General features: G+C 29.7%; 8 protein-coding genes, 1 long non-coding RNA gene and 1 pseudogene across 21 annotated transcripts; 3 read left to right on the top strand and 7 right to left on the bottom strand.

The window, feature by feature from the left end:
- Positions 1-3,404: 3,404 nt before the first annotated feature.
- LOC137829510 (DNAse I-like superfamily protein) lies at positions 3,405-9,371 on the bottom strand. Of its 7 annotated transcripts, none has more exons than XR_011084025.2 (11): positions 9,057-9,368; positions 8,108-8,153; positions 7,880-7,964; positions 7,362-7,455; positions 7,102-7,206; positions 6,004-6,319; positions 5,600-5,796; positions 5,405-5,513; positions 5,130-5,278; positions 3,878-4,308; positions 3,405-3,719 (listed from the first exon to the last, which is right to left on the bottom strand). XR_011084025.2 is itself a non-coding variant. In XM_090305130.1 (11 exons), the coding sequence occupies exons 3-11, from the start codon at positions 8,138-8,140 to the stop codon at positions 3,999-4,001; spliced, it is 1,398 nt and encodes a 465-aa protein (XP_090161256.1). In that variant the 5' UTR covers positions 8,141-8,153; positions 8,520-8,758; positions 9,057-9,266; the 3' UTR covers positions 3,405-3,998. The 7 variants fall into 7 exon arrangements, 5 of the variants coding, with proteins under 5 accessions (XP_090161256.1, XP_068492419.1, XP_068492422.1 ...); XR_016523345.1 differs by lacking the exon at positions 9,057-9,368 and adding an exon at positions 8,520-8,758; XM_090305130.1 differs by adding an exon at positions 8,520-8,758 and having other exon boundaries at positions 3,405-4,308; positions 9,057-9,266.
- Positions 9,372-28,852: 19,481 nt separating this feature from the next.
- Positions 28,853-29,567, bottom strand: ZAT11 (C2H2 and C2HC zinc fingers superfamily protein). The gene has a single exon (XM_068634580.2). It carries the CDS (start codon positions 29,491-29,493, stop codon positions 29,011-29,013), a length of 483 nt encoding a protein of 160 aa, XP_068490681.1. The 5' UTR covers positions 29,494-29,567; the 3' UTR covers positions 28,853-29,010.
- Positions 29,568-38,984: 9,417 nt separating this feature from the next.
- On the bottom strand, positions 38,985-40,391 carry LOC137828286 (uncharacterized). The gene is made up of 3 exons (XR_011083849.2): positions 40,243-40,391; positions 40,017-40,091; positions 38,985-39,238 (listed from the first exon to the last, which is right to left on the bottom strand). It is a non-coding gene; the product is annotated as an uncharacterized LOC137828286 (long non-coding RNA).
- Positions 40,392-42,651: 2,260 nt separating this feature from the next.
- Positions 42,652-43,457, bottom strand: LOC137829514 (zinc finger protein ZAT18). The gene has a single exon (XM_068636325.2). The coding sequence runs from the start codon at positions 43,307-43,309 to the stop codon at positions 42,848-42,850; it is 462 nt and encodes a 153-aa protein (XP_068492426.2). The 5' UTR covers positions 43,310-43,457; the 3' UTR covers positions 42,652-42,847.
- A 1,207-nt stretch (positions 43,458-44,664) lies between these two features.
- Positions 44,665-51,108, bottom strand: LOC137829515 (ATP binding microtubule motor family protein). Its single transcript, XM_068636326.2, has 24 exons — positions 50,857-51,108; positions 50,532-50,737; positions 50,308-50,437; positions 50,048-50,203; positions 49,616-49,953; positions 49,396-49,534; positions 48,931-49,028; positions 48,687-48,843; positions 48,537-48,606; positions 48,377-48,453; positions 48,080-48,133; positions 47,909-47,989; positions 47,718-47,829; positions 47,546-47,632; positions 47,117-47,292; positions 46,871-47,032; positions 46,644-46,751; positions 46,380-46,538; positions 46,214-46,297; positions 45,914-46,119; positions 45,666-45,767; positions 45,465-45,574; positions 45,223-45,374; positions 44,665-45,102 (listed from the first exon to the last, which is right to left on the bottom strand). The coding sequence occupies exons 2-24, from the start codon at positions 50,711-50,713 to the stop codon at positions 44,902-44,904; spliced, it is 3,141 nt and encodes a 1,046-aa protein (XP_068492427.1). The 5' UTR covers positions 50,714-50,737; positions 50,857-51,108; the 3' UTR covers positions 44,665-44,901.
- Positions 51,109-58,654: 7,546 nt separating this feature from the next.
- Positions 58,655-59,913, top strand: LOC137828521 (uncharacterized). The gene is made up of 4 exons (XM_068635130.2): positions 58,655-58,740; positions 58,829-58,904; positions 59,202-59,307; positions 59,611-59,913. Exons 1-4 carry the CDS (start codon positions 58,688-58,690, stop codon positions 59,754-59,756), a joined length of 381 nt encoding a protein of 126 aa, XP_068491231.1. The 5' UTR covers positions 58,655-58,687; the 3' UTR covers positions 59,757-59,913.
- Positions 59,914-64,857: 4,944 nt separating this feature from the next.
- On the bottom strand, positions 64,858-65,928 carry LOC150025952 (inositol-tetrakisphosphate 1-kinase 1 pseudogene; annotated as a pseudogene).
- A 15,399-nt stretch (positions 65,929-81,327) lies between these two features.
- LOC137829516 (uncharacterized) lies at positions 81,328-84,016 on the top strand. Of its 3 annotated transcripts, none has more exons than XM_068636328.2 (2): positions 81,328-82,582; positions 83,598-84,016. In XM_068636328.2, the coding sequence occupies exon 1, from the start codon at positions 81,471-81,473 to the stop codon at positions 82,578-82,580; it is 1,110 nt and encodes a 369-aa protein (XP_068492429.2). In that variant the 5' UTR covers positions 81,328-81,470; the 3' UTR covers positions 82,581-82,582; positions 83,598-84,016. The 3 variants fall into 3 exon arrangements, with proteins under 3 accessions (XP_068492429.2, XP_068492428.2, XP_090161439.1); XM_068636327.2 differs by having other exon boundaries at positions 83,660-84,016; XM_090305313.1 differs by lacking the exon at positions 83,598-84,016 and adding an exon at positions 83,211-83,239.
- Positions 84,017-107,056: 23,040 nt separating this feature from the next.
- On the top strand, positions 107,057-112,225 carry LOC137829519 (uncharacterized). Of its 4 annotated transcripts, none has more exons than XM_068636330.2 (5): positions 107,057-107,402; positions 108,257-108,351; positions 108,527-110,440; positions 110,843-111,023; positions 111,495-112,225. In XM_068636330.2, the coding sequence occupies exons 1-5, from the start codon at positions 107,357-107,359 to the stop codon at positions 112,100-112,102; spliced, it is 2,844 nt and encodes a 947-aa protein (XP_068492431.2). In that variant the 5' UTR covers positions 107,057-107,356; the 3' UTR covers positions 112,103-112,225. The 4 variants fall into 4 exon arrangements, with proteins under 4 accessions (XP_068492431.2, XP_068492436.2, XP_068492433.2 ...); XM_068636335.2 differs by having other exon boundaries at positions 107,064-107,430; XM_068636332.2 differs by lacking the exon at positions 107,057-107,402 and adding an exon at positions 107,726-107,804.
- Positions 112,226-133,165: 20,940 nt separating this feature from the next.
- Positions 133,166-134,939, bottom strand: LOC137817566 (protein SODIUM POTASSIUM ROOT DEFECTIVE 2). Of its 2 annotated transcripts, none has more exons than XM_068620849.2 (3): positions 134,035-134,939; positions 133,635-133,710; positions 133,166-133,531 (listed from the first exon to the last, which is right to left on the bottom strand). In XM_068620849.2, exons 1-3 carry the CDS (start codon positions 134,584-134,586, stop codon positions 133,365-133,367), a joined length of 795 nt encoding a protein of 264 aa, XP_068476950.1. In that variant the 5' UTR covers positions 134,587-134,939; the 3' UTR covers positions 133,166-133,364. The 2 variants fall into 2 exon arrangements, with proteins under 2 accessions (XP_068476950.1, XP_090160373.1); XM_090304247.1 differs by having other exon boundaries at positions 133,635-133,713; positions 134,035-134,723.
- Positions 134,940-138,284: the final 3,345 nt, after the last annotated feature.

Consider the following 138,284-nt stretch of genomic DNA (forward strand, 5'->3'; position numbering starts at 1 on the left):
AACTGATATTATAATTTATTGTATTCTGACATTTGTTTTTATTGTTTCTTAAACTATGTGCAAGTTAAAAGATTCTAAAACATCATCTATGTTGGTAGCTTTTATAAATAATGTAAATTTGAATTTTAGTTTTAAAGGACTTATAAACAATTTTCATTATGATTATTTGAAATAGAATTTCATGTATAAATTTGTTTCTATGATAAAATAAAGCATTTATGCAACAATGTTAAATTTTCACAAATGATTTTTTTTAATTGATTATGAACACAGTCTTATATATTTATATAAAAAAATTATATAATAAAACTTATCAACGGATAATTTTAGGAAAAAAAAACTTTTCCACCAACAATAACTTTAGATAAAATATTTAAAGAAATAGAATTTTAATTGAACTAAAAAAGAAATAGTTTTAAATCTATTTATAAACTTTTTAGAAAACTTTTTCATTAGTCATTTACTTTAAAATTATATCACTATTAATCATAAAATAAACATTTAAGTCTATTTAAAAAAATTAAAATAGTTTTTAAAAGTTACTCCCATAGTCCCACTAAAATTAAAATTTAAAATTATTTTAATAACTGCAATCAATATCTTATTCTTTAAATTGATTTTACTAAAACAATCTTATCTCTCAATAATTTGATTATTTGAACTTAAACAAAGAAAATAACTAACTGTATTGTTCGATCGTAAGAAGATGTCAATCGTTTAGCGATGGTTCTAATAACAAATATTAACATCTAAAAATTTACTTAAAATCTATATGTTGGCTCGAAAACCTATTTTAACATCGGTCTAGTGTAAAATATTCAACTGTATTAAACTGTATTTACATTTAAATATGTCAAATCGAATAATAACTTAAACATCGAATTACCTTATACTAAAAAAACACATATTCATGTCGGAACTCAACGGTGATTCAAAGAGATTAAGAACCTTTTCAACTATTTTGTAAGCAGATAAACTAATTTAATTTTTTTTAACCACGTACATATTATTCATTGGCAAGGAAAATAATTAATACGGGAACTTTAAGCTTAAATTTTGACTTTTTATAAACAATGTATTAGTACATACTATTCCATTCCTCGAAATAATAACTAACACCATCTAAGACTTTTAAGCACAGTTTTGGACTTTTTTGAATTAAAAAAAAAACTAATTTAAGCTATTTTTATTTACAAATCTTCTTTTCAAACTTCTTACTTCTATTTTTTATTAGTTTCTTTACAAAAGTTTTAGAATACAGTATTTAAAATTTTAAATTAAGAAAAAATTAAAAATCTAAATTAATATTTTTCGTGTTTTAGTTTAATTTATAATAGATGGTAAACTCTAAGATAATTAAACCAAACATTGAAGTTTATTTTGGTAGAAACCAATACATTAAGCTATTACAAAGTGGGATCTCCAACATAAGCCAATACTTCTCATTCAAACAAAACAAAAAAATAAATTAACACCTTACTTAATAATTTGTACTATAGAAATACTATTTGTAAAATAGTATTTTTTTTTAATTGTTCTCGTAAAAAAGGACTGAGAAAAATTCTACCTATTGAACTCTCTCACTCAGTTAGTACGTGGTCTCTTTCACATGGTCTCTTTCACAGCTCATGCTCATTTACTCTAGTCAATTTCTTCTTTTTTCCGTAGGTTCTCGATTGGGAAGATGTCTGCAAAAGATGTTGCGACAGTCAAGTAAGTATTTAGTTTTTTGTGTTCGGTGTAATTAATGCACAATAATAACATACTTTTTTCTTAAAAATTATAATGATTTATATGTTTATTATGGACCCGTTGTTATTGGTAGAGTAACATATTACCTAATGTTTTCATACGATTTAAGAATGTTAATCTCTTTCTGATTTTAATATATTTTGAACATGTCGACAATACTGAATATCGAAACTTATAGATCCGTCAAATTCTAACCAGAAACAATATCTCTACTTTGATGTAAAACTTTTTAGAGGTTCTAAAATATAACTTCTCTAAACAATGATCAAAAAAAATATCAGAGTTATTATTTATTTTGAAATTGAATTACTTTGTCTTTTGTCTTTTTGTTGTGTTAAAAAATATCTTAATTAGTTAAGAAATAAAGACGTATATAATTGTAAAGTGGACCAAAGTCTACCTGCTACCAGAGTTTTCAACCAAACTATTCACTTTTTTTAATTAAAAATAAAAATAAAAAATAATTTAAAAATATTAATTTTTGTATGATATTTAAATATACAAATATGCAATAATAATATTGTAACTTAAATTATTAACATTTATAAATTAAATTATTAGTTATAATAAAATAATTTAATAGGTAAAGATAATAAAATTTATATAATTAAAAACATTAATTAATTGATTAAATTCATAAAATATTTATATGATTAAATATGTTTTATTTTAAATTAATAAAAAATAAACTTTTTGATTTACTTGTCAATAAATTTTGAGTTCACTTAATCACGATGGGTGAATCGTTTTATCTCGTTTATGACGGATAAAAAAATTGAAATAACACAAAATAAGTTAACATGTGTAAAAATAAAAATGTGTTTTCATTCTCCTATATGGAAATCTGATTTTGTTTCAACACGTGAAAGTAGAATAGAAATGAAAAAAAAAAAACCTTAAATATATTTTTAATCTTTATAAATCAACGCATTTTAATTTTAAAATAATATTTTTCGTTCTTATAAAATGATAGCTTTTGGGTTTCTTACAAGATGCAGGTGGAGTTAGGGAAATAGAGGGTACCAAATAGCACTTCCCCAAGGTTAAGTAGGGCCAGACCTGTATGCTCATTCGATTGGACCTTGCGTGCCCAAACAATTGCTTCCTACACCATATCATTCCACCCAAATCCACCAAATCCAGTGGAAAAGACGAAAATATCCTTAATTATTATTTTTTGTATTGCGGATTTTTTTTATCTAGAATGGCCTTTTAATTTTTGTTTCGGGATTTTTATGTTCGGAACACAGAAAACCCGATAGAATATATTATTTTTAATTCTGGATTTTCATATCTAGAATAAAGGATATTTTTGGAATTTTTAAAATATGTTGGGTGCAGGTTCAAAAATATTGGGTGTAAGAAGAATTTGCCAATATGTTTACCCAAAAATGCGTTCAAATATTTAGGTAGCAAAAGCAATTTATAATTAATAATCAGTAATTATTAATAAAGCCAATTAATGTTGACATTAGAACAGGGCGGGATAAGTTCTGAGTGGAGGCCTATGCAAGAGAAAATATTGCGAAGAATTAACATTCTAATTTAGATTAAAAATTATTTAAGGTAAAAATACTGCAAATAGGATAAAATTCTGATTTATATGATTTAATCTCTTAAATATTAAAATATATTGAATACACAAAACAAAATTGTTACGAAAGCTAAAACTTATTTAAGCATTTATTATTTTATTAGGAAGATTCCGAATGACAAGTATCATACTACGCTGCTATAGATTTTTTACACAACAAAATTCGATACACTGTATTGAACAACGACAGCAAAAGTAATAAACAAAATGATTTACAATTTTCTTCAAATGGCGCTCAAACTAGAAATCATCCTTTGTGAACCAAAACATTTGGAAGATAGTAGTAACCTTGTAGTTCACGAAAAGCTCAGCAAAAAGAAGCTTGTTACTCTCTTTCTTCACTCCAATGCTCTCCCTCTAATCATTGCTAGCTCTACACAAAGATGTCACATATTTTTAGCTTGGGTAGCCAGAAGGGTGCATGCATGCCAAAGTGGCAATTGCAAAGGCACGCATGTGAACTTTTTACAGCATAAATTGAATCCTCTGTTCCAACAACTACAAAAAAAGTGAGGAACACAGAACCCGAACCTTGTCAGGGCACACCGCGAGCTGCGGCAACTCGATGCTCGTGTCACATTCTTACTTTACTTTCTCGAAAAGTGGTCACTGCTCACCACTTAGTGTATATATAGTATCCTATTCCTGTGTACTAACTCAGAACCCTGCAAGTGCGGTGTTTATGTTCCCTCGTTAGTAACAATAGTTGTTCTTCTGCCTGAACTTTAGCAAAGCAAGACGAGGACAAGCCAGCGTTTGTCAAGGTTCTGGAGGAGCATGACCTTGACATTGAGATTGAGCTACTCTCTGATGGAGCAATGCAGGAACTTAGCTTCGTACATCTCTTGTCCACATGAACCGAGAATAGTGAATACACTGGTCTGTGGTCTGAGAATTTGGACTCTCCTCTCACGTACCATAACTGCTCCACTCCTTCTCCTTTCCACAGAATTCGATCGCACCTTTTGTTTTGTCCCACATAAACAACTTCACTTCAGTTCTCATCATTCATCAATGAAACATAACTAGAACAACAATGTGTACGATGATGTTGTTCCACCACATGTCATCATTTGTTACATCAATGCTTAAAATGTTTTATAAATAATGATTCTGATTCGTTAACTATGTAAAAAAAATATCATTACTGAGAAGCAATTTGCCTGGCTGGCTCTGTGCATGATAATAAAAAAAATGAAGGTCGGTTATTGCAAACCTGACCTCATTTAACTTAGTTAATTCAAAAGAGAAGTGTTTGATTAAGACGGGGTTTTGTTATGGTGAGATTTTTAGATTGGTGGATGATAATTGGTGGAGGTTTCATGTGGTTTATATAAAACTATATTGAAAAGGATGATGATATAGAATATACAGTGTTTCCCCGCGACCCATCATTCACTCACCATTTTGGATTATGTCATAAAACGTAGCCAATGATTTTACTTTATTATTGCTTAAATCACTTGCTTATATGGTTGACTAATTCAGAGCATTAAACAATGCACAGTTGCGAATATATTATACAGCACAGGGAAATCCTTTTCAGAGGCTGGTTCATAAAGAATTGCAAATGGTATTACATTACGTACCAACCAAGTGAAGTTGCTTAATTATGCGTAGCATGGTTGAAAATTATGTTCAACTAGAGATATCTTAATCGCAAAAGGTCATCACTGAACGTCACAGCATATGCAAAACAGACGGCAATAATGCACATGATCTAATGACATTCCCATTGTGGATAAGAAGAGTTTTGGCTTCAACAAAAAGGTTTAAAGCTTACCAAGCCGGTGTTCGTCGTTTTTCCTTGGACTTGTTGGTTTGAGCAACATACTGGTCAGAATCAAATAAGTATTTGTAAGTTGGTGCAAAGTATATCTTCCCTTCCTTCCACTCTTTGAACACTCTACCAGCTCTTTGCTCTATCCTTAGCTGTCACAAGAGAATGAATAGAACAAAATGGTAAGACATAGACAAAAATATTATTATACCTCACGCATTTAAGAACATGTCAAGTAAGAACACATAAACAAAATAAATGGTAATATATATAATTACCTGATCCTTCTCTAACAGAGCCTGCCAATCATTCTTTTTCAGTAGTTCAAGTGTATCATCATAACCAGCAGCAAGGCGATAATTCAAATCCCCAAGCCAAATAATCTTACTGCAGATACCAAAAAATTTAAAGGGTCATTTAGTAACTAAAGGTAATTGATAGATTATTTCTCAAATTGGAAAGAAAGAACATACTCATGCTCTAATATGGTTTCAGGAGGGAGTGGTTGACCAGGAGCTTTGAATGAGTGAGAAAATTTAGTTTTCTTTAGGATCTCTGATACGTCCAAATTTCTTCGTATCTCGTCACCCTCCTTCTCTCCAGAGGCCAAGTGGGTATTAACCAAGCAAAACGTCGTGTGGTACAATGTCATGCTGATTGATACTGAACCCTGTTGAATTAACCAACAAAAACAAAAGTGATAAGCAACCACATACATCATCATTCTAGCTAGCTAGTAGAAACTCTAATGCAAAATGGTCCCATTGCAAAATCTAATGCAAAATTTAATTTTTAAAAAAATGTTCACCCCTAACATGACATGGGAAATTAACAAGACTGAATAATATATGAAAGGAAATTAGAGGAATGAACCAACCTTATTTCCTAGATAGCCCATGATGCCTCTACCAACGGAAGACACTTTTAAATTGGTGACATGCTTGTAAAGATCCTCACGTACCCACACGCACAAGAAGATACCCACCATTTGTTTACTTGCTGCAAGGCAATAATAATGCTCTTGTTCTTGTTCATGTTCACTTGAGCTACATAATAATGTAGGAGAACTTTCTTCACTCGAGCTTGTGTTAGAGTTCAAGGCTTCACGAATCAGAGTGAGCCACTTTGTTGCTGGGCCACTGTCCTCTGGCCCAAGCACGTTCCCTGGGTTTAGAGGTATAATTTCTTGGAACCTAAGGTGCAATGTAGTGAAAACAAAATTTAGTATTTTAGATTATTCTACAATCAACACAAAGACATCAATTTGTAGGAAGTGATGGAGCAAAATGATTTTCACATGGACATTATTTCAAGTCCCTAGAATTATCAGGGGCAAAACAGTCAGCTGAGAATGGCCAAAAGCTAAAACGCATATGCACGTTATTATGAGCTGTGAGCATGTTTGGTTTGCGTGGATGGCGTGGTTCATCCAGCGAAGCTCATCAATTTAACAAAGGTTTCACTAGTATGGTTCAAGGTTTCTCGCATCACTCCAAAACTTGCTACATGCAAAGTGCTGGTAGTTATTTACATGAAGGGAGTTATTTAAAAAGTAAGATTAGAACCTGTAACAATTGATTAAAAAATTGCCATGCAGTCTAATACAAAATACATATTTCAATTCAATTTGAAGAAAGTAATATTTATGTGCCTAAGGTTAATTTTGAATATAAAGCTTCTGTTTTATATACACGAGCTAATTATATGAGAAGAAGGGTAAAATTTGTCAGTTACATTTTTGGCCATAATTTACTCTTCTGAGATAAAGCCTCTGAGGTGTTGAGACTTTGGAGTCACCACCATAACCAATAATAAAAGAATTAGAGTTGTGAAAACTGACAGCGTAATTATGAGTACAGACTCTGCACTCCTTGAAGTGAGTAAACAAGGAAGTTTTCACAAGAGGAGTTGTATAAATTGGAAACTGGTATTGGTAGTATCAACAAAGAAGGAAGAATAGAATAAAATAATATACCCAATGACATAGATATCAGCTGGTGAAGGCAACATCAACCAATCCCTCAAGTTCAATCCTTCGTTGGGTGACTTCCCTCCCACATTCCACGTCCCCACGAACATCCTACAAACCCATTCACAGACCAACACCCTCGGTCATCTTTTCCAACTCAACAAAATTCTATAACCAAAATTTCACTAAAAACTAGCACTAATTTTAGTTCCTAACACATAACATATCACAGTTATATTTCAAACAAGCATGATGGATATGTTTACCTAAGGTTGAGCGTGTCGATGTCACTGACCACTGGAGTCTCCTTCACTGATGCGGAATGTTTCAATTCGATTGTGGAATCCATCTGCCACCCCTCTTTGAAAAAATCCAAATAACCATAATCAGTACTAAAATAAACAAAAAAAAACACTAATTTATGTTGTTTTTTTCAAAACAAGAGACCCTACAAGAAACCTAAAACCGTGTGGCTTTGCAGTTGCAGGTACAGTGATCATAGGCCAAATTGAATTCCAGAGAATTAGCCACCCACGTGGCAGATTCAATGGAAAACATCCCTGATGGGACCCAGGGCCCCGGTAACAAATTTCGGGCACCCTTATCAATGTCACTTCCTTTTGTTCCATCACCATGTCTAATCACACTACACTAACCCATCTACCACCAATCTGTCCCTCGAATTGCTGAGAAATCCACGTTTTCACCCCCAAAAAAATCAAATCAGAAGTTCAAAACTGTAGGGGGAAAATTAATAGAAGGAAAAACCCGAACCGGATTTTACCTGGTAAAGAGTAATCTGAGGGAAAGCTATCACCGTTGCTCCTTTTATTGAGCCACTTTCTCACATTAAAATTTGGCCATGAAGACTGTAACCCGAAAATGAGAAAAAAAAGGGGGGGGGGGGGGGGGGGGGGGGGGGGGTGAGAGTGAGAGAGATCATAAAGAACATGTATGACCAAAAGAAGAAGATAGCAAGGACATTTAGGTTGGTTGTATAGTGCAGACATACCTTGGATATCTTCTTCTTCAAATTCGTTGTCATTGTTTTTCTCCAACTGAACCAAATAAGACAACAGCAAATGATCAGGAACGATAAAATGGCATGAGCACGCAGGTGCCGGAGGTTAAAAAGCAACAACAGCGATTATCTAAATCCATGTGGGGATTTTATACAATTAAAGTTGGAAATTTTGGTAAGTCATCAAGGGAGAAAAAACAACAAAATGGGTCTGCACATGAGAATTTTGTTTTTCTTTATTGTACGAGAAAACTAAGTTTATTGTTTGAAATGCTATTAAAGTAGTTTTGAATAGTTTTCAACGGCAATATTTAAGACCCAGTTGCAGGGGAAACGGAGACAGCTTCTGAGTAATAAAAACATTAAAAAAGAAAACGAAATTGGGTTGTGTTATAGAATATACCAAAAAAGAGAGAAAGAAAGAGCTTAGAAAAAAGGCTAGGTGCATCTTTCTCTTCTGTTCTAAGGAATAATAATATCTCTTTATTAGAAGCTCCAGTTTTGCGCTTTACAGGTAAGAAAAACAGTGCGTGGATGAACCGAGCATCTGTGATCACATTCAACGTTCGTTCAAAAAGCGAAAGTTTGCGACTTTTTTCAAGGCAAAACCTGCACACTAACTGGGGTTGTCTGCATCCAAAACTAGAAGAGCGAAAAAGAAGCGGCGTGTGAGAATGGATGGAAACACATCAATCAAACTGGACCCGGAATAGGGGTGGTGAAAACGAAACGAGGGACACCAAATCCGAAGGCTTTTCGAGAACGCGGAAAGAACAAAAAACAAAAGAGAAAAAAAGCATGGCAGTGATAGAAGCAAGACAAGAGCATATAACAAAAGAGAAAGTGGAATATTATAGAGAAGTGAAGTGGGTCAACGGCATTGGTTATTGTAGTATAGTGTGTGAACAAATGAAAGACTAAAACGATGAAAAGCACTTACAAGAATTGAGAAGAATGGTGGTTTTTGGTGTGGGGTTTCAGTGAAAATGATTCAGAGGAGAGTGTGGATATGAAAGAGACTGGTTATAGTCCCTTCCCGGTTTTGATGCTTCCTTGATCCTTCCCCTTTGATAATGATGGTGAAGGGTGAAGATTGAAGAGTGAAGAGAGGTAACACATAAAGGTTTTTTGTGATATATAACACTGTTCTGTAGCTTCTATTCTAGTTTCTTTGCCTTTATTGGTTTGTAGGGAAGGAAAGGTGGAACTCAGAAAGAGATACAGAGGATGTTTTCTTTTGGGGGCCTTTCTTGGAAAAGCCTTCCTTCCATAAACAACATAAATTAATATCTTTCCCACTCCAAATTACTGGATAAATATTTACTTATGTAATTAAAATAAATAAATATTTTTTTTTAAAAAAAACTTCATTATCTTTTCAATCTTGTTACTCATTTTATTTAAGCTGGTCCCAGTTAATAAAAAGTTTAATTAAATATAACAATTTTTTATCTAATTAACATTAACAAATAAATGTTGATAATTTTAATTTAAGCATGATGCAATTTATGGTCAAGACCTTGTGGAAATTTATAAAATTAACATGTTAATTTTACAGAAAAATTGGTTATAGTGGTACATTTTAAGATTGAGAGACTTAGTATTAAACAAATTATATTATTACATAAATTAACATTTTATTAATAAAGGAATAAATAAGATTAAAAGATAATTATGTCTTTTTAAATATATAATGTATATTATAATTCAGATTTTAATAAATAAATAAATAAATCATTTCGAATGTATGAATTATATTTTGAATGTACAATGACTAATGGTTTTATTCAAGGTTGTTTTTAAGAGTTTAAATTTAAGGTTCATTACAAGGGATCAAGGTGCAAGAGGAATTAAGTTTCCCCGTATGTTAGAACTACTCTTTTAAAGTTTAATGTTTTATTTTTCTCCTGCATTTTTTTTTCAATTTAATATTATTATTATTATTAAAGTTTTCAATTTGGTTTAATTTTTAAAATTACTCTATATATTCCATTCTTTAAATATTGAAAATAATGGATGAAAGCAACATCCTTTTGATAAGGCTAGTAATGCCCCCAAAATAGCATATATATATATATATATATATATATATATATTTATATGCATACATCAAAACTAATAAAATATATACTTTATACATTACTTAAAAATACATATATTAAACAAAACAACTAATGATAATATTTCCAATTCTAATTATCCATGATTTATTTATATATCATTAGTCACTTTAAAATATAATAAAGTAAAACTGAATTGACTTTTTTAAAACTATAAATATTAAATTATCATCACATATTCTAATATCATATAACAAAAAAATCACATGCATACTAATTTAGATAACATAATCATCAATTGTTTCAATAAAATTAAGGTAATTTTTTCATATTTTTGCGTAATTTTTTTTATATATTTACGTCTTTTGTCAAAATATTTCTATTGTCAAATTATTCATATTAAATAAATATTAAATATATGTTTCACTATAGACTATCATCATCACAAGTAATTATCATATAAATAATTGTATATGCAATTATCATCACATACTATATTATAGTATTAGAAACAATTCAAAAAATACATACATACTTAGTTTAGATAATTACAATAAGTATCAATGGTATATCCAATTATATCACATTTTGATGTTTTTTTAAAAAAAATTATTAAATATGTTTCACCAAAAACTAACACCTAATTCATCAGAAGCATTATAGGAATAATCTACCTATATTTATTTATGTTAAGGTGGTTCATTATAGATACTTTATAAAACTAGATGTATGAACCTTCTTCACTTTTTCACCACCTCCTAAAATCTTAATTTATGGTGATTTAGATTATTATTGGAATAAAAAATATTTATTTTCCTTAATAAATTTATCTACTTAATATTTCAACCACAATAAATCACGATATTGTCTTTGGTACCTACACACAATCATAATAGATCACAATAATATTCCAAGCATTCACATAAATACACCAACATGTATATTCACACACACACTTACACTAATGCATACATATAACACATACATTATTAACATTTTATGCCAAAACCATATATGCATGTCACTATAGCAAAAATTATATTGCTTAAGTTACTTCATGTCACTTTTTGATACCTTCTATAAAGGAGAGATAATTTATTTAGCCTCTCTCTTCCTCAAAAGTTTTTTTTTGCCTAAGGAACCAATTTTAGAGGAGAGAAAACTAACATTTCCTCTCTCTTAATCAAACACGTCACTTAATCACTTGAAGGACATGTCTAGTTGCACAAGTCATCAAATTTTAGAATACTACCAAAAAAATCAAATTCTTCATCATGAGTGGTTAAAATTTCGGAGAAGAAAAAAATGTTTTAACTTCTCTCTCTTTCAAGTTATTAGTTCGATAACTAGCATATGTCATTTGAGTGACGATGAAGTCACTTAATAAATAATTATTAAATGCTTTGAGTTATCACGACGTCACTTAATAAATAACAATAAATGCAATCAATGATTTTGAATATCACTCACTCGAGTTGTGACTCGATGCTCAAATGAGATATATAGAAAAACATTATATCAAGACATATTCATAAAAAAAAATACTCATCATTGTTTTTTTATGCATGTTAACATATGTAAAAGAACCAAATATAGATGTTAAACACCTAATAATACAATACAAGAAAATTATTAAATATAAATTCATTTTAGAGACCAAAATAATTAGTTACTATTTGACTAAATTAAAGACTATTCTATAAACTAACGAAATTATTGGTATCTAAAATAGTTTATATTATTAATAAAAAAATTATAAAATAGTTAATTTAGAATATAAATTACTCCCAATTTAAAAACTATTTTATAAATTTTTATTAATAATAGTTTCTAAATTAATATCGAAATTAGCTATCAAGTTTCAACTACTAATATTTTATATTCTTGATGAGTCTCTAAAAGATTAAGAGAGACAAATTTAAAATGTAAAATGTGTAGTAACTAAAACATTTGTAGCTAATGGTTAGATACCAATATAGAAACTATTTTATAAATTTGTATTATTAATAAAAATTGTTTTATATGACACAATATTTTTTTAATTTATAAAATGCTCTCTTATTTAAATATAGAAATTATTTTATAAATTTTTATTATTAATAAAAATTATTTTATATATTGTAATTTTTTTAATTTAAGAAATGCTCTTTAATTTATTTAATATAATAACTAATTATTTTAATTTTTAAAATTAATTTTTATTTAATGATTTAAAATTTAAAGGCTAATTAGGTTGATAGAAAAAAAATATTTGATTCATTCTAGTTTAAAATATTTATTTATTACAAATTTTAGGGATATAAAATAAACATTTATACTTTTATATTTTTACAGCATTGTATATATACTATTAATTAAATATTATACAATATTAAAATTATAATATTAATTAATCATGGTTAAGCCAATAAACCACGAACCAGTATTTTTGTTCGTTTCCAATGGCCTAATTTTTTTTTTTATAAAGTTTTTGTGTTAAGCATCACTATGCAACTTGACATCTCAGCTAAGCTGACACCTCAAATAACAACAATCATCTGCCATCACATGAAAAAAAAAATTATTAAAAAAAGAAAAAAGAAAGAAAATACAAAAATATGGGGGGACTAGACCAAAACCCATATGTTAACACAAACGATACATATGTATATTATACCTATTCATAAAGAATTCTAAGAACAGACTAGCTGAGAGTCTATTATACCAATGAAAAGATTCTCTATGAATAAATCCTAAATTAGCCAACTTATCAGCACACACATTCCCTTCACGAAAAATATGAGTTACCCTAAACCTGATTGTCCCACAAAAATTAAGACAAGTATTCCATCGATTCTGAAGCATCCACGGAACATTAGTCCTAGCAGTAAACGCAGCACAAACCAAGGCAGAATCACATTCAAGCCAGACATTAGTAAGTCCCATTTTTTGAGCTTCCTCCATAGCATGTATAACTCCATAAAACTCAGCAACCAAAGCAGTTTGAACTTCAAGAAACGCTGAGAAAGCACCAATAAATTCTCCCATACTCCCACGAAAAATACCTCCACAAGTAGCAAGACCAGGATACCCCCTAGCAGCCCCATCAGTATTAATTTTTACCCAGCCTGGTGAAGGAAATTCCCATCTAATAGGAAGAGGACGAAGAACTTTACCACTACGAGTCTTAATACTGAAAAACTTAATCACGTTGAAGTCCAACATATCATTCTTCATTGAAGCTTTAGACGAATTTCCCACTAGACAAGTTAAATCTTTAATTATCGAAATAGCCTTAGAAACCCCAATCTTATCCTGAACATGGTGAATTTTTTTATCCATCTGTCTCTTTTAATTTGTATACTTTGTCTATTTATTTTATAATTTTTCTTAAACTACCCTTAGTTGAAAATTGTATAATAATAAAAATATTATTTTAAATTCAAATAAATTTATATTTTCAAACAAATTTATTTTTTCATTATTTTAATTATAATGTAATTTACATATGATAATTATTTTTTAATTATAAATTTTAAAGATAACCTAATTATATCTTCTATAGACTAAACTATATCGTCTATATTAAGATGCTCTAATTGAACTTTAAATTTTAGGTTTGTAGTTATATTAAATACTCATATAAAGAGTTTTACTCTTTTTTTTTGTCTTATCTTACTTGAATAAAGTTATTTCTCGTAAAAGATATATAACTTCAAACATAAAAATTTATGCATAAATTAAAAAAAAATAAAAATTTAACACCAAACCATTTTTACAAAATGCGTAAACAGATTTTATCTTTTTAAGAAATTATTTCATTTTATATTTCATATTTATTTATAATTTTTTGTGAAAAAAATGTTTAAACATAACAATAATAGAGTATTTTTCAACAAAGAAAACCTCTCAACTTCTTCTATCTTTGTATCTAAATAACGGTAGAAGATGGAATATTCAAGCTTGTTAAACTTGAGTTTGAACCTTATTAGATGTGGGAGGAAATGTTTGATCAACGATTCAACCAAAAAAAATGGTTAGACCTATTATTCTCTTTAATTTTGCAATAGTCTGACAATTTTATTTTAATTATTACTGCAAATTAATTTTCTGATAGGAATTTCAGAATCGTAAATTACGTTGCTTAAAATTTAATTTTAATCAGAATGAATTTTAGATGTAAAAATAATTTTTAAAATAATAAATGAGTAAAAAACATAAACGAGAAGGAGATAATTGGTTTAAAAAATAATCTCTAGGAATTTTAAAAATATCTTCTTAAAACTATTGTTGAAGAGGGTAGCAAAAATAACCTCTAGCAAATTTTATATCTACGATAACCTACCAACAAGAATACACCAGATAGTAAAAAAAATAATTTCTGAAATTATACCTTAACGTATGTTAGTCCTGAAACAAATAACTTTTTTTTATATTTTTAATTTTATTTTATTTCAATCTCTAAGATTAAATATATATATATATATATATATATATAAATAAAATAAAAATTAATTTTAAAGAATCGAATAAAGTCATAAAATATTTCATGAACTTATTTTAATTATTTTAATTTCATAAGCTAATATTACAACGGGATAAAATTTCAGTGACTAATCATTTACTGTAAAAGAAATTATGCATTGTGTAAATTAGGTTGACTAGAATTTATCTAAATATCAAAAAAATATATGTTTACTTTTCAGCTATGTAACATAGATACAGAGGACACTGACACGACACGGATACGGACACGAAGATACGTATAATCTTTAAAATGTAGACACAAGGATACGGATCTATATATTATATAGTTTTGAGTTATATAAATTGAAAATAAATATTTATATGCAAAAGTATGTTTAAGATTCTTTTGGGAGTAGGAAGATATTTTTCATGACTGGTTCAAAAGAACTTGTTCCTTATTTTCATAATTATAATACAAATTTATACAATAAATTTGAGTTTTTAAAAAATTATTATATTTATACCTTTTAAAATTGTGTTAGAACCGTATTAAAATTTTAAAAAATCCAACAAATATTTTTTGAATTGAACATTTCACCTCCTACGAGAGTGTTGTACGAGTGTAGACACCGATACATGTGTCCGACACGGATACGCCCATTTAAGAAAAGTTTCAGCGCATTTCATTATTCATGATATCAAGTCATGTATAAATTTAAACTAGTTTTCTTATAATGTTAGGTGATTAATGTCTTGTTTTCAACATTATTTTCAATTTAAACAATGCAAGTATTGTTAAAAATTATTTTACTTTCTTATACTTATGTAAAATGTCATTAATTGCTCTTTAAAGGAATTATTAGTCGCTTTTAAACATTAAAGGCTAAGTAAATGTTAAATTTTTATATGAATGATAGTTAACTTTTTTATGTTAAAGTTTCGATAAATACATTAAAAGAATTAGGCATGAGTGAGGAGATAATGTAAAAAGAGTAATTTTTTAATAAAATGAATAAAATATTAGTTAAAACGCCCCCACTAAATTTAAATATACTGGTTGATATTTATAAATATAATTATTATCTCTCTCTATATATATTATTACTATCAAAATATTTTTATATATATTACATATCATCACAAGATTAAATCAATGCACTTTTTAACCTCTTCCCTACGTCCATTTACAATATTAATGTTTCCATAAGTCAGATAATAAGTTGAAACAAAAATATAATATTAACAAAACTATTTCATAATCATTCACGATCATATACGTATAAAACTACATATATACATATAAAAAAATAAAAAATAAAAAATAATATATATATATATATATATATATATATATATATATATATATATATATAACATTACATTCTCACTAAAAGATAAACAGGATAAATTATAATTCAGTCACTCTTTATCTAAAATTTAAAATTGTTGTAATCCTTAATTACATTTCAATGAAATGGTATAATTTGTCATACTCAATCTATTTTACAATACTTAATCAAGTCTCAATAGAAAATTATATCTAATTCATGGAAAATACCATTAATAAAAAATAAGTTCAATTTTTTATGTCAAAGTGGTTACTTAAATTTACATGCAAATATCTGATTTAGCTTTACCACAAACCCATCAAGGGTAACAATTCCACAAAGGGCATCACACTTATAAATGACAACATATCATCTAGATATTACACATAATACCAATGAATAGATCTCATTATCACCATGAATAAATATCATAGACATGCATTCAACATATTAATCTTTACTATATAACATTAAATGTTCATTAGATATCATTTGAGCACATTTATCTCGCTTAAGCGACCTTACTTCTTGAAACTAAGGAATATTCCGTCGCTCAAATGACATTGCTTCCTAAAACTGAAGAAGACTTCCTCACTTGAATGGTCTCATATTACTTGAACAACCTCATATTGCTTAAGCAGTATAACTCAAGCTAAAATAATTAATTATGTCTCTCCTCCACTCAAACGCTTGAATGACTATTGTTTGAGCCTCATTCCAACATTTGGACAATACTATTTTTTTGTATCATCCAACAAGTTCTAGAATCACTAATCTCACTAATTTATTAATGTTTGAGAGATCATTGTTGCTTGAGTGTTGACAAATAATTGTATGGCCTGACACATTCCATAATTCTATCCACTGTTTCCACTTTATCGCTTGAGTGACCTTTATACCACTTGTTCAATATTAACTACAAAGAAAAAGAAGAAGAAAGAATTGTCTTGGTTTCTCTTCTTCAAACTTCAAGTTATAATACACTCTTTTGTTGAATTATATACTTTATACTTAAGTACATAATGACAATTAAGTGACAATGGACAATGCATTAATTACGATTAGTGATTCATCACTTAAACAATTTCAAAATAAAAAACAAATTCACAAGCAAATATAAATCATATCACTTCTTATACATCTACAACATTTTAAAATTACTTTTAAAAATATATACAAAGTTAAATTTTTAATATGACTATATTACCTTCTTTTATTATGATTCTTTCACAATTACACATATGTATAATCATAGCCATTTGACATTTTGTTTACATACACATACGATTTGTATTAATTTAAAAGTATTCAATATTTTGTTTATATAAACATACCCATTTGATATTTTGTTTACATAAGCATACACAATTTGTATTAATTTAAAATTATTTAGTGTTTTATTTATATAAAATGATGTAATCTATATTTTATAAAATATGAATAATTAAATCATATTGTTATTGCCATTGAATTTTAACAAAATTTGATATAAATGGTCGTAATATTTATAACTCAACAAAAATATTTTTTAACATAATAAATAAGTTCTTTTTAAGCACACTCCTTAAATAAGAATGAGCAACTTGTCCTCTATTAAAATATGCTCTTCCATATTTCTTTGTTTTTTTCAACTTCGGTTGTGCCCCACAAATCGTACCAAAATTTATCCCTCTCCCACAAAAGAGATGAAGCACCACTGATGAGTCCAATGAGTCACCAATAACTAATAAAAAGATAATATTAATTTATTAAATGTCGAAAATGATGCAGGGGAAGGACAAGTGTATTCAAACATTTTCAAATAATAAATATTTAAAAGCAAATTTAGATTTGCCAGTATTTGATATCACCATGCACTTACTTTGGATATTCTAGAATGATGATAGGCTTCAATTCAGGGAAGTTGCAGCATCCTCATCCAAGTTCTTCAGTTAAAGATTTTCATTGAAGATTAATTAATGTGTTTTTAAAATAACACTAACCACTGATTTAAACATTGGTGTCTTCTGACTCAGGGAACAACAAGAAATATGGTGCTATCATGGCAAAGTCTTCCTTCATATCTACCTATAATTTTCAGGAACCAGTAAACTTACCAATCCCAATAGATTTACAGGGAACATTTTTAACAGACGCATCAAGAATTTAACTTTTTGACTAAAACATGGAAAGAAAAAAAAATAAAAAAAATCGCAATCTTGGTCGGTTCATAATGTTGATAAGATCGGTTCATAAGGTAGATAAGATTTGGCAAATTTCATGTTAGTGTTCATGTTATTATAGAACAAGTATTGAGATTTGATGTTAACCTCTATAAATAATAACCTGCATAAGAATGTCGTGAATTGTCTCTCATGCTTATCATTCTTGATTTATTTGATTTTTTAATATACTATTATCATTCCATAATTAATTGCATTCAATTTTTAAAATTATATTTTTTAAAAGAGTTCGAGAAGGGTTAATATTTTTAAGAAAGTTTTCAAAACCAATTTATCCCTTTTGATTTAACTTAACCTCAAATTCTTTTACAATACATACAAGTAAGAAACACGAGGATAAGAAAAAAAAAACTATTGTAATAATTTATCTAAATAAGAAAAAATTTATAATTCAATTCAATGATCATCATATCCATAACTACATACATATATGGGTCTATATATCAATGATATTCATCAAGAAATACCTATCAATACATTCTAGAAGACATATATTAAGGAAGTTTTATAAGAGATTAACACCTTGACGACTTAAGCATACCTAAGCTTCATGGGTTCAGGATAAGTTTAAGGCATCTAAAATCTGGAACTCATCATGTGTCAAATGTGCAATAAACTCTCTTTGAATTTCTCACCACATGATGTCTTAGTTTATATGACTTAAATCATTAGTAAAGTTAAAGATCCTTTTCATAAGTTCCAACACTTATACATAAATTCAAACACTTGTTCACATCTCACCCCAAATTCGTGACCACAATTCATACAATACACATGTCATTGACGCTCACATTACATATATGAAACACAATTCACTTTAAATAAAATAATAAATCATTTAAGCATACAATTCAATATTTTATACATACACACACAAACACACACACACACACACACACTTATACGTAACATCCATACTCAGAAAACCTAGGAAATTAACTTGTGTAAGGATATCAAACGATATATTGGTTGAGAGAGGACATCATACAATACTCATTTAAGTGACTTAGATGATACCTTCGTTTAAGCACCTCTAAATTCGTTGAACAAGGGAATCAAATAAGACAATCACTAGATTCACTCAGACGATACCTTTGATTTCTTCAAGTGAGGGTATTAGATAATACACTCACTTAAGTGCTTTTGATTTCCCTGGGTAAGGGTATCATATCACACACTCACTGAAGTGACTCAAATTGTACCTCCGTTTAAACATTTTTTTTATTTCTTTGAGCAAGGGTATAAAATGATACACTCATTAGAGTGACTCAAATAATACATTCACTTAAGCACTTCTGATTTCGCTGAACGAGAGTATCCAATGATACACTCATCGAAGTCCCTCAGATGATATCTCCTACATAAGAACCAAAACAACTTTAAAAATGAAACCACTTCACTTTAACTCTATACAACATTCTTACGCCCATCATATAAAATTATTCCTTACAAAATATAGCTAAATAGAATTTACTTTACTTTTTAAGATGAACTTAAAATTCTATATGTAGCTGAAGAATGTCAAACTCACATGTAATAATAAAAATTAGATTCTTGGAACTGAAGAGTGGTAAAATCATTTTACAAATGAGACTCTATATGTAACTGAAGAACGTCAGACTCACATGTAACAAATGAGCTTCAAACTTTACATGCAGTTGAAGAATGTTAGACTCACATGTAATAGATGAACTTCAGGGATCTACTTGCAGCTGGAGAACGTCAGACTCACATGCAACAGAAGATCATCAGACTCTACATATAGCCGAAGAATGTCAGACTTACATATAACTAAAGATTTACAAACTTAGCTAAAGAGCTTGAGACTTACATGCAACCTAACCTAAGATTTTGTACTCTATTTTGGATTCAATAACCAAGAGTGTCTAATATATTATCTAAAACTTTTCATTCTCAATAAGCTTCGAGCTCAAAAAAAGAATTCAATTAACTCTTAAAAGTTTTGATTCAAATATTATTCAACTCAAAACAATCATTGTTTCTCACTGATGAGGTGAGATTTGATTTTGTGAGATTTGAAAAAAATGAGGTTCAAATTAATAAATTTAGAGAAAAATACAAAACAAAATCTTAAAGAGAGAAAATAAAGAGAAAAACATACATGCAAGTGAAAAAAAAAAATGGAAATGATATCTTATAAATTATCTTAAAAAAATCAATACAAAAACTAACACTTCTTCTGTATATAACAATTTCTGATTGAATAATTGTATAAAAACTTTCATACTATCGGTATATTCTAATTAAATTCGTGTTTCATGAATTGGGAATGCCTCCTATTGTACTAAATGAAGATGTCGACTTTGGAGCTTCCATACATATATATATATATATATATATATATATATATATATATATATATATATATATATAAAGAGGGCTGGTACATAGGACAAGAAAGATAATATATATTATCACAATAATTTTCACTTGCTCGTTGTAATTATCTTAACTAACTATAGTTTAAACAGAGTGAGGTTAGAAAGCACAAATTTAATATAATTGATATATAATATAATTAAGTAGACCTTGTGGTCCACGATGATTGCTCCCAAGCACTTCCCAATTTGATTCATTACGTGAAGACATTGCCTTTTTTTTTTTTTTTATGTAAAAGGAAGGGTAGATGAAAATTTTTGTTGTTTAAGCTTTCTTGACAATATATATAATTATAGGAGTTTTTAACCTTTCAAAATTATTGTAACATAGTAATATAATGATGAACTTTAAAGTTAACTTAACCTGATAAAACTGGTTCATGGAGTAAAGTCTGCACCCACTTATATATCATAAAATATTTTCATCTATAATCGACGTGAGATCTCTAACAAATAATATTAAAAAAGACTTAACGTTAACCGACTTTAAATTTACAAAAATTTAAAATATAATACATCAAAATATAAAAGACAGTTTTTCAAAATATTTATTACATATTGCTATTATTATTATTATTAATAACAATAATGACAGTATCAATAAAAATAAAACTAATAACATTATTGTAAGAATCATAAGATAATGAAAATGTTTCTTTGTTGTACCAATTATGTGTAGTATAATTACTTTTTAGACTCGTATTCTATTTCCTATTTTCCTGTTGCAACAAAATGTTAATAACAATAACAAAAATATTAATGATATCATTGGTAATATTGTATTTTCTTATAGCAATCATATATATAATTGGATTTTTAACTTGATTATCAGCGGGTTTAAACAAGTTTTAAGTTCAATCAGCAATGACATATATCTTTTTCTTTACACAATCACAATCATTTATATTTGTTAACACTTATCAACTAATTAAATCTCAACTATAACATTGCGTCAACTCATTAAATTTCAACTAAAATGATAAACCCCCGATTTTCAATAGTTCGGCTTCATCCCTACTTTTTGGTGGCTTGTAATGGATAGTTAATAATCGATCTAGTTAAATATACAAAATCCCTAATAATATGCAATTTGAAGTGAAAGACCAATTAAATAAATAAAAATATCAACATATTTTTTGTATGATGATACAATTTTTTTTAGTATAAACTACAAAAAATTACTATTGAGATACTGGTTATCACTGGTATCCTTTTTTTTTCAGTAGATAGTTAAGTTTATTTTCAAATCCTATATAAATGGGTTTTCATTAAAATATAAAAAAATAGAATCATATAGTTATTTTTGAGAAGAAAAGTCCTTTATATAGGATATGAAATATTTTATTTTTATATATTGTAAGTTAATTTACAACAACTTCCAATCAATATTTCTATTATATGTAATTAAATATTACTAATTAGTTTATTTTAAAAAAGAAAATCTAAATACGTGTAATTATTGAGCTAAATAAGTATTTTATTTACAAAATAGATGGTAATTCTAGACCACTAATAAGTTTTTTCTTTAAGGGTATATATGATTTTAAATCACAGAAATTATATCTTTAATATGTTATAAGAATAAATGTGCCCACTGACCCCACTCGAGATAAATTCAAGATCAAATTTAATTGGGTCAAAAAATGTGTGAGGGGTAGGGAAAAGGACTAATGGCTTAATTGTTGTTGTTGTTCTTTTTTTGAAACAAGTGTTTGACATCTTTTGAAGTATATATTCTCTTTGGGTGGAAAATTAGAATAATGTGATAAAAAGAGAAAAAAGAAAAAAGAAATATATTGGATGATGCAACAAAACAAAAAGAAATATGTAAAAGTGAAAAAAAATCCAATTTATTATCTAAGTGACCCTATACAATTAAGCAACAGATAATGTATACCACATAAATAATTATGCATCTTGAATAAAGAATATACCTAAACCATTATTAATTAATGAATAAAGTAAGTAACTGTTGCACTTAATATCTATAATTTCTAAATGATGTAACATATCTACGTCTAAACCAATGAAATGATCTCTTTGTATGTGGCCACCAGAAAGCAAGTGGAGATTGAAGAACAATTCCTATCAATGATTCTTTGGATTATTATCTCAATCACAGAAAATTTTATTAACTTAATTATTTCGCTTAAGCACTACTAACCACTACAAACTACAAATTTATACAACTTTCTCTAAGCATAAATCGCCAGCTATGACGTCAAAGATTGTTGTTTCGTCTTTTCACTGGAATTAAAGTTTCCAAAATGGACAATAACAACGTGATTCACGTCGTTTTACTTCCTCATACTGATAAGGAATTATTAAATAATTAAATTGCTATCGAATATTGCTCCCTGTAGCTGTTTTATGTTGCTCTGTTATCTCATATTCTCATGCAGTGTAGTTCATCATTCTCACACCACACATAACAGTTCGTTGCCTACCTTAAGACAGTGATTCAAGTAATTAATTAGAACCATTCAGGAAAAGAAATATATGTCTCTCTCTCTATGTTGATGCAGTTATAGTGCTTTGAGCATCATTGATTATACTCTTATCTTTTGGTATGTTTTTTTTATCTAAACCTACAACATAGAAACAATAAAATTAAAGGATCATTTCAGGGATGGTCCAACCTTTATACAAAAAAGAAAAGGTTTAAAACATACATTTTCCAATTACACCACCCTATCACTACAAATAGAAAAATCAAGGATCATCCCTTAGAAACTTTAGATCAAATTCATACATATCAAGGCTCTAGACACCAATCAAAGAACGAGAAGCTCGCTGACCGTATCTTTGATGAGATCCAAGACCTGATCTTAACCTGTGCCAGTGAAAAAACCTCTATGTGATCAACCACTCTACCTTTAAATAAACAGTTATTCCTGTGTCTCAAATTCTCGCTAACCAATGCTATCCAGATATTACCCACAATAAAATTGACTGAGCAAAACGCATCCAAAATTTTAAACTGTTCGTAGTGTTGTCCCAGTTCATAAGGTTGACTGAGTTCACTTCTAACCAGTCATAGCAAAGATTCCTAAACCCTAAACCTACAACATATATCTTATTTATTTTATTTATAATAATAAATACAGTTAAGATAAATATAGAAAAACATTACACATATCTAATACATTAATTACATTGTATATAATATAGATATTAACCAAACCTTTAAATATTGTATTGGGTCGAATAAGAGAATTTAATGCCACTGCTTTGCTTTGACAAGATATACAGTATGATACTATTAGCTGACATGATATTGAAATTATTAGTGATTTGATATATGAGATTAAAACAAGTTGAGCTAAAGATTATAATATACAGCTAGGTAGGAGTTGTAAAGGTTGACTATGAGAATTTTGACTCTGGGAATTATCACGTGCTTCTCATGGTACGTGCCCATGAGTCAGAATCTACTTATTCAACATAATGAACAAGTTGAAGATTTTCTATCTTTGGTTTACTATTTAGCCATAGCTTGACCTAATTATTTAGGAAAATGGCGATGGCATATAATTAAGGTCAACCATAAGAAGACGTGCTTTTCTTTGTTTCATGCAAGCGGTGTTACTGATTAAATAGTCTCTGATAGTATCTAAAGAGCTCTAAGCCACTTCATAAACACAAGTAGTTTATGATTTTCAACACCTTGCATTGCATAGCTTAGCATGTGCTTGCAGAATGTCACACACCAATAATGTAAAAGACTATTTCATTTTGTAAGTGATACGTGTGTTGGTGGTGAAGCCTGCATGATGAATTTAATGATGGTGTAATTAATTAAGAGAGAAAAAAGATGGTTGGAGTGAGTGAGTTGATTAAAAAGCAGAGTGTTGTTTTTTAAAACTGAGGAAGGATCTTGTTCATGATGGGAAAAATCATGTAAGGCGTTTTGACATGACTAGTTGATTATATATAATGGAAGATGCTTAACAAATCAAAACCCTGGGTATCATCATTATCAGTCATATTCGTTCAAAGTTTTAAATGTGTACCCCAATCATAAACCACGCACGAAGGATTTAAAGCATCGTAAGTGAACTTTTTTATGAATTTGGAGTTGTATTGTAATGAATGAGGTTCTCGGTTATAATCATAAGGCAACCAATTATTTCCACTATAGGAATCACCATCGATGCCATGAAACAGTAACCTGCTTTATGTATGCTTTCGTACAAAAGTTGGGTGATACCAATCCTTTTCGTTACTTCAAAAAAATCTCAATGTGCATGCTTACTTAAGAATCATCAACTTCACCAAGGACCAATTTCATGTCATAGATTTTGTTTGAAGAAGCAGTAGATCATTTCTGCAAGTGCAACTATTGGTCAAAAAAGTATAAAACAAGCATATATTGTTAATAACTAAGCATTTCCATGATGAATTTGGTTGTTTATTTTATTTCCATGCATACATATTGGAACAGTGACATATGGCATAGTAATGAGTTCATAATTCAGTTATTTGGAGGTCATATTCATGGGAATAAATATGAACAGCATAACCTCTTTTTTTTAGTATCAACACTCTTAAAAAACATATATAATCACTTCACACTCAACAAGTCTCCATTGGTATAACTTCTGGAGTTAATTAAATTGTTAGGGAAAGCAATGCATACTATAATAACACACTAGAATTTGGAATAAATGTAAATTTCCCTGTATTTAGGGTGATATTGGGTTTTTTTTCAAAATTTAATTTAGATAAAATTCATAAAATAGATAAGATATAAAATTCAATTTAAATTAGAATATGATTGCTGATTTTTTTTCATATTCACAAAACATTAAAAAGTTTGTGTTAATTAAATGAATTATGTTTGTAGAATAACATTAATATACATAATGATGGGAGAAATTATTAAGACACGGTTATTTATTATAATTCAAAATAAATAATTTTGTTTGTACTTGAAATTAATAAATAAATAAATAAAATTATCAATTATATTTTGAATTAGGAAAGACCATTACTTAAAATATATTATGAGAATTCTAACACTAAGTATACTTTTTAATTAATTTAATCCTCTTTTAATTATGCTTACGGAGAAGTGGACAGCGAAGGGTGTTAAAAACACAAAAATTGAATAAATTTAATTATAAAAATATAAAACATTTATTTTTTGAATAATATTTTTTCACAAAATACGAATAAAGTCATCACACATTAAAAGTACTATTTAATTATTATAATTTCTAATAATTTTTACTTTTCTTTTTACTGTAATAATAATAATATTTTGAAAATAATATTAAAAAATGATTAAAAATAATATTAAAGTATTAAATAAAAATGATTAATAATGATAAAAAAAATATATCTTATTTTGTATTCATTTTCACCCTCTTTTAATTTAAATAAATTCCTTGTTTTCATTCCCTCAAGTGGTATATAAGTTTATTAGGAGTTTGGGCTGTGCAGCAACCATTCAACATCCTATTATCTAAGCCAGTATCTTATTTTCACAAATTCTACTAATTTCTCCAAGATGCATTCTATCTCCCTATTATTTTGTCCCTGTTAACTTTATAATATTAATGTCTCCCTTTTAATTCTACTTTGAATATTAGAATATCATTAAAAGTTTGCATATCTCTGAGCCTACATATAATTAACTTCAGCAAATTATGCTTGACTTAAAACCTTTCTCTTACTCTCATTCTTAATTATTTTCTCTATAAGAAAATCAATAAATAAAAATTATTTTTTTTTAAAAAATTAATTATTACAGTGACTAAATTATAGACCATTTTAAAAACTAAATAAATTTTTGATTTTTAAATTAGTTTCTATTATTGTTAAATGATTTCTAAATTTGTATCTAATTAGTAATCACAGCTTTTGTTATCAAATTTAGAATCTAAATAATTGGTAGTTAAAATCTTGAATGTTAATTAGATACTAATTTAGAAACTATTTAACAATAATAAAAACTAATTTAAAAACTATATTTTTAGTTTCTAAAATGTCTTTAGTTACTATTACAATTATTATTTATTTTTTATAAAAAATTAATTTTTATTTGATGATTTTTTTTTATTGTTTTTTCTCACATTTGATATTTGATGTTATGCAATATTCCATGCATCTTTATATTTGAAGAATGAAGAAGGTGTGAAATGGTGTCAGATGGACAAGAATAACAAAACCATAATTTTATCTTACTTTTAGTTGGAATGAATTCAAAAGAAAGCATCAATACTCGTTTTGTAGTTTCTACAAATCATAGAAAGGATGGTTATATGTTAACACCATAAACAATAAAAAAAATAATTCACAAATCAATAAAATAATATTTTAATTATATTTAATTTATTTTTTAATTTAAAATATTATTATATTTTTATAATACGTTCTCAAGTATATCTTTTCACTGTGTGGTGTAAAAAAATCTTCTCCATCATAGAACTGTCACTTCTATTTGTAAACAATGTCATCTATGTTGGGCTTAAAGTTAGATTTTAACTTTCTATTATGTTTCCTAATATAAAATATGATTATTTAATCCATTTTTTAATATAACATAATGTTGAATGTGAAAAACAACCTGTGCACTACATATTCTAAGTATTCTCTAACCGCAAATTGCATAAGAATAAAGCAAATAAAAATTAAATAAATTTACAATTAACCCAAGTTGATAATGCTCATGGAAGGGTAATTGGTGAAAAACATCGAGAAAAAAGAAGATTAATTTCTAATATACACATCTTTTGGTTTAATCATAATGAATCAGTGTTATCTTTTCGGAGCTACTTAAACAAAAAGATTAATTTCCTAAATTATACTAAAGTTTAAAGAGAAATAGGTGAAGTGTACAAAAGTTGAAGTATGAGTGACCTTTCTTCTATTTTAATAGAGGCTGTTTCTTCCTACACCTCCACAGTTTCTCCTAGCACCCATAGGTTTACACGAAAACACTATTTTGTTTTCTAAAATATATATTCTGAATTCTATAATTTAAAAATATTTATTTTTCTATTTACACATCTTAAATTATAGAATTTGAAAGGCCAAAAATACTTTATAGATTTATAATATGAAAATACCTTCTGATTCTATAATCAGAATATATCTTTTTAAGAAACGGATTATGGAATCTAAAATGTATTCTCAATTCAAAAATAATTTCTAGATTCTATAATCTAGAACTTTTATGGATCATTCATTTTAAAATAAAAACATCAATAAAATAAAATACTTTTGATATTTTAAGACGTATAGGTGCAATAAAAAAAACTATGGAGGTGCAAAAAGAAACAACCTTTACCACATGATGAATCTAATGCATCGGTTTTTCTTTTACTCAATAGGAGGCTAGCCCAATTTAGATGTTCCTCTTTATTTGTGAGCTTTTTCTTCAACCACTGTGATAAAATTATTGGATACCTAAATTTTATTATGGAATAAAATTTACATTAGTTACTCAAATCGGCGCAATCTTTTTGCATTAGTTACACACACAGTACAATTGTTTCTAAACTAAAACTCAGTCAAATAATCTAACTTATTACATTGTTCTTATTCTTTTATATGAATCCTTATATTATGAACTTAAATCTTTATTTTTTTAGGGCAAATATATGTTTTTATTATTTTAAAAATATCATATATTTTTTTTATTCTATATTAATTATGTTAATGTTTACAAATTTTACTTATATATTTAGCATTTCTTTACAAATTTTCTTTCAGGTTCACTTTTCATCTTTAATTGAAGTTAGTTTTATTTTTCTATTTATCAGTTGACTTAAACATGTATATTTATCTTTGGTTTCTTCTTCTTTAACATAAATAAAAATAGTACCCTTATGAAGAAAAATGCAACGATAGCGAACATTTTTATATTGCGTGTGTTTAATTGATTTCATTTAAAATTGTGCTATACACCCAATTTTATAAAAACAAAGTATATATAAAATTGAAGTATTTCTGTCATTTGAGGTACAGAAGTAGTTAAGAATTACACGATGAAATAATTTCCGTTTTGAAAGTTTCAACAATAATAGCATACAAAAGAAAGTGCCTAAAATATGTGATAATTAATAATGAAAATGTCTTTAGGATATGGATTTGAATATCTTTGTATTCCATGTAACATACATATAAAGAAAACAAAGGAAACCTTCTCATTCATTTGCTGATATTTTGTAATCAAAGCGTTTTTATTCTTCCTGCTACTAATTCTATGCATTGCATCATTAACAATTCTTCTTCACACTGTGATTATTTTTTCGACATATATCTAAAGCATATATAAAACCATATCAGTGTACGTATATAAAGAAATGAACATGTACATATGAAAGAATCGAAAGAATACATGGGTTAGAAAAACAAGAAAGATCACAACTAATCAAGTTCTTGAAACAAAGAGTAGTTATAATCATCATCATCATCATGATGTGAAAAGGATCAGACGAAGGAATCAACTTTGGGTGCTTTGTCGCCAAACAATAACTTCAAGTCATTCTGCAGAGGGGTCAAGTTCAAATCCAAGCAAATAACCTTCCTACTATTCGACCTTTTCAGAATCGGGACTTTTACCACAACCTGGTTTATTGAAGAAAACCCTTCGTTTAGGGAAATTCTGTGCCTTTTCATATGCCCTCCCAGTGCCTGACCCAGAGAGAATTCTTCACCACAAATGGAGCACTCGTGCCTTTTGGGCTTATTTTCCAATCTCACAATTTTGTCCTCTTCTTTTAGGTCTTGTTTTGGAGTTTTGTGGCTGGCCCTGTGGCCACCAAGGGCTTGAAACGAAGAGAACTTGCGGTTGCAGGTTCTGCACTCATATTCCACAGGGCCTAAAAGATTTTGGGGTTTGACTTCTCTGGGATGAGAGAGTAGTATTAGACAATTTGCCAAATCCACGTTCTCTTCTCTGCGTCTCTTCATGGCCACTACTCACGTAGAAATAGTATGAAATAATGAAACGTAAATAAGAGAGTGAAATATGAGAAAGAAGGTGTTGAAATTGAGATGTGAATGATGGTAAGTTAGGGCATAAGATTGGTATTTATAGGCCGTTTGCGACAAAGTCAAGGTCTTTGACTGGTTTAAACAAATAAAGCATTTGTTGGAGGCTAATTTTGTTTAATGATAATCATTAACGAATCCTTCAAACCTGTTGAAACTTAGAAAGTAAAAGTGTTAACGGTTGTTGGTCTATCTGACTTTGTATTTCCTAAACACCCAAATCCCTTACTTGGATTATAAGTTTCAACATTAAACCACTTCGTTAAGAATATGTTATTGAATTAAGAAAAAAGTGTAATGGTCAACTACGCATTTTACACACACTAGTTTAGGAAATGTATATGTTTTCTGGGCGTGCTGCGCAGTGACAAAGTCGTGTGCGGTGAGCTACTCAACCGAAGAAGGAATGTTTTGGTCTTCTCATTAATCCTTGCTTGGTGTTGGGTTCGCTCAAATCTTGATCTTGGTGTTTCAACCATGTCATTTTTGGAATATTTGCTTATTCGCCATAATTATGTTAATAATCTCGTATTAAGAAATGTCCATTTACTTTTTAATATTTTGTTTCTATCATGTTATTTTTAAAATATATGTCTATAGGTACCGATAGAGAATAAAATTGATAAAATAATATTTTGCTGTATTGTGCGTGCATACTATGAAAATAATGGTTTGCAACAAAATAAACAATACAAAAAGGTTAATCATCTTTATTTTCTAATGAAGATATATGTACAAACTAATTGAAAGAAATAAGAGGAGACAAACGGTTGTAGAAACTGATTGAAGGTAATTACACAAGATTGCAAGACTGTTAAACTGATCTTATTCATTTTGATTTACTTCAATATATATATATATATATATATATATAATAATAATAATAATAATAATAAAATTACAATTATTGGAAGCTATAAAATAGAAATACTAGCAGGCTTGTAAACTGATCATTAATGCAATAATAACATAACGGTAAAATAGTTTAATGGTAATAAAATCAGAATTAATAATAATAAAATTTGAATTAATAACCAAATTCCTCCTTAATTCTGATTTGGAACAATCTTCCTGTCCCAACAAATCTTTTAACTTAATGAAAACATTAAATCTTTTAACTTAATGAAAACATTGATCTTCAATGGTTTAGTGAAAATATCTGCAATTTGATATTTTGATCTGCAGTATTCCAATTTGTAAACTGACCATTAATGCAATAATAACATAACGGTAAAATAGTTTAATGGTAATAAAATCAGAATTAATAATAATAAAATTTGAATTAATAACCAAATTCCTCCTTAATTCTGATTTGGAACAATCTTATTGTCCCAACAAATCTTTTAACCTGATGAAAACATTGATCTTCAATGGCTTAGTGAAAATATCTGCAACTTAATATTTTGATCTGCAGTATTCCAATTTAATCACGTTCTTCCCAACTTGATCTCGTAGGAAGTGATATCGAAAATCAATGTGTTTACTTCGTTGATGAAAAAACAGATTCTTTGCAAGATTAATTGCAGAGACATTGTCAACATAACTTTTAATTGGAACATCTAGATTAAAACCATTTTGAGTCATGATATTGTTTTTCTCAATTCCCATCAATTCTTCATTCATAGCCTTTTTCCTTTTGGGGTGTTGAATGACATATGCAAGTCTCACGAGTTCTGATTCTGCAAGAAAAGCAAAGTAAACCGAATCTCCATTGTCATCAACTTCATCATCAAGATTTACTTCGCAATTTGAAGGTGTACAAGTTGTCGTTGTTGCCTTCTTGGTCGCTCCACCATAGTTGCAATTGGAATTGCAACTTCAGGTTGAATTACAACTTCAGGTTGAACTGCAGTGCTTAAGGTTGAATTGCAGGTGCTTCAAGAGTGACTCCATCTTCCACATCATCGTTCAAAACATAAATATATCGTTTTTTTGAATCCATTTCAACTGCTGCATTCCATTGCCATTCCTCATCTTTGGCAAATGTAACATCACGACTAACAATCACCTTCTTTGTCATTGGATTGTACAGTTTGTATCCCCATGCTTATATCCAATGAAAATGGTTTCACTGTCTTATCATCCAACTTCAATCTTGCTGCCTTGAGAACATGAGCATAAGTAATTGACCCAAATACCTTCAAGTCCTGCACATTGGGTTTGAATCCGCTCCATGCCTCAATCGGAGTTGTGTTAATTAGGAACACTCCAAGTGAGTGATTTGTTTATCAAATATACCGCACATGTTACGGCCTCAACCCAAAAATAATTTGGCATACATTTCGCTTTAAGCATGCTCCTCGCCATGTCCATGATTGTTCTATTCTTTTTCTCTCGGCAACTCCGTTGTGTTGAGGTGTGTAGGGACATGTTATGTTATGTTGCAACCCAAGTTCTTCACAGTGCCTCTTGAACTCATTAGACTTGTACTCACCTCCTCCATCACTACGCACCATCTTAATTTGTCTGTCACTCTGTCTTTCAACAAATGCTTTAAATATTTTAAAGCAGTGGAATACCTCATCCATGCTTTTCAATAGATAAATCCAGGTTTTCCTTGAAAAATCATCAATAAAGGTTAAAAAATACTTATTACCTCCAGCTAATGATATGTTCATCGGGCCACAAACATCTGTATGAGCAAGCTCCAAAGGAAATTTTGCACACCAAGGCTCCTTAACAAATGGTATCCTGTGATTCTTTCCAAAAATGCAAGCCTCACACAATTGATCAGGGTGATGAATATTGGGTAAACCATTCACTAAATTTCGTTTGGAGAGATTTTCCAAACTCTGAAAATTTAAGTGCCCAAAGCGTAAATGTCATAGCCACGATTCATTATTCACTATTGCATTCAAACACTTGAAATCACCCATATGAATATTTATTGGAAACATGCAGTTTTTTTGATAAAAAGGTTTTAAGAATCAAATTACCTTTTTTTATCAAAAATTGAGAATTTATTTTCCACTATGTGCATCACATAACCCTTCTCGACCAGCCGTCCCATACTCAACATATTACTTTTCATATCAAGTACATAGAAAACATCATAGATGTACTTGTGATCACCATTCTTCAATGTGATAAGAATTCGCCCATTTCCAATCACCGGAACGAACCTGCATCACCGAAATTCACTTTTGTGCGAAATGAGTCATCCAAATCTGCAAACAACTCCTTCTGACCACACATATGATTTTTGTTCAACCTGTATCCAAATATCAAGTCTGATTGTTTGGAGTTTCATTTGATATGGTTGCCATTAGTACTACATGATCCTCTTCATCTTGTACATCATTACTGTCTTCTTGAGCACAATTGGCAGCATGATTATCACCTTTTGATTTGCATTCCTTTGCATAATGGTCGCATTTATGGTAGTTATAACACTCCACATTTGATTTATTATAAATGTCTCCTCGTCCTCCGCGACCACGTTCTCCACGTCAAGAGTTATTTGAACTTGGAATGTAATTGGAACCAATGTTTTGCTTAGCGCCTCCATGATTTTGGCCACCACGACCTTTATTGGAATAGCTACCAACATGTCCCCGTCCTCTACCTCGTGAACTACCGTGTTTATGATAGGATCTACCAATTGAGGCTTGTGCTTGTAAAGCCTGTTCAATTGGTTTTTCAATATTATTGTCATTCATCCGCTGCTCATGCGCTCGTAGGGAACTAGACAATAACCTTATTGTCATTTTTGAAATGTCATTGGCCTCTTCAATTGCAGCAACAACATGTTCAAATTTGGGAGTTAAAGATCTCAAAATCTTCTCTACCTTTGCCTGCTCCGAATGTGTTTCACCATTGGTCTTTACATCTGCAGCAGTTCATATTGGCATCTTAGGGTTTGAAGACGCCCCCTCTTGATCTTGTCATCACCTTTATAATTGGTTGACAAAATGGTCCAAGCCTCACTTGCAGTTGTTTCTTCTTCTATCTGTTCAAATGTCTCGTCATTCATCCCTTGATGAATGAGATACAAATCCTTATTGTCCTTATTCTTCTTATCACGATGTTACTCGTTGTGCCTCAGTTGCATTAACATCTAATGCAGACACTCCTCTCTCAACGACATCTCATAACTCATGATAATCAAACAAAACTCTCATTTGCACACACCACCGATTGTGATTTTTTCCATCAAGGATAGGGACTGATTATTGGGTAGAGTTCATGATAACAAACTAGCCCTTGATACCAGTTGCAGGAACTAATTGAAGAAAATAAGAGAGTGCAAAAGATTATATAAACTGATTGAATGTAATTACACAAGATTGCAAAACTGTTGAGCTGATCTTATTTATTTTGATTTACTTCAATAATATATATATGTATAATAAAATTACCATTAATACAATAATAACGATAAAATAATTTAAAAGTAATAAAATAGAATTAATAATAATAAAATCTAAATTAATAACCAACAATATACACCATCCTTCCATGTTTTTCTATGAACATTTAAAATTTTTAACACATTCTTCACATGGATGATAAACCATCTTAAAGTGTAAGATTTGAACAAATTCTTCACACCATAAACCTAACAAACTTAATGACTTTGATAACATTTTAATAAAAAATTAAGATTTAAATCTTATTTAATCTCAGAAAATCAATTCGGTAACCTATAACAATGTAACCAGGAAAACCAATAGTTGAAAAAAAATAATTGATAATTACTTTTGTAAATAATACTTCTATTTATATTTTTACTATATATAAAGAGATGAGTATTTTGGAATATGATGAATACAAATTTTATATTTTTTTAGTCATTACTACGCCACAGGCCAAGTGGTCAAACTCCAGTTTTTCCTTTCAAAGATTAAATCGAAGAAAAAATTTAAATGAAATTGACCAAACCCACGAACTACCGCTTTTCATTACCAGATTTTAAATTCGGTCTATTTTTTCTAATCTAAAACACTAGTTAAAGAATTAGAAAAACCATTAGAAATTATTAGAGTTGCATTAGAAATCATTATACAATACATTGTTAGGTATTTTCTTTGTTATAAGTAAATTAGTTAGCATTTATATTTTTTTTTATAATTAATACTCACATTTAATAACTATTATATATATATTGAAAAAATTTCTTTCTGAAAAAAGGATAATGGGAAAAAATCTACATTTTTTATAGAGATTTTTTATTTTCAATTTTATTCTAATGCGTACTTACGCAAAGTAATTTTATACTTTAATTTTAAGTTGGGTTTATGTTGTATTTTAAATTTGTAATTTATAATCAATTTCTTATCATATGATATAACAAAATAAGTATTTAGTATAGATAAAAAGTTAACGCCAACAAGCAAAATTCACACTAATTAGTTAATACAAATTTGCGTCACAAATGCAACATATACTCGACGATAATTCAATAATGTCAACTTTAAACACTAACTCTAAATAACGTTATTTAAATTGACTCTAAGTATAAATAACATTATTTAAATTGATTCTAAGTATAACTAGACATTATCATTCCTAGTGACATTTATAATTTTTATTAGTGAAAATTTATATAACTAAAACTAGCTTATTTCTTTATAGTTACAATGAATTTTGATGGTTGTACACAACTTTGTTGAGACCTAAATGATAACAAACACTATAAGTAATTTATACGTGCAATATATAAATTCTAAGATCATGCTAATATTTGTTTTATACATGTGCAATTCTAAGATATTAATAGGCTAGACAATCCTCTAAGCTTTAAAATGATAAACGATCTATCACTCATTATTACAATATATCTTATCTTTCAGTAGTATTTAGATTAATTTTTTTTATTGATAATTTAAACAAGCCATAATTAAACTTATGTTTTCTAGAATAAATCAAGTAAACGAAATGATCTTCAAACAAATAGACCATCCATTAAATAAAACATCTTAATGTATTATTGAAAATGATTTTAGAAACAATTTAAACATATAGATTATGATTCTTTTCTATATATATAATAATCTTTTCTATATATATAATGTTATGCGAAATAAAAGATCTTAAGTACAAATCAAGATCTTCTATTAAGAGAGTCTATATCTTAAAAGAGTTTTTACAAAAATAAAGTATTTCTTGATCAAGTTTTCAATGATCTTATCTAAGGAGTTATTTAAACGGGTCAAGGATGGGGATGAAGATACAAGATGTACCTAAAGAACAAGTTACACAAAGTCTTATAGTCTTATCAAATTTTAAACATCTATCATATGGTTTGCGTAAACCTTTGTAAAAGTCTTCACTTTGTGAAGTTATACTATTGTGACTTTAATTTATGCTATCCTTGAGAATGTTTCCTTTTCTTTTTAGAGTTATTAGTGTCGATAGGAGATTGAGAAGGATAACCCAAAGATGTTTGTATAGGTATAATCAAAGTGTTTTGATTAATGGAATCTCTTGAGCAATTAACTTAAGAGGATTGAACATAATTTTTGTTAGAGTGAACCATTGTAAATTCTTGTGTGTTGTTTCTTTATGCTTTTTCTAGTTGTGTTGTTTTATTAGATAGTTGTATTTTGATTTGTTAGACGTTTGCTTTATCTGTTGCATAAATAATCTCAAACTCTATTCAACCCCCATTATAGAGCTAGTTGTCCTACAAAATTCACTTTCCAATAGATATTAAAATCTTAATCAACCTATTGGGAAAACTATGAAGCTCTTAATCTGCTATCCCCCATGAAGCTCATTGCAAGGACAATCTCAATGAATTATACCGTCCATAACTTAAGTGGTGGAGGCACACAAATTGTAAGATTAACGTCGATGCTAACTTGATCACCATATTTTGTTATGTTTAAATTTGGGTCTTTAGATTAAAACCAATCTATATCTATTTTAAGTAACCGAAGCACACAAATTCACTAGTACAAAATAATGTTTTAACGACAGTTAAAAAGACCATATAAAGACGGTTCAGAAACCTTCGTTATTTTGGGTGTCATTGTAAATCAGTTGTTTATAACAACGGTTCCAGAATCGTCGTTATAAAACAACATTAAGGATAGAACTATCATTATTTTGCCATTATAAAGGCTTTATAAAGACGATTCCAGGTTGAAACTGTCGTTATAAGTGTTTTTTTTTTAAATATTATATATATACTTTATCCTACATAAAATACTAAATTTCCATAACAATAATGCAATATGAAAGTCTACATACAATACATTAGTACATATAACATTCTACAAAATGTTTATGTCATTCTAATAATTCATCTATCCTAAAGTGTTATACATAGTTACCTTAAGTTATATCCAAGTGAGTTTCTTTGCATTTGCACTTCCCCTCCAACTCAACATGTTATATCCAGAATAAACACTAAAATAATAACATTTCATATTAGAACACATAACATTATGTAATGTAATAAATTTGTGAATATAATATAATCACAATGGTTTGATAAATCTCTAATATATACAAGGAAACGATACAAAATTTCAGAATTTTCTAACAAGTTAAATTATGGGAACTAAAACCTTAAAATGCCTGAAAATAATAGTGAATGATGGATTTTTGGAATTTTGGTCGATCCCAACCTCCTTCGGGGATTGACCATCGCGCTCGTTACCTCGTTTCGAGCAACTTTCATTTTTTACTCCATTCGACTTCTCTGTCAAAAGTTATGACTGTTTAAAGTGTTTTCGTGCTAATTTTTGTCAACTCCAAATCTACCACTCTTCTCTTCAATATTAGGACTCCTCCATAAAATATATAGTAAATGAAGTTCCCACAAACCCAAATCATCACATACATGCAAATATTTATTAAAAAATTAATTAAAAAATTTAGGGTAGGGTTTAGGGAGCCACCGCATCGTGCATCAATCCAGTCATGATAGCGTGTGTGTGGTGGAGGTGTTGGTGACATACAGAAGGTGTTGCTGGTGTGCGGAAGGTGTTTTTGCACGGAGGTAAAGGGTTTAGGCTGTTTAGATGCGTGCCGCGGGGGTTTGACGCACGAAGCAACCATCGTTATTTCAAGGCCAAATTGACATATTGCGACGATTCTTAGGACAACCGTTGTTAAAAAAATAATTATAAGTTTGTCACCGCCTCTTTTTAAAAAAATGATTTTATAAAAAAAATCGTCTTTGTTTGGGATTACATTTTTTAAATTTTGTACTAGTGATTATAAAATTTGTATAGCTTGACTGACACAAATTTTAAATAAATATTAAAAATAAATTACAATAATCTCGATTTAACTCTAATTTATAAAAATGTAAATAATAAAGTTATTATTTGGTTTATGTTAGTGACATTTAAGTGTACATTCATTTTAATAAATATTATAGTTGATTAAATTATAGTTATTTAAGACAATATGAACTTAAATAAATAATAAAAATAAATTATATTAGTATTAACTAAAGCATTCGGTCTTCTCTTTCAATAAAATGTTAATATAAACTTGAATAATAACTAAATCAATATTAACTAGATCGATAATAAATTTAATATAACTGATTTTATTTATTTTTTAATTTCTAACTTTAAATTAGAATCGAATTAGTCTATTTTTAATTGTTAATTTTATTTTTAAAGTTTCTTGACCTTAACCCATAACTAAGTATAGTAGTTACTATCACATTATTTGACCGTTGGAAAACTAAGAATCACTATTACAATATCCTTTTCACACTAGTACATAGTTTACACAGTGACACTAGTCGTCTATTATTCAGATTACTCCTATGCAGCTTGTAAACAATAATATAAGCACAAAAATTCCATCATTTTACATAAAGAATTGAAAAAATGTTGAATTGTTCCATACTGGACGACCGAGTTTCAACCTTTATTACTAACAGATCAAGTTAAAAAACATTTATGCACTTAATAAATATCAACAATAACATTTATGAGAACATTTAATAAGTCATATTCACAGTCTAGATTATGCGAGAAATACATCTGATAAATAAACTAAGTACTAGTTAACTAAAAGATGATACAAATATTCTTCAGATATCCTAACATACCAATACTATTCCCTACAAATCAGGGATCAGGATACACTGATAATCAACACATCACAACAAGGACCCACAATCAACAATATAAATAAACCATCTACGAAGGTGTAATGTACACTTTAATCCATTACAAATATACACGCTTTACATAGAGTATTTAATTGATTGTTGGAGTACCAACATTTGATGAAGGTGACTTGAAGGAAGGACGAGAAGATCACTGACCCTTGAAGGAAGGAACGAGGAGATCACTGACACGTCAACAATTCTACAACCAGTTTTAAGTACTATTTAAGCTCTCTTTGCCTATACAAGTACAAATGTGATTAATGGTGTCAAGGGAAAGAAAAAGAAAAGGAATTAATCACAAGGAAGAAGAATTAACTTAAGGGAACACTTTTAACAAGTTCAAGTCATTCTCAATAACAATGTGTTTGGATTGAGGGGTGCACTGTTCACGCGGACTGTAACAGCCGGGAAAATACATCTAACTATTACAATACAGGTTCTACTTATTTTTATACAAGCATAAAGTTTTACAAAACATTGCTAATACATGATTAGGACATATAGAAATACAAATATTTACAATATAAGTTTCATAATCAACGCCCTAAAACTCTTCTGATCCTCAGACACCTGTAAGATCATCTGCTCGTGTACGTAGTACAGTCATCGCAGTTCAAACACAACAAGAAAAGCAAGGGTAAGCTAGTGAAAATAGAATTTTATAATATACACAATTAAATCAAAAGAGAAAACCAAGTTACATGATCAATTTCTCAAATTATTCAATCTTCTTCAAATCTCAACAATAAAACAATCACATAGATCTCACATGGATCTACACATCCAGAATATTCAACAAACAACATCTTCCGGAAGACCCGTATTAAGTAAGTCCTACCAGAGACTAACACCTGATCCAAAGATTACCAGCGAATCCAACAGAAAGGATCAGGGTAAGTTCAATACAACCCAAGTCGTGCATCTCATATGTCACGGTGTGCATGAACTCCCCCATCAACTTCTCACCACCTGATATCTTAGTCTATGTGACTTAGATCATCAGTGAAGCTCGGAGATCTCTGTTACCACATAGGCATCAATACTTAATACACAACAAACATCAGTCCATACATTATCCCAAATGTAGGAATTCAATTCCATACCATCCCGTCATACAATATCATTCCAAACACGATCCACAACATTAAAAAACGTAATTAAAATAAAAAAAACAACAGTTAAATATTAAACCATCAAAATATAATACTTTTACAAATTTAAATAATATATAAACAAACAACCCAATATATATAACACACAACATCCCTGCAAGAAGAATTGAATATTGGGACCACGTCCCTTCCGCATTCAGATCTTCTATCCTAGGGTGCTATTAAAAATTAAATTAAGCTTCCCTTACCTCAATTGTTTGCTTTCCAAGCAACTTCTAGAATTTTATTCCCCACCGTTTGGATAAGCTTCAAGATTTACGGGCCTAATGCAAATTATCCAAACAGAACAAAAATTCAGTATATAATAGAATAAGTTGAGAGGATTAAACTTCTCAACTGACCCCACCAAGATTGATGACTAAATCCTAAGGAAAAACAGAGAACAAATGATATTTAGAGTAAAAATGAACTTACTCTGTTTGAAAATATGTTCGGGTAGAAATGTTCCTTAACTCCTCTGCTACAGCATGGTATGATCAGACTCTAAAATAGATGAAGATTGGGAGAGAAATTAAGAGAGAGGGAGAGAAGAGAATTGGAGAGAGAGAGAGAAAGAAAAGATGGCACGGGGAAGGTTCTGTTTCTGCTTTTAAAGAAAAGTGTTGTTACACGGACGGATGTCAAAGTGCACCCCACGTTTGTTTCAAGGGATGGATGAGGGGGAAGGTGTGTGGATAAGAGAAGTTGGAGTTTTTTTGTGCCTTTCATTGGTGAAGAGAAAGTGCAATGGGAGAAGAGAAAGCCACATATACTTCTATGCATTTACATTTTTACCCTTAATAAGAATAGAAAATACATTTAAATATTTAAATTTCTAAAAGTATAAGGAATAGAAGTCAATTATATATTATAATAATCTAGATTTTGATTTATTAATGATAATATAAAATCCATTTAAATATTTAAATTCTAAAAATATAAATAATATAATTCAATTGATATATTATAGTAATTTATATTTGATTTTATTAATGAGAATTTGAATATTTAAATTCTATAAATAAAAAAATAATATAATTACTTTATTAATGTAATTATTAATTTTTTGTTTTATTAATGAGTATTCACTTTAATATTGAAAATTTAGAATAATTATATTTTTTTATATTACACTATTGAATTGAGATACTGGTTTAAATTAAAAATATTTATGTAATTACTTTTTATGAATCTTTTATTAATGAGAATCCATTTTAATGATTTAAATTAAAAAATTATAAATATTTATTGTCATGTACAATTATTTTTTTATACTAAGTCATTTTTCATGTCGAACATTGTTAAAATTGATATTTAATATTCAAGTTTTCATACTATTGATTATTATTTAATATTTTATTTTTTATATTTTATTTATATATAAGAATAAATTTATAATCTTATAATTTACATAATTTAAAATATTTTTATAATCATCACATCAATCATATATTTCAATAAACTTTCTTCACACATCCACTCTAACATATCATAATCTAAACACACTCAACTTTCGCACTTTCTTATTAAATCCTCACACTTTCACTCTCACACATCCTTTCCACACCCCAATCCAAACAAAAACATTTAGAGTTAAATTGAGGTGAAGAAAAATGAATGTGAAATACTTTTTCGGGAATGTCCCAGCTTTCTAGGTTGTTTCTTCATTTTCTCTCTGTCTCCTCAGCTTTTGGGTAAGTGGTGTTGCAATTGTGATATCTCAAGGACTTTGACTTTGATAACAATAGGATTTTGTGTACAATCTAGAAAGTAGGTGTGGGGGCAATAATATTCTATGTTCCTTTGAAACTTCCAATAAATTCTTGTGGAAGCCAACCATGGAACCAATTCGAAGAAAAGAGTAGGCAACTTCGGAACAAGGCATGTTTATGGATGAATGTGAGAATGAACAACTTTTGTCTCTTGGTTTAGTAGTGTGGCACGATATGTGAGAATCAACAATTTTTGTCTCTGTTCAACATCAATGTGCTAAGTTCACATTTTGGCAATGGATAATTCATTCCATCTTGGTAGTCTCATCAACACTCTTAAGCAAACTACCTAAAAAACACAAACGAAGCCATAAAATACACCTTCAATTCTTTAATAGTGTTTGGATATAGGGGTTTGAGAGAAAAAAAGGAAAAACGTAAGTGAGAAGTGTTCTTTTATAGCTTTCTTTTGTCTCTCTATGTCATGAATATACGATACATAATCTATGCATGCATTGGTCTTAAATTTTTAATCACTCTACTCAGTTTGATAGTAGTAATTTTGTTTCTTTCTAAATTAATATTAATAGACTAAACTAAAACTATATAGAAATAAAAAATATATTAAAAATTAAATTATTCTTTAAATCCATGTATTTTTATGAAATGTTATAAAAAATAAATTTAAATATTATTTTCACTTTTATAAACTAATTATTTTATTTAATCAATTTTAAGTTTTAACTAATACCCAATTATATTAAAATCATCCTCCTACTTTAATTAAAATGAATTTCATTTGTGGTTAATGTTATATTTTAAAATATAAATAAATAATTCATTATACTTAATACTGTCTCAAATCAATTAAAAATGAGCGATACTAAATAATGTAATTATTTTAATTAGAAAAAGTAACATTTTTATAATTCGTAATAATTCAAGGTTAATAAAGAAGTACCGTTTCGTAAAGCAGCAACTCTTCTTTCTTTATTTTTTTTAAATAAAAAGATCGAGAAGCACTTGAAAAGAAAAAAAAAGAGAGGAAATAGTTCTAACGCCATTGGTTACGCATTGATCTACGTTATTACCTGAGATACGCGTTAAGCAACAAGAAAAGAAACACCAAAAGAAACCAAAAAGCCAATTTATCTACCTTTCACGGTTCTTCCTCAGAAACCGAAACACAAATCTACCATCAGAATTCAGAATTCCCAATCAATTAGCGATCTAACTACACTCTAACCTCTCACAGATGCAGTATACACCGAATTCAATTAGTGAATGACGTAAATTTGTACAAAAAATAATGAAAGAATGGGGAAAATCTACAACGAAAGATGCACCGTGGGAGCCTTGTTTCCGAACAACAACTTCAAGTCATTTTCCAACGGCGTGAGGTTGAGATCCAACTCCAAGCACATCACCCTCTTGCTGCTATTGGAACGTTTCAGAAGCGGTGCTTTGGGAATAACAGAAGAAGAAAGCCCTCCGTTCATGCTACCCTTATGTTTTCTCATGTGCCCTCCCAGGGCCTGGCCCAAGGAGAATTCCTGCCCGCAAATCGAACACTCGTGCGCTTTGGGCTTCCGGCCCAGACTCAGATCCTTTGCCTCTTCTCCGTCGAGCTTGGGCTTCTTGTGGCTGGCCCGGTGGCCTCCCAGCGCTTGGAACGACGAGAATTTGCGGTTACACGTCTTACACTGGAACTCGTGAGGCGAAAAACTCTTGGCCAAATCCTTAATCTCTTCTGATTCCGCTTCTCTCTGTCTCTTCAGAATAGCTACCATGTTGAATTGAATGTGGTTGTGTTGTGTTATATGAGAAACACTTCAGCTGAACGTAGTATTTATAAGCCTTTGTTGAGTACGTCAGAAGGTGAGATTGCGTGGAGCCTCGTCACTGCTTCTTGTTAAACTTCCTCAACAAAAGTCCGTTTTGTTCACCTTATTACGATACTCGGTTATGCTATTATACTACATCGATAATAACTTTGACTTTCCTCCAATTACGTCACTTTTTGCTTCCGTAACTGCTCACTTAAGCTTCTATTAGAAGAACTAAGAAGTGAAATAAATTATATTTTATTATTTTTTTTAAGCATAAATTTTGAGATATTTTATGAATGGTCAGTTTCGTGGGGCTCACGCATAATACTAGTTTACTGTTCACACTGCAGCCACGTGGTTACACGGTTGAGCAACCGAGTGAAAGGTACGTGAGCACTAAGCTAGTATAGGATATGAACGGGTACACAACACTTCCATGAAGCTTCCATTTTTTTGTCACAGTATTCCAATTTTACTATGAAGTTGCTGAAGAAAAAGCAAGGTTACAACTTCTTATCTCAAAGTAAAAAACAGGGTGCATTGCTTCAGTTTTTCTCATTTATTATCATTTAATCTAATAAAAAAATACGTTCTTATGTTCAATTCTGTAATTTCAAATATTTTTTCTAATTTTAATTTTTTTATAAATATATTATAATATTTAATATCTGAAAAAATATTTCTAATTGTTTAATATAATAATCGAGTAAATCGAATGACAATTATATTACTACTAATGAAAACACTTATTGTCACATGTATTCATATTTTAAAAAAAAATTAACTTATTGTTAAATATTGTAATTACAAAATTATAAAAAAAATGTTTAAAATATATTTTAATTTGTATTGTTTGTTTGTTTAATGTAAGAGATATTAAAAAATAAAAAAGTTAAATAAAATTGTTTAAGCAAAGTTAATAGTGATATTTTAGACATATGTTGTTTGATCTCCTGATAAGAAAGTTGGTTTTGTGTAAACGCTCGTGCATGTTACTTAGAATTTTCAGTCTTCATTCAACACCGTCTGCGAATTTGGTGTAAAAAAACGGACTTCATCAAATGGGATAGAAAAAAACATGATTTTGTTTGTTAGTTTTGCATGTAGCCGCCGGTTAGATCCGATGTTTGTGTTGAAAAGCAGTTCACATTTCTAGAATGGAAGAAAGATCAGTGTTGGAACATGCTTTGAAGGGAGGCAGGGAGAGAGAGAAGCAACGTGGGATTCACGCGGAGTGAAGTTTGGTTCACACTTCACAAGGGAAAAGGAGCTGCAGATTTTGAAAAACAGTGAAATACAAAAGACTTGTATAACAGTTTTTGTGCTTGGAAAAATTCAATTTGATTATAGGAAACTTGAGAAATACAAAACTAATACAAACAAATTTGCGTGCAGAAGCACACACCTCAACTAAATAGGAATATTCAAATAGTTACACTAGCGTCGATTACAAGCTTACAACCTTGGTCTCCACGGGTGGGTACATGTTAGAGAGTGCTCATCAAGTGATGAACTTTGTGGAGTTTCATTCTCATATAACTTTCTAACTATTATCAATTGACTGAATTCACGTCTGCAAAAGGAGTTCGATTTGGAGATGCTCCCCCCAGACGTGAGATTTTGCTTTCTGCATGAATCAATTTTGGAGGGTTCTCAGTGCACTTGTCTTCTGTGATCAGTGTCCTCATCTCCTCAAAGGAAGCCGGGCTGGGAACTGATATAATTCTTTTCTGAGATCTTTCATTCTCATCAACCTTTTCATGAAGACAAAACAAGCTTTAAATTTTTTTTCACAAGATACATAATATAGTAACTAAAGAGTTTCGCAAAAACTCCACAAAGAAAACAAAATATGACCCTAAGATAATATGTACCAAGTAGTCTTTAACCAGGTTTTTTTCTGCTTGAACATGAATATTTGATACATCTTTGCCATGCTTATCTTGCAATGAGTTAAGCTGCTCCAACCAGCTTGTGGTCATGGAATCGATTGCCTTCTTATTCTCATGGTCCAGAATCAGTGCACCTGGAGTAATGCAAGTTTGTTTGACTCGGTCCAATTTGAGATATAAACGAAGAATGGGAATAAAATATAAATGTAAGGACTTGAATTTACCATTTACATCTGCCAGCACGGTGCGTGTTACTGCGTCATAATCTGAATCCATAGATAATGATGCAGACACAAATTCTTGGTTTAGAGCATGATTTGACAAGATGTTTTCCCTGTCATGCATTAATAAAAGTTGACATTATAAGTTTTAACTTCCTGTGGCTCATTAAGATCAAGTCTGAGACATTAACTAGCAAAACTTACTTCACTGTAGATTGTATCTCCGCAAGATTGTTCTTGAGGAGATTACAGGAGGACGTGTTGGCACTTTCCCACTGCTTCCCAGAACACTCCACTGTCTTTGAGCTGCATAACATTATAAAAATATACAAGTTTGAAATTTCGGCTATTTTTAGCAAAACTCATTCAAATCACTGGCACAGTTTTATAGTTTTGTACTTAAATGGTATAAGTAAAAAACTGTGTTTGTAAGAAAAATTAAGAAAGCTCACCACTCCAGGAGGCAATTCTCCATGGTAGCTTTAATATCACTGGCTGAGAATATTTGCTCCACAAAATTATTTTTCACATTCTCTACATACCGACTAACTTCCTTTGTACCATCTTTTGAAACTTGCTGCATGTTGAGCATCTCCAGCTGTAATCTCTTAGACTGTTGCATGCTCGTGTCCTTAATATTTCTTGATGCCTCTGAGACCTAATACATATTCTTAAGAAGTCAGTGATCCTGTACTTAATTAATACAACAGATACAACACTAAGGAATTGAAACAATATTGCACTCGGCTGACCATAGCAGTCTTATTAGATGTCAAGGTTGCCAATATCGCAGCAATGTTCTCCAAGGCCTGCACCTCCTCTCTCTCAACCTCCTCCTGTTTCAGGTTTAAAGGAAAAAACCAACCATGAGTATGACTTTAGAGATCGGGGTGTACAAGTGGCTAAATATCCGCATACCTTAAACTTCTTCTCAAAGTTGGCTAACTGCTCGAACCTCTCATTTTGATTTTCTTCAAGAATTTTCTTGACTCTTGAAGAACGTAGATGAATGTCATCAAAAAAGTTTGTAGCTGCCTCTGAAACTACTCGTGCTGAAGTAATACTTTGTTGTAATCCCTACATTGGTCCGTGAAGTTGTCAATGCATGATTAAAACTATAGCTCTAATGTTTTTATACAAAAAAATAAACGTAACCAAAAGAATAGTTACAAAAAAACGTACTTGCTCTTGTTGTTGAAGGGAGAATACTATCAGCTGTTTTTGCTCATCAATAGAATTCTGGATGTTGCATATAACATCCTTGGCTTCAGAAACAGCAGTGGCAAGAAACTGTACGGAGGCACAGAGTAATCAACTTTAGATAGGAGCATAGAACTAACAATTAGCTGATAATCCCTCAATGAATGTTGAAATTTAAGAATAATCAACTAATATGTCTGCATTGTTACATTTTCAACTGCCAATGTTTGCGATGACACTTTAGATTGTATCAGTTCCATATCCGATGAAGCTTTCATGTGCAGTGTATTAGTTAGCTCCTTCAGGGTTTCTACCCCTGAACTGTAAATTCCCGTCATTTTCTTGATCCTTGATTCTAGAGTTTGTGCAGCCTGAAAAAAATATTATCATAAATCAACTACGGTGGACACGTGGCAACATAATTTACAAATGCTAGACGTTTTCGTTTTTCTTACATCACTTTTACTGGCAAGATAGGAGCTGACATGGTCTTCCATGCTTCTAAGTTGTTTCTGTTGTTGAGAAACAGATCCCATAATGGTCGTCTGCAAGTCCTTTAAGCTCTCATTTAGGAGAGACCCAAAATTCGAAATTATTTTTTGATTTTCTGCCTCCAATCTTTCTTTGTGATCTGCAAAAAAAATAAAAATACATTAATACCACAGATTGAAGGAAAATAAAACATTTAGAAGATGCACAAACACATCGCATTCCTACTCCCGGAAAGGGTGCATCATTATTTTCAAATTAATAGTTGCTATTGATAGTTCCATTCAGAAACATATCAATTTCTAAAAATAAGGAGCACATTAATTACATTTTTCACGTGTGATGAAGTTGAGTTCTTATGGAAGCATTTTAAATCTTGATAGATTAAAACATACCCAAATTTGAGGACAGTGAATTAATATCATCCGATGCATTCTTTAGATCAGCGCACATTTCCTTTGCACGATCAATCAAGGCAGTTTCTGTTTACAACAAAGTAAAGCAAATCACAGAGTGAATTGAATAAAAACAAAATAAATCTGCCACCATAACCATCGATTGAATTACCTGACTTCATTAGCTTGGAAATGGTGTATTCCTTCTCCTTCAAGGTTGAAACTACTTGCTTGTAATTCTCTTGGAGATCATGTAAGGTGCTTCTGGTTTTTTCCAAATTTCCCTGAGAGTAAATTTAAATTGAGAGACAATATTTTTCAAGGATAATTTCTGAAGGAAAACATTCTAGGTACTTAGAGAACCTTGCAATCCTTAAGCTCGCTTTCCAAATCCAGTTTCTGCTCTTGCTCTGTTAAATAGAGCTCACGGAAGCTCTCCACTTGCTGCAAAATAAATAAAAAAGAATTAACTTATGGACAAACTTCTCCATAGACAATAATGGAAATGTCAACCAAAGAAATGTCAGGGAGTACCTTTTCACTTAGGCTAAGGTCATTCTCTAATTGCTCTATCTTCTCGTTCCTTTCCTGAATGAGGAGGTTATAAGAAAAATTAGACTAGAGGAATTGAAACAAATATCATGAAAAATATATAGTTTTCAATCAGAAACTGCAGTATAGCAGGAAAAGACATAAGCACAATTCTTCAGTTATATGAATATTAACATCAAATTTTGAAGCAAGGGTTTGTTTTTCTCTATGTTGCCATCATTCGCAAACTTCCTAATAGTATTATTGTAACATTATGGCTTTTGAAAATAAATATAAGACCTTCTTTTCTGTTTCTTCCTTGGCAAATCTTTCATGAGAAATATATACACCGTTCTTTTCCCTTGCTGCTCGAATATCTGCATTAGTTATTCATATAGACAAAAATGAGATACAAAATACTCTCTACATTCCTAAACTTAAACAATGGTGGTGAACGTACCTTCTTTCATCCTCTCAATTTCTATGTATAAGTCTTTCAGCAAAACAGCCTTTGAAACCTTTTGGTTTGCCTATTAAAAAACACACAAAGCTTTAAAACTGCTATTAGAAGAATTGTATGTAAAGGACAATAATAGCAGTGGCAACAGACCTCAGGCTTATTCTTTATGCTTTTTGCACGACTAGCATAGTCTAGTGTACTTAGTGTTTCATCCATACAATAAGCAGAAGGAGAAATAGTAGCAATTATGCATGTCTTTGTTTTCCCTCCTAAGGAGTCTCGCAAAATCCTTGTAAGCTTGCTGTCTCTGAAACAACGAACATGACGATAATAAGGCAAAACGTTCTCAAATTTTAATTAAACAATAATAATTGAACATTATGTTAACATGAACCTGTAAGGAACATGAGCAGAATGTTCCACGAGTGCATTTATGACACGTCCCAGGGTGAGTAAGCTCTTGTTTATCTCCCCTGCTTCTCTAGCGCGCCCCTGTAATTTTATTACTCAGCATGTTAATATATCATGATTGTAAATGCATATTATAAAATAATATGGGTGCAAACTTATTGTCAATCCAAAAATAGATCCCAAGCAGGCTTCATATAACAAAAATCCAGAAAAAAGAAAAGGAGACCATGAACAATCAGTAGAAAAATAATTTCTTGAACCACTGTAATCTTACAACTATAATTAATGAGTCATAATCATTTAAAAGTTAAATAATCAAAAAGCAAGTTCAGAGTAAGATGATGTATCAAATTAGCTATATTTGATTTTAATGTAATTTGACCAAATGACAAACTACCAACAACAATTAGTCACTAAAAATAGAGTCAAGTAGAAATTTTGCTTTTACCTCACGAGCTCCTGAACGCATTATATTTTCTGATCCTGCCAAATCAACAAGATTGAGCTTGCCACACTTAATCAACTCCTCGTCACCAATCACTGTTTCCTTTACATAAACAGTGATGGTGAAGACTGAATGAGAGCGGCTGCACCAAATAACATTTCATTAAGCAAGACATACTTCTACAAACATGAATTTCATCTGCAACTTCAATAAAAAAAAGGACCTGCTTCTCTTGTTGAGCAAAGTTTCTGCAGTGCGCCTTTTGGACGCTCCTCGTTCCAATAGAGTGTAAATTTCATTGACGCTGTAAACTGATTCTTCTTCAAGGCCTCTCACAAACACACAGCCCTTTCCATCTTCCATAAGGGTTATAGGTTTCTTCTGTTTTTCCTCTGTAGGCCTAGAATTCTCGTCTGGGGACAACAAATCGGTTATCTCTTCATTATAAAGCTCAAGGAATGTCACTTTCATGTTATAGTCGGCATTCTGTGCTTCCAAAATATCAAAAATGTGACGCACTGCTCTGGGAATTACGCCAGCCTCAGCAGGTAAATCACCACCCTGTATAAAACAATCTCATTTAATGACACTGACGCACTTTCTGTGAACAAAAAATTACACATTGCTACATAATGAGTGACAATTTTGTAAATACCTTCTTTCTCATGCCACCTTCCATTGTATAAGTTTTGCCGGTACCTGTCTGTCCATACGCGAAAACAGTGCAATTGAAACCATCGAGAACTTCATTCACAATTGGGGCAATTGCTTGTTCGTATATTGATCTTTGCTGTGCTTTAGGTCCAAAAACCTTTAGAAATGTAAATTAGAAAAATGTTAACTAAAAAATTGTATAAAAGTTATTATTATTATTATTATTACTTGTAAATGGTCTTTAGATTCATATAGCCCTACCTTATCAAAGGTGAAAACTCTATCTACTTGCTTGTTAGCAAGAGTCTGCATAACAGTGACTTCCCTTTTGTTTTCATTACATGTCACCACCCTGGGAACGTTGGATCTGAGCTCATCTTCACTAAATGGCCTGATATTATGAATAAACAAACAATTATTCAAAATTTAATGAAAAAGCTGGGTCCGTTTTATAGCTTCAGCTCGTCATGAAGTAAAATTGAAACCTGCATCGAAGCAAAACTTGGACGTTAGTCTCTTTGTCCTTGTCCTGACGGTTGAGGCACCGATCAGAACCTCGTGAATCAGGACGGCGTCGTTCAGGGCGAGGTGTGAGAAACGGCGACGGAGAAGCCGTCATACCGGACCCAACTTTCTTGTTGGATGTATCAGGCGTCAACGGCATCATTTTCTCGCTTTACAATTACGAACCCTAAATCAAAGGAAGCCCACAATGAAAAAAAAAGAGAGTATATAATATAAAAATTGAAAACAGATTCCAATCTTTGTATCGATTCAGTATGAACATGCGAAATTAAGGAGAGAACTCACTTGATCGGAGAATCTGAGAAAAGAGTGTTGGTGGAAAGGGGAACCTTTTTGTGATTATGCTTTCAGCGTGGTTTTGGTGTTTTTGAAGTGAGAGGAGTTTGAAAAAAAACGAAGTGTGGTGTGAATGAAGTGTTGTGTTGCTTTGGCAACGGCTACTTGAGAGTATATCTAGGCCGGGATAGCCGTTATGTGATTAATACTCAGCAGCGGTAGGATCTAAAATTCAAACTCTTCTTTCCAAACTCTAAAACCATTGGTTCCTTGAACCTTTTGTTCCATAAAGTTAAAAATAATTTGTTTAATTATGTTTTCACTTTTCAAATTTGAGACAATTTCATGAACTATTAAATTTTGAAAACTAACCTTCTAAACTAAAATAAAAAATAGTATTTAGTAGTTAAATACAAAATTTTAAGAAATAAAAAATAGTTTTAAATTTTAAATTTTGAACTCTTACTTCTAAACTTCAGAAGTTAAATCGTAAATCTTAAATTATACACTCAAAAGAAATGTTTTTTTTATTTAATATTAAAGAACTAAAATATTATTTTTCTTCGATTATAAACTTGAAAAAACAAAATCAGAATTACTTCCATTTTAAAAAAAAAATATTTATAAGATGTTGTTGATAAAAATAGAACTCGTATTTTTAAATGCAAGTAGCGCGTATTTTAAAATTTTGGGATGAATTTAGTTTCAATTATAAAAATACATGAATTATGAATTAATTATAAATATTGGATATGTGGTATTTTATAGTATCACTATGCGTAAATAAGTCACACTTAAAATTCCGACATGGGTTTGTTTTAAAAAGTATAAAATTTGTAATTGATATCACCACTTTAAAATTAGTTGCCTTTAATAAATAAATAAAAATTGTGCATTGGTTCAAATCATAAAGCCTTCAAGTGTTACAGGACTATATAATAAAAAAGAGTGTTATATGTCGTCACATATTTTAAGAATTTTGATAAAAACACAAGTGTTATATGTATGACTTATCCTGTTTTTAGAATTGTGAGAAAATGTAAGACAACTTTGAAAAGCAAAAATGTGAAGATTTTTTTTAAAAAAATAATTATTATAAAAAAATCTTAATTTAATCTTTGTAAGAAATTACCCTTTTTTCTTGTAAAAATTGAATTTCTTTGTTTTAACATTTATAAAATGTATACATTTTAGTTTTAACCTATGTAAAATATTTTATGTATTTTTATCATTTTAAAATTTTACTAATTTTAGTTTCTAACATTTTTGTGATAGTTTAACAAATTAAAATCGTAGAGTGTTACATAATGTTAATATTAGAACCAATTTTTTTAATTTTAAAAAAATTAAAACAAAAAATATATAACAATCAAAATTAATATATTTTAAACAAACTAAAACCATATTTAATTGTTTTTAATCAGTGGGCGAATCTTAATTGGAGCGGGGAGGCTGATAATACATATTAGTATCTATGGTTTTCTTGTGTTTAGTATAGTTATTGACACATATTAGTATTGTCAGTGATTAAGAAAAGTGTAATTTTTTTTGTATTTTTGCTTTTTCACACTTAAGGTTGGGATGGTGCAGTACGCATGTGAAATGAAGAAAATGTGGCTTATCCAACCTTTTGAGATGCATGCAGAATGAATTTTAATAACTTTGTAAATATTAAACATTAAAATTATGTTTAATTTAAATATATTATTTTGGTTTCAAAATTATTGGTTAAGATTTATTACTATTTTTAATATTAGTTTATGTATTGTTCCAATTATATATTATATGAGAATTTTTTTATATTATAATATATTTTAGTATTATATACTCTTACATTTTTTGAAATGATAAATGATTATATTTTTTTTCAACTCACTAAGACACTTTTAAAATATAAAATTGTAATGGGGTGCTGATTTTTAAAACGGACAAATACTTCAAATGTTCTTTCAAATTTAAGATCGGAACACAATATTATAAAAAAAATTGTCATGTATTAATTGTTTTTTTAGTAAATACTATTTGTGGCAATCGGAATCACAGCCGAACAAGAAATAAATCTCTCAAGTACCAACGTCTTAAGATAGTTTATCTTTAATTAAATGTGAGTGTGGTTATAAAATATTTATTTTCTCAAAAAATTAAACAAAACCAAATAATTTTTTTTGAAAAATTGTATTTGAATTCGAACAGAATTAACTGTGATCATTCGTATTACTATTTACAATAAAAACATCAGAGTTTACTTAATTCTTTACAAAATGATTTGAGAGTTGATATTTTAGTTTTAAAGTTTTAATACTTCTCGGTAGTTTTACTTAAATTTTATATATTTTTTTATAATTCACGCTAATTAGAGTATAAAATAATATAATAATTATACTTAGTATTTTTACAAGTCAATGTAAAAAACAAAAAATAGTGTAAACTATGATTAATATTGTAAATTGTTGCATGAATTTTTGTATACGAAAAATATTTAATATAAAATTTATCGTATTTGAATTATTTTATTTTTGAAAGACTTCATATTAAATTTTAAATATAAGATGATGGGATTGATCATACATATATTTTGAATCATTTATTTTTGAGTTTATTTAGTAAAATGAACTTTAAAACAAAAAATATTAAAATATAAATAAATGATGTGTGTCTAATATTTTAAATGATTAATTGTTTTTAATTTATTTAAAGTAATTTTTAAATAATAAAATATAAAATGACGCTTATTATACATCACTAATTGTAGAGACAAAAAATAATTAGTTGCTAAAAACTAAAAATTAGAAATTATTTTAAAAACTAAAAATTCTTTTGGTTTATAAATTAGTATCTAATTAACAACCAAGTTTTAACTACTAATTATTTTGATTTTAAATTTGGTAGCAAAAATCTTGATTGTTAATTAGATACCAATTTAGAAACTATTTGAAAATAATAGAAACTATTTTAAAAAACAATTTTTTTTAATTTTTAAAATGGTTTCTAATTTAGTCACTATAGCAACTAATTATTTTTTATCTAATTTGATTTCTATTTTATGATTTTCTTATAGTTTGTAGTGCATATATTTTAAATAATTTAACTTTTAATTTACTTATTAAAATAATTTTAATAAAATATAAGATGACATAATTATATACCTGAAATTTATTTAAGTGTACAGGAAGAAGTGTAATAGTAAAAGAACTATAGTTTATTTGTATCATAATATTTTAATTAATAAAAAATATATATAAGATGATGTGACTAATTATATATATTTTTTAATATATAAAAATCTTTAGTATATAAAAGTAGTGTATATACAATTATATAAAATAATCTATATAAAATTCTAATGAAAAGAGAATGGTTCGTATAATCATAATCATATTTAACTAATTAAATAATATACATGTTTCTTTATACAAAAATAAATAAATAAAAGTAATAAGAAAAAGGGAGAAGAAAAAAAGTTCAATTGTTATGTTTGAAAAGAAAGTGATGTTACGTTGTAAAAAATTTCAATCCCTTAAATCATTAGCACATTTATGGGAAACACATTTCAAAGTTTAAAACAAGAATTAAATACTGAAAATAAATAATAAAAACTAAAACAATATCACCACATCACAATCCCATTCTTTCTTCTCTTCCAAAGAAGCACCTGGACCCATGCACTAAAAAATGAACCATGCATGGACTAATAGTACTCTCATGTATATTGAGGGATACCTCAACAAATTGTTCCATAAACCTACGAAGGGCTTTCAAACTCCCCTACTTTAGGTTTTCCAATGCTAACAAAGTTGTAACATGAGGTCAACTTCCTGCAAATTGAGCTTTGAACTTTGTGACAAAAGTATGAAAAGTCAATTAAGTTTGTTGGCAATAATATTGCAAAGTTCTTTTTGAGATTCAATGTAAACCATAAGAATATTTCATATAGTAGTATATATATATGTAAATTTTATTTTATAAACTAATTTTGCAATCTTGAGTTAAATTTATAATTTACTTCTTAATATTTCTTCCTTTGCAAAACCGGTTTAAAAGGTGATGTTGCATGCACTTATAAAGGTTGACCTGTGTTTTGTTTGTTATAATATGCTCTAGAAGTATTAAAAAGTGGATTTTAAGTTTAACACAACCTTATAAAACTGATTTAAAAGATGATGTTTGCACCCACTTATATATTATGAGATGTTCTTATTTTTAATTTATGTAAGGTTGACTTGTGTTTTGTTTGCTCTAATATGCTCTAGCGATATTAAGAAGTGAAATTTAAGTCTAACAAAACCGATTTAAAAGACGATATTTGCACTCATTTATAGAGGTTGACTTTTGTTTTGTTTGCTCTAATATGCTCTAGAGGTATTAAGAAGTAGACTTTAAATCTAACACAACTTTATAATTTCAGTTTAAAATATGTTATTTACTCTCACTTATATATTATAAAATATGTTTAATTTTAGTTATCTATATATTATAAAATGTGTTTCATTTTAGTTAAGATGAGATTTCCATGATCTATAACCCATTATACTTCTCAATGATTGAAGTTTCAACCCAAGAGAGGTGAATTCCTAATATTCTTGATGAAGGGATGATCTTTCTCATATCCTCTTGTGGATCACATTAGAATTGTTGGTGGCAATGATGAGCTCTTGGCAAGTGCATTAAATTTTACAACTACCTTTCAATGTTGGTGGGACTCCTTATTTTTTGTTCTTTACAATGTGTTCAACCTAGTGGACCAGTTACCAAGTGTTGATTTGGGAGGCTTCTTCATGTACAAATTGTACATCATCGGCAGAAGGTTGTCTGTACATCATGTTGTGGCTTTTTAATCAAGGACATAGTAGAATTTCGACTGACAACTTCTGGAAGACCCATATTAAGTATGTCTTAACATAATACTAATATTTCATCCAATTCAATACTTAGATTTACAAGCAAATTCAATAATCATGGTATCACGGTAAGTTCAATACAATTCAAGTCGTGCATTTACATATGTCACGGTTTGCTGGAACATCTCCTTTGACTTCTCACCACCTGATATTTTAGTCTATCTAACTTTGATCATCAATGAAGTAATGTGATATTTGTTACAACTTAGGTATCAATACTTAATAAACAAATCAAACAATATTTCACATTTCATTTCAGAAGTGTAACCACAAAATCATACAAATTTCATCAATCTTAGCAAGTATCATAATATAATATAGTATAACTTATTTAAATAAAAACACAAAATCAATTAACTTTACAACTTAATATTCATTTCACATTTAAATATACAATTCTAATCCATTGATTGAAGAGGCAAGACAAAAGAAAAGATTTTTTTTTAATTTCTTTTTTAGCTTGATTGATAATATTTTAGTTTAAGCGAGAATGGCTTGCTAGAGTTAAATATTTTAGTTTGAGTGAAAATTTGATTGAGATGATTGATTTTCAGGGTTGTTTTCACTTGAGTGAAGATTTCTTTGTTAAAGCAAAAACATGGCTAAAAGTAATATTTTACAGGACTATTTTCGCTTAAGCGAGAATTGACTTGCTTGAACGAAAATATCAGAAAATCAATCTCATAAACGTAATCAAATGTGTTTTCAAGGATCTTTTCAAAAACATTATAATAATAGAACTTTTAAACAGTTTAAAATGATTAATCCAATTGTTCAAACATCATCCTTCAATCATTTCAATTCAATCTTAATCAAACTCATCAAAACCATAATCAAAATTCAGTGTAACAAACTTTATACTTTAACATACTATATTAATTTTTCAATATTTTATCAAAAATATAAATAAATTTTCTTGATTGTAATTTCTTATTTCAAGGGAGTTTAAGTTCAAACAAAAGAACCACTCAAAAACTAGAAATTCAGATAAAGGTATCTAAACATAATCAAATTTCAATATGAAGCTAACCAAATTAAGAAAACCACTTTTCTCAACTAACCCCACCAGAATTTATAGTCAAACCATAAAACAAAAAAACAAAAAATCTTAAACATAAAACTTACCTTATTTAAAAATTTATTCGAATATGAATGATCTCTTACTCCTAATCTACTACAAGAAGATATAATAAGATTTGAAAAAGGATGAGGTGTGAAAAATCACAGAAGAAGACAAAGAAAAAAGAAATAGAGAGAAAAAACAAAAAAGAGAAGGAGGTAGGGGATTAAAAAAAATGTTTTAAAATATAAATATTTTTTAAAACAAGGCTAAGCAAGTAATTAAGTAATTTAAAATTTTAACATGCCATATTTATAGAATAAAAATAATTATATACTCTTCTAAACATTATCCTTATCAACTATTCTTCGGCTTAAAAAATATTTTTAGCATTAATGGAGGTAATATATAATTTAATGGTACACATATATCTTTGGTTAAAATACAATTTTGGTCTTCTTCTTTTTGTCAATTCGTGATTTTGGTAAGTAAATATCTAAAATAGAGAATTTAAAAAGTAGGATTAAAATCAGTAATTCAAAAGATAGTAAACCAAAAAAGTTGTATTAATTATTAATTAAAAATTCTTGGAATTGGTTAGCTTTATTATTTTCTAAACTTTGATTAAGTGTGAAATAGAGAAAAAGAAAAATAGGGTCACTTGTCACGGGAACTTGGGGACTTGAGTGTATAAGCACTTCCTAACCACAGAAAAGCTTCCTTATTTAGAAGCACGTTAATAGCACTTCTGCTTCTGCATGGGTCCCGCCGCAATTACTGGACCAACCTTTCATATGCCCCTGTCTCTCTGTTCCCTTATCTTCAATTTAAACAAGGTTTTTATATCAATCTCTCAAAAATTATATTTTAATTTATATAAAAAAAAATCATTTTATTTTATTTTATTTAAATTCATGATAGATTATACTGGCTTTTTTAAATTTTATTGTTTTTATCTCTCCCTTTTTCATCTTACATTAATTCCTCTTAGTAGTTATAAACATATACATATATTGTATTAACATTTTTTTTACAGGTGCATTGTATTATTAACACCTTCAGTTACTCTAAAGACCACATTACATCAAGTTTACATTAAAAAGATATAAGAGTATCTAATTTTGTTTTATTTTTAATGACAATTTATATTTCGTTATATATTTATATATTTTTGTGTAAAAAAAATAAAATAAAAAATGATTGCACTTGTTACTCTTTGGGTTGTCTTGTACACGATTTTGTCGTTTTGGATCACTTTCAATCCAACCTTACTCATAACCAATTACATGTGTACAGAGCACACATAAAAAACCATAATAAATGAATGAATAACATAGTTATTATATTACACATTTTTCTTCTTTTTTTTTATGAGGAACAATCGTAACACAATTTTTCACTCCTTGTAAAACAAAAAATATATAGAAATGCTAACTTTTTTTATTAAAAAAATAAACTTTAAGTTTAAATCTCACGTAAAAATATATATAGATGCTGATAATATTTTTAGTTAAAGTAAGATCTTTAATATGAATTAATAAACTAACAAAGTTTACTTTACTATAATAATCTAATAAACTAACAAAGTTTAATTTACTATAATAAACTAACTCTAAATGATTTGATATAATATGTTAAAAAATTAATTTTAAATCTAACTCAACTTTTCAAAACCAATTAGTAAAATGATATTTGGATCCATGATATTTGTTTTCTCAACCCCCACTTACTTCTAGGGTTTGGAAAACCCTCCTTAGAGCCCCGTTATTTCTAGGGAGTTTCTAGAATCCCCAACGTCTTCACATTCAAGACTTTCCATATAAACCCAACCATTTCATCATTTGCATATGGTTTTTCTCTTGATCATCTTTTCTAGTATGTTATGTTCTCAACTTTTTCTCTTCTCCCTCCTTTTTCCAATCAATTCAAGAAAATGTATCTAACTCTTTCTTAATTATCTATGACTATGTGATCCATATTCATCTTAATTCATTGTACTAACTCATATCCCACCATCTTCCAGATCTTTTTCTTTCACAGTATATAGAATATTCAAGGTCATCATGGAAGATTCACCCTCAGCAGCTTATATCCACCAGGTGCGTGTTAATCAATTTCTAAGAATTTTAAAACTTCCATCTCATTTCTGTGTTTCTTTTCCTGCGAATATTTTCGAGTTCAGTGGATCTTAGACTAATCATATTCACAGTGTTACGACTGTTGTTGCCTGACAAAGTCTTCACTCATAACAATAATCTCATCATTTGTGTTTCTAAGTATATAGTTTTTGACAAAAATATATCTTGTATTTTTAGTATGCATAACCACTATATATACACCATATTTCTAAATGATAATAATCTAAGTTTATATATTATTTGATGTCATTATAATAGGTGCACCGTCTGATAGAAGAGTGTATTCTATTCAACATGAACGAAGAAGAATGCAAGGAAGCTCTTTCCAAATATGCAAATATCAAACCGGTTATTACCTCTACTGGTGAATCATCTAATGATCTGTAACTCCACATGCGTGTTTTTTCTACATGAGAATTATTTAAAAATTGTTGAACACGTATACTGCATATTCATGGGGCCCTAGTTATAAATCCAATCCAACAATAACATGTTACGTACAGATCATAAATTATGATCTGCACACACCTTTGAAATTGGGATGATTTAACATCATTATAATGTTTTTACAAACATAATTGTAGTCATTTTTATGAGGACTAAATGCAATTTTGATCCTCTTATTTGTACATGGCATGTGTACGTGCATGAATGTGGTGTGGAGCAGTGTGGAAAGAGTTGGAGAAGGAAAACAAGGAATTCTTTGAAGCCTATTCGAGCAGCCAAGCAGAAGGAGGTTCAAAGGCAGAGAAGAGGCAAAAGATACTCGTCATGGCTTCAGAATTAAAGAATTCTTCAAACGAAAAAATTTAGTTTTGAATAAAGTTTGTTCGACATGAACACTTGGGTTAAGTATCATTGTTTCATAAGCATTAAGCAACGTTAATTGTCGAATGAAATAAAGTGGCCACACGTGGTTGCTTGTGTAATAACATCTATAAAGGAAGAATCAAACAAGTTTGCACTTTGATATTGGAGGAGGAAACAAAAAACATCTTCTTGAGAAGTTCTGGTTTGGGAGACCTTGCTATCTGAAAACAACTTCTCTTTGTTTGTATCAAAAATAATATTTTGTAATTTATTACAATATAGTACGTGGTGAAAAAATTAGGTAGAGATAAGAACATGGAAAATATTTATGTGACAAAAAAAAGTAAAATACATATACTTGATAAAAATATTTTAAATTAAAAAATAAATTAAATATAGTTAACATGTTAATTTATTAAGTTGTAAAGTGTGTTTATTTCTATGTTGTTAAGATATGATCATCCTATAAAAGGATTTTGTAACAAATGTTGATTAACTACTTGTATAAATTGTTTACCAAAAAAATATTGCTTTTATGTTTTAATATAAAATTAAAGATTTTATTAAATAAATAAGTCAGAAAATTTGGTTTTATATAGAATAAAAATGTGTATGCAATAAATAAAATCCTTATATTAAACATAATTATATATGCATAAGAAAAAATATGCAGATTGTAATTCTTTTTAATGAGTGTTTAAAAATATCTTCACAATTTAGCTTAGAATAATTAATTTTAAACATTTTTTTATCGAGTGACCTATTAATGTGTTACTTATTCTAAAAACAATTAACGTGTTATACAAGAAAAAAAAAACGACTGAAATTCTTGGATGTAAATGTGACACAAAAGACCACCAAATTTCAATTATAAAAGAGAAGAGAAGATATATACTACGAGTTACACAGCTTCTTAACAAGAATTTCCATAAAAGAAAAAATATTATACTTTTAAAATTAAAAAAAATTATATGAAAAACATTGAAGATTTTCTAAACAATTGAAAAGATATTAATCAATACCAAATTTTAAAAATAATTATACACTTGATCCAAATGAAAAAACATAATAATTTAATTGTAATTTTGATTTCAAACCTTAAATATAAACTATTAGAAAATAAACTTTTAACAATAATTACAAACAACTTATAACAATAATTTTAAAATAGTTGTCTTAAAAGTTAAAACCATCATCATTTTGGACAACATGAAATTCATAATCTTTTTTCTTCTTTTTCTTCAATCAAAGGGACAACAATGACTATATCATTTTGGACAACATGAAATTCATAATCCTTTTTCTTCTTTTTCTTCAATCAAAGGGACAACAATGACTATGAGTACAATTATTTTTTTTTCTTGTAGAGACATAATCCTTTTTTTTCTCGCAAAGGTACAGTAGTAGCAACATGTTAAAGGTAGCAACAAACACACCACAATAGTAACACAACTCTTTTTTTTCATTATCATCTTCTCATGGAGACACAATGGTGATAATGAGTGACATAACGCAGCGAACCATTGAAAACTTCAAAATTGTATAAAAAAAATTAATAATTATCGAAAAAAAGTGAAAGAAAAGATATTTAACATGATTTTTTATAACAATTATTTATACAATTATCGTTGAAAATGGTCAAACGACGATTATTGAACCAGAATAGTTGTAAAAGTCTATTATTTCAATATTAAATTAATTACAAAATAGTAATTACAAACTTTTCAACGATTATAATGGAAATAATCATTGTTTCTCCACTTTTAACAATGATTGACCTAGAAGTATTGTTAAAAGTGTGATATTCACATAAATTAATTACAAAATTGTCTTTTTTTATCATAAAATTATTTTAATAAAAAACGTAATAAAAATAATAAATAAATATTTGTGCTAGTGTGAGATTAATGTCAGCTCATTTGATGCTAAAAGAGTTCGCTTAATGTTGAACGCTACTAGAGTCGGCTTAGTCAACTCTATGATGACACTAACTATTTTTAATTTTTTTAATAAGTAAAATCATTTATGTTATGTCAGACTAACATCGACTAAAGTGACTCTAACTAAAATAAGTAAGGTTAGCGTCAATGTAGTTGACGCTAATTTTATTTATTTTTAGTATTTATATTTATTTAAACTATCGTCTGCTTAACTATTTTTAAAATACTCATTTAAAGATAACAAATTTTTTCTCTCACAATTTATCTCTTACTTTCTATATAAATATCTTCATACTCACCTCCTTCATTAACACTCATATACCTTCTCACACTAACCTCTTTCATCCACACTTATCTCATTCACTCACACTCATTTCCTTCATCCACACACACATATCCTTCGTCTACTCACATCTCCTTCATTCACAATGAACTACTTCATTCACATTCATCTCCTTCATCAACATTCATCTCCTCATCCACTACAATTTTTTGTTTATATTTTATTTTGTTGAAAGATGAGACATTTTATGAGAAATTTTTTTGAAATTATTTTTATTATCATCAATTTTTTTACGTCAACTAAATCAATATTAAATTAAATAAAATTTAAACTAAAAAACATTAGTATGGACTTGACTGATGGTAAATTTATTTAATTAAAAAAATCAATATATATTTAGATTCAATCTTAAAAAATTAATACTAATAAATTAACGTTAATGATTTTAGACTCAAACGTAAATTCGAGACAAAGACGAGACTATTAACTAATTAACATCAATTTTTGTTTGTTAACATTGACTTTTAATAGTAATAATAATAATAATACTATTATCATAATTAACATTATATTTAATTATAAAATGAAAAAATAATAATATTATTTATTATTTTAAATTATTAATATTGTCATCCATATTATATAACATATTTCTTTTTTTCATCAATCTATGCAAAAGAGCTAAAATAAAACAAACTAGAGATTCTCTTATTTCCATTCATCATGGATAAGAGTCCATGGTCCCAAGAAAGAATGCTTAAAAAATTGTATGAACAAAAGAACAGGTGAATTCTAGATGGAGAAACCATGTGGTGCACTGTTGGCACTGTAATTTTTTCCACGTTTTATATCTTGTTTTGAAACCTAAAATATAATATATGAATCTTATTTATATATTAAATTTGTCACATATTATCTTGTAGAAAAAATCTTGTTGTTATCAGAGATTAAACAGTTTTTCTTCTCTTTCATTTTTTTAAAAGAATAACTCTTTCTATTGTTGAAATTAAAATCCCTTTATTTTTTATATATAATATATCCTTCTTTGATCCTTCAAATAATATTTTTATTTTATTTTTCAAAATCCTATCGAACTTAACACTCTTGTTCTAGTGACACATTCTTTCACTTCTTTTATTTTAATTTAAAAATCATAATTTTTTCCTTAATAAATTTATCTATATATCAATAACTTCATTTTACTGAACTTTACTATCTTCATCAACAAATAAATACATAAAAATATTATTTATTTGAGTATGAGATTTTATAGAGACAACGGATCCCCCCATTTATTAATGTCCAATACTTTTTATGATATTGTGGTCATGTGGAGGTTGGGTGTGATGGATGGTTTAAGAAAACTTATTAATATGTAAAAAATATTATAAATTTTAACAAAAAAGAGAGTATAAATATAAATATAGAGTAAACTTTTAAATTTAAATAATATAATAATTTTAGTTAAAGAAAATGATTAAAAATTGAATTTTAAACCTAATTCAATCTTATAAAATTGATTTATAAGATGAAATTACACCACTTATATATTATGAAATATGTTTTATGACTAGAAACGTGAAATAACACAACCTATTTATATCGAGACGATCAACTTGTATATGAGACTATATAACGGGTGGTCGATAACGATTCAATAATGGATAATCTGATCAATTCAACAAAGTTTCGTTATGATATATTCAAACATATCTCAACCTTATAAAATTCATTCATAAAATAAAGTTTACATCTAATTATATATTATAAAATGTATTTATTTTAACGTGAAATTTAAAAAAAATAAAATTATTTCTAACTCTTCATTATTTTAATATCATATCTAATAATAGTCATATATGTTCTTCCACGATTACCACGTGCTTGGTCCCCATTTACATGTTCCTCGTCATCCATCTCACGTCAGTGTTGTTTGTCACAAAAAAGCTATATCCCCCACTCACGTTGACCAGGTCCCTTTGGAATCAAAATAAAAATAAATGAGAAATTAAATTAAATTAAAAAAAGAAAGAAAAAACATTTGAAGAGTAAAGAACTTACTCAACCATATTGAAAGCAAACCATAAATTAGGTTTTCACGCTATAGCAGATCATTAAGAAATATTTTGGGGTTGTCAAATTTTTTTACAGGTATACAAAAAATTGTAACATGCCAAATATATAAAATATATTATTTTTTTTTAAAAAAAAAATTATATATTATTTTATATATGTTAAAAAATTGAGAAAATTAAATCCGCAGTATTTTGTATTGATTTTCAGGTGATACGAAATGAAAGTGGTAACACAAAATCTTCACAATCAAATATGTACTTAAAGAATAATATAAAATACTATAAACCAAAATTACGTAAAACATATGACATATCGATTATAAGTTACATACTAATGAATTAAATAAAAAGTGATTGTTCTTCCCAAACTATCCATTTGAACAATTCAAATTAGTCATTTTCGTTAAGTTACTCCTTACAGCATTAAATGTTGCTTACGTGTCAGAGAGATGTGGAATCGAGAGATGATGTGTCAATATCAAATGCTGACGTGGCGATGTGGTGGTTGTGGTTTTTTTTTGTCTGATTTCTCTATCTCTTTGTTTAACTACTTTTCTTTTGTATTTTTAATTACTAAATATTATCTGAAATCATAATTTTTTTTATATTATTGAATATTTTAAAACTGGAGATAATTTTATTTTATAAAGTTCACCATTAAGATTTTAAATATATTTATAAATAATTTTTATATGTAATAGGAATTAAAGTGTACTGTCTTGAAATTAACAATTTAAATTGATTAATTTAAATATAATATTTTAAAAAGAAAACATTAAACAATAATATTTTTTTTGAAACACAACTTCAAGTATGTTGAGAAACACCTATGAGGAATATTTAAATACACCAGTGATTTGGGAATTGATAGTTTATAAAAGAATGTGAGGAGGATGTTGAACTAGGAGGATAAATACATTGAACACTAGATACTAGATTTTCATAATTGTAATGAACTCTCTTTGTCTTCCAAATAAAGAGAAACTTCAATGACACCCTCATCAGTACCGTTCACAATCCTAATTGCATCTTTCACACACTCCTCACTCTGACCCTTTTGATGTTTCTTGCACAACCCATCACACAAAAAAGTAAGTAAAAACAGGTTCAGAATCCCTAATGACATCGAAATTAAACAGGTTCAACTTCATCACACCTCTCAACTCCCGAGCTATCTAAGTAAGGAAGCTCAGGGTAGGCATCTCAACATTATCCAAATGCATCGTCTTATAATACCTATAGTTGATTCTTTCATCCCTTGCCAAATTTGAAACCTGCGAAAACGCCCATAAATCCTCCAAAACCCTCATCAACTCCTCCTCTCCCACGTCTGACAACGACTTCCGCTTCACGCACCTCACGCTCTCCCCAACCACTCCTCCCCTTCCGCTTCCAGATCCGCCGGTCGAACAGCTTCGTCGTTTATAACAATCTGCTTCGGAATCCCGACAGTCTAGGTCTGGTCGTTGATTTTCAAATCCAACGCAACCTGTAGCATCGAAACTCGGTTGTGGAGCCTCTCGATTGATTCCTGCGAGTCTAGAACAACGACATTCGGGTAATCTTCCATAAACTCCTTCGCCCACACCAGAAACCCTTTCGTACTTTCTGTCGACCACCTAGCACCCTCTGTACATGTCGTCGTCGATGCCGATGAAGGATCCAAAATCGTCTATCAGACCCTCTGTACATATCGCGGAAACGAACAATTCAAATTTCGGAAGCACTTCCTTCATTGCCACCATGGTCGAGCCCCTAAATAAGAATGGTGAAACCACAATTGATTCGATCTAATCTCATGCCCCAAACCCTAATTATAAAAAATGATGTGTCACCTACTTCATAGTCCACGTAATCACACATTTCTGCCACATAAGCACCTCTTAACGTCATTTGGTACGACTTAACATAAATGACCATTTTGGATACATTTAAAAAAAAATAGGGACCAAATTGATTTTTTTAGAAACCACTATACTAAATTGAATATTGACAAAAAATGTAGGGACGAAAAAGGTAATTAAACCTTAAAAAAATTACAATTAGAGGAATTGTAGACAAATACATTTATTAAATATCAAATGGGAAACAATTGCCAAGGATCGAACATTATCGAACTCAATACCAACAACACGTATCAAAGAATTATAAATATATATGCAATTAAAAAAATTAACAAATCTAATTATACATGCAATTCAATAAATAATATTAATTATAAATCCTAAAATTATTAATAAAATAATATTACTCTAATTATAAACCTTAATATTAAATATTAAACTTTAATAATCTTAATTATATAACTAAAATAATATTAGTTATAAATATTAAAATTAATTATTAAATTTGTTTACTCTAATAATCTAACTAATTCATAATTCTAACCTAACAATTCCAATTTAACATACTCATAAAAAAATAATATAAATTAATAATAATTACAAGAATTATAAAAACATACAAATTAATATACCGAGGAAAAAAATAAACCTACTCGTTCAGAATACCAAAAAAATATTCAATAATAAAAATAAAAATTTAACCAACCTCGTGGTTGTGGAAAGTGACGATACGGAAGAACAAGTGGAAAAGACCAAAACTACTCTAATAGATAGTAGAAAACCTAAAAAAATAAACAAAAACTAGCAAATGAAACATTGGAGGAATGTGGGAACAACACACAACCAAAGCAAATGGAGGAAGAACTTACAACGTGCAGGGAAGAAAGGTGTAGGGAATACGAGAGCGGGAGAGAGAACAAATAAAAAATATGAATGTCAGACTTTAATTAGCATAAAATGAAAAGAACATAACATCAGTCCTTACTAATAATCGTCATTTATGTTGAAATTTGAAAACATAAACTATGATTTTATGATAAACATAGTCTATGTGATGTTCATAGACGACAGTTCCTATAAAAAACTATCGTCTATGAGTTTAGTCATAACAATAAACGTCGATTTTATCATGAATTACAATTTATATATTCATTTTAATTTAAAAAATATTACCAATTTTAAATGGATGACGTTTAACACTAAATTTGTAGGAACTAATTAAAGGAAATAAGAGAAGACAAAAGATTGTAGCAACTGATTGAACGTAATTACACAAAATTGCAAAACTGATCTTATTAATTTTGATTCACTCAATCATATATATAATAATTACAATTACTAACAGGCCTGTAAATTGACCATTAATGCAATATAACGGTAAAATAGTTTAAGGGTAATAAAATATGAATTAATAATAATAAAATCTGAATTAATAACCAACATCCTCATTTAATTCTGATTTGGAACAACTTTCCAATTTGAGTCATGATATTGTTTTTCTCAATCGCCATCAATTCTTCATTCATAGCCTTTTGCCATTTGGGGTGTTGAATGACATTAGCAAGTGCAAGAAAAGCAAAGTGAACCAAATCTCCATTGTCATCAACTTCATCATCAAGATTTACTTCACAATCTTGAAGATGTACAGGTTGTCGCTGTTGCCTTCTTAGTCGCTCCATCATAGTTGCAATTGGAGTTGCAACTTCAGGTTGAATTACAACTTCAGGTTGAACTGCAGCTTTAGGTTGAACTGCAGGTGTTTCAAGAGTGACTCCATCTTCCATATCATCATTCAAAACATAAATATATCGTTTTTTCGAATCTATTTCAGCTGTTGCATTCCATTGCCATTCCTCATCTTCAGCAAATGTAACATCACGACTAACAATCACCTTCTTTGTCATTGGATTGTACAATTTGTATCCCCCATGCTTATATCCAATGAAAATGGTCTTCATTGTCTTATCATCCAACTTCGATCTTGCTGCCTTTGGGACATGAGCATAAGTAATTGACCCAAATACCTTCAAGTGTTGCACATTGGGTTTGATTCCACTCCATGCCTCAATCGGAGTTGTGTTAGAAACACTCCGAGTGGGTGATCTGTTTATCAAATATACTGCACATGTTACGGCCTCAGCCCAAAAATAATTTGGCATACCTTTCGCTTTAAGCATGCTCCTCGCCATGTCCATGATTGTTCTATTCTTTCTCTCAGCAACTCCGTTGTGTTGAGGTGTGTAGGGGCAAGTTATGTTATGTTGCAACCCAAGTTCTTCACAGTGTCTCTTGAATTCATTAGACTTGTAGTCACCTCCTCCATCACTACGCACCATCTTAATTTTTCTGCCACTCTCTCTTTCAACAAATGCTTTAAATATTTTAAAGCAGTGGAATACCTCATCCTTTCTTTTCAATACATAAATCCAGGTTTTCCTTGAAAAATCATCAATAAATGTTAAAAAATACTTATTACCTCCAACTGATGATATGTTCATCGGACCACAAACATCTGTATGAACAAGCTCCAAAGGAAATTTTGCACGCCAAGGCTCCTTAACAAATGGTATCCTGTGATTCTTTCCAAAAATGCAAGCCTCACACAATTGATCAGGGTGATGAATATGGGGTAAACCATTCACTAAATTTCTTTTGGAAAGATTTTCCAAACTCTGAAAATTTAAGTGCCCAAAGCGTAAATGGCATAACCACGATTCATTATTCACTATTTCATTCAAGCACTTGAAATCACCCATATGAATATCTACTGGAAACATGCGATTTTTTGATAAAAAAAGATTTAAGAATCAAACAACCTTTTTTTATCAAAAATTGATAAGTTATTTTCAGTTATGTGCATCACATAACCCTTCTCGGCCAGCTGCCCCATACTCAACAAATTACTTTTCATATCAGGTACATAGAAAACATCATAGATGTACCTGTGATCACCATTCTTCAATGTGATAAGAATTCGCCCTTTTCCAATCACTGGAACGAACCTGCCATCACCGAATTTCACTTTTGTGCGAAATGAGTCATCCAAATCTGCAAACAACTCCTTCTTACCACACATGTGATTTGTGCAACCTGTATCCAAATACCAAGTCTGATTGTTTGGAGTTTCATTTGATGTGGCTGCCATTAGTACTGCATGAGCCTCTTTATCTTGTTCGTGATTACTGTCTTCTTGAGCACAATTGGCAGCATGATTATCACCTTTTGATATGCACTCATTTGCATAATGACCACGTTTATGGCAATTATAACACTCAACATTTGATTTATTATAAATGCCTCCGCGTCCACGTTCACCACACCAAGAGTTATTTGAACTTGGATTATGATTGGAACCAATGTTGTTTTGCTCAGCGCCTGCATGATTTTGGTCACCACGACCTTTACTACAATAAGTACCATGTTTATGATAGGATCTACCAATTGAGACTTGTGCTTGTAAAGCCTGTTCAATTGGATTTTCAATCTTATTGTCATTTATCCCTTGATGGATGAGATACAAAGCCTTATTGTCCTTTTTCTTTTGATCACGATGTGCTACTCGTTGCGCCTCAGTTGCATTAGCAGCTAATGCAGACACTCCACTCTCAACAACATCCCATAACTCATGATAATCAAACAAAACTCTCATATGCACACACCACCGATTGTAATTTTTTCCATCAAGGATAGGGACTGATAATTGGGTAGAATTCATGATAACAGACTAGCTCTTGATACCACTTGTAGGAACTAATTGAAGGAAATAAGAGAAGACAAAAAATTGTAGCAACTGATTGAACGTAATTGCACAAAATTGCAAAACTGATCTTATTAATTTTGATTCACTCAATCATATATATAATAATTACAATTACTGGAAGCTATAAACTAGGAATACTAACAGGCCTGTAAATTGACCATTAATGCAATATAACGGTAAAATAGTTTAAGGGTAATAAAATATGAATTAATAATAATAAAATATGAATTAATAACCAACAAAACTAGTGTAATAATATTGTCGTTGAACTTTTTGGTATTATTGTCTCTATCAAACATTACTAAATTTCGTCACTCCTTTTGTTTTCAAAATCCTCTATTATTATTATCATTGATTTTTATAATGATTAATTCGTATCAATCAATCAAATATATTGAGTTTTATTTTAATTTTATAATTTTTAATTATTTATTCCTTTTATAATCACTATCTTTCATTCATTTTTAGTCTCTATTATTATCATTTTTTCAAATACCAAATTTGAATTATCCGAAAACACATTGTCATGGACGGTTGCCATCCTAACTTTTTTTTTAATTTTAATTTTGTATATTCAATTTGCTAGTACGGGCACATATAAATGTTTTTTCTAAATAAAAGCTGTTATGTTAGGCATTATTATGCAACTTGACATTTCAGTTATGTTGACACCTCAAGTAACAACAATCATTTGTCATCATATGAAAAAAAATATTATTAAAAAAAAGAAAAAAGAAAGAAAATACAAAAATATGGGGGGACTAAACCAAAATCCATATGTTAACAAAAATGATACATAGGTAGACTATATCTATTCATAAAGAATTCTAAGAACAAACTAGATGGTAGCCTATTATACCAATGAAAATATTCTTTATGAATAAATCCTAAATTAGTCAACTTATTAGCAACACACACATTTCCTTCACGAAAAATATGAGTAACCCTAAATCTGATTTTCCCACAGTAATTAAGACAAGTATTACAGTGATTACGAAGCATCCAAGGAACATTGGTCCTAACAGTAAACACAACACAAACCAAAGCAGAATCACATTCCAACCAGACATTAGTAAGCTCCATCTTTTGAGCTTCCTCCATAGCATGTAGAACCCCATAAAACTCAGCAACCATAGCAGACTGAACTTCAAGAAACACAGAGAAAACTCCAATAAATTTCCACATACTCACACAGAAAATACCTCCACAAGTAGCAAGACCAAGATATCCCCTAGCAGCCCCATCAGTGTTAATTTTAACTCAGCCTGGTGAAGGAAACTTTCATCTAACAAGAAGAGGACGAAGAACTTTACCAGTACGAGTATTAATACCCAAAAACTTGATCACATTGAAATCCAACATATCATTCTTCATTGAAGTTTTAGACGAATTTCCCACTAGACGAGTTAAATCTTTAATAACCGAAATAGCTCTATAAACCCCAATCTTATCCTGAACACGAGCATAATTCCTCATACGCCATATCATCCAAATAGAAAAAGTTATCACAACAAGCTTAATCAATTTAACCAAAAGACTACCATCACTTTTAATAAAAGAGAGAAGATCATCCTTATTAGAGAAATGAGAAGTAGGAAAAATCTGTCGAACCCAACTTCAAATATGCAAAGCATTAGAGCATTCAAAAAATAAATTGAATAGATTCCTCGTGCTTTTCACAAAGCATACACATAGAACAAATATACATACCTTTATTTTGATTATGCTGATATGTAGGAAGTCGCCCATGAAAAACTTTCCAAAGGACAAGAGTTTTGGAACGCGAAAGATATGAAGACCAAATAAATTTACCCCAACCATAGGGAACTCCTGGATCCAAGAAAAAAGTCCTAGCCGATTTAAGAGTGAAACGACCAGACTCATCTAGAATCCAATAAGGAATATCCTGTTCCGCCCTAACCATGATATGAATAAAAAGATGAGGCATCAGCTGTAAAGACAATGGAATATTCCACTCACCACCTATCCAAAACTGAGAGACGGTATCCAAAATGCTAGGACCATCAAATAATCCTATAATATTGGCTAAAGAAGTAGTACCACACCATTTATTATTCCAGAAATTAATAAAAGAACCTGTACCGACAATCCAAGAAGTATAATAAAGTATAGCAGAATAAAATTGCTTAATTCCAGGTTAAAGATAAGAGAATCTATAAATCATTCGAAAATCGTATTTTGATTTAAGAACCCTAGTTTTCAAGAGGGAAGACCAAGGCTTGTTGCTATAAGCAAAGTTCCAAGCAAGCTTAAGAAGATATGCATTATTTTCACGGTGAAGGTTAATAATCTTCAAACCTCTATTCTCAAGGGAAGAACAAATCGTAGCCCAATTAACAATAGTTATACCTTTTTTCAGAATATCACCAGTCCAGATAAAATTTCGACACACTGCTCAACTTGCTTAAGAAGAAAAATAGGCCATTTATACAAATTAAAATTATAAGCTAGAAGACCCGCACCGTATTGACCAACTGAATCCAACCCATCATGCTAATAGATTTACCTTTCCAAGAAGCAAGGTTCAATTTGACTTTATCAACCAAAGGTTGAAGAAAATGACCCTTTGGAGCACTAATAAATCCTAAATAAGTGAAAGGAAAACAACCATGACTACAAGAAAGAATACAATGAATTTTGGTGACAAATCTTGTAGAATTATCCATGGTGAAAAAACTAATCTTAGAATTATTAACATATTGACCCGAGAAATCACCTTATGTTTTAAGAAAATACTCAAATTTCTAAGAGACTTATTATCTGCCCTACAGAAAAAAAAAATGTCATCCACATATAAAATATGTCAGAGGGTGAGAAAACCTTGCGGACTAGCCATATGTAGTATCTTCTTATCATTCACAAGCTTTGAGAGACCTCTACTTAGAACTTCCTTTGCAAGACAAAAAAAGTAGAGGAGATAAAGGATCACCTTGTCTAACACCTCTACTACAAGGAAAAAAATCCATCAAACTGCCATTTATTCTGATAGAAAGCATAGCTGAACGGAGAATAATACTAATCCAACTGACAAACAAGGCGTGACAACCAAAGTATGACAAAACTAATAGTAAAAATTTCCAACTCAGAGTGTCAAATGCTTTGTGAATATCAACTTTGTAAGCCGCATTACCTCCGTGAACTTTTTTAGAAAGCAAGTTAATAGCTTCATAAGCAATACCAATACAATCATGAATCTGTATGCCCTGCACAAACCCATATTGATTAGGAGAAATAATTCTGGCAGCCACAAGAGCAAGCCAATTGACCAAAATCTTGGAAATAATCTTAAATTTAAAATTAGCAACAACAATTGGCCACTAATCTTTAATGTATTCAACACCTTGAATCTTAGGAATAAGAGATATCACATTACTGTTCATGCAGGGAGAACTCAATTTTGTTTAAAAACTATTGGACAACATTGCAAACATTTGTCCCAATAATTTCCCCATAAGAATGATAGAAAACACCACCAAAACCATCAGGATTAGAAGCACTATTACCATTAAGGTTAAAAATAAATTCTTGATTTTCAAAAAATCAGGACATTTAATCAACATCATATTCTCCTTAGAGGAAACCAACTTAGGAATATAAGTATCAATAAAATCTTTCATATTGCCTGTATCCTGCACATGAGAAATAGACTCAACATAAAGAGTTTTATAAAAGTCCAAAATATGTTCCTCTATCAGTTTGGGATCCTCAATAACCACATTATTAATCCGTAGACGATGAATCCCATAGAATTATTTCTTCTCTTGACCACAGGATGGAAAAAAGCAGTATTTCTATCCCCATATTTAAACCAAAGCATCTTAGCCCTTTCTTTCCAAAAAAAAATATTGACAGTGAAGAGCTTGATCAACCTCCTCCTTAGCGATCCTTTCTTGACAGAGAAGCCCATCAATATCAGATATACTAACAGTCTATAAGGTTTGTTGAATACCAAGGAGGAGACCCTACTTAAGAATAACTGCATTGTGAACATTACCAAAACAATTTTTATTCTAGTCACGAAGCTCAATTTTCAACCTTTTTAACTTTTGTTGCAAAATAAACATAGGACACCCAACAACCTTATTATCCCAAGAATCATGAATAAGCTTCAGACATGATTTGTCTTGAAGCCACATAGAAAAGAAACGAAAATTGGTAACCTTCCTCAGAGAATTACTAGCAAGTATAGGGGAATGATCAGAAGAATTTTTAACAAGAACCTGATAAGTACAAGAATCCAATTCATCTAGACACACTTTGTTGCATAATGCTATATCCAGTCTTCTATGAATTCTATACAACCCTCTCCTTCCATTACACCAAGTATAACAAGATCCAGCAAAAGGCCTACAAGAAAGATCATTAGAATTAATCCAATCAAGAAATTCATTACAAGAAACCTGATTAGGAGCCATCTCCCCTTTATAGTCATCTATCGAGAGCACAACATTAAAATCTCCTATAATACACCAAGGCCCTATGAAGGAACTAAGATCCCTTGACAAAAACCGTCTAGCCACGTATGTGTTAGCACCATAAACACCTGCAAAGCTAAAACATTTATCATACAAATGGCAAGTTACAAAAATAAACTATTCATTTACCAAGAAATTTCGGACCAGATTAGGAACCGACAAACACTAAAGCTTAGCAACTTTATTAACAATAGGAGACGTAGCCACCAAATGCATATTAATAGATTTGAAAAGGACTTCAAAAGTATCAGTGTATGACACCATAGGTTCAGCAAGAAAAACCAAAAGGGGTTTAAGTAGTTTAAGTAAACTAATCAACATCTCCACAGTTTTGTGATTTCTCAGTCCTCTATCATTACAGAAAAATGAAGAGACCTTCATTGCGACGTTGTGGAGAGAACTATATTAGCAATTTTTTTGGATTTACTAGTTCCCTTAGGTGGTCTCCCTGGTTTTCTTTTAGTGCAGACTATTTCCTCCTCAATATCACTGACATCCTCTTCCATCTCATTAGTATCAACCCAAAAGTTTGAAACAACATTTGTAGTTTCCAAACCATCAAGAGAGGAAAAGTGATTTTGCAAGACCAACGATAGGGCTTTAACATCCCCAAGAGGTTTAGCCTTCCGAGGGAAGATATGAGGCGACAAACATGGTAAAATTGCAATAATAGAGACCTCCACATGATGACCATCAATTAAATTTTTATATGGTATGTTAGAACCTGTAGGTGATTTAGCCCTCCGAAGAGAGGTAGGACACAACGGTACAACCACAAAAGCAAAAATCTCCAAATGATGATCATCAATAGAAGTTGTAACAATATAAGGATCACCTCCCACATCTATAGATTTCAAACCTCAAGAGATGAAAAATGATTTTGTAGGCCCAACGATGGGGATGGTACAGTCACAATTGCAGAGATCTCCACGTGATGACCATCAATTGGAGTATTGATTGGTGTTGTAGAACCTGCAGGTGATTTAACCCTCCGAGGAGAGGTGTGACGCAACAGAGATGGTACCGCCACAGGAGCCCAGACCTCCACATGATGATCCTCAATAGGTGCATGAGACTCTGAGCCCTTCACTTGCATAATAGCAGGTAGCATCCCCTGTTCTGGAAAATCTGAAGTGTGAGGGGACAACCCCTATATGGATTCATGATCTGAGGCATCCTCAAGAGGAGGCATATCAGCAAAATCATCCTCCCCTTCACTTGGTTTATCAGAAGCAAGGTGGCCCAAGGGGGACCCTTATTAGCCCCGCCAGGAACTTCAATGTTCGTGCGGTCTACCACGAGCTTCAACTGCGGATCTTTCTTTCGATACTCTTTACGTTGTTTAGGAGTCGTGATCCTCCCCAGATTCCGTTCATCAGAAATTATCTTCTGAGAAGGTTTATGTTGAGGCCCAGGACATGACCCTGATCATGAATCACCCGACACTAAGCAAACTCATGCCCTATCATCTTACAGTTAAAGCAAAAAGGAGGGAGTCATTCATATTCCACACCAGCTACAAAAGTATAGTCTAGACGTTCAACCCTGATGTGATCGGGAAGAGGGGACAACATATCAATATCCACCATGATTCTAGCAAACATACCCCTATTCTTTCTCATGGTACTCTCATCCAAAGAAAAAGGAGTACCAAGACCTCTAATGATGAAAAAATAACCCTTAGTCTTTAATACTCCAAAGGCAATTTATGGATACAAATCCAAGCCTGAGTTTTGGTACTCTTCATAGTAGCTGGAACAGATGTCCAGGGAAACAATCTCAAGAAACCCGGAGATAACTTCAAGGAACTCATTCTGAGGGCCCATCGCATGTCTTCTAAAGAAGCGGACTCAAACTCATAAAAACCATTTCCGAGAGGGATTGCTTTCCACGGTCCAAGATCCTTTCACACTGGCTGCAACTTTTTAGTTAAATCCAAGTGTGTAAGAGGTTTATCGCCCTTAGAAAGAATAACTGACCATGTAGATGGGTGTTGTCTCCCTTAATATAAGGAGTAGGTAACTCAGACAAAGGAATGTCACATGTAGTTTCCAAAGCTTGAGCAAAAGTTTTCCTTTAGGCAGACTTAACATGCTTCTGCGATGCAACCTAGCTGCGAGCGTCGCCGCCTCAAACTACACTTGCACAGTGACTAATCACACAACAATCGTAGTTTTTTTTTATCATGATATACTACTTCTTCACTAAATCTTTTATGATCGGAAGAACTGCAACACAACTTAACTTCTTCTATTTGATTCGTGCACCCGAAGCAAGATTTACCTATTATAAAAAATGCATATCAAAATAAAAATAGTTTAAATAAACATAATGTTTAAATATTATAGTACTTTTTACTAAAGGAACTTAAGTATTAACATTAAACAAAATATTTTAATATTTATACCTATATATAAAAGGGGATTCTCAATTATAATCGTTTTTTTGGTGTATTCAATTTTTTTTTCCGATTATACTCTAGTTTAATATATCTCATTTTATTAGTACAATGAAGTATTTTGTTATTTCATATGAATTACTTGTATTTTGTTATTTTGAATAAAAGAAGAAAATGCAAATACACATACTCCTCTAGTTTATTATAAAGATAATGACATATTTATCTTTCTTATACATGTTAATTTTCTTTATTTTGTCTTTATTATTATACACCTAATAATTGTAAAGTTTTCTATGTACATCACTACAAGAAAAACATGAAATGGAAACCAATTTTAGAGACAAAAAATAATTAGTTACTATAGTAACTAAATTAGAGACCATTTTAGAAACTAAAAAAAACAAATTGGTTTCTAAATTAGTTTCTATTATTGTTAAATGATTTCTAAATTTTTTAGTCTCTAAAATCGTATCTAATTTAGTCACTATAGCAACTAATAATGTTAATATATATATATATATTATTTTTAACCTTGTAGTTTTAATAGTTATATTTTATATTAACATTTTTTAATATATTACAAATAATCTTATTAGGTCTGATAACTTCGAAGAAGAGCAACTTGCATGTAAATCTACTTCTAATAAGTTTGTTTAGATATACTATTAATTTGACTATGAGAAAAAAATTCACATATAACCTATTTGATTATGAGAAAAATACATATATAAAAGAAAAAATATAAAAAATATTTTAATACAACCATTAATTTAAGAGTGATATTTATGAAATATCTGCGTTTTATTTTTTATTTTTTTAAATGTTATTAAAAAAGTTACATAAATTCTTCATAAACATTTTTACTACAGAAAAATCAGAGAACAAAGTGAAATGTTTATTTTCAAAAGTTAAATCAATTTATGAATAAGTTAATTTATTAAAACTTTGATAAAAAGATTCGTGAGAATCAAATATCAAAAAGCTTATAAAAATACAAAACATAAAAACAAAAGAAGTAACAGAAAGAAATATATATCTCTATAACGTTTTTCACAAAATTATACTAAAATGAATGCAGTGTTGAGCACACATATTAACGAATGAGAAGTTTTGTCATTTGTATTCATACATACACACACATATATATATATATATATAATTAGCCATAATTATAAATAAGTACATAATAAAATAAAATTATAATTAACTTATTAAACAATTATCTAACAACAATCATAAATAAACACTAATGCTAGAAAAGATAAACGATATCCATTAGATAATTCATACACATGGTACCGTCCCGTCCCCGGACATTGACCAAAGTCAACGTATGGTGGGGGCCCATGGGTAGGAGAGACCGTGGAGGGGGCGACACCGCGAGAGGCCTCAGTACCTCATAACAGTAATAAAGAGAAGAGAAAGGTGGCTTCAAGGTCATAGTTCTAGTACCAGTAGGGGGTAACCTGACTCGTGAAGTACCCACGCCACCGCTGGGAGACCCCTGGGACAGATACAACCCATGAAAGGGTCACGCCCAGGGGAGAACCACGTGCATGGTACGAGAGAAAGGTAGATACACTCCCAGGGCGAGTGACTAGAGGTTGGGGCGCATGAGTTGGCACCCAGAAAGTCACCCCTTGCGCAGATGCACTCCAAGGAGGAGGACTTACACAATGGATTATCCCTACATTGGGTTACGATGCTGTAAGGCCCTCCACGAAGAGTAGCAATCAAGTCAGAAGAACACATGGGCAGAAAGCATTGAAACATCAAGGTATATCAGTTTCGAACGCTAAGGTACGCATTAATTTAGTTTACGTTTCGAACGCTTTAAAGCACTTTAAATGCTTTAAACGTTTTAAACGCGTTGAACGTTTTTATACGTTTTAAATGCGCTTTAAGACACTTTAAATGCTGGAGGCGTTTAAAAGGGGCTTTAGACGTTTGAGACAGGGATCCGAGTTTTGACCTAATTCATATTAGTTGTCTTGCTCGCGCACCCACTGTACGCACATGCAATTAGGGCAGCATTCAGTATTTAGTTATTAGACCACCTTCAGAGCATTCATTCACGGTGCTCCGATACGGGGTGTATCGCTTTGATGTTTCTCGCTAGTTGATTTGATCGTCGGAGTGCAAACGGTCGCGAGGGTACCCCTTTGTCCACTTGTTTTCAAGTACTCACAGACGGAGCAGAACGAAGGTGTTCTACCTCGCAAGGACAAGCCACGCACAAAGACGACCCTGGTCAACCGGCGGAAACACACACTATTAAAAATTGCACTTAGACAATACAAAATATGAAGAAGAGAGAGGGTAAAATTCAACCAAAGCCTTTCTAAGAAAACCCCATGTAAATAATGGAAATGACATTAATTTTTTATTTTTTTTAAATTTTCTGAAACATAATGAATTAATTGATTTAAGATTACAAATATTGGCTAAATCATAATTGTTCGATTTTCGAACTAATTTAATTGATTTAGGACAACATAAATTAATATAAAGATTTGTTCTAAAGACAATTTAATTATGCAAACTCAACAAAAATAAATAAAAAATGTAAATATAAGAATTATTGTAAAATAAAGTACGAAGACAAAAGTGAAATAAATAACAAGCTGATTACGTAATGAAGCATGGGTTAGTTTTGTTTTGAATAAAAAATGTGGTCCAATTGGGGACCGAACAAGAAAAATAACTCTTTCTTGGCTATTTCTTCTTTTTGGTATTTTTTTCTTCCAAAATGCTCGTTTTAATAGGATCCATCATGGAGTACATAAAAGCCAGCTAGTATAAGATTTAGCTAAAGGACCGTCCTAATAATTTTTTTTTTACAAATTATGATTTTAGATAAAAAGAAAATTGTTTACAAATATGGGTAGGCAATACATCTAGATTTTATATTGTAAGTTATATGATATGTGTACGGAGTAGGGGTCCAGACGTGTCGGTTGTTGGGTACCCAATTTGTTCGGTACCCAATTTGTTGACGTGTCGGTTGTCTTCAAGTCTTTTCAAGTTTTCTTCTTTCTTTGTAGACACTCTATCGGTCGGGGGTACTGCGATTGCACTCCGACGCTCAAGTCAGTGTTATGGTTTTGGTGAGTCCTTGTGGGATATGGAAAAAACGTACCTTATTCTTTCTACCAACGTTCTATTTATAGTGTTGACTCATAGGCACTGGTGGGCTGGATAGCCAGTTAATAAGAACATGTATAGTGGCTCCCTGATATTGTGGAGGTTTATCTTTCGGTTTGATCAGTTTCTATCTATCATTGCATTGAGATATTTTTCGCATATTTCAAAGCGTGTATTTGACTCATTCAAAGTTGTTTGTAACTGCTCCTTTATTGCGTATTTATTATGTTTATTTGACTCGATCTTCGGTCGTCCAGAGTCCGACCGATCAATAATGTTATTTGACTTAGTCGTTCGAGTTCATCCAGTACAATATGAATACACAACTCAAGTAAGAGTCTCGTTTCATCACTACAATTTTATCAATTTCATTAAATAAAAATTGTATGACACCGATCACTTTTATTAAAATTAAAATTAACTTTTAAGTAAAATTATACATAAATAATAAGATTTTAGGTGTGAAATAACTTTAAATAAAATTTTACATTAAAATATACAACATTCATTTTAAAATTGTTTAAACAATTTACAACTCACCCATAAAAATACACAATATAATCTATACTACTTTCTCCAAGTAACTTCTTAGCATAAAACGTATATATATTCTCTTACTAACGTTAGCATAATTAATAAAATAAAAGGAAAATTTAACCCTATTTCAGCAGTAACTATTACATTTCAGTACTAAAATACTAAATTTGTTTATCTTGAGAGCTTGAAGAAAAACTCTCCTACAAATAGAAGGTGAACTTGATTTTGGACGAATATTTGAAGTCTCTAATAACTTAAAGTCACTTGTACATTTTAGAACAAATAAGGTTATATTATTAGTTACAAGTTATTTGTCAAATTCTTAATTATATATCACAAATAGAATGTTTATTCATGTATGTTCTTACTACAAGAATCAAGAACACTAGAATTAGGTTGATAAGATTAATTCATACAAATCTTTCGAACTTTGGGCTGGACTCTCTGTTTCTTCTTGGGCTGAATACTCTAGGCTTCTCCTCACATTGAGTGGTCTAGGCTTATCCTCAAGGTAGATACTCTCGGCTTCTCTTTTGGCTAAGTGCTCTCGGCTTCTCCCTCAGCTAGGTACTCTCGGCTTCTCCTTCACACAGATGGGGGTGTACCTGCAAGTCGCTCTGATGCCAAAGTCAGAAATGATGTAATGTTCATCAGATAAAAATCACTCTTACTTACCTCTTATGTTGACCTCCTATTTATAGGGTTTCTTTAATGGGCTTTTCACTTTACCTTTGGACTTTCTTTCTACACCGTTTTATTATTTACGCACCCCCCTAACGCAGGTTTTTATTTAATTGGACCTTATTATAATAATATTTATATTTTATTTTATTATTTTATGTATAACCTCTCGGTTATGTCTATTATTTAGCTTTCGGCTTAACCTCTCAATTTTAGCATTTGTTTTATTCTTTTATGTATAACCGTGGTTATATATATTATTTAACTTTCGGCTTAACCTCTCGATTTTACTCTACCAGTAGAGTAGAATGTACATAGAAATATATGAAATATATAAAACAAATTATAACAATTACATATCTAATCATATAAAAATTTAGCATTGCATGAACCAAGTTGTGACTGTGTTTGATTAAGATCTCTCATTGAATAACTGCGAAAAACTTGTTGATATTTCTAAAAAAGAATACCATGAACAAGTGAAAAAGATGTTCGAAACTCTCTTTCACTGATCCATAACGGGGTTTAAGGTAGGTGGTGTTGGTGAAGCTTAGCCATGGACTCTCTCCCTAGAATTCACCACCATCACTTCTCACTCTCTCACTCCCTTCCACAACGGAGTCTGAAGTTCTTCCATGGTTCAACACCCTTCTCTTCCCTTCCTCCATTCTCCTCCATCAGAGCCTCATCTTCATCTTCACCCAGACAAAATGCATTTCAGAAACCCCAAACCGCCATAAACCACCTTCTCAAAACCCTAGACCCTCTTCTCTCCCCTCTCGTCAAACCCACCTGCATCGCCATAGCCGCCACCGCTTTCTCCTTCATGCGCCTCCACCCTCCCCCGGTTGCATCGGCACTTCCACATGCCCCTCCGCCACCCTCCTCCGCGTCGGAAATTCTTCCCGACGACACGGCCGCGTCGGAAACTCTCTCTGACGACGCGGCCGCGTCGGAAAATATCTCCGTCGACACGGCCGCGTCGGATACTCTCTCCGAAGAGAGAGCGGCGTTGGAAACTCTCTCCGACGAGAGAACCGCCGAAGAGCAATCGAGCGACGACGTCCTAGAGCTTGAGTCCCTCCTACGGACTAAAATCAAAGCCAGCGAAATCAACGAAGCGCTCCTCGTCCTGGACCGTCTAATCGAACTCGAACCGGAGGAGCTCGAGTACCCGTTCGTGAAGGCGCACCTGCGCCTGCTCAACGGCGAGAACGAACTCGCCGCGAAGGAGTTTGAGGACTTGCTTCAGAGGGATCCGTTCCACGTGGAGACGTATCGATGCCTGTTAATGCTAATTTCGGAGACGAAGGCGCCGACCATGGAGCTTCTGAAGAAAATCGAAGAGGCCGTGAAGGTTTGCGCGGAGCAAGGGAAGGATTCCGAAGTGAGAGACTTTAAGTTGTTGATTGCGCAGATAAAGGTTATCAATGGGGATTTATCTGATGCGATGAAGGTGTATGAGGAGCTTGAGAAGGAAGAACCCCAGGATTTTAGACCTTACTTGGGTCAGGGTATTGTGTATACTATGCTGAAGAAGAATGATGAAGCTGAGAAGCAATTTGAGAAGTTTCGCACGCTTGCTCCTGATAATCATCCTTATAAACAGTATTTTGAGGACAATTCTAGCATTTTGGAGACGGGACTACTAGATGCAAAGAGCTGACGGTAATGTTCTTTCTCTAGAAAATTAAGGAATAGAAACCTTTCGATGATCCTTGCATCTAGATGAATGGTACTAGTTTTGGTGATTAGTTTGGTTTATCAAACTCTGATTTTTGGTACATATTGATAGTGTGCTTTAAGAACAGGGTTATCTATGTTGGGAAATAGAACTGGCGTGTGCCTTAGTCTATTTCCATTTTCCAGGTCATGTTTCAATCATTTGTCTTATGGTCTCAATTTTTTTTCCCTCCTTTTGATGCGCCTTTTGAGAGGTGTAGAAGCCTAGATTTCTTACATAAACCACAGCATTGATATAGGATACTCGTAATAATGTAATATTGTATGCTGAAACACTTCTGCGGTGGAGGAGGGTAGGTTTTGAAAATAGTTTTTCCATTGAAATTAAATTTGTTAATCAGTGTATATTTGTTAGTGATCTTGTGGACAATGACACATGAAAGTAAGAAACCGAAACTCCATAGGATGTGACTAGAATTTACATACACGATATTATATTTGGTGGCGTTGGTGAAATATAATCAGACTTCCATTTAGTACGGTGCTATGATGTGTTTCAATCCAATTATGCTAATTCTTGTTTTGTATTCTTATGGTGGATTATCTGTCTCAGCTTTGAATTATTGACCTGAACCTATCTATCAAGTGGATCGTTTGTATACCAGTAAATGGCCCTGAATCCGGATTGCATATAGTAGATATATTCATGTTATATAAACACATTTTAAGTGATTCCATTTGATTTTTCTCTGTTGGAATGCATGTCCGATTTAGGGCTGTATAATTATCATTGGATTAGTATTGTCTACTATTTTATTCGTTTTTAAAATCTTAATATTAGAGATTTTAAGGCTGAGGCAGCATAATATATCTAACAAGAAAGTTTTTAGGCTGAGTCTTTGGTCCGAAAGTGACAGAAGTTGTACTTTTTCAACTGCGTATCAGTTTAAGTACATGTATGTCCTGTTTTGATCTATCTTCTTCTATGTAAACTTCATAGGGTATGTCTTCAGACATTAGTTTAGGACAGTTAAAGTGCAGACTGAGTTGCCAAACATGCAGGTAACATACAAGAACAGCATCGACGTAGCATAACCTGTCTGCTCTTATTAAATGTGGCTTGAACTATGATATGCTGGTCTGATAAATCATTAGAGGCTGTCAAGCCAAGTCTTTCCCATGACAATGAGCAATTTTAGAAGGTCATGACATGAGCTGCTATGCTATGTTTCTATTTTCAAGCATTTACTCTTTGTTTTGGCTTTGTTCCTTATGTAGTATAATGTTTTATTTATGGTTCTACTTTGGACTATTGCCATTTTCAATTCTATCGAGAACCTCTTCAGATTTCAGTACGTTACTTTGTCATGGAAAATTAGCTGGTTAAATTTACAAAGCAACTTAACATTTCCAAATCAATATGACAGTGTGAATATAATTTGTAGGGCATGTTCTGCATTGTTTGGGTAATTTGGGTTGGGAATAATGAATGTAAGACTGCTAGAACAAGGACCTAAAGAAAGTCATTCGGTAGCTTGTGTTTCTTGATGTTGTATAATAGACTCGATCTGTGCCATGTTTTTATTTTAAATGTTATTACAAACAGTATGCTACTAGAAAACTATTTAGTGGTTTTGCTTGCAAAATGAATACTGGTGTGTTTAGTCTGTTTAAATCATTTATCTGCCTCCAAAAATGCCACTACTGTTTCTTGGATTCAGTAACTTGGTATTTGAGGAGATTCTTGATGATAAATGAGTGTATATGGCTTACTGCAGCTGCAGATGTTTGCATTGTAGAGTGTACTGGTAGTTGGATAACAATGGTGAACTAATAATGACAGCTAATGTTAATTGAGAGCTTGATAATTTGTAAATGAAGGAGTAGAAGAACTGAATCAACATATGACAATGAGCATGAAATCAGGGTTTTAAAATTAGTTATAATCATATGCTTGCATTGCTGATAATTTGTAGATAAGAGTGTGTAACACTGGTTTGTTTTGAATGTTGTTATTTAATTTATGACAACACTGCAACCAAATAAGACATTTATAACATATATGGATAGTGGATTTTCTCACCTGCGGCCAAGAGTCATCATCCTCTTAATTATAATATTTTTGTCAAGTAGGTAGATGCTTTTGTCTGCTCTGATCATCCAAGAAAGAAAATAAATAAATAAATAAGAAAAAAAGTGGATGAAAATAGAATAGAGAAAAAATTGATGGATAAAAATAGTATATCTTTCATTAATTAAATTTTAAAATAATAATTTCCCACAATTATATTATATCTTTAATTTAGTTAGTATAGAAAGAGAGAAATTAGTTATGATAAAAGAGAGAAAATGCAATGACATAATAAATATACATCGAAATGAAAAAACTGAAAGGGGTATACTTGATAATTCACTTAAAATTACACTAAAAATATAAAAATTAAAATATTTCTTTAATTTATACGAAAAAACTCCATATACAACTATTATAAAGGTAAAAAAAAGGAATATTATTTAGAAAATTTAAATAAAATAAAATAAATTAAACGAAATAAAATAGGAATAAAAACTTTGCGGTTACTCACCACCAACTTTCTTGATTCCTTAGAAAAATGTCTCAACTCTGTTTTTTTTTCAAACTTGATTCCTCATTTTCTTTTGATCATTAGCCATTTCTTCTTACCATTTAAAAGTTTTATAACAAGATTTAAAAAATACTAAATTTTATCTTATATATCTGAAATAAAAAGAAAGATATTACGTAAAATCTAAATTTTTGACTACCTTGGAAAATTTTCTTCAACCTCTTTCTTTCAAATTCGATTCCTTAATTTCTTTTGATTATTAGCCTTGCTCTTCTTACTATTTAAACGTTTTATAATAAAATTAAGAAAGAAACTAATTATATCCTATAAATCTGAAATAAATAGAAAGATATAGATAAAATCTAATTTCTATATACATTATCCAGTGAGAGTAAGACTTTCACTTTTCTCATTTTAATTAATTCAATATAAGTTTTACTCACAATCACTGATATACTACTCATTTTATAGGATAAATAAGAAGGAGATGAGTTATTTCTATCCATCTAAATAACACGTTTTTTCCATTCTATTTCTTTCTTTCTTATTCTTATCTCTATATTTTATTTCTAATCTTCATATGGTTTTATTTAAATTTATTTTTAAATTATAAATTATTGAAAAACTTATCAATAAATTATAAAATTTCTTATCTATCAAAATTTAAGTTTATTCTCTATCCAGCTCATTTAACTTATTTAATTTTAAACATTTTAAAGTTCTTAACATTAAAAGATTGAACTTTTCCCCTTACATGATTTTAAATTTTATTTAAATACAACAAGCAAATAGTTTATGAACTAAAAAGTCTCCTTATACGGTAAATACTTTCATTTAAATTTGAAGTACAACCTCTTTTATACTCCCATTACTTGAAATTTCTTAAAAGTATTAACGAAATATATAAAAAAAACTCATACATGAACTAAAGCAATAAAATCTCATTTTGTTCTATCCATTTTAAGCAAATTAAATAATAAAATTTAATAAAAAAATTATTCCACTCTATTTCACCCCTGTTCATCGATCTGCAAATGAAGCTTCTAACATTTCTTGTAGTTGGTTCATTTGTGCTTTCATCTGTATATAGTCACAACTAGACTTAAATTGAATAAGTGGTTGCAAAAATATCACTTTGTAATAAACCTTTATGCTAAAAAAATATATAAGTGGTTGCAAAAATGAATTAAAGAAGTTAAAATTAAGTTTTTCATTGAAAGTTCTCTTCTATATTGCCAGTTATCTTTGATGGAGAAATGTTAAATACTGAGTACATTCCATTAGTTAAATCAATAAGAATTTTGGTAGAGTGGTACTCATGAAAATGTATATGTTTGGTTTGACCAAGATAATGTAATATAGATTATTTAAGAGCATGCTGTTAAAGTCATTTCCCTAAACATTTTTTTTCAAATTCCTATTAAATATAGGTATTAAAAGTATTAGAAACTCATTAAGTCTAATGCTTTGGTTGAATTTCAAGAAAAAATGGGAAAGAAATAAAAAGGAAAATGAAATGAAAATAAAAGTAGAATTTTCTTCTTTCTTGTTTAGAGGAGTAGAAGAGTGTAAAAATAAATAAATACAAATATAAATATATTTTTGTATTAATTACAAATTTAAAAATTGCATTCTATTATTTATTCCTAAAATAAAATTAATATTTATTAAAGTGCTTATCTTTTTCGAAAAACAATAAAACATATATAGAAATTATAAATGTAAACTGCTAATCATATATGATGTTAAACAAAAAAAAAAACCATTGATGTTTCGCTCATTGTTTTGCATGGTAAAAAATAATAAAGTTATGGTAGAATCTACACAAGCTATTTGTTTTCCCTTCAATTTTCATTTCATCTAAACTACCAAAAGTTCCTAAAGATCATCAATGCAATTCAAACCAAATTATTCTTTTGAGGGTAAATATGGGTTTTATTGTTGTTGTGGCTGCGTTATTGGTAAATTTATTTAAAACAATTTACTACAAAACTAATATTTTTAAATCACTTTTTTAAGTCTTAAATTTCACAAAAATATATTAAAGTTTAATGAGAGACTTGTTAAACTAAATAAGTAATTAAATTTTACTCAGGTATAAGATTTAAGTAAGAATGACAAATTGGGACAAGCCTCAGAGTCCATTAAAAAAAATGTGGGGTAACTGTGTATTTCAACATGTTGATCTGTTTAGGTTCGTCTCGTATAACTTGCCGCTCGTGTGGGTCAAGTGCGATACAGAGCAGGATAGCTCACATAACCTATATATTTTTAAATTTTAAAAATTCCTTTCTACTCTCCCATAATTCCTTCTTGCAACTTCATCTTCTAAAAAAATCTTAAATTGTCCATTCCAAATTTTATAATTTGGAATACAAATTTATACAAATTTGTTTTCTAGATTGTGCAATATGAAAAATTGTACAATTCGAAACACAAATTTTAACTTTTATATTCCACATTACGGAATTAAAGAAAAAACATTCAATGGAAAGTCAAAGTGTATTTTTAGTATTTTTTAGGTATGGGTAGAAAAACATGGAGGTGCATGAAGAAACTCACCTCAAGTCTTAATTCATAACACTTTCACAAAATTTGATAATGATTTTTTAATACTTTATAGTGTTTTTTGTCTTTCCAAAATGCATAGATGGTTTAGTTTCAATACTTATCAAAATACTAGATGTAGGAGTCAAACCTTAGTCTTTATTATAATAAAATTTAAATATTGTATTATATATACATATATATTATTTTTTAAATTAAAATAGTAATCATGTGTCTACATGTATTACTTTTAAAAAACGTATATATTTAATAAAATATTTTATTAGTCAACTTATTAGTACGATTGAAATTCAAATTTCATTAAAAAGCAGAATATTATTATAATATTTTCTACTCATATCTTATTATACATGTGTCGTGAGAATAATACTGAAACCACTTACTTAATTCATTTAAATAAGAAAATAATAATAAACAAAAAATAAATTTATTCAAATTTATATTTAAATTTTTTTTCATTAATTTTTAAAAAAATTCTTATGCGGACTAACTTGCAAACCTGCGGACCAATAGAATTAATTCTTTTTTTTCGGACTTATGCAGGATGGACGGATTGGTCTCCATTGTCATCCCTAAATTTAAGTAAGTTACTTCCAATAACTAAGTTTATGGAAAAAAAAACATTTATCTATTTAGGATAAATGTTTTTTCTTAAACTTTTTTATAAAACTAAGAGAGAATGAGCTAGCTTCTAACTTATAAATTAACTATTAGTGGATAAACTTTTAATTTATAAATTTAGAATTAATAAGCTAGCTTAGTCCATTTTAAATGTTTGGGCAAACTAATTAATAAATGTAAAAAGACATAAAATAATATAACTACGTAAGTTTTATCATATAAATAAAATTAGTGTTTCTAAAAAATATATTACTCTGTAATTATAATTTAGCTTTTTAAAATAATTTAATTATTATTAAACTTTTTCGTATTTTTATTTATTTTTTAAAAGTTGTAAGTTATTTTTTTTTTAAATTAGTTGATGTAATATGTATTAATCAAATGTATTTTTTTATTTACTTTTTCAGATATTTAAATGTATGGTTTTTAATTTAAATTATTGTTACATTGAATTCTTTTACAATTTTAATTGTGTGTAATTATTTCAATTTGAACGGTGTAAAAAATTAAGAAACAACCCAATAAATACATATAGGATTAAAATAGGTAATGGTAGAGAAAAAAAATCCACCAACTTAGAATGACATGTCTAGCTTAGCTTACCAATGATTTTCCCCCACCAAATACTAAAAAAAAATCATCAAATAAAAATTAATTTTTAGACACCAAAATAATTAGTTACAATAATAACTAAATTAGAGACCATTTTAAAAACTAAAAAAAAAAAAATAATTTTTAAATTAGTTTTTATTTTATTAAATAGTTTTTAAATTGGTATCTAATTAACAACCAAAGTTTTAACTACCAATTATTTAGTTTCTAAATTTGGTAGTAAAAACCTTGATCGCTAATTAGATACCAATTTAGAAACTATTTAACAATGATAGAAACTAATTTAAAAACCAATTTTTTGTTTAGTTTTTAAAATGGTCTCCAATTTCGTTACTATTACAACTAATTATTTTAGTTTTTAAAAATTAATTTCTATTTCATAATTTTCTTTAGTGAAAGTTACGTGACTTACATATAAACTCATGAGACTAAACACACCAAATCAAAGATCATCATATATTTGGCACCAATGTATAGAAGACACCTAAGAAAATGCATACAAACATAATTACTTAATGTTAGGTATAATTACAAACATACAAGCATAAAGTTAGGTAGTTTATGCTTCATCAAATCAAACCCTTTTTGTTCTCTTCGAGTAGTTACCCAAGTTATGAGCCACAGTTACCTACAAAAACGGTAAAATTATATTCGCTTAATTAATCATAATAATGGGTAAAGTTGCTAATGAAAGAAGTACTTAACCTAACGCACTTACCATAGAAGGAACAATAAGCAAGTGCAGCTTATTGGAAGATCCTTCTAATTATCTACTCGCATTTACGTTCTACCACTTTGACTTTTCCGTCGACAAAACTCCATTTCAAAGCATTTTATTAGGCCACTGAAATGAATTTACAAAAGTGATAACGATTTATACTATTCAACCAAATGATACAAAATTTAAATTCTGAAATATATTTTGAATATAAATAAATAAATGATGTTAAAGAAAAAACATTTACACGGAAATAGTTCTTATTATATAGAATCGATTTTGTTCCTTAGCACGACGAGCAAAATAGGTTAGAAATCTTCCATTAATAATGACACAAAAGTCATAACCAAGTTGGTTACGTAAAATTGAATTATATATAATATGCAATAGGGTTTTCATCATCTTAAAACAAAGGGGACGATGACACTGTATTTTTTCTAAAAGTGATTAAGATGGTTAACTAAGTTTTTGGGATTTTCGTAACATCGTGCCTAAGTTTTTGACATAGATTCAAGCCAAACATATTTAAAGCGGAGAAAAATATGTTTCTTTTATTCTTTAAAATATGTAAAATACGTTTTAGTTTTTTAAAATGATTTTGAAACACCCTTTTTTGTTAATCTTACAAGTATTATCTGTACTACCGAAAGATCGAAAGGTCGAGTAGTCGATAAGACCGAACGAACGTGAAAGCAGATGATAAACCGCAATTAACCATAATTAAATCAGATTTACTAAAGCACAAATAGACTTTCGTCTGAGCTCAAAAGAAAGTCCATAACAGTGGAAGCCCAACACAAGGCTATAAATGTCAAAAGAGACCCTGTGTCAAAGGTAATATTCTAATCCCTAGCATATCCACATATAATACCTGGACTGACTTGAGCGTCGGAGCACCTTCGCAGGTACCTCACCTAGTCGTTCTTGGAGGACTTGCTAGACGGAGACGCCAAATACAAAGAGTTGCAAGAACGAGAAGACGAAAACTACAAGAGTCATTATGAGACCCGAACTTGTAAAAACATTATCTAAATTATTTAGTTATTTAGTTATTTTATAATGAGGTGTTTCCGTGTGGTGATGGGCAATAGCCAAAAAGTTAGTTACCACTTTCAAAAGACATAATTATTTGTACCTACATCAAATTAAGGCTAATCGCTTTAAGCTTTTGTTGTTTAATTTCTTTTTGAAACCATTTTTATGGAAAACATATTCCATCTATCATGCATGCATGCATGCTTCTTTAACCCCTTATATTCAGTAGCCAATCACGCTTCTCCTTCATATATCTTTCTGTCTAAATTTGCTTGTGAATCACACTATCTCATTTTTATTCTTCTTTTGAGCTAACTACTACCATACTCACCCATTCATTGCTTTTTCTCATTCTAAATAACATCTATGATTTTCTTTAACATTTTTAATCTCTAGTACAAGAGTTAAAATTCTTTTTAGATATAAGCATGATATAAAATATAAGAAATATAAAGAATTTTTACAAAAAAACATTTTTGCAAATATTTTAAAAGATTTCATTTAACTAAAAATAAAATCAAATTACAATATGTAAATAAATAAAAATCTCATTTTGTATATTAATTTTGTTAAATTTTAAAATAAATTTAGCTTTATATTTTAAGCACATCTCATAGTTTTGAGTGACTATTACAACTAGTAAAATATGTTAATTTAGATAAAAAAAACGCACACGGAAACAACACACATAATCACGAAAATAAACGACACAAGATTTAGAGTGGTTCGGTCGCCAACTGCAACCTACATCCACACAGACAACTATTAAGTTTTATTTCTTTCTTATTGCATGCCCAATCAATTATAAGTACAATTATTTCTTTAAATAAAAATTGTAAAGAAGACCCAATGATTAAACTCATCCACTAAAACATGATGTTTAGTCAGCTCAATACAATTGGTCATGACTTCAAATTGAACAAATTTATACGTGATATAATATAATTTTAAAATTGTTTAATATTTTCACGTTATATATTTCAACAAAGTATTATTTCTTCTTCAATTATGGTCTGATACAAAATTAAGATTATATAAATGAGTAGAGAAAATGTGATTTATGATTTGATGGTTGGTGGGGAAGATCTCGAAGAGGTCTTTGCTTTGACACGCTTTCATAGGAATAGCAATTTGATTAAAGAAGAAGAAGACATAGAAGGTGAAGAATCATTGTGATTCCATAGAATGCTTTGGAGGAACTTTGGTTTGAAGATGTTGGGGACAAAAATAACTTTATAGTTGTAGTGTCTTTTCCATTGGATCCATGTGAGAGGACACTGAAACCAAACATGCCCCTCAGACCTCTCTCACAACACATTGTAAATTATGGTTTTCACAACTCAATCCACAAACCCTAGTTTTGGCCCCATAGTTTCTTAACCACCACTTTTAACTTTTCCTTCATATTAATACTTCTGCAATGACTCCAACCCCTTTAATAAGTCAAAAACTTGCATTGGACAAAAGGCACATACTCCTATCATATTATATATATAAATATAAATATATGGATAAATGAAATAATGAGTATAAATGTAAAAGAATGTGCCCAACTCTTTTTAATTCACCTTTTTGACTTTTGTGTTGAATTTAAATAGTCATAAGTATGCCTATGTTCCCTACCATCTACCTAGTTTCTTTCTCCTCCAACATTTTACTTAGAATAAAGTAGCATGATATACAATATTTACATATTTTTTTTATATACAGGCGATTTATATGAAGTTTGTACAAGTGAAAAGTTTTGATTTATGTAACACTTTTGTTTTTGATTGAAAATAAAGTAATCTCTTACCAATAATGAAAGAGATAAAAAATTATTGATATGAGTGAAGCTGATACCTAATGGTACCTAAGAAGCACCCTTTCCACTCTTGAATTGGACGTCACAAAAACAAATTAAAAATAACGAGCCTGCATCTTATTATCAAAACATTTCTTTTTGCTTAAAAAAATAAACACACGAAAAGATGCCATGCCTGGTGAGGTTTATTGAAGAAAGTGAGATAAACAAATTATATAATGAATTTTTTTCTATAATTTGAACTAGTTTATGTATAAATTAAAGATCTAATTTTTTAAAATTTGAACAAGAAGATTTCTTCAAAATGATTTACACGTAATTAATTTTAGTTTATTAAAAATAATTTGTTTTTCTTTTTATATATTTTTTTTCTAAATATGTTTATAAAAAAGTTTATCCAAACAGAATATACATTACTTAATGTTTGGGATTGAATTTTTTATTTGTGGCCCTACTAAATTATTTTTACGTTGCCTTGTCCTAGTTTGATCTTATGATGGCAATTCTTTTGCATGGAAGACCATAAACCTTGATTACACATAAAATCTTTACCTCTATATGCGCAGGATCTAACGTAAAAGTTGTTCTTTTTATATTGTTTATTTTTTATATATATAACATTCAATTATATGTTTTGTCGTAGTGTGAATAGTGACCATGAATTGTCTGGTGAGAGTTCTCTTTTGATGGACCAAAATATATAGATAACGTTTTCTTTATCGGCTATAATTAACTTCAGGATCAACTTAACTACTTGATAAAAAAAAATTATCCATATAACTATTAATCTATCATATTAACTATGAACTAAAAACGAAAAAAAAAATTGAACTCATTATTATAAAAGGATAGAGTGGTTTGGCTTTCAACATCAACGTACAAAACAAAAAAGCTTCATATTTATATACAGAATATTATATATACGGACTATTATAAACAAACACAGATTCATAGTTAAATTAAGCATTATATTACGAATAAAAAAAATTGTTAGTAAATTTACTGTACTTATATATATTTATTTGTCGGTAAAATCAATATTATATGTAAATATAACCCACATATTATGATAGTAAGTAATACTTATAATAATTAGATATGGATTGTTTGTACCTAAATTTTGAATATTAATAATAATAATATTATGCTTAATCATTACATACATATTATTAAGATTGTAGGTAATACACTTAGTCATTATATTCAAATTATTCAGTATGTAATGACAAATTATTTTGTAGCTAATGCATCTAATCATTAATATGAATTATTCTATTTGTAAACTTTTGTATATTATTATTATTATTATCATTATTTTGTATTTTTTTTATTAGCAAGAAACAATAAATAAATATCCACTTAAGGCGTGACTCAACCCTTATACAAGAATTAAAAAGAGAGATAAGATAAGACCTCACATCCCAACCAATTCCAAACTCCAAATAAAAACTACCAGTTATTCCTTACTCCAAAACCAACCAAAGAAGCTCATCCTTTGTAACAGCCATGAAAAACCAACATATCAAACACCGAAATGCATAAAGAGATAAACAAACCAACAAACACTACCTCCAACAATATTAGATCTTTTTTAACCGCTTTACAAAAAGTACAACACTTAAGAAAACCACAGACACAACAAAAAACCATACAAATTCTTTGCACGTCACTTTTGCTCCAACAAAGGGTCTCTTCTTCTAATGTGAGACACAAATGCTCCAATTGCATAAAATCAAATCCCCTTACTCCAACCAAAGAGATAGTCTGCTTATAACCAAACTGCAAAAACACAACTTCTTCCTTCCTAAAACAATGAATTAACAATACATACCAAAGAAAAGAGGACAATACTAATTAACAGAATTCATACATATCGTTGGTTCCAGACACCAATCAACATAAGAGAACTCTACATCTTTTTCTTTACTAGTAACTCAAGCCCAAACTTTTCTTTGTCACCGCAAACACCTCTAAATGATCAACTCTCTCATTCTTAAAGACACACCTATTTTGATATTTCCATATTTCACCTACAATTGCAATCGACACCCCTCCTCAGATTCTAAATATTGATCCTTTAACATATGTAGGACAGAACATCATGAGGTGTACCTTAGCATCAAAGTGAAACATCGACAAGCACCCCAACCAGGACATACACAAACCCTAGATTCTCCACACAACCTTACACTTAAAAAATAAATGACAAACAATCTTCTCCTCTCCACACAACCCACCCAAGTTACTTATCAGTACGACTCCTTGTCTCAACAGGTTGTCCTTTGTTGCTATGCTATTATTCGACACCCTCTATGTTGTAATTTGTGCAGATGGGAGAACCTTTACCTTTTAGAATTTCTCAAAAGGAGCCTTAACCTCACCTCCCACATCTAACTTTAAAGAATTATATGCAAATTTCACAGAAAATGCCAATTGTTTATCATCTCTCCAACTCCAATTGTCCTCAACACTTTCTCCCTCCTCCTTAACCATTTTTTCATCTAACAAGAGCAACAATTGAACAATCTGATTCTCTTCCCACATAAACAAATTTCTCCTACACCCCAGCTTCCACTCCCACCTACCATTGTTCCACCTTCCTGCTTGAGTCAGGGAACTATCTGTTGTAAAATAAGAACCTAATATAGCAAAATATAAACGAAAAACAGAGTGTGTGAAACGAAAACAGAGTAAGTGGTAAAATCCTAAATTTCTTCAGTGACCGTTGGAGGAGATCGCGGAGGTTCAGCGAAGACCGGATCTGCTCTGAGGTTTTCGCGCGACGTTGCCCCTTCCACCTTGAATTGTAGCCGCACGACTGGGAACGCTCACGCCTTTGCTCTGCTGATCGTGTGGAATCTTGAGAACGTTGGAGAACGTTGCGAGATTCGTGGGTGGTTGGCTCCTCCTTTTCCGTGGGTCTTCCTCCAACTCCGGCGATGGTCACGACTCTGTTAGGATTTTCTTCATCTATAAATATCGCATTCCATCCTCTTGCTTCACACTACTCTCACTCACGGTTCTCCATCCTCTTGAAACCCTCTACCGTGCTTCTTCTCCTTCTTCTCCATTCTTCACCTTTTCTTTTTCTTTCTCTCTCTTCAATATTTTATTATTATAATAAATTCTGGGTTCTATTTGAGTATTACTCTTTTAAAGAGAAACTTGCTAGTTCTGATCCTCGGAAATTACTGGGAAGTTCCTGTTGTATCCTGGGGGACTTGCGCAATACACCGCGGATAAGTCCTTACGGACAGTGATCACTCACGCCTCGGGAAATCTTTTGTTCGTTTTAAAACCTATTTAACTACACTATCACGATCCACTGCAATCGAGAACAGTCTTGGTATTTATACATTAAAGGTTCATTAAATACCCACTTATCTTCCCAAAACCAGATTTCCTTCCCATCCCCAATCACTCACTCAACTTTATCTTCAAAGTCACACCCCACACATCTGAACTCCACACCCTTTTCAAATCTTTCCACCCGAGAGAATCCTTATTATTTATGGTCGTACTTTTTAACCCCCTCCAACCTCCATATTTAGATTCCAACATTTCTTTCCATAGATCACTTGCATATATTTTAAGACGCCATATTCATTTACTCAACAAGGCAATATTAAATGATCTTAGGTCTTTCACCCCAAGTCCACCATTATTATTTTTTTAAATCAACAAACAATAAATAAATATAAAAGGAATACAAATGGGTGTTCCAACCTTTATACATGAAAGATAGCGAACAAAATTTCTAAGCACCCTACAGTAAAAACAAACCTGTCAAAACAAAGCAAAAATATCTGTTACCCTCATAAAATAGAGCCATGCAAAACAACAAAACGCTAAACGACTTCACATCAAAGGATAATTTTGCCTCTCAAACAAAAAAACCAAAAACCAAAGCATGAAAAAGAAACAAAACGCAAACTTGTCGTACCAAGCAAATGGAATAGAACACAAATCCTTTACCAAGACACCCAAGCTATTTTCCACCCCTCCGAACCCCATCCACACAAGAAATTTCTCATTATTTTTTCCAACTCCTTCATAACTGACACCAGCATGTAGAAATAGGAGATATAAAACAATGGGATTGAAGTAAGAACATATTTAACAAGACAAACTCTCCCTGTCATTGACAAAAAATTCCCTTTCCATTTCCCCAAACTTTTCAATCACCATAACTCAAAAGGCCAATCTCTTAAGATTTCCATCTAGTTTCAAGCCCAAGTAGGTAAAAAAAGTTTTCATGATATCACAATTTAGAACTAACGCGTACCTCAAAAGCTGGTCAGTGCTAATACCTTCCCTCTCACTCTACTCTTAGACTAATTCACTTTAAGCACAAAAGCAAGCCTAAAACATATCAGAGTAGCCTTCACTGCCAACATACTCTGCATATTCATGTTACTGAAAAATAATGTGTCGTCTGCATGTTGCAGCATACTCACTTTAATTTTCCTATCACCAATCTCAATATTGTCCAATAGGCTCTTCTCCTCTGCCTGTTTTACTACTCATGCCAAGCCCTCTGCAACGATGAGAAAGATAAACGATGTCAAAGGATCACCTTGTCTCAAACCCTTATACGAAGAAAACTCAAACGTTGGGTTACCATTCACCAGAACGGAGACCGAAGACGTTTCATTATTAATATGATTAATATATTATTATTATTATTATTATTATTATTATGGTTAAATACATTTTTTGTCCATATACTTTCACTTTTCGTCCATAGTCTATCATTTATACCACATGAGTACTTCTAGTAACGAAATTATTGGAATGGGTCATTGTTAGTTTCTTTTACGTGACAAACATATATCCAGTGTGGACTAGGTTGTTAAAATATTTTATGTTGACTCATCATTGACATGAATATTATAATATTATAATATAGTATATGCTGAAAATTCATTTATTTACGTAAAAAATAAAATATTTGTAACGATCCATATTCCAATAGTTTCCTTAATACAAGTATCAGGAGATCTAAAATTTGCACTAAGGATAAAAACCAATTTCAAATTATAGTACATACACGTCACCACACATTTTAAATATCCATAAATTTTCAGATACATAATTGACAAAAATAATCTAATATCATTTAATCACTTTTAATAATGACAATATGTGCATTAATGTATTTAATATACATAATTATTCCGATATAAAAGAAAATTTGATTAAGAATTAAATAATTAATATTTATTTTTCCATGGAAGTTAGTATAATATTTGTAGTGATTACTAAGATATTTTACAAGTTCAAAGGCATATAGATATTATCTAGTATTCTTGATACTCAATGCTTTTCATTATTTTTTACTTAATTATTCTAAAACTCTTACTGACTTGAACGTCGGATAGTTTTTTATAGGTGGATCACCACTTAACTTTCAATCATCAAGTTTGAAAACCCTTCACAAGAAATCAGTTTGTTCACATAATTGGGTATCCAACTCAGATGAAGGACATCATTATTATGCTTTATTTTGTTATTATATATTAATGTCACTCTAATGTACTTCACTTAGGTTTGAATTATATTTATTTTTGCAAATACATCCTTACCATGTGAATAGACGTTTTTCACTTTTAAGGCAAACATGCAAGTAAAGAACATGGCATATTTCCCGTAGCAATAATCTTATAAAAAATATAGTTAGTTCTTTAAATTTAAATCGTTGTTGTGACTTTAAGGTTGATGAGTGTAGGATATTGGGTGGAATTATTAAATAGTAAAGTGATTGTTGTTGGATGATAAAAAAAGGGAAATGAGTTGGATGATAGAAAACTTGGGTGAGAATTATTAATGGGGCAATTGATTTATTGAAAAGAAAATTTGGAGAGAAATTTGTTGGGTGGTAAGATGATGAGAAGAATTGAAAAGATTTTGGTGGTTGTTGAAATGTTTGTCGACGAAAGCTTGAGAAGAATTGGTGTTGACAATGGTTCTTAATTAGTTGAGGAGGCAATTTAAGATCCAATTATCATGATTTAGATAAGATTTGAAAGAGCCGTTCACACAGTTATTTAAGGCGTGAGGTCTTGAGATTTAGGTCCCTAAGCATTTAAAGTTTTAGTCTATGCCTTTCACTTTTCTACTTATCAACACCCTTCACAACTTTAAAGGACACACCAAATCCTACATATTAAAATGCTAACTAAATTTATTGCGCCGTTTAATTCACTATTATCTTTAAGCTAAATTTCATTCTTCACTTCTTCTTAAACTATTTTTTGTTATTATCATATTTCTCTATTTTCGTTACAAAATAATGCAAAAAGATATTCCTATACTAGTAAGGAGAGAGCTAAGAGAGAATTATTACACGTTCCTCGATATTTATTTGTATAATGTGTTTGGATGATGGATTTGGAGAAGATAATTATTTTATACATAATTTGAAATGTTTTATTATAAAATTGTTTAGATAAGAGTTTAAAACATTAAAATTTGAGAAATTTATAAAAGTAATTTTCTTAATATTGGAAAATTTTAAGTTTTATATAAAAAAAAAAGAAATTAACTCAAATTTATGTAAATTATCTTCTTGTTGTTTCTTTATCTTAGTTTTGATTTAACACTACAAAAAAAAATGGTTTTAACGGAGATTTTTTGGCGGAGGTTAATATAACTCTAGGAAATGATATAATTAACAGAGATCTTTTCAATTTTCGTTAAGTTTCAAAGGTTATTCTAAAACTTCAGCAAAATAACAAAGATTTTTTTTAACTTTTCTTAAATTCCTAAGGTTTATTTTAAAACCTCAGCAAAATAACGGAGATTTTTTTAACCTTCGTTAAATTTCAAAGATTTATTTTAAAACCTCAGCAAAATAACGGAGGTTTTTTAACTTTTGTTAAATTCCAAAGGTTTATTTTAAAACCTCAACAAAATAAGAGAGTTTTTTTTAACCTTCTTTAAACTTCAAGGTTTATTTTAAAACCTTAGCAAAATAACAGAGATTTTTTTTAATATTCGTTAAATTCCAAATGTTTATTTTAAAACCTTGACAAAATAACGAAGACTTTTTTAACTTTCGTTAAATTTCAAAGATTTATTCTAAAACCTCAGCAAAATAACGAAAGTTTTTTTAACCTTTGTTAAATTCTAAAGATTTATTGTAGAACCTCAATAAAACACTCAAGAATTTTCAAACTTCAATAAATAAATATAATTAAATATATTTATAAATAAATAATTAAAAACTACCTAGTTTTAATATATTTTAAACTAAATTCTCTAAAATTTTGAAAGTGTAACTTTACATTACAAAAATGTTTTTTCAAGTTTCAAAAATTTATTTTAAAAAACTCAGCAAAATAATCTTGGATAATAAGTTTTTCAACAACTAATCTTGGATAATAAGTATTTCAACATTATTTGCATAATTTTTATGATTGATGGTAGTTGGTTTATATAATTCATAGTTTTTTTTTGTTACGAGCTCATAATTAAGAAAAACTTGACTTATTTTGTTTTACCTTTTGATGTACATATTTTATATGAAATTTTAGTTTTAGTTATAATTGTTAATATTTAATTCTCATAATTTTGAAATATTTTAAATTAAGGTCTTTATTTTAAAATGCATCTAATAATTAATTCATTGTGAAAATGAGAAATGATAAAGTTAATTTCTCCTTGCAATATGTTCTTGCAATCTTTAGCCAAGAACACATATAACTTTAAAGCCCACATCTGATAGATAATGAAATTATTTAGGATATATAAAATAGTGATAAACACTAATTGTTGTCGAGTTAGGTAATAATGCCTTGTGACCCAAGTTGGGGTAGTAAGGTGATGGAAGAAGCAATTTTGGAGTAAGAAGAAAATAATGTCTTATTTATTGTTTTTTCTCCTTAGATATAATAAACAAAAGTATGGTTGAATTGTGATTTCTTGCTAGGATTGCTGCAGACAGTCATTGAGCCTGTGCTTTGAAAAATACTTTTCCTTAGCTTTAAAAAAATATCAGAAAACACACATTCCCCAAAAATGGTGCAGTAGATCAAACTGCAACCCTGGATAAATGATTTAATAGAAATTTTAATTCTGGATAATATAAAAATAAACACCACTAAAACTAATTTTCTAATTTTTCTTGTAATGTAAACATCATCATTTGATTTCAACATGATTTGATCACTATTTTTTTATTATAGAATAGAAATGATAAATAAATTTTTATTTGTATAGTATTCACATGTATCTCAATGCTGACAAAGAATATTGGGATTGAATATATATATATATATATATATTTGAATTGTTTTATAAAATATGAATATATATAAAATGAGAAAATTTAAAATTAAATGAATTTGAATTGTTTTATTTAAATAAATATTTTTAAACCAAAATAATTTAAATTAAATATAATTAAATTTCTTAGAAATAATAAGTTTACATTTACAAACACCACGAAGCTAAACAATATAAACTAAAACTCATAAAAAATAAAAATTTAAATTTAAAATTTTCTACATTTTTATATATTTGTATGGTCTCTCTAATATTTTTTCCAAGTTATATTAATTTTAATATTTTTAAATATATTAAAAATACTTTAAAAATTCAATCAAATAATATTTAATGTCTAACAAAAACAAAATAAATATATACTATATTTCAATAAAGTAAATAATATATAAAAATTTAAATAAATAAAAATTTATATAAAATATTAATAATTTTGATTTTAAAAGTACGAGATCTCCATTAAAAAACATCATAAATAAATAGGGACAAATGAGTCTCATTTATAATATTATAAGTTGTCAGAGTAGACAAATAAGACCAATACAAATTGTGGTATTAAAAGAATTGACTTATTGAATTTAAATAAAAAAACTAAATAACAGATAAACTCGACTTTACCATTCTTAATCAAAATCTATATAACCTACTAACCCATACAATACAAAAAACAATAAAAAATTCGGACTCTAAAACTTTATATAGAATCATAAACTTTTAATAAACAAATTTCGTTTTCAATTTGTTTACTTTCGGTTTTTTTATTTTTGGCTACACTTTAATTCTGTCTTACACACGGTTACAACAACTAATCAAAATGTTTTATTGACAGCACACAATTCCATGTTGGTGGTCGATACAGTCACACACACTTGATTTTTTAAAAATAAATAAATGGTATATATACAATTATATTTAAATTGATCATTCTAATTGGAATTTACATGTATTAAAATTTATAAATTAATGAAAACTTTTAACTAATAATTAGAAAAATAAAAGACAAAAAAAGTTAGAAAAAAAAAAGTGCTGCCTAAAAAAAAATATGAATGATGAACACAATATATAATACACAGAAAAATCCATGGTATGATAACAAAACACAAATCCCAAAAAGCAGTGGCTGCCAGAAACACAAATCATGAAACTCATGTCTCTAATCATCTTTCTTCTATGCAAAAACAGGTGCAGAAAACATAAACATAGAACTAACACATAAAGGGGCGAAGGGGGAAGCAACAGTGACAGTGAACTAGCCAATGAAGGAGAAAGAGAATAGGGAGGGAAAACGGCAGAAAATTCGCAAGAGGCATGGTTTTTAAATATTTTTATTATTTATTTTGACAGTTAAAAACTGTAGTTATATGAATAATGAATGAAAATTATGTCAACCGATATTTTTTAATAATTAATAACGTTAGAGTTTTTATGCTCTGTTAATTTTAAACTAAGAAAAAAGAATGAAAACTTCATTGATATTATTGCCTGAAATAATGAAATGTTTTACAGTTAACCTCTACTACTGTGGACACAAATAAAAACAAATCTGTCTGTCCCCAGAAACCAAAACATAATGAGCGCGTGAACTCATAAAAATGATAGCAAAAGAAAACAAAACATGAGATTTTGGCCACATATGACAATGATGTGTTGTTGTGTTTAAGAAGCTCCATGCATTCAAAATTATAAGATTCTTTTGGCAACTTATGTTTTGTATTGTAGCTACCTTATTCCTTAACTTGTTTATTTATTAATAAAAGGGTAGCATGCTGCATGCTTAGAACAACACATGATCCGATTCTCACACTAGCATCACAATGGATTTTTTTTAGTAATATGGAAACACATCAAAATTATCTTATTCTAATTTCAATTACAACATAAGAGCATCTATAGCGACAATATTTTCCTCTCCAACATATCTACTTGGAAAACATTCAGGTTAAATCGCAAACTTTGTTTTTATGTTTGGTTGGAGAATATAAGTGGGTGCAAACTTCAATTATGAGCTAGTTTTGTAAAGTTGAATTATATTTAAAATTCACTTATTAATATGGTATATCCTAGCATTAGTTTGTTGAGTTTATTAGGTCACCTGCCATCAAATCCCTCTCAAATCGTCTATAAATATATGCTCTCATGCATGAGTTAAAATTTTCGACATGAGGAGGTGTATTGAAGATCACATTGACGAGAGATAAGAAGATTTCATAGTATATAACTGGGTGCAAACATCGCCTTATAAGTTCAAATTTTATAATGTTAAGTTAGGCTTAAAGTCTCATAATATATATAATGGATGCAATGTCACTTTATAATTCGATTTTGTAAAATTGAGTTAGACTTAAATCAATTTCTTAATATTTATAATGAGTAGCTATTCTGATAAGTTTAATTTGTATTATGCTTCAAATAAGAATATTGGGTACAAAAGATTTCCTATTGACATAACTTTGTCTAATAAAAACTAAGAAACTAATTTGAAATACACTTATAACTATGCTTAATCATAAATTGCAAACATGTGTTTCTTTAGGATTTTTTTTTTCATTTGTTGGAGATCCCACATCGATTAGAGATGATGACAATTCATTGTATATAAGTGAGTGCAAACCTCATCTCATGAGTTGATTTTATGGGATTGAGTTAAGCTTAAAGTCCACTTCGTAATATGGGATTATAAACATTTTATAGTCTTCCAAAAGGCTCATTAAGTGTAACACCTAATTCATACATCAAGGATTCATGGTAAGGATCTTTCTTAAACATAGGTTTTCATACTTAAATGTACCATCAAACAATAACTCATACTGTTATAGCCAAGAAGGATGTCTCTTAACTAAAGCATTTAGTTGAGGTCGGTTAAACAACGAGATGATCATGGTATCATTGCGAGCTTCATGAATTGGCTCCAAGAAAATGAGGGGGCTCCACCTGCAGAAGATACTCCGACGTCAAGTCAGTAAGAACACAAAATTTAGAGTATATAGTGAGTATAGTGTAAAATATGAGTTTAAAATTACTCCTTGTGTATTGTTGTTATCCCATATTCTTTCCCTTATATGTAGTAGTGCTCTCCCATCTTCTTGTTGTACCTAGTCTTGTTTTGAGTTATATTTCCAAATTAATTACAATTCCTCATATACAATCAATCTCCATAGTTAGCGCTCTCCCATTTTTATGAGAAATAAATGGGATAATATTTTTCATTAACGTCAGAGATCGGCATTAAGACCGTGTTGAACTCAGCCCATGACCTCACACATACATTACCCCAAATGTATGACATCAATTTCATACAATTTTCATCATTCATACATAATACATATCATTTAATCACATAACATTTAAAATTTCATAACATTCAAGAACATTTCCAACATCAAAAACAATATTTAACTTTCAACTATCAAAATCTAATATTTATACATGTCCACACAACATAAAATCAAACAATTTTATCAAATAACATCCCTGCAAGAGAAATTGAAACTTGGAACCACATCTCCTCCACATTCAGGCCTTTTAGCCTATGGTACTATTGAAAGTTAAAGTTAGTTTCTCTTTCCTTAATTGTTTGCTTTCCAAGCAACCTCTAGAATTTTAATCATTTGGATAAGCTTTAAGATATAAGGGTCTAAACCCTAAATCCTATAACAAAAATTCACTATATAGTAGAATAAGTTTGAGATGATTATTTTTCTCAACTAATCCATTAAGATTATGACTAATCTAAAAAAAAATACAGAATAAAAAATCTTTAGAGAAAAATAAATTTACTTTATTTGAGGAATATCCATGAGTGTTTACGAGTGTCAAAAACTATAAATAATATAAATAATAGGTACCATAGATAAACTATTTCAAATTTTTTATTCATACAGATAACATTTTTTTAATGAAATTAATGAAATAAACAGTGATCATACTCTCGGAAACATAATATACATAATTTTGTTTAGTGTTATTGTCATTTATTTAAATCTTGGTTTTTGAAAAATATGTTAAAACAGATAAATGTAAATATAATAACAATTGATAAATATTAATAGTAATAATAATAACAATAACGTTTTTCCTGGTTTTTGTAACGTTTATCAATATTTTCAAAAAATTTATGAATTATTATAAAATTTAACTATAAAAAATTATTTTATATTTAACAGTGAAATACTTAAATATAAATATTAATATTAATATGGCATTAATCCTATTAATATATAATTTTTATTTGTTAAGTATGATAAATAATAAATGTAGTGCATGATATATATTAAAAAAATATCACTACTTTAATATTAATTACTAAAAAACTGTAATAATTCAATTTTATAAAATTAACTTATCTGATAAAATTTGTATTTTATTTATATGTTATGAAATATTTTTATATTTAATTTTTAACAATAAAAAAAATAAACTACCATACACAATATAATTATACAAAATTACAAATCTTCTATAATTGTAATTATAATAAAAATCACAATCAATTCCTTAAAGAATCCAATTCATCTTATCAGCATCAAAACAATCAAATATTATCATTTTAACATCTCTATACCACATTATATACATTTCAATTATTTATACACAATTCAAAAAATGGATACTAATAAATTTGTAGTTATAATTTTAAAGTCAAATTAAGTTAATTTTATTGATGAATTCATGTTTATTTTTATTTATTAGCAAAAACTTTGTTCAATACTAAATATTGTGGGGATAAAGAGGGATATTCACAACTTGTATACACATACTATTCTAACACACTCAAAAAAGTATTAAACACAATTATACACTTAAAATAACCACATCCTTCTTCCTATAAGAATATACAATATGTTTATTATGTTTATAGAAATGATGTTTATTAAACACATTACTTCTTTTATGCATCTATGTATAATTATATACTGTACTTAAAAACAAACACATATAATTAATTGTTAATTATTTATTAACATTATTTTTGAAAATATGTTTTTATTTAATTTTCATTAATAATATCAAGTTTTAGGGAATGGTACTTTAAAATAGATCGTTTTTTACTCACAATTAGTAAAATTAAATTATATTAAATGAATTCTTAGTTAGAGTAATATTAATTATTTTTTAAATTTAAATTTTAAGAAAGTATCACTTTAAATCTATACCAATATATAAAAATATACATCATCATTTGGTAATCTCCTTTAGTATTATTTTTTATTTGAACACTTTTACTCTTTAATAAATAAAAAATAAGTTATTTATTTAATAAAATAAATAATTCAATAAGTTTCTTTTATTTCAAAATAATTAAATATTTTTTATTTATTTAAAAATAACAATTATATAATTTTTAATACAATTTTTACAAAATTAATATATATAAGTATACATTAATATTATTATTATTTTTTTTAATTAGTTATTCATAAAAATAATATAAATTATAAATTATAAAATTATAAAAATTATAAAAATATAAAAATATAAAAATTATATATATAATAATGTAATAAAAATGTAAATACTCCTTTATCTAATTTTGCCACCAGAAAGAATTGAAATTGGAGAATGTACCTTGTATGAAGTCAAATTTGGTCCTAAAATTTAAAAATATAGTAACGTATTTCAAATAAAAAGTTGACTTTGGAATTAAGTAATGTGTTTATTAATGTATTAATTGCAAAGTTATTTATTGTAAAACATTAATTACATTACTTATTACTTATAATATCTATTAGGTTTAATAAATATAACATCTTCAATAAATGATTTACTTTATAGGATTTATAAATGTTACCGACTATATTATTAAGAAACACAACCGGACCGGAGAAAGTAGATTATTTAAGGTTTGAACTTTACAGATGGAAGAAACATAATTGGATTACTTCAAGTCTTAAAAAAGAAAATTTTGAAAAAATATAAAATGTTTTGTGTACCTGTATTACTAATATTATATATTAATTATATTAATAAGTATAACTGTAGAGTTTAAATATAATATATGTTTAATAAATGTTTTGATTTATTAGAAACAGTTAATTGGTGTGTAGTATAGGTTTCATTTGAAGTGTGTATATGGAGAGGGAGAGAGAGAGGGTGGTATCCAATGTCTTTGACACGTGTGAGTGAGGTTGGAGTTTACCTTCACACGCTTCTCCACGCCCCCCACTTGCCCGCGCAGAGGGTGAGGATCCTGTGTCAGCGTTCGGTATTTGAAAGTTCAAAAACAAACCCCACTCACTTCTCATCCCTCTCTCACTGTCGCCCTCACCCACACGCACACTCTCTCTCTCTCTTCTCCCTCTTCCTCCTTCAACGCCTGTAACGTAACGGATCTCCATTAATACTATCTCTTGCTCTCTCTCTTCATTACATTTTTTCTCTATTTCTATCTCCACTTCTCCGTTCCTTTCCGTCACTCTTTTCTCTCTTTTTTCCTGTGCCTTTTCCTTTTCCAATTTTCAACCCTGCTCGGGATCGTAGGGTTTTCAGTTCTCCAACCTTCTCCGTCCGCATTCCTTCTTCGTTCATGATTCTTCATGGAGAAATTCCGGAACTCCAAGCACCAGCCTCCTCTTCCTCAAGGTCATTCTCTCTTTCAGGCAAAATCTCAGTTAAACTGCTTCCTTCATTCTCAGAGTTTCTGAATTTCCTGCTTGTGCCTCTTGTTGCTGATTTGATTTCTCAGGAAAAAATGTTTCTCTTTTTTGCTTTTTTTTTATTAATTTGGATTTCGGATTTCGGATTTTACATTTTTCTTGTTTTATTATTCTCGACATTTTTTAATCTATTTTGAATTTTTAGACTTTTATCAGTAAGGAGTATATATATATTTTTTTATATTATTTACTATTGAGAATCAGTCCTCTGAGACAATAATTTAACCTATTAGTCCACTAGAGATAAATGTTTAACAGTGTGAAACTAGGGGAATCTCTAAGAAATAACAACTAGTCCTTTTCTCTCACCAGTGGAGTCTGCTACATGGTAAAAATAATGATTATAAGGACCGGAATTAATGCTGCTTTCGGATTATTTTTTTACCTGCCTTATAACTTTTTCGGCGGTGTAGTCGGCATGATTTGGTTTGTTTTCATAATGATTTTCCGCGGTGTGATGTTTTGTGATCACACATTACTGTGTCTGGTCTGGTCATTGATGGTTTTCAAAAAATGGTCTATTTGTTTTTTGCTATGTTTTTATTTGCCTTATGTTTAACTTGAGCGGGATGGGGGTATGTTCTTTCACTGTTATTCTCTCAGTGGTTTCTTTAGTTTGTGATAAGCTGTTCATGTTTTATAACCAATTTCCTGGTTGCTTCCTTGTCTTGATTCTAGTAATTACAAATTTATATTATTTTTTTTATATTGGTTATATTTAATTAACTTTTTTTGTATTTGATCCTGAACCCTTCATTTGATGCTAATGTTGTCTTTCAGCTCCGGGGAACAAACAGGTTCATAGACAGCGACTACCACCGAATCTGTCACCTGATTCTTGTTCAGAAGGTGGTGTGGTTGCAGACAAGGATTCGGTAAGCGAGCTTTTCGTTTTGTTTTTGTTTTTGGCCATGATCTACTTAGAAACATCTACGAATTAATGAAGAAACGTGCCAAAATCGGTGGTGGGGTTGCATTTAGTTCTCTGTATGTGGTTGTTTGTATAAAAGGAAAAGAAAGCATTGACAGTAAATGCGCTTAATTTTGCAGTTCTCTTTCAAATTTGGGTGGAGATCTTCAAAACAACTGCTTGGAACTCCGATTAAGAAGTTATTAGACGAAGAGATGTCACCCAAATCTGACACAAAAAGAAGATCCCCTGGAGTCATTGCCAGATTGATGGGTCTTGATGGACTGCCATTTCAGCAGCCTATTAGTAAGCAACATAAGGGGTTGTCTGAAAACCAGAAGACACCACAATTACAGAAAACACGTGGCAAAGGAGTGCCATATGATGGTGGATCATCTAGGAGAGGCTTAAGGGATCAGCAAGAATTTAAGGATGTATTTGAGGTCTCGGAAATTCCAAAGGTAGAGAGCAGTAGATATCCATCACCGGGGTGTGTAGACTTGAAGGCCAATGATGCTGAGATGTCATTCATTGAACAGAAGTTCATGGATGCCAAACGCCTTGCAACTCATCAAGATTTACAGTCTTCAAAGGACTTCCGAGACACACTTGAGGTTTTGGATTCCAACAAGGATCTCCTGCTGAAATACTTTAAGCGGCCAGATTCTTTGTTTAAAAAGCATCTAAATGATCTTCAAGCTGATCCTGTCAAATCACATTATGGTGATGTAGAAACTATGGATATTGAGAAGTATGAACATGAACATGACTTAAGTTGGAGGTCAGATAGGGAGAAAACTGGGTTGAACTACAATAGATCTCATGAAAATCATCTTGATGGTTATCCTTGTCATTTTGACAAAAGACATGTGATGCATAGTTCACCAAGATCATCAAAGCTTCAATTTCAGGGCAGACATGAACAAGATGCAGTCCCCACAAAGATTGTCCTCCTGAAACCCAATCTTGGAAAAGTTCAGAATGGTACCAGAATTGTATCATCACCATGTTCTCACAATTTTCTGTCAGGCCGTGAAAAGGACACTGAACTGTGTCAAGTGACAAATATGCCCGAAAGTGCAAGGTCTTGGAGGCAAGATTCTTTTGAATCTAGAGAAATTGCAAAGGAAATCACTAGGCAAATGAGAAATAGTCTTAACAATAGCGGCATGATGCTTTCAACTTCTAGAATTGCAGGATATGCTGGGGATGATAGTTCATGTAGTTTTTCTGGTAATGAATCTCCTGACGTGTCTGGGGAAATAACTGCAATTTTGGGAAATTCGTTTGACTTAAACAACCGTACTAGGCGATCTTCCCGTTCTGGTGAATCTTCTGTCAGTAAAGAGGCAAAGAAGAGATTATCAGAGAGGTGGAAAATGACACACAAGTCTCAAGAGCTGCAAGGCATCAGTAGGAGCAGCACGCTGGCAGAAATGCTTGCTATCCCTGACAAAGAATTGAAGGCTGCAAATTTTGCCGGCATGGCTACTGGGGAAGGTTTCCGTGATAAGTTTACTCCCAATAGTGAACCTGCTAAATGGGTTGAACCATTGGGTATCAGTAGCAGGGATGGTTGGAAGGATGGCTGCATTGGCAGTTTGTCAAGGTCAAAATCTCTTCCTTCTTCCTCCACTGCCTTTGGAAGTCCTAGAAGATTCTTGCGCACTGAAGCACTTCGTGCTGATCGATATATGGTGCCAAAGGAAGCCCATAAACGCGAGAGAAGAGCAGCAAAGAATTTTGATCATAGACATGGTAATAACAGAAACTCAAGATCTGGTCACAAGAAGTCTTGGTCTTTGCATTCGTCAAAGCTAGAAGTTGATGAGTTTTGTGCTGACTCGCATACAGTTCAGAATAAAATGAATATCATTCTTGAAGATTCGTCCAAGCTTGAAGTTCCAAGTGCAGTTGCTGATGAGGACATGGAGGTGACAAATGGAAAAGTTGAGTCTTCTGAACCTTTGAATAAGGTGCTTCCTGAATTATCTTCTCATGTTTTGATAGAAGGTGATGGTGGCGCGGTTGACAAAGACAATTCAATACAGCAGGTTAAGTTTCTAATATTTTCAATTGGTATATTGTTAATGCTGTGGTCATTAGTTAATTTTACTAAACAATATACTTGCGGTATCCATTTAGATCAATGATTTGGTTCTTGCTATTTTTAGTTCTTTCCCAGAGATTTTTATTTGATCTTTTGAACTTTGTGTTATTCAAATAAAATAAAATATGTAAATGTTTTAGAAAATAGAAATTGTTAATGTATAACTGAATTAATTTTCTTGCTACTAAGTAATATTTTACAGAACTGTTTAGATGCAGTAGTAGATACATTCCAAAAGAGGACAGTTCTATTTTCTCATAACCCAATATACGGGCCTGTAATTAATGAATTGCATAAAATTTCCAAGTTTCATTATGTTTTTTCTTGATATGTTGTAATATTTCAGGATCTATCAGCTGCGTCGACTGGTGTAACAGTCAACCATGAAACACCTGTTCCTGGACTTGAATCTTCTTGCTGTAAAGATGCTGATCAACCCAGCCCTGTCTCCATCCTAGAGCCTGCTTTTACAGATGATCTGTCTTCTTGTTCTGAATGTTTTGAAAGTCTCAATGCTGATCTACAAGGTAACTGAACCATTTATTATTACTATTGTGCATGTCAATTTTGGGTCTTTAGAAGGATTTATTATTTAACAATTACCTTCGTGTGTATTTTTGGAAAGAAATGCAGTGTGATTTTTTTTTCGGTTGAGTTTCGGTGTGATAGCATCCTTGGTTTCCTCTAATGGAATTTGCTCTTTAATGAATTGAAGCTAGACTTGATTGACTAATTATAGGACTGCATCGTGATCCAATAGTTTCTGTTACAATAATAGTTCTAACCGTGGTAATAGAGCCTGCATAAATAATACCTCACCAATAGGCTCTAGTATGCTTAACAATCTCTTGCGAATGTTTTTTGTGATATTTGTTATTTGAATTGAATAGTAAGACACGATAAATCATTATCATAAACGAGTATGTTGCTTAACTGTTGAAATGCTATTTCAAGGTTTGAGATTTGGACTAATTCCTTTCTCTTTTAATTGTTGATAGGGCTGCGAATGCAACTCCAGTTGCTGAAGTTGGAATCTGAAGATTATGTGGAGGGACCCATGACAGTAAGTGATGAAGATGGTGAGGAAGTATCTCCTGGAATGTTAGCAGCAGACAAAGGATTGTGTCTAAGAACTGAAGATAGCTGGGAATGTTCCTACATTATTGATGTCTTGTCCGAATCTGGCATTGATGGAGTTCATCTGGATACAATTTTGGAAGTTTGGCATTCCCTAGAATGCCCTGTGAGTCTTTCGGTGTTTGATGAACTTGAAGAAAGGTATAGTGATGGGACAGCTTGTTCAAGGTCTCAAAGGAGATTACTTTTTGACAATATAAATATAGGAATTCTGAAGATCAGTGAGCAATTCTCTTTCTCTAGATCAGCAATCAGAAATGCCATTGGTTCTAATTTGACCAAAACGGGGTTCCGAGATGGGCTTCTGAGGATGCTAGTGGACGAAGGAAAAGTAAGGGATGGTGGTCAGGGGAATGTGGTGGTTGGGGAATCTGAGTGGATGGACCTGAAAGTTTACATTGATACAATAGCCAGGGAAGTTGAGAGATCGTTGTTAGATGATTTAGTGGCAGAGATAATCGGTATCTAGAAATTTGGTACCCGAGATCATAGTATTTCTTCTTTCCATAGTTTCTTTCCTAGTAATGTAAATCTAATAGGACAATGCTAATTTCATCAAAGGATGAATAAATGGATCATAATCTTTCGGCCATTTTATTAGTTTAGATAAAATTTCACTTAGTTTCTTTTTCTTTCTTTTACCTTTTATAACTCTTTTAATTTATATAGTAATGTAATGTTGTATATCGTTTATTTTAACCATATATAGATTAAGAAATGTCAAAATAATGTCTAGAAAAGAAAGGAATGTCAAGTATAATTTCATAAAAAATTTAAGGTAGTAGAATGATATTAATTTGTACCAATAACTTTTTCTCATAAGGCATCTCTCTTTTGTGCAATTCATTTATTTATTTTAAATTTCTATGTGTGTGATTTTTATTTCTCTTTCTCTTTAACTATTCAAGCTTCTGCATATACGTTTCAAAGTTACTTTACGATTATGGTTTTTGCGATTGTCATGCAAGTTCTGATTAAATTTTACAAGTCATTTCTTTGACTATTGTATTTCTTTTAACTATACAAATTATTGATAATTTTTTCAACAGTATTCATCCATTTGATTGAATTTAGCTGAAATTTGATTTAAAATCAAAACTAACGTTGTGTCTGGATGAGTTAATTTGTTGAAGATGAATTGCACAACTTGGTAAAGAATAATTGCATGAAAAGAAAGGGAAAGGAATTAGATGAAGGTGAGAAATTTATCCCTTTGTCTCTATATATAGAAGGTGAATCACGTTATGTATATGAGTCATCTTATTACTGATTTATATTATGTATATGAGTGATCTTATTCTAGATTTATATGTTGAATTAATGTAGAGCGAAGTGTATATGTATCCTTGATAAGGCATAATTGATATAACTGATTATGTAAGGAATCATTATCAGTTATAGAGTTAAGGCATTATGTGAGGAAAAAAATTCAAACATATATTTTTATTTAGACACAATGGTTTTTTTTAATTATAATTTTTAAAATTAAAATAACCACTATTGTTTGTCAATTAAACAATACTTAAAATTTCAACTCACATCATACATGGAGTGCTTGTTGACTTCAGTGTTCTGTGAAAATTAAAAGTTTTGTTTGAACTGTTAACCTCACATTACCATTTTAGCCTCAACAATAAAGATTACTACTACCTACGTTGTTGTGTTGACTTTGATTTTCTTTTAAAAATAGGTAGGCGAAACTTTAAATTATTTTTAAACTTTTATCTCATAAATGCACATCTTTCTCAAATGTAATTATCCATAAATTTCGTTATCTTGTAATAACATCTAAACTTTTAATATTATTTAATTAATTTTTTTTGAATGATTAAACTCTTTTGTCAATAGTCTTTTTGTTGAAATCATTTTATTAGAATATTTTTTTATAAAAAACAATAAGTCTTAAGCATTAATTAAAATAAGTTTTTTTTAAATAATAAATTTTAGACACATTTATTTTAAATAAAGACAAAAAAATATTTTGATAAATCAATAAATTATACAATTAAATTTTATTTATTTTTTAATCAATTATATCAACTATAAATTTTTCTCATTTCCTTCTCTTTTAATTCTCACCGTCCTCCAAACAAAACAAAGCCTAAATTGAATAGACGCTTTGTTTAGAAGTATGTAAAGTTGATGAGTCCTATAAAATTGTTCTATTGATTGAATTCGATATTTGATAACCAAATCAAAATTGGTGTTACTTACTTTTGTTTGCAAATCAAAATCTCCATTGAATCAAACACAGCTCTCTTACTAGAATCCTCAGGAATTTCTCTTTTTTATAAGCACTCTACTTAAGAATTTTAGTTACCCTCTCAAACTTACAAAATTTGAATCTAAGTAGCATGACAAAATATTTAAATAATTTAGGAAAAATGAGTTCATTGATGTAAAAGTAAAAGCAGATATGGATGAAGATGAGAAGTAGAGATAAATGTAGGCATGGTTAGTGAATGAAAGTGACAGATGGCGACTGAACACATGCAAATAGGGTGTGAATAAAAGGCATATGGACCTTCTTACCTTTAGGTTTTTTAGGACAACCCTCCCATTTGTGGTCCACTCAAATCCTCACCTCGATCTTATCACTCACAATACACCGGTTCAACTTTTTGTTTTCATAATTCTTGTTACCTAAATTTCTCTTACATTGCTTACACATCCTACAAAATGAAAACATTGAAAAGTCATTTACAAACTTATTATACATAATAATATAAGATATTAATAACTCACCCTAATAAAATTGAGATTTATACTTATTTCTATTTTATTTGTATATTTCAAAATGTTTTTATTTAAAATTAATGTGTAATTTTTAACACATTTTTCATGTTAATATTTTTCAATTTGTGTATGAGACTATTGTTGAGTGTGAAGCCAAGACTAATTGTACTGAGCTGACCAGACACCATGTTTTAGTGAGTGAGCTTAATTATTGTGTCCCCTCTATAATCTATATTTAAGAGATCGTTGTGTTTGTAATAAAATTGTAACAAACATAATGAAAACTTAATTAATTGCCCGTCATGGATGTAGGTTGCAGATTGGCGACCGAACTATATTAAATTCTGTATTGTTTATTTTCTGCAATTGATTCGTGATTGTGTGTTGCTTCCGCATGCGTTTTTTTTCCATCAACTATATATTTATAGGTGATTCAATAGTGAGTGATCCAATAAACCTAATAAACTTTCGTTAAAAATAGACTCTAAATAACTTTTGTACCATTAAGAAGTGTATTTTAAGTATAATCGAACTTTAAAAAATGACTCATAAGATAAAGTTTACAATTACTTATATATTATAAAATATTTTTTTAGTCGATATGAAGATTTTAATATAAGGAAAAAAATATAAAAGATACTAAAATAATAAATTGAGTAAAAAAAAATTATATAAAAAATATTTTTAGATGAAAATATCAAAATGAATGCTTATCTTTTTATGGAAAGTTGGTGGAAAAAAGAGTATATGTTTTTGTGATTAGTCTATGTCGAAAGAAGAATTATGTAAGTGTTGATTGATAGTGATTGCATAAAAATGTCTATACCTAAAGTTACAAATTATAAGTTTTTATGGAAAAGTGATAAGCGAGTATGCAATTATGTATTATATCATGTGTCAGGATAGTTTCACACTATTTTTTTTTCTCACATTCAAATTCCAACTCTATAAATTATCATTTTATTATAATATTTTATTATAAAAAATAGTTGTTAAATTGATGCAAATGAAATATAGAGTGTTAAACAAATATTTTCCTATGTTTAATGTAGGTTGGTATAAAAATTAAATTGTCAACAACACTCGTGTAGATTTTCTATATATAAGATTTTTATTAGTTGAAATTAAGGGTGATAAAATTTTCCTTCTGACTGAGGAAATGCTTAGAGTTGAAAAATAACAACTAGAATTTTGGAAATAATATTTTAAAATTTATGGTTTTCTTTGTAATCTTTTCTTTTTCTTTTAGGTAATATTTTGGTGTTTACTCTTTTTTATTGTCTATATTTCTTTGTTATTTATCTCTCTCGCAGCCATTTCATTTTCTGATAATTTATTTTATCTTACTTTTATTTATTTATTTGTTATGACTTTACTCTTTACTTTGTTTACTTTCCAAATTTCCATTTTTTACTTTTCAAGTTTTACCGTACTTGCCCATTTCTGGATAGTCTTCTTATTTATAAACCCTTTTATTCAAACAACATTTGAAAACTAATTAAATATATAAAAACATATTAAACACACAATTGATTTTATATACAAATATGACTCCAAAGATTTTACTTCTTTTAAAGTAATGAGTGAATTTATGTTTTCATGTTTATTAAGAATCCAACATGTTTATTCAATTTGGTTGGTGCCGATAAAAAAAAATCAATTTGGTTTTAAAAATCGATTATGGTGACGCAATGTGGTTGGTAGATGTGAATTTAGTTAAATTATAAGAGTTTTAATGTATTCACACCCTCTTCATCCCCTCATACTAAAACATTAATTAATATATTAAAAATATACACAATTAAGGTTATTTTTATATTAATTTAATTTTTATGATTTATTTATTGTATTCTTAGGAAAAAATGTGACCTAAGATTACATCAAATAAGACATAAGTCTTTTAATCTCTTTGACTCTAGACAAAATGATGTACTTTTAAGGAAGATCGGTCTCTTAATCTCTTATGCTAGTTTTTAAGAGTATATTTTAAGTCTAACTCAATATTACAAATCCAATTAATTATATTAAAATGGTGTATAAGATGTTTTCATCAATCACCACTACATGTAACACTAATAATAGAAATCTAAAATATCATCCAATAACAAAGTAAAGTTAATAATAAGAACAATCATAACATATTATCATTAAACTTTATGCCTACAATTGACAACCTATCAAAGTGTGTTATTGAAAAATACTAAGTGATTTGTAATGAAAGTCATCTCCTTATACTTTAGTTCTACAAAACTCAACAAGTACAATTTGTTTAGTACACGGAAAAAAACAAGGGGAGACCATTGATGATATTGAAAATGGTGATCCTCGTTCATTTACACCAATGATAATGAATAAAGATGACAATGTAGTTGATGATGTACATGCAACCCGTAAAGACCACAGTGAAAGAATTTACATATGAACATTCAACCCACTATGGTAATAAATTTAGAAACATTTTTATAATACAAATTTATAATTTTATGTATTTATTTTATATGATTTTCTTTCTATGCAATTTAACTAATGTTTGTTACCTAATTTTTTAACACGTATATGACTAACTATATAATCCGATCAGACCCCCTTTCGGACGAGCCAACAGAGGACCTACTGGATTGAAATGTCTCTCATTGAGACGTGCTGCTGGTGAGAAGACACCTGTTGACATTGACGTCAACACTGGAGTGGTTACTGGTCCGAATGTTGAGACTTTTAGCAACTATCTTGGAGTTGTTGCTTGTAAGAGACTTTCCATTTTGATTAATTCATGGGATGATGTGTCAGAGGTCGATCAGAACATGCTCTGGGAGGATATTTTGGTAAGCTTTACAGAATATTATCGTTATCATATAATGCTTTTTAATATTAATTGATCAATTTTAATTTGATGATATTATTTTGCAGGCACATTTTTTAAATACCAAATGTGGAACCACTTTGATCAAGATAATATCCAATATCGGAATTAAATTCTGTCATTTTAAGTTAACACTGATGATGAAATATGTTTCTCACAAGTATAAAGGACAAAATTCTTGTTTAGAGTACGCTAATATTGATGAAGAGATATGTCGTCTTTTTGTTCAAAGTCATGAATGTGAAGCGTGGTTGGTAAGTGAAGTTACTTAACTATTTTATTTATATAACATTAATAACTTAATATTATTTAATTCACTTTGTTTATTTCATTTATGACAGGATCGTCGGAAGAAAGCTCAAGACACAACACAAATGAATGTTACCTCGCACTTAATGTCTCGTTCGGGGTATAGAAAGTTTGAGCAATGACTAATGGTGGAAAAAGAGTAATCCAGACAGGGGACTAGGTCTGGGATTGAGACATGGGTCACTAAACCTCCATCATCACCTTCCCGCCACGAAAAATGGAAGATGGCCCGAATTAAAAAGTTAGGTGCATTTAGTTCTAAGCAATCACAGATAGTCTTAGAAAAAATTGTTAAGTTATTTTATCCTCTCTTCCATTTATTTTAAAGCATTAATTATATTAAAAACTTATATGATTTTGATCTCTTGCAGGATTCCTTGGTTGAGCAAAGCTCCCAAGGTAATTTTGTACTTGAAGGTTGTCGCGATATCCTGGTTGAAGAAATTGGACGACCCGAACACTGTGGTCGTGTTTGTGCAACTGGAAAAGGGGTTGGAATTAAACATTATTTCAGAGCTGCACTACGATACTCATACTCCTCCCCCACCTTATAGACCAAAGCATAATTGACGAGTAAGATACGCTAAGAATTAATGGAGGAGATGAGAAAGGAGACTAAACGGGTGTAACTAGAGTTGCGACAAGAGTTCCTATCACAACAAGTTTGCGTTGGCCGCTTGAGGCGCATGTTAGTCCCGCTCCTAAGAGCACAAAGGGGAGTTGTGCAGCTCCTATAACATCGGGGGAGGATATCATTGGCTAAATGAGCCAGTGTGAGCTACTGGTAAAGGGCGACATCTTTTCTCAGGTGGTGGCCATTGGAAAAGTCTATCAAGAGGCCACCATATTACATAACGTTCCTCTCTCCACCGATGTGGTGAAGGTAACGGTGGAAAGAGTACGAGTAACTGATGCTCGTGTTCCACTACATTCAAATGAGGTAACAACTGTGGCCGATGCATTTCTGACACTCGTAGCTTGGCCCAAACACCTCATTCGAATTATACCAGAACCTCCAGTAATAATTCCATTTCATTATATTAATTTATATATTACATCTAATTTAATAAAAATATTCTTTATTTTGTATAAACCTCGTTGGAAACCAAGTCCAAAAAAGAAGCATGAGGTTTCGATTCTCCTATAGCTTCCTTAGCTGTAGCTGCTAGAGAGATTGGTCAAAACCCTATGGACATTCTGTGGAATGATACGTTTTTTTGAAATAAACACTAACATGCCATTGTACATATACATGTCAGATTTGTTAGAATTTGTACTTGGGGGTCAGGAGCTCAATATAAATATAATTCAATTTTTTATGATGTAAGTATCTTTACCTATATTTCAATTTACTTAATTATTATTGATTATGCTTTAATTAATAACTTGTAGGTATTTGCATGGAGTTTCTATCAATGGCGAGAATGAAGATATCTATGGATTTTTAGATCCCTTGTATACTAATCCCACTGGAACAAAGAAATTTGAAACCTAGTCATACATCACTAACACCCTGGAAAAAGAGGGAAAACAAATTTATTTATGCCCTTATATTAATGAGTAAGTTTAATTATAAGTTTTCAATTATTACTATTTCATGTTTTAAATATTTACTAACTCTTTTCATGGATGATATATGGGTCATTGGCAGTTACTTGTCTTATCCACGGTTGATAAGACTGTTGTGTGGTTTTTTTTCCTACACAAGAGGTCATCCACACATATGAAGATTATGATTGATAAGTAAGTACACTACAAACTTAAATTCGTATGTTATTAATTAAGCATCTACTAACACGATTTTTTGTATTAATCAGTTCATGGCGTTTATATAATATCCTCAAAGGTCGATCCAATTCAAATTATCAAAATCTGAAGTGGATGACACTAAAGGTTTGTAATTTTTGTCTTTCTCTTTTCATTGTTTATCAATATTAACTTTTACTTTCTATTGAATTATAGTGTAATAGATAACCGGGAAGCTATGAGTGTGGCTATTACGTTATGCAATGGATGATTACCATTGTATGACTAGACCTTAAGGGTCTGTTTGCTTCAAGGGAAGTACTGTTCACGAGGACGGAAGTGCAGTGATATCCCCTATTTGGATCAAGTGATGTGCGCAGAAGTGTGAGGAAGGATATCCACATGAACAGTGAAAATCATATTCCTCTAATATGCAGAGATTGTTGTGGAAAGACATGTCAGCATTGGTGATTTTCCCAATTTACCCCAGATTTTGTTTTGACATCCTAAAGTGAAGGCAAAGGAAAAATAAACAAGACAAGAAAACAAATAAAAAAAATAAAGATAAAATCATATTACAAAACAAAAATATTAAGTATATTTATAATAAAAATATAATTATAATAAAATATATAATCAATTATGAATAATATATAATTGATTATGCATATAATTTCTATAAATTATTTTTTTAAATATTATTATTATTTATATATTTATATTATTATTATTTAATTTTAAATAAATAAATATATTAATTAATTATTATTTTTAAATATAAGAATAAATTTATAATCTTAATATTTTATTAATTAAAAAAATTAAAATTTCAATCATACTCGTCACATCATTTACAAACTTATTATATTTATGAAAATTTTCTATGTTCAAAGAGTGATAAGAAACTCATGTTTTTTTTAAAATAATTATTCATCGATATTGGAAATAATTTACAAAATTTTAATTAACTCAAATTCACATAAAAATATTTCATATTTAATTATTCAAATATTTTTAAAGACAAGGATAAATTTGTAAACTTACATTTTACACTTTTAAAAAAAAATCAAAAATTTCCTCACAACCATTCCATCATTCACAAACTCCCATAAACTTTCCTCACATATCCACTCTAACATACCCCAATCCAAACAACTTCACTTTCTTCACACTTTCCTCTCATCCTCACACATCCACTCCCTCAAATCCTCACACATCCACTCCCCTATCCAAACACACCCTAAGGGTGTGGGTGAGTGGAAGTGTGAAGAAAGTTGAGGGTGTTTGGATTGGGAGATGTTAAAGTGGATGTGTGAAGAAAGTTTATTGAAAATGTGAATGATGTGATAGTTGTGAGAGTATTTTAATATATTTTGAATAGTGTAAATTGTAAGATTACAAATTTACCCTTGTATATAAATAAATAGGAAAATGAAATATTAATTAGTTTAAAGATATTTAAGTTAATTAAAATAATTAGTATTATATTATTTAATTTCTATTACATTATATATAATAATAAAGTATACTTTTGTCCATGTGTGTAAAAAAATAATAAAAAAATGATTATTACTTTTGTACATAATTTTCATAATTAAAATAATTGTAAGTTTCAATTATAACTTAAAAAATAATATAAAATTGAAATAAATTAAAAAAATAGATTATAGAAATGAAATATGAATTCTTCATTTATAATTTTATTAATTGAAAATATTTGTATTAGTAAAAATCTTGTTTGTAGATAATTATAATATTATTAATGATTATTTAATAAATGTTATGTTACATAAATATATAATTATTATTAATTATGATTTTGATTACTATTAATAATAATATGAATATAATTTAAGAAAAGATGTCATGAACATTAATTAGTTGCAAAAATATATAAAGTCATTACATTTGATGTAGAGAGAGATAAATACATGTTAATTTGAAATTATAGAAAACTTAAAAACATAATAATGTTAAGTAGAAAAAGAAATGACATCCCCAATAACATTTTAACCCTTCTTGTGGAAACCTTCAAACGTGCTACTAGAAGGCATATCTTATTTCGTTGTCTGATAATGATTGCATCTTTGTCATCGGCAACGTCTTCATTGTACCATTTGAAAAAATTACAGCCTATAATAATGCCACTTGTAATCTGTTTTGAGAAAAGAATAAAATTCAACAATGAAAAAATTTAAATCACCAAAGTTAAGTTTGCATGAAATTGAATTGAATTAAATTTACCTTTGACTTGGGACAACCCCAAAATCGTTTTCCGGCATTGTTTTCAGTTGTTGCTGTTCTCAAAGCAGCAAAGTGTCCACAATCACAAATGGGAGCAACGAACGCACTTGTGCTCCCAGCAACATGGGTAAAAGTACCACGTGATTTTACACCACAACCAGTGCAACTAGAGGATGATGTCATGTCATGTGTAGACATTGAAGGCTACGTAATGAATGTTATTAATTTTCCAATTTAGATAATGGACCCGAAAGATTTACTTTAATCATAATAGAATTCAAATCTTAAAGAACATGCATTTAAAATAAAATGAAGCTTAATGTTAAATATGAATTTCTCAATGTTCAAGGTGAAAAATAAAAAAACAACAAAAATAGCAATAATAATGTTCAACCCGAAAAATAGAAATTAAATAAAAGACAATAACATAATGCAAATAGACAATCAATGGCCTTGTTGACGATGAATCTGATTCAGAGTATCCTTCAATCTGTCCATCCTTTGATCATTCCGCTCCATCCTTTCATCAAGCCTGTCAAAACGAATGTTAACGTTCCTCATGCTTTCTCTCATGTCTTGCATCCCTGTCCAAATTTGGGTTAACATTTCAGTTCGACTGGGGATTGCTGGTTGAGGTTGACCATCTTCAACATCTTGTGCTGACAATCCATCCTCTTCACCATCTTCTTCCTGTGCATGGTGAGGTCTACCAAGTTGCCATACGCCATTGACCTGGAATATATTTAATTTTGTCATACTTTTTTTTGCCAAAGTAATGATTCCAGTCTAGCATTATTGGTTGCTCATTCGACAAGTCGAAGTCATACAACTGCAAGATCCTCGTGATCAAATTTGCATATGGGAGAGACATCTTGTTATCCCGACATTTGATGATGTGTTGCATGATGTAATGAGGCCAATTAATGCGTACATTATTTTTGATTAACCACAACATGAAATCTTATAACAAAAATTACTAAAACATTTTTTTGAATGTTTTTAATGATAACATTAATAATTTTTGTCCAATCTTAAAAAATATTAACCATACAGAATACAAATATTCATTTAAAATAAATAAATCTATTCTCTTATAAACAATTAAATGTTAAAAAAAATTAACTATGTATATTTATTATTAAAAATATAAACAATATTTATCTAAACTTTTTCAGTTTTCTTTAATCACTACAACATTTTTTTATTTGTTTTAATTATAACATTAATAATTTATGTTTAATATAAAAAAAAACCTAAACTTTACAAATTTCTGTTTCCATTATGTAAATCATTCATTTCATACAAATAAATATTTTTCTTAAATGTTAAAAAAAATAATAACTATCTACTAAAACTAAAACAATAAATCAAATAAAGGAATTACAAACAACATTAATTTACTAACTCGTTAACATAATTAACTAAACTAAACTCTAAACAAATTATATTACAAAACCATAATCATCGAAACATAAATATAAAACAGAAATAATAAAAAAATAAGTTAACATAAAAAATTAAAAAACCTGAAGAACAACACTCAAGAACAGCACAATAGGGATGACAATAGGATGAAGAACACAACACGAGTGCCTGAACCACATAAAACAAATTAAGAAACACAGAATTTCACAAAAGTTAGAACATAATCGATTATCCCACAAGTTATATACACAGGATAATCGATTATCCACGTATAATCAATTATGTTAGTAGGCAAAAAACAACAATAATCGATTATGACAATACATAATCGATTAAGACCCTTTTTGCACACTTCAGATAATCGATTATGGGTTGAAATTTTTACAAATAATCGGTTACTGCCTTTACTTAATCGATTATCTACACCATAATCGATTATGTGACCAGTGTTAGTTCAGCCATAATCGATTAAGCACCATTCAAAGACATGCTCTCACCTGAGATGAACCCAAAACATGAGATGAACAACCTATACGTAACTCAAGCCCCTACCACACACTATGATGGCTTACGAATCTCTCCAACCCCACTACACACTCTAATGGCTTCGCTTTCTTTGATTATCTGTGAATGGAGGAACCAGCTTCATGCATCGTTTTATATAGCATTTAACCAACTTCCACACCTACCTCACCCACTGCATTCACTCAGCTTTCACACTTTCACACGGTCAAACGATTCCTGAGCCAAGTCAGGAATCTGATGCTTTCATGTGGCATTCATGCAGGGACAGTGTTGTCCTGGATTCCAGCACAAAAGCAAGGGCAGTAATGTAACTTCGTATGGTTGACGTGGCACTCACTCTCCTCAGCTTAACTTTCTCTTCATAGATTATGTGAGACATGCTTGGGTCACATATTTCCTTAATTTTTATAGACACTTTTATCAACATATATAATTTGATTATTTGAATTTATGTATTTGTTTGGCTGCGTTATAATTGAACAAGTCAATTTACATGGAAATTAGCATTAAACAGAATGTACTAAAAAATTGACAATCTAAAATGGCGGTTATGACCAAAGTCGCCCTTTTAGATGATTCCCAAAGGTGTATAACGACGACTAAGGCAAATAGTCACCGTTTTCGATCTTTGAATGTGTTAAGAAGGTTGGGTATAAAAGGGCGGCTATGATAAAAGTCATCATTTTACACCTCATGCATATATTATATATACATGTTATAGGGAGGTGTAAAATGACGGCTTTCACCATAGTCGCCATCTTTGTTTGAATCTAAGAAGGTGAATAAATAGCTGCCCTCTTAGCTTGGGACATAAGACTACGCGTTAATCAACCGCGATTAGAAAGTCGTCATTTTACAATTAAAATAACCACAATTTTTAATCTTTTTTTTTACCAGTCTTATTATCATAAAATTAATAATGAAAGGTTTGCGTACAACCTTAATATGTCATCTCTTCACTTAAGTAAACAAGACAAATACACTTATACATGAGCTTGTTCTCCATATTAGAGGTGGTAAAACTAGCAATCAAATTATATTCAATCACTAAAAAAAAATATTAAATATAAATTAATTGAGATAAAAATAGTTAGTTATTATATTGACTAAATTAGAAACTATTTTAGAGACTAAAAAATTTATCGATATTTAAAATAATTTATATTATTAATAAAATTTATAAACTAATTTTAAAATTGACATCTAATTAAAAAAAATAAAAAATAAGATATCAATTTAGAAAATAGTTTATAAATTTTATAAATAATATAAACTACTTTAGATATTAATAATTTTTTTAATTTTTAAAATAGTTTTTAATTTAACTAATATAATAATTAATTATTTTTTATCTTAAAAAATAATTTATATTTAATAATTTTTTAGTAGTAAATGAAATTACTAAAAAAGAAAATGTGTTGATATAAGTTGACTCAACTAACATTTTAAATGTGTCAAAACAAATTGCCCTGATTTGGTAATTATATGGGGTCAACAGGCTATTTGACCCAATTTAAAAAAATATATAAAAATTATAAATTTAAAATAATACAAATATATGTTTTTAATTTAAATTATATAAATGAAATTAATTTCAATATTTAGATGTGATTATTTGAAACATAAATTCTAAGAGGTATATGTTCTAATAAAATAATATTTTTTAATCGTTTTAAATTATAATTATTATTTTCAAAAAGGATCAAGTTGTAAGTCTACAAGCTAACTCACCATATTTTCATTTATGTTGTAAACTAAACAAGTTAGTTCCCAATTTATCTAATTTAATTTTAATTACTATTTTTTTTTTCAATCTGATCCGGTCCATTTTTGAGTTATTCGATTAATCAGATCATACCTATTTTTCTATCTCTTCATAATAGTCCACAATTTTTAAGAAAATAAACATGACAAGTGATATAATAGAATGATAATAATTAATGCAATTGTAACATAACAATAAGATAAGACATGTTAATTTCTAACTCACTTTTTTTCAAGATATGTGCATCTAAATAGTAAAATTAAAGAATATTTTATGGTATAAATAATATTAAAATGAATATGTGAGCAAACATCATTTATCAAGTAAAATATACAAATTCTATTATTAATATATAATTATTCAAAAACCTATACTTTTCAAAAAAAATGTATAACATTAGACTAAATTAAGGCAATTTGGTATACAATTCGAACTTGTAAATAAATCAAGTTTAGTTTTCAAACTCAAATTTGTCAAAAATATCTTTATACTATGAGACTTTGGTAATGTGCATGTTTAATTTTATTTGGAATTGTAATTGTATAAACAAAGTGAGCATATATACTATCTAGAATTGGTTGTACAATTGTTAACGTTTCGATCGCTCAGTTGTTCTTTCGCTCCTCACTCCAAGTCTCCTTCTTTAATTGTTGGTTTTAGGAAGATTCCTTCATTTATCAGGATGTTACCTGAATTTGGTGGAATGTGTTCCAAATTCAGAGGAAGTTCTTACAACTGTCTTGACTGTTATTTATTGTAACTGTTTTAAATATTTCTTTTACTGATCAGTCGATCACGGATATCAATGACATGACTAATCTGGTATCGATCGATACATGAACAAAGTTAAAAGACAAATCATGATAATATTTAAATTAAAATTGTTTTAAATTATTTTCATTTATTTGATGCAAAATAAAGATTTGAGACTGAACATAAATCCAAGATGTACTATAGAATTTTGTTTATAGAAGCCTATTTGTAACCCATTAACCTATCATTGATAAGTTGTTGTCAAGTTGTCCTGAACTGCAGTACAAAGATATAAGCCATGCTTCAACCCATGTGCAAGATATTCATAAGTCACCATCACCCAACTCGTACTATAACAACTTGCTACTTAACACACCTTCCATGGCGTTATATTTCACAAAGACAAAATTACCCTGCTTTTGAGTCCGTATAAGTTATATCTTCAATTTGTTTAAAATCACACAGAAAACAGTGACACAAATGTAAATCAAATTGTCTAAAAATTACGAAATATTAATCAAATTCATTAAACAAGAAATCAGAACTGCAAAGTTTTATATTACTTAATAAATTTTATTTAAGAAAGACAAATATCACTACAATAAAAATTAGTTTTTATTTAATGATATTTTTTTAGTGTAGGTTAAAAAAAAGGATATTAATAGTATTCTTGAAACAATTAATAATCACTCTTGTTGTGGTCGAGGAATGCATTAGGTAGTGAAGATGATTATGCAATATTCAATTATCCTGTAGAAAACTGTTCAAACCATTCCAAACTGATAAGTTTTTCTTGTTACGAACTGGTTTTAAGTTATTTTGTCAAAATATATGACTTCTATTTCGCAAGAATCAAAACTTAAGTTAGAATACATGAATTAAACTGAATTATTATTAAATTGAAGATACTTTGGGATTATAATATTGATTGTTGATTGTATTTTATCTCTATTAGAAAATTGGTTTATACTTAACTTAATGTCATAACTTATTGTCTCCCTTATATTAAAACTACAGTAGCTATTTTCACTCACAATCTTTCTAGGCTTTTGTAAATTATTTTGATAGCTTAATGTGGTTAATTTTGGTTTATCTTTATAATAAAATGATGATCTAAGAAGTAGTGTTGCCACTTTTTACTACGAAAATAGCAAAAAAATCACTTTCATAGGCTGATAGAAATAGATAGTTTGGTCCAATAACCTTGCTTATGTAAGCAATTGGGTGGTTTGATTGCATCAGCACTGCTATTATGCCAATGCCTGAAGCATCTGTCTCTATTGTGAAAGGCTTTGTGAAGTTAGGTAAGATTAAAACAGTTGTTGAAGTTAATGCTAGTTTTAACTTGTTGAAACCTTCATTTGCTTCTTAAGTCCGTTTGTATTTTGCATCCTTTTGTAGAAAATTAAGTAAAGGTTTTAATTGCCCATATCATTGTATAAACTGAAATACCTAGATAATCCTAAGATGCCTTAGTTCTTTTAGATTTTCAATATTGTTAGGATTTTGGTTGCACACTTCATGTTCAAATTTCATGTCCCAAATTCCACTTGTGATTTACAACAAAAGTTGCATTTCTTTAGTTGTCTTTTAGGATTTTTAAATTTGTTTGCAAGCATTTAGATGATCTTATGTTAAGATATCATAAAAAAAAATACTAAAGTGAAATTTCTTAAATGTTGGTTAAAGATATCATTTCTTTAAGTTTTTAGAAAGTTGTATGAGCATTGTTGAAGTCCAAGAGTAGAACCACACATTCATAAATAGCATTGTGTGTTCTAGAGATTGTTTTGTAGATATCCTTCTCAGTCATATCCTCACCTGATTATAGCCACTCCTTAAATCTAACTTAGAAAAGTAACTAGTACCATGTAATTCATCCAAGAGGTCTTCGATTAAGGGTATTGGAAATTTATTTTTGACAGTGAGCATTAAGTTTTCTGACGTCTATGCAGAGTCTCCAAGAACCATATTTCTTCTTTATCAAGACTAGAGATGAACATAATAGCTTGAAATTTCTCTGATAAAGCTAGTGGACAACAAAACTTTGACTTGCTTTTCAATTTTTACTTTTTGGTTATGTGGGTACCTATATGGTTTTAAACAAACAAGTATATTGTTTGTTAGTGTGACCTTATGGCCATACCTTCTTTATGGAGGAAATTAGGTTGGTTCTGGAATAAATTTTGAAATTGTTGTAGTTAAGTATCCAATTGAGATTGTGTTGTTGTTAATCTTGTTGCATTTTGATTAATTTTCGCTTGGAACCAAACAACAATTTGTATAACAAGTAACATGGGTTAACTCAGTGTTGTTTTTAAATTTATCAAGACCTGTATGTTGTCACTCTAATGTTGTTCACCCTATAATGTAATTGTTTCTCCATGATGGTGAAACATCAGGTTAATTAGGCATAATTCTAAGAGATTTCACCTAATGTATTTAATCATTTCATAACAATAATTACTTTGAAATGACTATTGGCAAAACCAAGAAATCAAACATGAATAAATGATTGTTGAATTTCCAAGTCACTTAAGGAATTTTTTTCTATAATTCTGAGTTGTTTATCTTATGTTACTATGACATAAAAATCTTTGTTGAAAGTGGTTTTTAATCCTAAAAGTTTCATCTATTTTTCACTGATGAAATTGTGTATTTTTTGTATCCATAAGGAAAGGAACTTCTTTTTTTTTTTTTTTTATTAATCCTTTCGATTGTAACGCGTTACCACTCGTTACACCTTGTAATGCATGTAAAGAAATGTAAACATTTGAATCTTTGATTAATTCTAGACTTTGTTCTACCAATTCATTGTCTTGTTCTTGTTTTGAATTTGAATTGACACATTCATCAACCTCATCTTGTGCATAGAAAATGACATTTAATTTTCCCTAAACTTTACACTTAAGCCTATAGTTCTTATCTCATTTCACACCAAAGAAACAAAATAATCCTTTAAAAATACCCTCACTCGCCTCTTTCTTGAAAATTGAAGTTGTAGTGGTAGATTTTGAATCTTTAATACAAGCTTATTTTTGTGATAATGTTGTGCCATTTTGCTGGTTGTAAGTTGAGTTTTGTTGTTTTGATTTGCATAATGGTTGTGTCTAGAGTTGGTTAATTTGTTTCCATTGAGTTTCTTTATAATTTCTTGAAGCACCCCACCTTGTAAACATGCAAACCTTGGATTGTAAATGATCGATGTGCATGAACTAATTTCTCCAAATCTAAACGTAATCCTTGTTGGGTCTATTAGTGTCTAAGTTCAAGAGGGGAGGGGTGAATTGAGCTTATAAAATTTTCGCAAGAACACACAATTTTTCAGTATTCCAGAGGCAAAAAGAACAGATTGTTTTTACATGAAACAGATTGATTCTTCAGAGCAGTCTTGGCACAATTTGAATTTTGTTCAATGTAAAATTGTGTTCAACAAGAAATATAACAGAACCAGATCAGCTTAATATTGTTATAGATGAAGGATACAGCTATGCTTAGAAATCAATCAAAAGCTACACAACACAAGATTTCAAGAAGTATGATCCTTTCTCAGGTTTTAATGAATGATCAGTTTGTTCACAATTCACTTAAACCATTATATGCAGCAACCTTGTTTATGATCAGAAAACTTCAACAAATCAGGAAGAACAGTTTTCACTTAACCCAGAATTAACAGATTCAATTTAAAAAGAACAGATTTAGTTCTTGACAGAATTAAGCAAAAACCAGAAAAGAGTGCAGGGATGAGAATACAAGATACACACGTTTTTATACTGGTTCACTCATACAGAGCTACATCCAGTCTCACCTTACCCCAAGGTGGAATTCACTAAAAACAGTACCAATCACTTACAAAACCAGCAGTTCTTGAACACTACAAGAACAACACACACAATGCTGAAAAACCCTATTTCAGCACACCTTGCACTCCAAGAAACCCTATCAAGGAGTGACTAACACTTACACCTTTACAAAACAGAATAAAGGAAAGATTACACCTGAAAAGAAGATGCAAGAACTCAAAACCAGTAGTTCAATTTGCTGCAGAACTGCACCAGCACCTTCACCAAGATTCAAGGTTTCCTAGAACAAGCACACTTGAAAATCTCTTTGGAAAACCTTTCAAAAACCCTTTCAATCCTTCTTCTCACATGGAAATTGTTTGATCTCTGTCAAAAGCGTAATTCCTCAGCACTTATTCATGTGAGAGAGACATTGTTTATATAGAAAACAGTTTCTAACTTCTTTTCAAAAAACAGTTGAAAAGCAGTTAAGAAAACAACAGATTCAGTTTTGAACTTAACAGATCTATTTTGTGAAAACTGCCAACTCAGCTTAACAGAAATAACTGTCTGAGTGGTACCTTTGGTGCCCTAACTAACTTGTGAAAAACCTTTCAGCAGACCAAAGAATAAACCTGTTCTTTCACAGTAAAACAGATTAAAGTATAACACACAGGCCAGCTCAGCTTAACTGAAATAACGAACTGAGCTTTCCCTTGGTGCCTTAACAGAAATTTAGAAAAGCCTTTTAACATAGAAGAAATAAACAGATTCTTTCTCCATAAAACAGATTTATTTGTGTACTGTTTTAAAACTATTAAAAACATTTTAAAAAGCTTTTCAAAAACTATTTAACGAAAGCCTTTTTAACAGAGAAGAAATAAACAGATTCTTTCTCCATAAAACAGATTTATTTGTGTACTGTTTTAAAACTGTTAAAAACATTTCAAAAGGCTTTTCAAAAACTATTTAACGAAAGCCTTTTTAACAGAGAAGAAATAAACAGATTCTTTCTCCATAAAACAGATTTATTTGTGTACTGTTTTAAAACTGTTAAAAACATTTCAAAAGGCTTTTCAAAAACTATTTAACGAAAGCCTTTTTAACAGAGAAGAAATAAACAGATTCTTTCTCCATAAAACAGATTTATTTGTGTACTGTTTTAAAACTGTTAAAAACATTTCAAAAGGCTTTTCAAAAACCATTTGACCACATCATGTGCTTGATCTAGACTTGGTTAGGCATCTAGGATAGGTTACACAACAAAAGGCAATCATACACACTTACAAGCCTAATTACAAATGAATCTAAAAACCTATTACAATCTTCAAAGCACTCAAGCCATTTTCTTCATCAAACACACATCAAGCCTTGGTAGGGAAGAAGCTTCCTCCAGCTTCAACAATCCTGAGACGAAAAAAACTTAATTTTATCTCCTTGGAGAACATTGCACGAACCAAAAGATTATCAAAATTGTCTAGATATTCGATTAAGGAACCATATTGTTTAAATCTTGTGAGTTATAAAACTGGATCATCAAATGCTCCATCAGACCTATTTTAAACATCTGACAAGATCTAAATCCATTTTTATGAAAATTTGGTGTTTTGAATTTAATGGTGTTGCCATGAGAATGCCTTCTCATCAATGGATACAAGTAAATGACTTTTTTGGTTTATCGATGTGTCTCCGAGCTCAAATAATTGTCATACTTTTACACATTCATGAAAATGGGTGTCATCAAAAGATGGAAATTGTAGTTGGGTTCTATGAAGAACCAAAGAGAAATTTTTTGGTTCCTCGTTGTATGATTCATTCACCAATGTGATTTTCGACCAAACATTCAGGGTTGTTAATCCATGGATCGATTTCTACAATCCTTCCAAGGTCTTTTGTGTTAATTTTTTCGAATCTGCCATCGTCTTCTCCATGGTGTTCATGTGTCTCTTGAGTTATTTTGTTGTCACCATCGTATCAAACTCTGATACCAAATTATTAAGGACAAAATCAATTATTTGTAACACATTCATTCACTCTCAATAATGAAAGCTGAAGAAGAACAAAAAAAAAATCACAATTCTATATATTCTTCAACGACATACACGAGGGGTCTTATATAACCCACACTCACAATCGATTTCATCCTTTCACACTCTTTTCTTATGACAACTCAACTAAAATAATGATTTTAACCCATAAAAATGTTTCTTTTACATATCAACCCTTCTATTTTTATCTATTACAACAAGAAATAGTGAATACACATTAGTCACTTTTAGTATTTGAATATTTTTTAATTTTAAAATATAATTAAAAATAAAATAGAAATATTACACTACAAGAAAATCATGAAATAAAAACTATTTTTTAGTGACAAAAAATAATTAGTTGCTATAGTGACTAAATTAGAGAACATCTTATAAACTAAAATTTTTGGTTTCTAAATTAGTTTCAATTATTGTTAAATTGGTATCTAATTAGCAACCAATGTTTTTGCTACCAAATTTAGAAATTAAATATTTGGTAGTTAAAACATTGGTTGCTAATTAGATACTAATTTAACAATAATTGAAACTAATTTAGAAACCAAAAAATTTATTTTCTAAAATGGTCTCTAATTTAGTTACTATAGCAACTAATTTTTTTTCTTCTAAAATTGGTTTTTATGTTTTTCTTGTAGTGTTATATGTGTTTCTCCTTTATAATTATTATAGATTTTTTATATTTTTTTTATTTTAAAATATAATTAATGATCAAATAAGAATATAAATTGTGTTTACTAAGATGAAAAATCTCTTTATATATTGTTATAAATATTATAATATTTATAACTTTAAAATATAATTAAGGATAAAATAGGAGTATGAAATGTATACACTAAAATGGAAAATTTCCATTATACATAGTTATAAATTATAGGCTTAATTTTAAAATATAATTAAAGGTAAAGTAAAAATAAAAAAATGTGTAGTAAAAAAAGAAAATCTTCTAGTATATTGTTATAATTATCATCCATTCATATATTATTACTTCTATAATAATTACTTTAAAATCATATATAGATCATTTTTAATTGATTAACGATACAGAAATCTCTACATTGACATTGCATGAAAAATACACTTTTTTTTCTAAAATTAGCATATTCATGTAACAAATTACACTTAAATGAAAATAATAAAAATATCCATTTACCATTTCAAAAGAAACTACCACTTATTAGATTACTTTTTTTTTTCCTGTTGCGACCCCTTAAAAGATATTCATAATCTTCCATCCACACATTATTTAAAAGAATTTAAAAAAAAAATTATAGTAGCATAATTGGCATGCATAAAAAATCCAAATAGTTAACCTGGGAACAATAAAATCGTATCTACTGACATGTGAACTTCCCAACTCACACTTCAAATTTTATATATCATAAAAAAATCCCAACTCCAAAATTTAGACATTGTTAATTTCATAATTAAAAAAATTGCCAACTTCATATTTTTCTCCACAATTCTACCTTCTCTTCTACTACTCCTATAGTTATTCTTGCTAACATTTGCATTTACATATTCTACTTTCCTCTTAGATAAATTTATTTCTTTGCTTCAACAGTGGCTGATCCCACTGCTGATGCAGTTGCTGGTGGCCATAATTGTGCACTCTTCACCTTTGATATGCTAGCCAAGACACTCGATGGAGTCACATCCCCAACAACAGTCACCTTCTTTGCAGCAAAATCTATGTTGAAGGAACTAACTCCTGAATCAACAATTTTAAGATCCCCTAATTAAGGAAATGGCTTTCAAAGTTTATCTGTAACAAAACAGTTTCACTTTCATACTAGAGGTATAAGGTTACTCACCTTGCATTCTGGAGAGGTGTTTCCTCACTTTCCCTTCACATCCTTTGCAATGCAAAGATACCCTCAACACCACAACCTGCTAAGAACAAATTTTTCAAACCAATTGTTGAAATATTTAAGTTCATTTGCGAAGTTTCCTCAACTTACTGCATAAAGCAGTCCTAGTAATTATTTCACAAGCAAGTTTCTAAACATGCTACTTGCTAAGTAATAGTTCTGGAAACTCATTCAACTTACTAAACTCTTGTTTCAAATCAAATATTTAATTTCACATGAGCCATACCATTATATAAAGTAGTTTTTTTTTTCCTATAAACCCATTTGATGCACTAATATCTGCTAGAAGTGTGAGGGAGGGATGTTCATAGTCCTAAGGCAAAGACAGAGACAGAAAACTAACCTGGTCTGAGGAACAGGAGTTTTGATGAGAAGAGCTGGAATGTTTAGAAGCAGAAATGGTTTCCTCTTGATGACCGAGTTGAGAAGTTTTGGTATTAACCAAAGAAGCATCTAATAAGGAGGAGCCACCGAGCAAAGATCTAGTTGAACCATGAGGAGTGATTAAATCAGAAGTTGGCTTAAGCAAACTCCTACCCACAATGCTGTCAATTGGTTTAGAAGTGTTGGTGACATGTTCAGTGATATTCTGTGATGTGTTCTTCTTCCTGTGATTTTCAAGACCCTTTGCTGCAGTTTTGGAAGAAGAGTTTTTCTTGGGCTTGTGGAGCTCATGGTAAGGCTTGGGGTTGATGGGTGAGTGAGAGGAGGAACATGGGGCAGTGAGAGATTTGGAAGTGCTCCTTCTTGAGTCATTGATAATGGGGTTGTGGCGGTCAATGACTCGGCCTCCGAGCAGAATGGTGTTGGAAGAAGAGGAGCATGAGGCTTGATCCATGCTGAGACATATGGCTGTGGAGGCTTGAGATGCACAGAAGATGTCCATGCGTTTCATCTTTCAGATAATGGTCACAGAGAATTTGTGGTTTGGAGGATCTCCTTCTAAGAGAGAGAACTTGTACTCACGAAATGAGGTTGGGGTAGAGAGACTAATATTTTTATATTGAAAAAGATGAGAAAAGATGAAAACAGGAGAAACTAGTTGAGTGAGAGATGGGGAAATAGAAGGATAGAGTTAGCAATGAAATGGAAACATGTTTGAATTTTCCCAAAGTGGTATCAGTTTGGAGAAATTTAGAAGCATGATAAAATGTTGTATCAGTTTGGAACATTGCTCTTTCTAATGTTCCAACACCTAAGCTAATCGCTGGCATGGCATAGTGACTTTGCAGTGGGGACCTCAACCATAAATATCATACCCAAAATATGATCTACATATTAAGTGTGTTCATGTAGTTGTCTATGGTTTTAGCATGGCAATAAGAAGGGTGCACGTGCATTAGAATCATGTGGCATGAAAATTAATCAATGCAGAATTTAACAAGTTTGTGAAGAAAAAGGAAGAATGTCCTCAACGGTTGTACCATTATTGATGTTTTGGTGTTGTTTGAAGAGGGTGGTGTAGAGTGAAGCATGGTCAATTCTGTGTTAAGACACGGCAAAACTGGGTGACCTTTATGAGATGCAACCAACAATTTCTATTGCTTTAAAGAATGAAAATGATGTAATAAGTACACTCAATTAAACTATCACGCTCACTACAACCCTTGTTTCATATTTTTGTTACTTTTAATAACGTTATAATAAAGACACTAACATTACAACTGTAAAAATTGTTTTATCTTTTTTACATGAGTTCATGTGTTAATAAAAAAATAGTTTTTTTTTCAATTATAATATAATTCAGGATTCTCAATATATTAACACTTTTTCTTTTTTATCTACAAAAGAATTATAACACTTTTTAAAAGATAATGTTCAATTGTAGTTAATGAAAATTTAACTCTTAAAACTTTTTTTATAGTTTGTACTGTGTGTGTATATATATATATATATATATATATATATATATATATATATATATATATATATATATCATCAGGATCTCCAATGTTAATTTTTTAATCTATAGTCACAACTATACTTTATTTTATAAATGTACTTCTTGGTAAAGAAGAATCAAATCTAATGTGATGCTCTTCAACAAGTTCCTTGTGAGTGTTGAGATTCTCAATTAATTACACAGTGGAAGATACGTGTACTGATGTTTATTTTTATATCATTTTTCAGAGGTGCCTAAATTGTAGTGAGTTTACTGTTACATAACACTTTTTTAATGTATTTGTTTCAAATTCAAATTTATGGTTTTAGATTTTAAATCCAATTTAATTAATTGGAATGATATGGAATATGGATTGACTGTTTTTTTATTCTAGAAATATGAAGTAAATGTTCACCTTAGAAATAGTTAAAGACAGTTTTATGTTAACTTTACTTAGAGATATTTTTTATTCAATTTGAAATGTTTTTTAAGACGATGAGAATATTATTGGGTTATTTGGATTGAAATGTTGTGAACTAGATTTTAATTATGATTTTATTGACTCAACTTTTATATCGTCTAGCTTATAAACAAGTCAATAAATATAACTAATTTAAGGAACATAAAAGTATTACCAGATCTAACAAATAAAAAATAAATAAATCATTATATATTATGGAAAAACACTTACAATATAATTAAGTAGTAAGAAAAGGTATTAAAAAAATAAAGGAAAAACTTCAATCACAATAATCCAACACTTGTATTATTGTACCATCTGGTGATAAGCAATTATATACAATCATTGAAGCTACCAAAATCAACAATTTAATTTTAGAAACATATAACAAAAATTGTGTTGGAGATACTTACAACATTTGGTGAAAAAAAAAATGTTGGCACAAATAACAATAGCATTGGGGTTTAAATAGTTAGGAAGGTTGGTGAGATGAAAACAGAGCAACGGCTAGAAATCTGCAGCAGTTCATGTGATAAGTTGATAGAATCAACAATTTATGGTTTCTGGACAAATTATTGGCAACAACAACTGCACTATGCCTGCTCGACTCAGACTACCAGGGCCCACATTCTATCCAATCTATCATCTACTGCACTCCAAAATATTTTAACCAAACTTTTTCATCTAATATTTTCTTTATTTTCACAACTAAATTTTATCTACTTTTCAAATAAATTATTATTTTAGAAACTGCTTATTTTAAGAAGGGTCAAAGTTAAAACAAAATTGATGATAACAAGATTAATTTGATTCAATTTCTATTATTTTCTCTTTTATCAATTCATTAAGTTTTCTTGATTTATATGATAAAAAAGTAGGAGTGATCACAATTATTTTTGGGGAAACAGACTATATGGCCAACATTTAATGGAATTTTTTAAAAGAAACTTTGTTCAAAATAAAATAAAAAGTATGAAACAGAGCTGGCTCATCTTAAATTATTAAAATAATTTAGTTTGTCTTATGAGGTGAAGATGTAACAACATAAAGTAAACTAAATGAAAAGACTGATAAATTTTTCTATTATAAAAAAATAAAAATTGATTGGCATGCAGTGTACCAACGGTCATGATTGGTTTGGTTTAATTAGTTAATTTAACATTACTCCAATGTTATCCCAAGGATACGTAAGTGCAGATGTTGATATTTGTGTTTAAAAAGTTCTAAATGTAATAACATAAAAAAAAACGAAGATAAAATAAGAAGCCACATACCCGTATTCATCTCGTTCTCTCTCATTCTCTCTCCCTCTTTTCTCTCTTCTCAATTTCTCTCCCATACTTCATTTATTCAAAAATTTGGTTACGCCATGGTGTAGCTGAGGAATTAGGGTACATTTCTACCCGATCAGATTTTCAAACATAGTAAGTTCATTTTTGCTCTAAATATCATTTGTTCTCTGTTTTTTCTTAGGATTTAGTCATCAATCTTGGTGGGGTCAGTTGAGAAGATTAATCCTCTCAACTTATTCTACTATATACTGAATTTTTGTTCTGTTTGGATAATTTGCATTAGGCCTATAAATCTTTAAGCTTATCCAGACTGTGGAGAATAAAATTCTAGAAGTTGCTTGGAAAGCAAGCAATTAAGGTAAGGGAAGCTAAATTTAATTTTTAATAGCACCCTAGGATAGAAGATCTGAATGCGGAAGGGACGTGGTCCCAATATTCAATTTCTCTTGCAGGGATGTTGTTTGTTTATATATTATTTAAATTTGTAAAAATATTAGATTTTGATGGTTTAATATTTAAGGTGTTTTTTTTTATGTTAATTACGCTTTTGAATATTGTGGATCATGTTTGGAATGATATTGTTTGATGAAATGGTGTGGAATTGAATTCATACATTTGGGATAATGTATGGACTAATGTTTGTTGTGTATTAAGTATTGATGCCAAGATAATGTATGGACTGATGTTTGTTGTGTATTAAGTATTGATGCCTATGTGGTAACAGAGATCTCCGAGCTTCATTGATGATCTAAGTCACATAGACTAAGATATCAGGTGGTGAGAAGCTGATGGGGGAGTTCATGCACACCGTGACATATGAGATGCACGACTTGGGTTATATTGAACTTACCCTGATCCTTTCTGTTGGATTCGCTGGTAATCTTTGGATCAGGTATTAGTCTCTGGTAGGACTTACTTAATACGGGTCTTCCGGAAGATGTTGTTTGTTGAATATTCTG

Source organism: Phaseolus vulgaris, chromosome 7, assembly GCF_051622355.1.
Source record: "Phaseolus vulgaris cultivar YP4 chromosome 7, ASM5162235v1, whole genome shotgun sequence".
In the NCBI taxonomy this organism is placed as follows: domain Eukaryota; kingdom Viridiplantae; phylum Streptophyta; class Magnoliopsida; order Fabales; family Fabaceae; genus Phaseolus; species Phaseolus vulgaris.

Coding starts and splice junctions, on each gene's coding strand:
- LOC137829510 (XM_068636318.2), bottom strand. CDS start 8,140: ATGACAACGAATTTGAAGAAGAAGATATCCAAG. Junction 6,320..7,101: donor GCTGATATCTATGTCATTGG/GTATATTATTTT, acceptor ATTGCACCTTAG/GTTCCAAGAAATTATACCTC. Junction 5,514..5,599: donor GAAACCATATTAGAGCATGA/GTATGTTCTTTC, acceptor TGGTATCTGCAG/TAAGATTATTTGGCTTGGGG.
- ZAT11 (XM_068634580.2), bottom strand. CDS start 29,493: ATGAAGAGACGCAGAGAAGAGAACGTGGATTTGGCAAATTGTCTAATA.
- LOC137829514 (XM_068636325.2), bottom strand. CDS start 43,309: ATGGTAGCTATTCTGAAGAGACAGAGAGAAGCGGAATCAGAAGAGATT.
- LOC137829515 (XM_068636326.2), bottom strand. CDS start 50,713: ATGATGCCGTTGACGCCTGATACATCCAACAAGAAAGTTGGGTCCGGT. Junction 49,954..50,047: donor AAGGTGGCATGAGAAAGAAG/GTATTTACAAAA, acceptor TGTTTTATACAG/GGTGGTGATTTACCTGCTGA. Junction 45,375..45,464: donor CGTGCTGGCAGATGTAAATG/GTAAATTCAAGT, acceptor GCATTACTCCAG/GTGCACTGATTCTGGACCAT.
- LOC137828521 (XM_068635130.2), top strand. CDS start 58,688: ATGTTCTCAACTTTTTCTCTTCTCCCTCCTTTTTCCAATCAATTCAAG. Junction 58,905..59,201: donor CAGCAGCTTATATCCACCAG/GTGCGTGTTAAT, acceptor TCATTATAATAG/GTGCACCGTCTGATAGAAGA. Junction 59,308..59,610: donor ACCGGTTATTACCTCTACTG/GTGAATCATCTA, acceptor GGTGTGGAGCAG/TGTGGAAAGAGTTGGAGAAG.
- LOC137829516 (XM_068636328.2), top strand. CDS start 81,471: ATGGACTCTCTCCCTAGAATTCACCACCATCACTTCTCACTCTCTCAC.
- LOC137829519 (XM_068636330.2), top strand. CDS start 107,357: ATGGAGAAATTCCGGAACTCCAAGCACCAGCCTCCTCTTCCTCAAG. Junction 110,441..110,842: donor AAGACAATTCAATACAGCAG/GTTAAGTTTCTA, acceptor GTAATATTTCAG/GATCTATCAGCTGCGTCGAC. Junction 111,024..111,494: donor TCTCAATGCTGATCTACAAG/GTAACTGAACCA, acceptor AATTGTTGATAG/GGCTGCGAATGCAACTCCAG.
- LOC137817566 (XM_090304247.1), bottom strand. CDS start 134,586: ATGAAACGCATGGACATCTTCTGTGCATCTCAAGCCTCCACAGCCATA. Junction 133,714..134,034: donor ACTCCTGTTCCTCAGACCAG/GTTAGTTTTCTG, acceptor ATTTGTTCTTAG/CAGGTTGTGGTGTTGAGGGT. Junction 133,532..133,634: donor ACACCTCTCCAGAATGCAAG/GTGAGTAACCTT, acceptor TTGTTGATTCAG/GAGTTAGTTCCTTCAACATA.